Source organism: Halichoerus grypus, chromosome 1, assembly GCF_964656455.1.
Source record: "Halichoerus grypus chromosome 1, mHalGry1.hap1.1, whole genome shotgun sequence".
NCBI lineage: Eukaryota > Metazoa > Chordata > Mammalia > Carnivora > Phocidae > Halichoerus > Halichoerus grypus.
The window spans coordinates 79088155-79231456 of NC_135712.1; the positions used below are offsets into that span (position 1 = coordinate 79088155).

Sequence of the window (143302 nt, forward strand, 5' to 3'; positions counted from 1 at the left end):
TTCTTGCATCATACTCCAAGTCTACTTCTCTTTCTGTGGATCTGTATGGAAGCAAACTCGTTAAACACTATGGTTAAGAAGAGATTGCTAATCATTCAGAATAGAAGGACAGATGGAGTTTCTCAGACTAAACACTAAAGGAGTTCATGACCATTAAACCAGCCCTGCAAGAAATATTAAAGGGGACTCTCTGAATGGAAAGGAGACCAAAAATGACAGTATAAAGGTAGGAAACACAAAAGCAGTAAAAACAAGTATTTCTGTAAAAAATCAGTGAAGGAACTTACATGAGAAAAAGGATATAAAATATAGGGGTATCTGGGTGGCTCAGTCGGTTAAGTGTCTACCTTTGGCTCAGGTCATGATCCTGGGGTCCTGGAATCGAGCCCCACTCCCTGCTTAGTAGGGAGTCTGCTTCTCCCTCTCCCTCCAACCCTCCCCTCTGCTTATGCTCTCTATCTCTCTCAAATAAATAAAATCTTGGGGAAAAAAGGATATAAAATATAGTAGCATATACCTAAAATGTGGGGAGGAGAGGAGAAAAGAATGGGTTCAAACTTGAACAACCATCAACTTAATATAGACTGCCATTTGAAGAAGAGGTTATATACAAACCTAATGGTAACTGTTTATCTAAAACCACTAATAAACACGCAAAGAATAAAGAGAACAAAATCCAAATATATCACTAAAGAAAATCAGCAAGACATGAGAGAAAGACAAGAAAGGATCAGAGAAAATCTTCAGAAACAACCAGAAAACAAGTAATAAAATGGCAATAAATACATATCTATCAATAATTTTGTTTTTTTATTTTAAAGACTTTATTTGTCAGAGAGAGAGAGAGAGAGCACAAGCTGGGGGAGTAGGGGGAGCGGCAGGCAGAGGGAGAAGCAGACTCCCCGCTGAGCAAGGAGCCCAATGCAGTACTTGATCCCAGGACCCTGGGATCATGACCTGAGCTGAAGGCAGACGCTTAACTGACTGAGCCACCCAGGCATCCCTATCAATAATAATTTTGAATGTAAATGTACTAAATGCTCCAATCAAAAGAAATGGGGTGACAGAGTGGGTAAAAAAAAAAGACCCATCTATATGCTGCCTACAAGAGACTCATTTTAGACCTAAAGACACGTGCAGGTTGAAAGTAAGGGGATGGAGAAACATTTATTATGCAAATAGATGTCTGTGGAAAGAAAGCTGGTGTAGCAATACTTACATCAGACAAAATAGACTTTAAAACAAAGACTGTAACAAGAGACAAAGAAGGACACTATATAATAATAAAGGGGACAATCCAACAAGAAGACACAATAATTGTAAATATTTATGCATCCAACATAGGAGCACCCAAAATTGTAAAACAGTTAATAACAAACAGAAAGGAACTAACCAATAATAGTGCAATAATAGTAGAGAACTCTAACACCCTACTTACATCAATGGACAGATCATCTAAACAGAAAATCAACAAAGAAACAATGGCTTTGAATGACACACTGGACCAGATGGATTTAACAGATATATTCAGAATATTCTAGCCTAAACCAGCACAATACACATTCTTTTCAAGTGCACATGGAACATTCTCCAGAATAGATCACATAGTTGTCCACAAAATAAACCTCAACAAATTCAAGAAGATTGAAATCATACCATGCATATTTTCTGACCAAAATGCTATGAAACTAGAACTCAACCACAAGAAAAAATCTGGAAAGACCACAAATGGAGGTTAAACAGCATGGTACTAAACAACGAATGGGCCACCAGGAAATAAAAGATGACATGAAGTACATGGAAACAAATGAAAATGAAAACACAGCAGTCCAAAACCTCTGGGATGCAGCAAAAGTGGTCCTAAGAGGAAAGTTCATAGCAATACAGGCCTACCTCAAGAAGCAGGAAAAATCTCAAACAACCTAAACAACCTAACCTTACACCTAAAAGAGTTAGAAAAAGAAGAACAAATGAAGCCTAAACCCAGCAGAAGGAAGGAAATAATAGAGATTAGAGCAGAAATATGTGATACAGAAGCTAAAAAAACCAATAGAACTGATCAATGAAACCAGAAGCTGGTTCTTTGAAAAAATTAATTAAATTGATAAACCCCTAACCAGGCTTATCAAAAAGAAAAGAGAAAGGACCCCCAAAATAAAGTCACAAATGACAGTGAGAAATAACAACCAACACCATAGAAATACAAACAATTATAAGAGAATATTATGAAAAACTATATGCCAACATATTGGACAATCTGGAAAAAATGGATAAATTCCTAGAAACACATAAACTACTAAAACTGAAATCAGAAGAAATAGAAAATGTGAACAGACCAATTGCTAGCAAAGAAATTGAATCAGTAAACAAAAGACTCTCAACAAACAGAAGTCTAGGACCAGATGGGTTCACAGGCAAGTTCTAACAAAAATTTAAGAAGAGTTAATGGGGCGCCTGGGTGGCTCAGTCCTTAAGTGTCTGCCTTAGGCTCAGGTCATGATCCCAGGGTCCTGGGATCAAGCCCCACATCAGGCTCCCTGCTCAGCGGGAAGCCTGCTTCTCCCTCTCCTACTCCCCCTGCTTGTGTTCCCTTTCTCGCTGTGTCTCTCTCTGTCAAATAAATAAATAAAATCCTTAAAAAAAATAAAGAAGAGTTAATATCTATTCTTCTCAAACTATTCCAACAAATAGAAAAGGAAGGAAAACTTCCAAATTTATTCTATGAGGCCAACATTACCCTGATATCGAAACTAGATAAAGACACCAAAAAAAAAAAAAAAAAAAAAAGGACCACAGGCCAATATCCCTGATGAACACAAATGCAAAAAAAAAAAAAAAAAAAAACTCAACAAAATGCTAGCAAACTGAATTCAACAATACATTTTAAAAAATCATTCACCAGGATCAAGTGGGGTTTATTCCCGGGATGCAAGGGTGGTTCAATATTCCCAAATCAATCAATATGATACATCACATCAATAAGAGAAAGGATAAGAACCATATGATCATTTTGATAGATGCAGAAAAAGCATTTGGCCAAGTACAACATCCATTCATGATAAGAACCCTCAACAAAGCAGGTTTAGAGGGAACATACCTCAACATAACAAAAGCCATCTATGAAAAACCGACAGCTAACATTATCCTTAATGCGGAAACACAGAGCTTTTTCCCTAAGGTCAGGAATAAGACAAGGATGTCCACTCTCACCACTGTACTTCACATAGTACTGGAAGTCCTAGCCACAGAAATCAGACAACAACAAAAAATAAAAGGAACCAAATCAGTAAGGAAGAAGTAAAACTTTTCACTATTTGCAGATGACATGATACTCTATATAGAAAACCCTGAAAGACTCCACCAAAAAACTGCTAGAACTGATAAATGAATTCAGTAAAATTGTAGGATACAAAATCAATGTATAGAAATCTGTTGCATTTCTATACACCAATAATGAAGCAGTATAAAGTGAAATTAAGAAAACAATCCCATTTACAATTGCACCAAAAATAATAAGATACCTAGGAATGAACTTAACCAAAGAGGTGAAAGACCTGTACTCTGAAAACTGCAAACATTGATGAAAGAAACTGAAGATGGCACAAAAAAATGGAAAAACATCCCATGCTCATGGATTGGAAAAACATATATTGTTAAAATGTCCATACTACCCACAGCAATCTACACATTTAATGCAATCCCTATCAAAATACCAACAGCATTTTTCACAGAGCTAGAACAATCCCAAAATTTGTATGGAAACACAAAGGACCCTGAATAGCCAAAGCAATCTTGAAAAAGAAAAGCAAAGCTGGAGGCATCACAATTCTGGACTTCAAGTGATATTACAAAGCTATAGTAATCAAAACAGTATGGTACTGGCAGAAAAATAGACACAGGTCAATGGAACAGAATAGGAAACCCAGAAATAAACCCACAATTATATGGTCAATTAATCTTCAACAAAGCAGGAAAGCCTATCCAATGGGAAAAGGACAGTCTCTTCAACAAATGGTGTTGGGAAAACTGGACAGTTACATGCAAAAGAATGAAACTGGACAACTTTCTTACACCACACACAAAAATAAATTCAAAATGGATTAAAGACCTAAATGTGAGACCTGAAACCATAAATCCTAGAAGAGAGCACAGGCAGTAACTTCATTGACATTGGCCATAGCAACTTCTTTCTAGCCATGCCTCCTGAGGCGAGGGAAACAAAAGCAAAAATAAGCCTTGAAATTTCATTAAAAAGCTTCTGCACAGCAAAGGAATAATTAACAAAACTAAAAGGCAACCTACACAATGGGGGATGATATTTGGAATGATATATCCAATAAAGGCTTTAGTATCCAAAATACACAAAGAACTTAAAAAAAAAAAAAACCTCAACACCCAAAAAATAAATAATCCAATTAAAAAGTGGACAGAAGACATGAACAGATATTTCTCCAGAGAAGACATTCAGATGGCCAACAGACACATGACAAGTGCTCAACATCACTCATCATCAGGGAAGTACAAATCTACAATGACATATCACCTCACATCTGTCAGAATGGCTAAAATCGATAACACAGGAAACAACAGGTGTTGGCAAGGCTATGGAGAAAAAGGAACACTCATGCACTGCTGGTGGGAATGCAAATTGGTGCAGCCACAATGGAAAACAGTATTGGAGGTTCCTCAAAAAGTTAATAGTAGAACTACGTTGTGATCCAGCAATCTCACTACTGGATGTTTACCCACAGAATACAAGAACATTAATTCAAAGGAATACATGCAACCCTGTGTTTATAGCAACATTATTTACAATAGCCAAGATATGGAAGCAGCCCAAGTGTCCATGGACTGATGATGAATGGATAAAGAAGATATGGAATATCACTCAGCCATAAAAAAATAAAATCTTGCCATTTGCAACAACATGGATAGAGCTAGAGTGTATCACGATAAGTGAAAAAAGCCAATCAGAGAAAGACAAATACCGTATGATTTCACTCATATGTGGAACTTAAGAAACAAAATAAAGAAGCAAAAGGAAAAAAAATAAGAGAGAGACCAACCAAGAAACAGACTCTTAATTACAGAGAACAAACTGATGGTTACCAGAGGGGGTGGGCAGGGGATGGGTTAAACAGGTGATGGGGATTAAGGAGTGCACTTGTCCTGATGAGCACCGGGTGTTATATGGAAGTGTTGAATCACTATATTGTACACCTGAAATTAATATTATACTGTAAACTGGAATTAAAATAAAAACTTAAATTTAAAAAAAATAAACTTACATGTACAAGCATAAAACAATAAAGAAGAGACAGCTAATGATTAGTAGGTGGGCTGGAAAGCCAGTAATACACTGTTTCTTGCTTTGTTTCTTGCAGCTTCTGCTTGGGGTTCAGGAAGTTTCTACGGATTGAAACTGTACAAAACACAAATATCATTTTAAACTTTCTATTAAAAAACCTCCCACACACATTAGAGGTAGCTTGTTACAAGAGAAAAGAACCAAAACTGGAAGGAAGCTTCTAGATTAGGATTTCACAAGAAGGTATTCCATAGAAAGCTAGTGCCTGAAATGTGTCCCCACCCCTGCCCCTGTCCTCAATATTCTGTGCTCAGATACCTTTAGGAACTGCTGCACCCACAGCAGCTCGGTCTCATAGAGTCTCAAACACACATTAGCCTGTGAAAAGCTCTCCAGAGCTTTGAGGTGAAGAAATCTATTTTTCCAGTTTCCTATACTTACTTGACTGTAAGAGAGGTTTTTGTAATCCTTAGTGATAATTCACAAAATGCACGTTTGGAATTGCTGTATGTATAGATAGGGATAGCTATCTCTGAGTTTTTCTGTTAAGAAACTGGTGAGAGGTGTGAAGATTTTGACTAGAAGGGGAGATATTTCAAATGGATTGAAAGAATGTCCCTCTGGCCCGAACCAAAATTCAGGATATGGTCAGCCATGTCTGATAACAACAAACTAAATGTGAGCAAGGCATTTAAATTGACCTAGGTTTATTTTAAAACTTTAATTTCGTGTGAAACTTAAATATAATGATTTGTGTTGCCGGTTAGAATTATTGTAATTAGCTATTGTGATCAAATTTAAACTTTTATTTAAAGGTTGAATGGAAAAGTTTTTTTCTTATTTGATAACCATGCTCTTAGCTAAATCATGGCACTGTAGGTCACCTGGTGGTAGTATCCAGCCTCACTGAAAAGTGCCCAGAATGGAAATTGAGTGAATCTAACCAGCACGCTTCTTAGGTGAGACGATTGAGGCTTAGGAACGTGGTGTGCCTAAACAAAAATCATAAACGAATTGGTGGTACAGAAATCTTCTAGTTCAGAATTCTTTTTATCAGGGGCACCCGGGTGGCTCAGTTGTTAAGCGTCTGCCTTCAGCTCGGGTCATGATCCCAGGGTCCTGGGATCGAGCCCCACATCGGGCTTCCTGCGGAAGCCATCACCTGTTTAACCCATCCCCTGCCCACCCCCTCTGGTAACCATCAGTTTGTTCTCTGTAATTAAGAGTCTGTTTCTTGGTTGGTCTCTCTCTTATTTTTTTTCCTTTTGCTTCTTTATTTTGTTTCTTAAGTTCCACATATGAGTGAAATCATACGGTATTTGTCTTTCTCTGATTGGCTTTTTTCACTTATCGTGATACACTCTAGCTCTATCCATGTTGTTGCAAATGGCAAGATTTTATTTTTTTATGGCTGAGTGATATTCCATATCTTCTTTATCCATTCATCATCAGTCCATGGACACTTGGGCTGCTTCCATATCTTGGCTATTGTAAATAATGTTGCTATAAACACAGGGTTGCATGTATTCCTTTGAATTAATGTTCTTGTATTCTGTGGGTAAACATCCAGTAGTGAGATTGCTGGATCACAACGTAGTTCTACTATTAACTTTTTGAGGAACCTCCAATACTGTTTTCCATTGTGGCTGCACCAATTTGCATTCCCACCAGCAGTGCATGAGTGTTCCTTTTTCTCCATAGCCTTGCCAACACCTGTTGTTTCCTGTGTTATCGATTTTAGCCATTCTGACAGATGTGAGGTGATATGTCATTGTAGATTTGTACTTCCCTGATGATGAGTGATGTTGAGCACTTGTCATGTGTCTGTTGGCCATCTGAATGTCTTCTCTGGAGAAATATCTGTTCATGTCTTCTGTCCACTTTTTAATTGGATTATTTATTTTTTGGGTGTTGAGGTTTTTTTTTTTTTAAGTTCTTTGTGTATTTTGGATACTAAAGCCTTTATTGGATATATCATTCCAAATATCATCCCCCATTGTGTAGGTTGCCTTTTAGTTTTGTTAATTATTCCTTTGCTGTGCAGAAGCTTTTTAATGAAATTTCAATGGCTTATTTTTGCTTTTGTTTCCCTCGCCTCAGGAGACATGGCTCCGCAGGAAGCCTGCTTCTCCCTCTCCCACTCCCACTGCTTGTGTTCCCTCTCTCGCTGTCTCTCTCTCTCTGTCAAATAAATAAATAAAATCTTAAAAAAAAAATAGAATTCTTTTCATCAGACCAAACATAGCAATAGCCTAACTGTAACTCTTTTAATTACCAACTAAATGAACTTGAAAAGCCACTTAACCCGTTAGCCTCAGTAGCCAAATCTATAAAATGGGCTAATCATACCTCTCCCTCATAGGAGATTACAAACACACCGAAGCCTAGACCCACACTTGGCACAGAGTGGGAGCGATCGCTGTCAGTATGGGCATGATAGTTCCTTGAAATTCACAAGCATTTACTGAGCACCTCTACAACACCAGGGACTGTGGGAGGCTTTCTGGAACCAAGAGTTAATCAGACTAATTAGATTAATAAAATACAGCCCCTCGCGGATTTCTGCAGGCAAGTAAACAGTTTTTGAGGCTTGATTTACAAACCCAAATCTAAAGATCCCTGCTCCTTAGAGCTGGGCATTAGGCATTGTTTTCAAATAGGAGCAACACTAGGAAACTAGGAGATGGCATGGAAACTAGACACTCAGGTTCCGGGGTCCAACAAAGATTTCCAGCCAGCGAGTGCACAAACATTCACGGGGCTTGAGCCGTGTGTGGACAGAGGTCGGGAAGGACGGAGGACGCAGGACAGGAGGACAGTCCGTGGCCTGAGGAAATGCATCAGATGGGCATGGCTGAAGGCCGTCACCGCAACCCGAATGAAAAGCAGGGCTCCAAGAACCAGATTAAAATCCGAGGCCGCACTGACCAGAGAGTAAAGCAGGCTCTGACCCAGATGTCCTGGTGCAGCCCTTAGCTGTGTGACCAAGAGGGAGGGGCACAGCTTTCTGAGGCCCGGGTTCCTCATCTGTGAAACTGAGTTTGGGGGCCACGGGATCGCCTGGAGCCCTTCCAGCTGCAGGAAGGCCTTCCTGCCTTTCTCTGTACCTGACGCCATTGCATTTCCATGGCATCTGGGTTTCGACTCCATGTCAAACAACCTGGGCCCAGCCTCCTTCTAGGTTGTGGAGTCTGGGAGCCCTGGCAGAGGCCGCGGGGAAGAGGCCAGTCTTTGGAGGCAAGCAGACCTGGATTTAAGTTCCACTTCTGCCCTTGGCATGGCGGAGGGCCTCACATGCTGTGGGCATGCCCTAACATCTAGTTTCTTTCTCCATAAAAGAGCAGCACTCCATGCACACACGCGCACACGCACCCGCTTGGAGAGAGAGGGGAACATATTTCATCTCCCCAGGAACCGCACCCCGGGTGACACTTCTGTTTGGTCCCCGTCATGTGCGGGGATGATCTGAGCATCAGCGTAGGAGTTTGGTTTCAGCATCAGAGTGAAGAGCGAGGCCGTGGACACATTCGACTTGGGTCTGCATCTTGGCTGTGGCTTAGGGTCATCACCTAACCCGCCACTCCCACGTTTCAGTTTACATTTTCTGGCAGCCACATTTTAATTAAAAAGTAAGAAGAAATAGATACAATTCATTTTAGTATTGTGCTCAACCTAGTGTATTCAAAACACTATCATTTCAATCTGCAACTAATATAAAAACTGGGAATGAGCCGGTGGCCACAGTATCACACTGCAGCAGACCTCAGTTAAGGGCCTCAATGGTCAGTTGTGGCCCCTTGATTAGGCCGTGCGAGCTGCTCCCTGTCAAGGGCAGGTGTCAGGAGCACCCACCTCCTGAGGCTGTGGTCAGGAGCGGATGCAGGGCCGGTGCGTGCAGGGTGCTTGGCGCAGCCCGGGGCCCTAGGAAGCACAGAGACCGTGTCTGCTATCAGTGCTGGGGTGCTCCCCGGGGTCCTCACCTCGTCTCATGCACTGCAGATCCCGTGCCACTCTGCTGGTCGCCTTGTTCCGGTCCGTCTGAATAGAGTCACCCCCAAGCAGGCCAGGCTAGGAGAAACAGGGCTGGTTTTCCTTGAGCTAGGAGGGGCCAGTACCAGGCGTCCCGGCCCGCCCGCCCCCGACACAGGTGTGATTCGTGATTGTTCTAGAGTAGGAAGAGGTCAGACAGGTGAGGCATTGTTTGCTCAGAGCTGGGAGAGGCGCAGTTCATGGGATTAGGTCTCTGGGGGAGTTAGAAATACAGGTACCAAGCCTTGCCCTGAGAGGGCAGGGTGTGCACGGAGGGTAACTGGGAGGCGCCCACGCCTCCAAATGCCAGGCCGGCACTGCCCTGGTTGAAGATGGTCTCTGTGGCCACTTGGTCTCTTCTCTCTCCTCTCTTTCCCTCCCTGTATCTTTTCTTCCTTCCACAAATACTGAATGAATGTTTGTTCCATATGCTGCCAACGCCCAGCATTATAAATAATAAACAACACTAATGAGTTCTCAGTATGTGTCCCGCCGTGTGCTAAACACTGTGGGCTCCTTCTCTCATTTCAAGGCCACAACCAACCCAGATCTGTAAGTGCTGCTATTCTTCTCATTGTTCAGACAGGGAAAACTGAGGAACAGAGAGGTGAAGTAGGTTGCCCAAAGTCTTACAGCTAGGGTTTGCATCTAGCCTGTATGGCTTCGGAAAGGAAGGCCCTCTTGAGTGGGTACTAGGAAAGCAACTGGAGGAGAAACTAGCTCTGCTGGGGAAGTCAAGAAAGGCTTCTCGAAGGAGGTGACATTCTGTCTGGGGCTTGAAGGATGAGTAAAAGTATTCCCGATAGGAAGGGAGCCCAAGGAAGTAGGATCAGGAATCAGCAAAAATTTAAAAATGTGGATTACATAGTTTATCTTCCATGTCCTTCCAGCTGTCTCCTCTATAAACCGAATGGTATTTGTCCTCTCAACCTACCCAGTGGCCTCTGTTAACTTTTGGTGGTTTGTCTCCTAAAGTACTCTACATCTAGAGCCTCTTTCTCTCCCTTACTTTTATCAATCATATTTAGGCCATGTTTGAGAAAATTCAGAATGTTTAGGCACATTTTTCAGCATCAAAAATATTCTTAGGGCAAACCTGCTTTATAGTATCGCGAGTGGGATTTCTTCTAAGAACCCATATGGTGTTGTAGCCAAGAGGACAGACTCTGGGCTGGAGCAAGCCTGCATTGGAATCCCAGCTCTACCACTCATCAGTCATGTGAGGAAATGTGGGTTCCTCACCGTCTCTGAATCTCAGCTTCCTCACTGATAAATTGAGGCCACAGTTAATCCACAGGACAGATGTGAGGGTTAGGTGGGTTCCCACACACAAATAAAGTGCCTGGCACACAGTTTTCCTCAATACCTCACCAAAGAGAGGCGCCTGGGTGCCTCAGTCAGTTAAGCATCTGCCTTCAGCTCAGGTCATGATCCCGGGGTCCTGGGATCGAGCACCAAGTCGTGCTCTCTGCTCAGCGGGGAGCCTGCTTCTCCCTCTGCCTGCCACTCCTTCTGCTTGTATGCTCTCTCACTTTCTCTCTCTCTCTGTCAAATAAATAAATAAAATCTTAAAAAAAAAAAACAAAAACTCACCAAAGAGTTTCTAAAAGGTAAGAAAGCACCCTAAGGAAAAGCGTGTATGATCTCCAAATGCACATCTCCTACTCACCATCGTGAATGAGGTTGGAGGGAGCAGTGCTGGTTTTTGAAGAGATGTCAAGCATGTGTCAGCTGTGCAGGTCACACATTCAGGCTTTCCTAAGGACCCAGAGTCACTGAGACCTGGGGGCTGACTCACACTGACCCTACGCACAAGCAACTGATGTATAAACCAGAAGCCTGCTGGTTAATTTATACGGGAGAAGGATGCCTCTCCAGCATCTCTCCAGCAGGCTGGGCAAACACTGACAAGTTCTTCCCCTCTGATCCCCCTTTCGTATCCTGCAAACAGACTGCATTGTCACTTCAGAATGCCAGGCAGCAATGCACTTCGCTGAGCTGCAGCCTTCATTAGCTGGCTTCCACTGGTTCTCAAATTAGAGGTGGATGGGGGTTGGGCAGAAGGCTAATCTTTAATTAGGTGCAGTTTCTTTCTGAGGAGCAGCCCAGCACCTTGCTCAGACCTGGGACTTCCCAAATTACCTCATTAACTCCTGTACAAGCCAACTTGGAGGGTGCGGCAGCTCTGCAAATGGCTCCCTTCACCTGGAAGTGCCGGTTCTCATGGGTCTCGCTCCCAGAGGGTGGCCTTATTGCAGTATCCCATCCTAACCGGTACTGCGCATACACTGACCGAAGGGAAGGGAATGAGCACTGCTGAGAGGGGGGGTCTTACACTCGAGCCTCAGACTTTGTTGGAAGGTATTTTTATCCCCATCCGGTCACTGTGTCACCCCAAAGCATGTGCCCTTTCCAATACCCCCTGTGTGGTAACATCTACCAGAGTCACAGAACCAGAACTCGGGGGCCGGACACATTCTCATGGAGGCGTGGCAGCTCTAGCACATTCGCTTTCAGTGGAAGCTCAGCTATGATTCAGTTCTCTTCCAGATTTGGCTTGAATGTCAGAGGTTAAGGAGATTCTGATGAAGAAATAAAAGAATATGGGCTTGAGGGTGGGCCAAATGGGTGAAGGTGGTCACAGGGTACAAATTTGCAGCTATAAGACGAGTAAAGTCTGAGGATCTAATGTACGGCAGGGTGACTACAGTCAACAATACTGTATTGTATACTTGCAAGTTAAGAGAGGAGATCTTGAACGCTCTCACCAACACAGTGTCCATCCCCCGCCCCAAAGGAAACAAATGGTAAGTATGTGAGGTGATGGATGTGTTAACTAACTTTATTGCGGTAATCATTTCTAAAAATATACGTATAGCAAGTCACCATGTTGTACGCTTAAACTTACATCATGTTACATGTCAATTATATCTCCATAAAGCTGGAAAGAAAAGGGATATGGGGACGGCCAAGGTTGAGTGGAGCAAGGAGGAGGCAGGTTCCAGGGGGAATCTCACCAAATCCTATTGAGGGAGGCATAACTGGTAATAATTAAAAGAGAATTTTAAGTATAAATAAGAGACAAAAAATAAATTACTCAAAATTGCCAGTATTATTTTCTAAATATTCCTTTTTGTAGAGTTTTGACTTTTGGAATCACGTTAATAGTTTGATTATTCAAAACAATAAAATTAATTCAACAAAGCTGGGGGGAGAAAGTGAAACTTGATTACGAACAGGAACAAGTGAGCCTGTGTTTCAGATGAATACCAGACACAGTGAAAGGGGAAAAAGTGGACTAATCCAAGTAACTTTTGAACACAATTCTTTGATTGTATATCATCAGTCTAAAGAAAAAAGAAACACAAACAAATGTTGAACTCTACTTAGTGGGTTTGTTTTTCACAGTGGAATGGATGTAGCAGTTCCTGAAACTATTTTGTGTGTTGCAAGATTGGGCAAATGATACTATAGTTTTGTCCTTTGGGAACTAGGGTTCTCACCAAGGAGAAGAGTGGGAACAGGGAAAGACAAGGAAAATTCTGAGTTTGGATTGGTGCTAAAGGGAGCAATACGAATTCATAATTTTACATGGATGGCATGAATGAGAGCTGGACCGTATGAAATGACTATTCTTTCCAATTTTGTCCACTGTGGAGGCCTTAGAAGCAAGAGCACTCAGCCCATCTAGTGCCCAGGTCTTGCTTTCTTGGTAGTGTTCCCCACTAAGAGCAGCCAAAGCTCCTGGCAGAAATGGTTGATCCCCAGGAGTATAAGATGAGCTTGTGGCGGAAAGTAAGGAAGCACTCAAAGAATGATGAGGGGCTGCAAAAAGGAGCCACTTGGAAAGCTGGCACAACCTGGGCATTACAACAAATAATGAGAGTAGCAAATTACAATCTGTAGAATAAAAGAGAGATCCCATACTAGCACTAGCTAAAGAAGGAAAAAGGCAAAACCTTGCTCACAATAAAATGCCAATGACTAAAAATATCGATGAAACGATAGAGTCAGAAAATCAACATTGTAACCATTGTTGTAATAATGAACAGAGGCAAGAATCACCAATGTATATTAACTAGTAGAGGGAAAATTTTATATGGACTAGGTTATCTACACACTCTTAAAGTATCTCCCTATAGACTACTTAATAATTAATTGTAATTAATTAATCATTACTTATTCATTATCAGAGGGAAATTATAATTAAAAAGCAGAGAAACCTGGAAGACATCACCTTAACCAAGGGATCAGAATTAACATCTTCAATAATGGGACAAATATATACCATGTATTTCCTGATGTGATACACTGAGGACACAACATCCCTTCTATGGTATTCCTGGGGGAAGGGAGAAAGAATAGACTAACTCCATTATGAGCAAAGATTAGACAAACCCAAATTTGAAGAGCGTTCTACAGAACAACTAGCTTATACTCTTCCAAAATGGCAATTCATGAAAGACAAAGAAAGCCTCAAGAACTGTTCTGGGCTAAAGGACGTTAAAAAGAATTTATAACTGGGGCACCTAGCTGGCTCAGTTGGTGGAGCATGGAATTCTTGATCTTGGGGTCATGAGTTTGAGCCCCATGTTAGGCGTAGAGATTACTTAATAAAAAAATAATAATAATAAAAGGAATTTATAATTAAATGCAATGTGTGATTCCAATGTGACCCTGGACTGAATCTTGGGATAAGGAGGAAAGAATGCTTTAAAGAACTCCACTAAGACAGCAAATTTTGCGTATGGAATGTAAATGATATAATAGTATGTATGTGTTAAGTTTTCTGAATTTGAGAACTATAATGTGATTATGTAAGAAAATGTGCTTGTTTTTATGCAACAGACATGAAGTTTTTAGATTGTGAGTGTGTATGTAGGGAAGGGGGGGGATGAAAAAATACCAAAGTAACAAAATATCAATAGTTGGTGAATCTGGACAAAGGGCATATGGTACTTTGTAATTCTTCTGCACTTTTGAAGATAATCAAAATAAAAAGTTAGAAATACTATAAAAATTAAAATTTTCTAGTTATATAAATACCAAGATGATTAGGAAGCAGGAAATTATTAATGTTATTGTTTACCATGAATGCCCAAATGCTAAGGACTGACAGTGTGTGTCCCTTCAAAATTCATACACTGAGATGGTATCCCCTATGTGATGGTGTCTGGAGGCAGGAACTGTGGAGATGATTGGGTTTGGATGACATCATGGGGTGGAGCCCTCAAGATGGGATTAGTGCCCTTCTAAAAGGATTAAGAGACCAGAGCCCTCTCGCTCTCTCAGTTATGGCAGGATGCAACAATGAGGTGACAAGCCAGGGAGAGCCCTCATCAAGAATCCAACCATGCTGGCATTCTGATCTTGGACGTCTAGAATGCAAAACTGTGAGAAATCAATTCCTGCTGTTTAAGCCACTCAGTCTGTGAGATTTGTGCCAGCAACCCTAGCTGATTGAGCACCAAATAACAGGAAACCCAGGTGCTCTCCCAATGGGAAGATAAGGTCTTATCCCTTGCTCATACCTCAAAACAACATTTCCAACAGCATTACGCATAGATTCCCCAAGTGCCCAATTCCCACTCCCACCAGCACTGCATGTGTGCACGCATCCATTTTTCTACAATGGGACTCACCACCCAGGGGATCCCACACCACCTCTGGAGCCCGGGGTCGAGAAGCCAGATGCTGCTTGTGCTGACCCAGCCTTCAGCCCTGAGCCTTCCTCCTTACCATTAGATCCGATCACCTCTGCCTCACACTCTTTAGATCCTGATACCATCAAGGAGGAAAGGTTTCAACAGTTTGAATCCAGGACCGAGTCACTGATCTCCTTAGTTTGTTCATTCATTCCACATGCGGGCTCTGTGAGGGGCCTTGGCAGGCGGCTGATGGGGGACAGGGGAGAACAAGGGCCAGAAACGTCTGCGTGGCTGCAGAGTTGTGATCTGGGGAGAATGTGGGGAAGGAGTACCATGGAAAAGACCTACCAGAGGGGAGAACAGCTTTGAGGAAAAGATAGGAAAGCCACAAGGAGCTGAATTTTGGAAAAAGTAGAGGGTTAAATATTGCGACAGGATATCTGGGTGATGTTTACCAGACAGTAGCTGCTCAGTGTTTGCCGACCAACTGGGAGGGCTGTAAGATAACCCCTTGGAGGTGATAGTGGAAGCCCGAAGGATTGATAAGCCCACCAGGGCTGAGTTTAGGGCAAGAGTCAAGGACAGAATTCTTATACTACCTCCATCAGGATTTTATAGACTGGGTGTCAGAGTTCTACACATTTCTGTAATTTTCTAAAGAAAAAGACTCATTCTTTTGTAAGATGGACCCATCCTTTACAAGATGCCGTCCCATCATATCTCTATCTATCGATCTATCTATTGATCTATCTATCTATCCATCTACCTATATAGGCAGTATTTACTCTCCCAGGGCCAGTAAACCCAAGAGAAGCAAGGCTTTCTCATATTATAATTAATATGTGTTATGGCAGTGCATGGGGAATAAAATTAAAGCAATAAAGCTGGTGTTGGTTTTATTCAGTCGGTGTTATTACAGATGACTTTATCTTGACACCTTCCACACTAATCACCTTGAGAAAACTGAGGAGCAACCCACATGGGGATTCAGGCCTGTGGGAAGTGTCGGATGAACTGGGGATTTTCCAGTGTGGTTCAAACAGCTTTAGAAGATGGTTATTGGTGCTTCATTCATCAAACTCCTTCCGAGGACCTACATGTACCGGGTACTAAGTAGCAGGGGAGGTTGAGATGTGAATAAGACAGAGTCCCGACTCATAAAGCACACAGAGCCTGGAGGAGAGGAGCTATTTGTAAGGAGAAAATATAATACATTGTCCTGTGTGTGTATGTGACCAATAAGCCTCTGGTCACAACATTTTCATCAACTGATCAATAATACATAACGTCGTTTTATGTGTTTCTGTTTAAAGACATCTTATTTAATACACACTGTTAGTTCTTTAACACTATCCTCACCGACACTAACTCATGCCTGAATGGCCCTTCCCTAACACACGCATTTTCAGCCTTCTTGTTCTTAGAAACACTACACAGCACTTTGGCACGATGCTCGGGGGCCATGTCAAGCAGCAAAATCAACAAAAAGCACAAAACTGTGAAACACGTGGCACTAAATAGACAGTGAAAAGTACACTTGTATACAGCATGAGAGCCGAAACAAGAAGCGCTTCACTTTGTTTGACTTCAGCCAGGAGCTCAGGCTGCCCCGGGAGACTTGACTTGTTCACCACTGTGCGCATGTCTAGGAATGACTGTGAAAAGAGTAGCGGTATGAATTTGGGGGTTACAAATGAGATTTAGCGAGTAGGTAAACTTGCAAATACAGAATCCCCACCTAATGAAGACTGTCTCCCTCTCTCACTCTGTCTCTCTCTGTCTCCATCTCTCTCTCTCTCTCTGTCACACACACACACACACACACACACACAGACACGATGCTGTGGGAGCACAGAGGAGAGAAGGCAGCAAACCCTGTCTGCACTGCATTGGAGGCAGGAGGAGGGTTATGTCCTCCAGGATGTAACACCTCAATTATGCCCGTTGCTGGTAATGACCATGTACTTGCTGAACCGAGCAGTTCCTGTTGATGCTGTAAGGGTAAGGGTGGGTGGGAGAGGGGAGAAGACAGCAGGAAGAGGGATGAGAATACAAGGGGGGGGGGGTTAGCCGAGAAGGAGGGAAGACTGAAAACTCTTTCCCTGAATCTGCAGGGAGTGGGTGACCTTTTTACATTTCCTGCCCCTTTCCCACTGCATCAGTATCTTCCAGTTAGGACGTGAACGGAGAACAAAATTTCTGAAGTCATTAGGACGTGAACAGAGAACAAAATTTCTGAAGTCATTTTCTTTCTTTCTAAATTATGAGCATTACCTTGCCACTTTTCAGTGTTCGAAAACTTCGTTAAAGTTCCTTCACTTTCAAAACACAGTTGAGAAGTCATGGGAGATTCTGAGCAGTACCATTGGCAGGACTGGATGTAAGCTCTCAGGATCCAGGTCCTCAAGGCATCCAGAGAAAATGAGGCTGTTAGGGATTTCTGGGTGGAGACAATAGTCTGCAGCACTCAGAGTTTATTTCTGGGAAATAAATAAACAATAAATCAGCTTTGAGGAATGTCTCTTTAAAGATTTGGTCTTGCATGCCCTGAGCCAGGCCAAAGGGGATGTGCAGCTGAGCTGGGCAGAGACTTCCATGGCACCATCAGAGGAAAAAGATGTGTCAGCCCTTTGCTACTCTGTTGGCAAAAGTGTTAACTTGTCCTTCACTAATTCTCTAGAAAACTTGGAAGTTATCATAATCACAGATTCTTAAAAAGAAGAAGGAAGGTGGGGGAGAAAGAATATGAAGGTTTTTTTTTAAGATTTTATTTATTTATTTATTTGACAGAGAGAGAGCACAAGCAGGGGGAGCGGCAGATGGAGGGAAAGGGAGAAGAAGACTCCCTGCTGAGCAGAGAGCCCAAAGTGGGGCTCAATCCCAGGACCCCGGGATCATGACCTGAGCCGAAGGCAGACGCTTAACCGACTGAGCCACCCAGGAGCCCCAAGAGTATGAAGTCTATGCGGGAAGATGCTCAAAAGCTTAAGAAATTGTCCCTGTAACTTTTTAAAGAACTGGTTTTCTCATCTTAAAAATATGAATAGGAGGGGCGCCTGGGTGGCTCCGTCTGTTAAGTGTCCCACTTTTGGTTTCGGCTCAGGTCATGACCTTAAGGCCATGAGATGGAGCCCCTCATCAGGCTCTGCCCTCGGAGGGGAGTCTGCTTATCTCTCTCTCTCCCTCTCTCCCTCTCCCAAGCCCCTCCCCCACTTGTGCACATACTCGCTCACTCTCTCTAATAAATAAATAAATCGCAAAAAACAAAGAAAATAAGAATAGGAAAATCTCTCTCTGAGGTTTAGTGAAACTGGGGACTTTGAGACACTGGAAATGTTCCTGTCCTCCTACCTGTAAAAAGATGCCCCTCCTACATGTTGTGTGATATACTTTTTATCACAGTATTGAAGTATCCTTAGAGATTGAACAGACCACCCTCCACTTTTTTGAAATGATCTATCACAATCCTGAGAAATTTGATGACCTGCCCAAGACCATGCATCCAGCCAGGGATTGAACCCAAACCCTCCACAGCAGTGCTTTCTTCAGTGAGTGGGTGGTGTTTGTTGTTCTCCTTCATCATGGATCTGGTTGGGTAAATACTCAGATAGATAGACTAATAATCCATTAACTACAGGGAAAAACCAATATACACCCCCATAGCTTTGATCCAACTTCTATTGATGCAAGGGTCCCTGGCTTCTGATGGGCTTACATCAGAGGACAATGACCTCAAGAACTAACTTGTTTTCACCTTTCTCGGTGAGGGCATTGGCCTCATGGGTGGGTGCTTCCAAGTGAGGCCTCTGCAGTGCTGGGTAGTAGAAAGGCCCAGGACTTCTAGCTGGGTAGGCCTGTTGAATGGAATCTGTCACTAACTATGACTTCAGGCACAGGTACAATTTATTTTCTCCAATACTCAGTTCGCTCTTCAATAAAAATGGGGACATGTATATTTTCTAGGACTCAATGAGATCACATGTGATGCATGCTCTGTCAATTTTAAGTCTTAATAGTTGGTAATCTTTTCCTCCTCTTCCTCCTCCTTCTCCTTCTCCTTCTTTTTGGTTAAAAAGTATTTATGCCTATTAATGGTGTTGGGTGAAGGGCTTAGAGAACTCACTACAAGTTATTTAAACTTTTTTTCTCATTAAAAGGATATGATCAAAGCAATTCATGCACATTACAGAAAAATCAAAAAGACAGAAAGTGAAAAAGATGACAATATTCCATTGCATGTTAGTAGTTGATAGATATCTTTCTAGACTTTCCTCTATGCACATATAATATACATGTTATATACAGATAACATCATATGGAGTTACTATATTGTAACTTGCTTTTAAAGTCCAATAATAGATCATGAACATCTTAACATATAAATGAACCCATTTGCACAACTTAATTTTTAATTACTACACAGTAGTCCATTGACAGTGGATTCAGTTATCCAAACCAATTCTCTTTGATGGATATGCAGAGTGTTTCCAATTTTCTGCTGTTATGAACATGCTACAGTTAACATTTTTGTGGGTAAGCCTTTGTCCACACCCTTAATTATTTTCTTAGTACAAATGCCTAGAAATGGAATTACTGGATGAAGGCATTTCCTAATGTGAAAGGGTTTTAAGGACTTGGTTCTCATCAAGATCATTCAAGGTAGCAGTGATGAAAGGCCCCAGCTTCTTCAGGATACCCGTGTCACCAGGGTCAGAGGCAGAAGAATGGACTTGCATGTCCATCCATCCTAATGGGGTTCCAGCTCATGTCTGTGGGCTCTAGCCTGCTTCCCACCCACTCCCCCACTTCACAATTGATCTTCTGTTCTTGAACACCTGCCCCATGGACTTCAGGCTCTAGTAGCAGATATGAACACAGTCTTACAGGGACTATTTATTCAGTCCCCTCAAGAAGGGAGGGGGGGACATAATTGCATAAGCCCGTTCCCTGTAATACCTCCCACTGATTCCGTTCCTCTGGTTGAACTCTGACAGATACAATCATGAACAAAGAAGACCTATTGGAGGTGATGCTGCTGCAGAGACAGAAGTGACTGTGCATACATACAGAGAGGAAGGGATGGATCTGAGATCTATTAAAGATGTAGGAAGTCAAGACTTGGTGACCTATCAAATATGGCAGTGAGGAGGAGAGAGGGGTCAGGAATGCGCCCAGAGGTTTTAGGTGAGGTGACTGGGTGGAGGGATTTTGGATGGGGATGGGGGGTAGGGAGAGCTGGAGACCCACGTTTAAGACTGTTAAATCGGAGAGGCTTGACAAATCTCTAAGTGGAGATTTGTAAGAGGTGTTGGATACATGGAACTGCAGCTTGTAGGGGATGAACAGGACCATCATCGGTACCACATGGAGGCTAACACCATGGGAGTCGGTGAGCTCCCTCTGGGAAAGCAGGTAAGGTAAGACAAATCTCTAAGTGGAGATTTGTAAGAGGTGTTGGATACATGGAACTGCAGCTTGTAGGGGATGAACAGGATCATCATCAGTACCACATGGAGGCTAACACTATGGGAGTGGGTGAGCTCCCTCTGGGAAAGCAGGTAAGAAGAATCTGAGATTGAGAGGCTGTAGAGGAGAAAGCCAGATTCTCTGGATGAGGGAAGATTGAATTCAGAAAAGAAAGGGGGGTGGTCAGAGGGTCAGATGCCGTTAAGAGCTTGAACCAAAAAAAGGGCTAAATATGGGTCCACTGGATTCAGTACCCAGGAGGTCCCTGGTGACCATTGTTGATAGAAGTTTCAGTGGGGTGGTGGGGGTAGAAGCCAAATTGCAGAAAAAAAAGATGGGACTTCAAGAAGTTGAGACAGGACCACTATCTTTGAAGTCTTGGCTGTAAATAGAAAAAAGTAATACATGAGGAAGAGGAATACAGGATTGAGGAAGGACTTCTTCAGAAATGGAAAAAATTTGAGTAGGTTTGCTGAGGGTACGGGCCCATTTGAGAGGGATGATTAGAAAGAGAGCAGAAGGGGGAAACTATGGAAGAAGACCACTCCATCGGTTGACTTTGTGGATTAATTTGTCAGGAGGAGCATTCAAAGTGAGGAGAGTGGAGAAGAAACTCCCTGGGATGCTTTGGAGATGGCTGGAGGAGACGGAGACAGAGAACAAACTCCACATGGGAGGTATACCAAGCATACCAAATGGGAGGGATATCACAGCCTCACGGAGAGAAGAAATCGTGTAAGAAGGAGAAACAAACCAGTGCATCCGTGGTTTTGGCAAATAAGGAGGTTACTGACAACCTTTGTCCAGAGTAATTTCATTATATTGGTGTGAACCCCAGCCAAAGTATAGTGGATTGAGATGTGATAGAAATGTGATCAATTATCTTTTATTTACCAAGGCAGATATAAGTTAGCACTTTGTGGGAGATCATGGCGACTGATGGCAGAAGGTCTGTAAGTGGGCACTCTGGTGTCTTGGCAGTGCAATTTGGTAAACTCTGTTTGGAAAGCAATTTGACAGTAAATGCCAATAACCTTCAAATATTCATATTTTGGAGTATTCTATTTCTAAGACTCTACCCTTAGAAGGTATTCATAAATACTGGAAAATTTTATGCCTAATAATATTTATCGTCAGGCCACTTATAACTGCGAAAAGGTGGGAACCACCTAAACTTCTGCCAAGAGAGAAGAGTTTAAGTAAACTATGGTATGTTCGTTTGCTGAAATCCTGACTAGTTATCACAAATGACGTTTGTGAGTCCTATAACATTGAAAGATGTTTATGCTATAATGTTAAATTACAAAGCTGGATAGACCATTGAAACTACAGGGTAATTATATGGTGTTTATAAAGCATCTCTATGATGGAGGCAGGGGGGTCGCATGAATACAATACAGAAAAATGTTACTAGTGCCTGTGTCAGAGATACAGGACTATATATAGGAGATCCCTATTTTTATTCTTTCAGTTTTCAGTTATGTCCCGAATTCTCTTTAGTGAACATGTAACATTTTTAAAAAATTTAAATAAGCATTTTTTAAAAAGAGGTTTGGTGGTAGGGGCACCTGGGTGGCTCAGTCGGTTAAGTGTCTGCCTTTGGCTCAGGTCATGATCCCCAGGTCCTGGGATCAAGCCCCATGTCGGGCTCCCTGCTCAGCGGAGAGCCTGCCTCTCCCTCCCCCTCTGCCTGCCGCTCTGCCTACTTGTGCTCTCCATCTCTCTGTCAAATAAATAATTAAAATCTTTAAAAAAAAAAAAAGAGGTTTGGTGGTAAAGGGAAGGGGAGGGATAGGGGAGTGGCTTGAGAGAGGGGAGTGGGTTTTTAGGATGGGGATTATCTGAAAGGATTTATGGTCACGGGAAAGGGTGAGGCTGATTCAGGAGAAAAAAGACTCCAGGAAGGACACAGGAGTCAGGGATGGGGTGGGGGAGGTGGTGGTGGGGTTGGGAGAGTAGCTTGAGAGAGGGGAAAGACATCTGTTTTGAGCAAGAGAGGAGGTAAGAACGGGCAACTCTGGAGATGTACTGGAGGGAAGTGGAGGGACTTTTCATCAGGGAACATTTATTTTATTTGGAAACTAGGAATCTCAATCCGTTGAGAGCCAAGATGTGGGAGGGAAGTGGTGTCATTTACCATGTGTCATCTCAACAAAGATTTTTATTTAAGCCTTTCTAAGGACAAGGCACCGTTCTATGCAGGCTGAAGAATAAGAGGGTGAATTAAAATGAACCAGACAATCTGAGACATGCAAACAAATAGCCACAAAATAGAATAGAAAGGGCTCTGTGCCATAAAATAGGTCCAGAAAAGGGTGGAGCTTTTAAGCTGGGGCTTAGGGAAGGCTTTTTGAAGAAGAGGGTATTGGAGATGGGTCTTGGAATAGCACTTAGACATATGGTTTGGGGGCGTTGGGGAGAAGACAGGGAGTAGCATGAGGTGGTACAGGAATAAGAAATCCCAGGGTCTGTTCAGATGAGATCTAGTAGCTGAATTTGGTTAGAACATAGTATATACAGGAAATAGGATATAGAAGGTGAGGGAGCCGATTTTGTAAGGACTTGAATGCCCAGGTAAGGAATCTAGACTTTATTCCATGCATTAGGGGTTTCTAAATTTTTTTAATCATGCACCCTATTAGTAATAAAATGTTAGAATATGTATCCCTGACATATGTATGACTATTCATTATATGTGTTTATATCAATAATTAATATATTAAATATTAGCAAAGCTTAATTTCTTTCTTTGTAAGTAAAAACAAATAAAAACAGATTCCTTTAAGAAAATGAAAGAGCAAGTCACAGACTGGGAGAAAACATTTGCAAAAGATAAATCTAATAAAGGACTTTATCCAAAACATTCAGAGAACTCTTAAAACTCAACAGTAAAATAAACAACCTGATTTAAAAATGGCAGGGGCACCTGGGTGGCTCAGTCAGATGAACGTTGGACTCTTGATTTTGGCTCAGGTCGTGATCTCAGGGTTTTGAGATGGAGCCCCGCACTGCATGGGCTCCATGCTCAGCGGGAAGTCTGCTTCTCTCCCTCTCTCCCTACCCCTCTCCCTCCTGCTCGGTGTGTGCACGTGTGCTCTCTCTTTCCCTAAAATGAATAAATAAATCATTAAAAATATATAAATAAATAAATAAATAAATAAAAATTAAAAAGGGCAAAGACCTGAGCCTCAACAAAGAAGATGTACAGATGGCAAATAAGCATATAAAAAGGTGCTTCACATCATATGTCAATAGGGAATGCAAACTAAAACAACAATGAGATATCACCACACACCTTTTAGAATGCCAAAATCCAAAATCCTGGTGAGGGTGTGCAGCAACAGGAATGCTCATTTTTGCTGGTGGGAATGCAAAATGGTACAGTCACTTTGGAAGACAGTTTGGTGGTTTCTTACAAAACTAAACATACTCTTACCATACAAACGATCCAGCAGCCATGTTCCTTGGTATTTACCCAAATGAAGCAAAAACAACATACACACAAAAACCTGTACATGGATGTTTACAGCAGCTTTATTCCTAATTTCCAACACTTGGAAGCAACCAAGATGTCCTTCCACAGGTGAATGGTACAGATAAACTGTGGCCCATCCAGACAATGGAATATTACTCAGAGCTAAAAGGAAATGAGCTATCATGCCATGAAAACACATGGAGAAATTGTACATGCATATTGTTAAGTGAAAAAAGCTAATGTGAAAAGGCTACATACTGTATGATTTCAACTATATGACATTGCAGAAAAAGCGAAACTGTGGAGACAGTAAAAAGATCAGTGGTTGCTGGACGGTGGAGGGGAGAGAGGACTTTCAGGGCAGTGAAATGTACGTGTGATACCATAATGGTAGATACATGTCATCATGCACACGTCCAAGCCTACGGAATGTGCGACACCAAGAGTAAACCCTAATGTGAACTGTGGACTTGGGGTGGAAATAATGTGTTGACTTAGGTTCATAGATTACAACAAATGTAATACTCTAGTCAAGGATGTTGATAGTGGGGAAGGCTGTGCCCATGTGGGAACAGAGGCAGATGGGTATGCTCTGTACTTTTTGCTCAGTTTTGCCGTGACCCTAAAACTGCTCCAAAAAATAAAGTTTGTTTAAAAGGAAAAGTCACTGTCATATGACCAAATGTACACAGCCAATAAATACAGTAAAATATTAAAAACCAGAGAAATCGATTTCTGATCCTTTCCCCCCCACAAGCCAATGATTTATCTTGTGCATTCCTGGGGGTTTGCACCCCCTACTTTGGAGACCTGTGGTCATATGAATCCTCCTTTGGCAGGGGAGTGCTGCAACCTGGTCTTCGTGCATAAGCCCCTGGAGCCCAGTATGAGACTGCTGGAAGGAGGCAAGATTGGTTAGGAGGTCAGCCTTTTTTTACTTACTCATTGAGTTCTTCCTCTAGGCAATGCCCCCAGAGGAGGTAAAGTAAATAAAAAGGAATACAATGGAGGAGGCCGTAGAGATGATGAACACATTATTGCCCAGTCCAGTTACATCGGGGCTTGTCTCAGTGAGGACCAAAGGCTACAGAGCCATGGATGAACTTTGGGTAAGGTGAGACTGGGGGAGGAGGGCATGGCAGTGGCCTAGTGAGGAAAAGGCCTTGCATCCGCCAGAGATAGCTGCTGTTTCTTGTACTGAAGGCCTGGAAGTGAACTCATCCCATGGCCTGCCCCTGCATCACCAAACTACTGCCTACGCGTTCCCCACACTGATCCTTGCAGGACCCACATGCCCCCAATAGAACCCCTTTTGCTGTCTGTCCCCTCTTGGCACTGTCATCTTCTTTGTGCTATGGCCTCTCCTGCCAACTGATATACCATCAAGCATCCCTCTTTTGCCCAAATCTGTCTTTCCACTGTGCCTTCTGAAATTCCCTTTCCTTAGTAAATAAAGCTACCTATGTTATTAACCTCATCAATTCCTGGGCTCAACCGAAGGCACAGCTGCTCCATAAAAACTGTGGAAGAGATGCTTCCATCTGGTAACATTTCCAGTGCTATTTCCAGGATGGTTAAGCCTCTCTGCTTGCATAAACCCTGTTTCTTTGAGAGTCATGCCACGTAGTTGCCTCCGCCTCCTGCTTCCGGTCACTCGTCTTCTGACCTTCTGGTCACTCTCTCTCTGCTGCAAAGCCTTTAGCTCTTGCTTACACTCCTGCCCTCCACCCTCACCCTGCTATTGTTCAGACAAATTCATCATCCCCATGGCAACAGTCTAGCTTCTTTCTTACTTGACCACTCTGACTCTAGAGACCAGCACCCAACTCCACATGGAATCACCCTGGCTCTAGGAATACCATTTTCCTCCCAATTCCATTTCTCTTTATTTCTACTGTTCTAAGACACTACGACCTGAGGGCCAGATGCAGCTCACTATTAACTTTGTAAATAAAGTTTTATTGGGACACAGCCATGCCTCTGTGTTTAGGTATTGTCTATGGTTATTTCTTGCTACAACAGCAGAGTCAAGTAGCTGAGACAGACACCATATGACCCACAAAGCCTAATATTTATGACCTGGCTTGATAGAAGAAGTTTGCTAACCCCCATTCTAAGCACACAAAATAAAATAAAAATCTTTTTCTATAAAATTAATACCCAAGCATTATAGAAAGTTTAGAAAATACAGAAAAGGATACAATAAAGAAAAACAACTCGTTATTCCATAACTTAGATACAATCACTATTAATTTTTTAGTGTTTTTCTTTCTGTTATCTTGTAGTTTTCATGCCTAAGTGTGTGTAAATATAAATATGCCTATATACAAAATTAGGATCATAATTTTAAAACCTGCTTTGTGATTTCAAAATATATTATGAATATTTTCCTATATGAATTATTATGTTTTTGTAACATGATTTAAACTTTCTGTGTAGTAGTCCATGGAATGGCAGTAACAAAATTTAGTCAGTCATCATGGCAGAAAGTTTATGATGTTTACAATTTCTGCTCTTTTAAATAATGCTGTGATGAACATTGTGAACATTCTTAGCTCTGGAAGGTCATGAGAGGAGGGTTAGAGTCATCACCTACTGAATGGACATTTTGTATTCTCTCTCTCTCTCTCTCTCTCTATATATATATATGTATATAGTGATAAGAATGCTAGTAAGTCAGCATTGTATTTCACATATTCCTAGTGGTCCTTGGGGGTGTGGGGGCCTGGGGGGCGGGTAGGGAAAGGGCTGGAGGCAGGAGGAACAGTATACACTAGCACCAGCAATATTTTATGAAAGCAATTAACTGGGAAACAATGTTAAGAGTGCTATATTATATAGGTTACATATTCTTGCTTTAAATCTTAAAGACGAAAAAAATAGAATTTTCTTTGTGATGAATAAAATTTTAATTGTTGGGTGACTGGGTGTTATGAACCAAACTGGGCAAGATGCAGGGATGGGAGTCAGTTGGGAAGACAAATGGACCACTTGAGGTTTGCACATACATGTATCTTATGATAGTGACATTGCATGATTTTGAATCATGCAAATTTTAAATAGTGGGATATTAAAATAGCAATAAAGTCTCACCTTATACACAAAATTAGAAACAACTTGAATTCCCCCAATTTTAAAAATTAGCCAAAGATTGGGGCACCTGGGTGGTTCGGTCTGTTAAATGTCTGACTCTTGATTTCAGCTCAGGTCATGATCTCAGGGTCCTGAGATTGAGCCCTGCATCAGGCTCTGTGCTGGGCATGGAACCTGCTTAAGATTCTGTCTCTCCCTCTCCCTCTGTCCTTCCCCGCACCCCCCATCCCCAGCTCATGCACACGCATGCTCAATCTCTCTCTCAAAAAAAAAATTTTTTTTAAAGATACACACAATTAGCCAAAGATTGAGTATTTTTTAAGTAAGTACATTGTAAGCCTTATTTATGACATTGCTGTATGACTGTCTCATGGAAGAGAAATACCCAGCACCCTTTGTCAATATCATGGGGATCACACTTTTTTTTCATGAGCAGCAAAATTTTGATGAGTGATTTTGATGACCGCTATTCCATTATTCTAATGTTCGATGTTATCATAGTTGCAAATATTAGTATCATCCTGACATTCATCAAACATTGTTAATTCATGGTGGTGTTACAAGTACTGAAAAATACACCTGAAATTCAATAACCTTGGAACATGAGTTAGATGTGATTAAAAAGCCACTAAGATGGCAAGTAAGTGAGACGCATGCAATGCTATTTATTTAGGAGAGAGCAGTCTGCAAAACATTAAAGAAGATGCTTAGAAAATATAGAGTAGCATTAATGCAAAAAATGTGCTATAATAGCAGGAGACTTAACAGCTCCATAATTCATCCTCTCTAACTGATGTTTATTCTTGTGAAGACAATTTTCTAGGATATGCACATTATGAATAATGTTGAGTCTTCAGGTATGTATCTCTTAGATAAAATAAATCATATAGGAAATTGTTTTAGGTAAATTCAAGTGAGGAAATCCTAGAGACATTTGGAAATGCAATGTTGGAATTCAAAGAAGAGACCCAAACTGGAGCTGTAAAGTTGGATGTTATCTGTGCAAGACTGAGAGTTTAAATCATGAGACTTGCTAAGGAGAGAGTACACATTTAAGAGAAGGTCAAGAACACAGTCTTCTGAAGCCACCAAAATCAGAGGACAGGAAGCAGAGAGGGAGGACACTTACTGAGAACCTAGCACGTGTCAAGAAAGTTCCAAGCATATACTTCTAGCATCTCATTGAATCCTCGCTGTCGCCCTGCCAGGCTGCTGCCTACACCTGGTTGTAGAATGAGGGCAATGAGACGTGAGAGGTAAAGCAGCTTGGCCCAGGTCAGTCAGGTTTGTTGGATTCACTGCTTCCTTGAGAGGCATGAGATCAAGGCATGGGTAAGCCTGACATAGAAAAATCAACTGCAGGGGTGCCTGGGGGGCTCAGTCAGTTAAGCGGCCAACTCTTGATTTCAACTGAGGTCACGTTATCACTGTCCTGGGATGGAGTCCCACATCAGGTTCTGCACTCAGGGCTCAGGGGGGAGTCTGCTTGAGATTCTCTCTCTCTCTCTCTCTCTCTCTCTCCCTCTACCCCTTCCCCACTTGAGCACATGCACTCTCTCTACAATAAATAAATAAATCTTTTTAAAAAAAAAGAAAAGAAAAATCAACTGCACAATTTCAAGACAGAGAGGAGAGAAGGTGAGGTAACTCAAATGAAATGATCCAGTGCCCTCTGCCTCCGTGAATGGCACCACCATCTACCCAGTCTGCAAAGTCATAAATCCAGGAGTTATCTTTCACTTCCCTCTTTCTCACCCCTGTATCAAACCCGTCAGGAGCTCCTAGGATATCTACCTGAAAATTATATTCTGGCTTCACCACATCTCCTGCCCACCACCTTACCCTAAGGTACACACTTCTCTCTCCCCTAGAAAGCTCTAGTCCTCTTCTTATCCCAGCTACAACCCATTTTCCCTACAACAAAAAACAAATGAATACCATTGAGATTTGGGGCATTAGCTAATCATTATTCATTGTTGGGGCTTCATTACTGGGGCTGACCTGTCCATTTCAGAGTGTGTAGCATCCCTGGCCTCTGTCCAGTAGCCCCCCAAGTGAGCGCCTCCACTGACTTTCAAACATCCCTCTGGGGGAAAGGTAATACTGCTCAGCCCCACCTCACCCATCCCCAGGTTGAGATCCACGGAAGCTGGGTGATCATTTAATGTAAATCAGATTATGTCACTTACAACATTTAGTTGTTCCCCATTTTACTGAGAATAACACCCCAGTTCCTTCCAAGGTTGGCAAAGCTGTTCATGACCTGGCCCCATCTACTTCTTTAACCTCATCTTCTAGAACCCTCCTCCTTCTCCTCTTACGTGCTTCGGTCCAGCTTCCTTTCTCATCCTTGGCCACATCAACCTATCTCCTGCCTCTAGGCCTTTGTGCCTGTTAGTCCCCTGGAATAGCTCCTCCTTTGGCTCTTCTGGATTGGCCCTTCTCTCTTCCTTCAGGCTTAGGCACCAATGCTGATGTAGGTGTGAGGCTGCCAGTGGCCATCCTGGCTAAGACTGAAGGCAGGCCTTGCTGAGAGATGGAGGCTGGGGAGAGACGGTATCCTTTGGACTCCTGGATCCTGCTGTGCCTTAGGTAGGACTCATCCATTTGAATTCCCAAATTCACAGAGCAGTAACATTCCCCTTTTACTTATGTTGGGTTGGGTATCTACCACCTGCCCTCGAAAACACTGGGACTAATACTCCATGTGTTCCCTCACGGCAACACCTGTGTGTAGCAAGGGTGGAAAGCACATGAATCTCTTTTAGTACTGGGTGAAAGTTGCCTTTTCAGGGTCTTCTTTCAAGTTCCCTTAAGGAAGAACCAGAGGTGCTCAAACCCTCCTGTTCCCAGGTCTCTACTAAATTCTCTCTCCCAGCATCCTGCCCCATTATCTCCTCTCTCTTCTTCCATCTCTTCTCATCTTTTGCCCTAAATATGCTTAAAAAATCCTCTTTCTGGAAAAGGAAATCTTCCCTCGACCGAGTTATCCTTTTGGATTCCATCCTATCTCTCCCACCATTCACCATCAAACTGCTTGAAAGAGAACGCATGAGTTCCTCCATTTCCTCATCATCTACAACCAGTTGAGCCCCTGCAAGTGGCTTTTACACTCATCCTCCCAGTGAAACTACATCTGCCATGACCTCCAAATCAGTCAGCTAACCCATGGATTTTTCTTAGTCCTATTCTCATTGCTCTTTCTGCAGCATTTAGCCCAGCCAACCATACCTTCCTCATCTTCCCTGGCTTCTGAAATACGTAGTGGTTTTCCTACCTTCTGGTTACTGGAATATTGGCAAAACCTCTAGGAAACAGTAATAAGGTATCAACACTTGATCCGGTCTCTTTGGTTCAAGTGAACCCACTCAACTGGTTGTTAGTCTCACTTCTTTAAAATTCTGTCTGAAAGGGCCTATCCTTTACATTGCTCAGAACAACTTAATGCTAGGAGGCAAAACAGTGAAATTGTCTAGTTACCATTCTATACTATACGAGTATCCCTCCTCTATTCATACTGTAAACCAGAGCTTTAACTTAAGGTGTTAAAATGGATTGGCTAGAAAGACCAATCCTCTATTATGAAATGAAGTGTATACAGTATAATCAACAGTTATTTTAAACATAAATAATGAAGAGGTATAATTAAAGTGAGGCTCCTGTGTTAATTACCAATTTTAATCCCCCCTTACCTGGACATTGGGGAAAACCAATGGTTGGTTTGTACAAAGTTCAGGCACTGTGTCCTCCTTTAACAGTATTTTCTGACCCTCATGAAATGAAAAGAATGATTTTCTCATAAGGAAATGGGCTCATTCTATGGCTTGTGAGCAGGTCCTGGTCTCATTTTTTTTCCCTGTGTATAGTAATACTGCTGATTTTTGTTCCGTTTTATTTCTGTTTTCACTTAGATTTTGCCTAGGGACATTTGTGATATGGTTATTTTGAAGGTAGGTCACATGTGAGCTTGGAGGGAATAAGCAATAATCATAACCACATTTCAGCTTAGAACCTTCTTTACTAAGGAAGGTCCTTCAGTCGCTTTTATTAACAAGAAAATATGAGGTTGGCAAGAGCACCTCTCAAAGTCCCAGTTCCAGTTGTTTTTGTGAGGTCAAAGAAGGCAGAGAACACGATGGTGGTGACTTAGCATCAAAACAATGACCATCAAGTTGCCAGCCTTATACCTTCCGTGAGACCTAACATTGCCCCTCTGCTTCCATCCCCTGAAGAATGAAGAGAAGTTGGGATTGAAGACTTGATATTAACCTAGACGTGTGTAGCACCTGCTTTGAAGGCAAACAAGACCCCCTCCCATACCCAGACTTGGAGAAAATGGTGGCTATCTATGTTCCTGGGCCAAACCTTCTCATCTCTGACCTACGTCTACACCTTGAAGTATCTGATTCTCCCTGGGCAAGGACGGACCACTGGACCAGGACCACCGACAATACCAGGCTGCACCACCTTGGGGGCCTTGCCCACATGGAATGCTTCTCCTGAGGCGGACTCCACAGAGGCCACCCCCATGAAGACATGGCGCAGGTCGTAGTGTGTGCGGCGCCCTGGCAGAAGCGCCTCGGGAACTGCCACCACCGTGGGTCCCACCCCCAGGTCGGCTGCTGGCAGGTCAGCCAGGGAAGGTACAGGCATCGCTGGGTCTTCCACGGGGCCGAGGGCCGCTGCATCGGGGCTGTCTGGTTGGGGCTGTGGGAGCAAAGACTGGAGAGAGGACCATGTCCAGGTTAGCTACCTCTCTGCTCACAAGCAAGGCCACTCATGCTTCTGGGTGAACCCCACCCAATTCTCTCCCAGTAATAATTTTTATTGGCAAGGAATCTGACCAAAAAGAACTACCTAGGTTCAAAGGATTGTCATCAGAGCCAGAAGGAAGGGGTAACTGGCCTGTGGTAGCCCCTTTCTCACCAATTGTCTTGGGCTCGGTGGACTTATACATATATCCCACGAGCAAAAGCACCCCGCTTTATGGCTTCTACCAGCAGTGTCACCTGCTTGTCACCTACACCTGCAGCCACGGGGGGCAGCCAGGCAGATCTGGCCACCTGCGCAACTCAGAGTACCACCCCCACCCCCTGCGAATGGAAAGATGGACTTGTCAACCTCACACGAGCATTGGCCCTGTCCCGCAGGCACTAGTTTGCTGGAGGGGAAGGCATGGTGGAAGTATCCTTTCATTTGTTGACAATTCCATATACCCAGAGCTATTTAAGATTGTGGGGCTCAGAAGGACAGGGCCCAAATGCCCTGTCATTACTAACATTGCATATATGTTAAAGGATCATTGTATTCTGAGGATGAGGGCCAGTATACCCACGATGCCCTTACCTGTGGCTGGAACACGGTACAGGTCACGGCCACATCTTCTCCACCAAACTTCTCCGTGAGTGTAGCCTTACAGAAGCCATATTGCTGCACGCAGAAAGAGAAGTTATTTGAACTGGTTTTAAGAAGTGGATTTTCTCCCCCAGTTTCACTGATCCTCCAGGTTGAAGGGAAAAAGCCTTCAATTCTTAACTCCTTAAAAAAAATTTTCCCCTAAAAGTTTCTAGTTTCTGCTTATCGAAGATATACAATATGTAATTCTAAATAGAAGGCAGAAAATCCAGGTATGCTTTGAGATTGTAAGAGATCACCCATAAGGGGCGCCTGGGTGGCGCAGTCGGTTAAGTGTCTGACTCTTGCTTTCGGCTCAGGTTGTGATCTCAGGGTCATGGGATAGAGCCCCTCATTGGGCTCCATGCTCAGTGCAGAGTCTGCTTGAGATTCTCTCCCTTTCCCTCCCCACTGCCCCTCCTGCTCATGCTCTCTCTCTCTCTCTCAAATAAATAAATAAATAAATCTTAAAAAAAAAAAGAGAGATCACCCATCATCCCAGAAATTGTGGTGACCCAGGAAAACTTCTGTCAACATACATGTATTTCTTTTTTATTTTTAAACATATTAAAAATCATTTAAAAATTGGGATCATTGTGACTATACCATTTTGTACCCTGTGTTTTTCACTCACTATAATATGGTAACATTTTCTTATATCACTCATTATTCTTTCAAAACCTAATTTTTAGGGTCTGCATAATTTTCTATTTATTGATGTACCATATTGTATTCAATGATGCCCTCCTGTTGGACACTCGGGTCTCTTTTGGGCCATTTTGAATCCATGATCAATCATCTCATTAGATAGATTTCTGTCAAACATCTCTGATGATCTCTTTAGGCTAGATTCCTAGAAGTGGACATTACGGCAGCAAGGACTTCAAAGATTTCATCTTAGTGGTGTATCTAGAAAATCTACAATGCACTCCTGGAAGCCGGGTATGACTTGGCCCAGTCAGGAAACAGCCTCTGTCTTTCTCCGAACCCCAGGGGCCTTCAGTGGGGCGATGACTTGGTGACAGCTCTTCAGTGGGGAGGTAACACCACGGAGGAAGGCCTGGCATAACCCAGCCCCACGGGGAGTGGGCATTTTTAACTGTTCTCTCTGAGGCTCCAAGATACTAACTCGATGTGAGGACGCTCTGTTCTACTGCTGGTTTTGCCGTCCTCACGGCGTGGCCCGCTCACCTTCTCTGCCAGCAGGTTGCACTTGGCTGGATCGGTGGTCTCTTGAGCAGCGCAGTCCGTGGCAGCCACAGCAAACTCCACATACGTAGAAGGTGGAAGAGGCTGAGGAGGATAAAGGAAAATGCTTAGAAGGCAACACGACTTCACGAAAAGGCAGGGAAGGAGAGGCTGGAGGGGAGGAGCAAGGGCACTGGGGTTGCACGCTCGCCGAGAACACACTGAGTGGCCAGCAAACACGGCCCCCGTGGCCACCACAGGTCAGTTATTGGGGCTCTGTGTTCTGAAGGGCTTGTATACAGAGGTGAAGGAGGTAAAGGTAGCCACTGCCCATCATTCAGGGCAGAGATGAGTTTCCAGAGTGCCCACCTTAACTGACCTGAGTGGGAGCCCAGGGCCCTCCCCTCCCTTGGCCTTTCCTCTTTTTAAAAAAATTGTTTTAAAATTCCAGTTATTTAACATAGAGTATAATGTTAGTTTCAGGTGTACAATATAGTGATTCACGGCCTTCCCTCTTGGGGCTGCACTTGGAGCCCTAAGATTCAGGTTACTCCAAGATGGGGTGGGAAAGTGAAGAGATTAACACCTCTCCCACCTATCCTATCATAGAGAGCAGGATCCAATGAAAAATCTAAAGAAAAGTAGAGAAGACACTTGTGCTTTTCTTTCTTGTAGCATTTGGATGCTTACAACAATAAAATATCTGTTATTTGGTGGTATCGTCTGGGGTGGGGGTTTCTGAGAATCACATGTTCTGGTTCATCAGAATCACCACCTATACGTAGAATGTATTTCCAAGTATGCCATGGCTGGTATCCAGAAGACCAGTTTTCTTAAATATTAGAATTCTGTTGCAATCAGATGTGCTCAATACTCCACTATACAATTAAATTTTTGTTTCGGTGATTCAAAAGGCACTTTAGGATCCTGCCATCTATATGCCTATCTGTGTAAGTAGGCTCACGCCTTTATAAGTATCAGTTATGAGAGTGCTGACGACCAGTGGTGATGGGTGACAAACACGTGCAAACCTGTGAACTTACAGCACGTGCTTCTGGATAATGCCGGAACTCGCACCTGCTGCCCAGCGAGCCCTGGTGGTAACCAGAGCTGAGGAACCTGGGACAGGCAGCGGCTGGCTGTTTTATGTTAGGGTGACTCCCCATGGGTGAGGTGCTGAGGGTCCTCTCTGGATCCTCGTGACACTCGATGTCCTCCTACCGCTCATACCCCTAAGGACCCATCTTTCCCTTTTCTCCTACCACCAGCCTTGCCTTCCTGTCGCTGCCCCTGCCCCTGCTCTGTCCCTCACCGCTGTTTTACCACCTACATTCCCTCAGTGCCGCCAGACTGCCCAAAGGCCTGTCCAAAGGTCTCAGTCTTACCACCAGTTGAGCCCGAGAGACTTCCACCAGCTGAAAATAGGAACCATTACTCTGAGCATTGAAGGCGGTCAGCGCAACATCCACGGCGTGCACTACCTTGGTGTCGTTAAGCGGGGCCAGCAGGGGGCAGTCTGGGCACACCTTGTGCACGTCCTCGGCTGAGTCTACGCACCGAGAAGAAACCATAATGGGTTGGAATTCTCCAGGGCATTCGCCCCAGCTCTAGCTCATTTTGAAAGGCCTAGGACATGCTCCAGATGGCTTCAGCTGCTTTCTCTGCTTCTTACTCAGCCTTCAGGTGGCTCCTGTCCTGCTGACGTTTCTGCAGGAGCCCCTCTCGTCAAGGGGAATTTTCACAGCCAAGGACAACAGCTCCTTAAACAAAGTTTTACGATTCCAGATCCCAGGAAATTGGGCTCCTCCTTTTCCTCACCAACAAAGTGGCTAAAACTGCTTACACTGAAAGCAATTCAGGTCCCTTCCTCACTCTCTCCACAAGGTAAAAATAAGAATAATCATCATTATCTCTACCTGGACTGGAATCGCATTTGGCAAACAACACGGAAAACTGGCCATCCTGTTTCAGCACCCGGAAATCACAGTCCCCTTCCACAGCCTGGAGAAATAAACCCACAGTGAGGGCTGGGGAGGGGGGCTGGCCTTTCATTTCTCACTGGGAGTCCGGGGGTGGGGGGTGGGGTGGTCCCTCAGACATGATGTCAAAGATGAGCCTCATGAAATCACCTTGACTGAGTGATATTCAAACATGATGCTCTCTGGTTTCAGAAAGGGCTACAAGAAAGTTGAGCTGTTGTAAAAATCCGCCCCAGGGCAGGAAGCATTAAATGGTCATTTTAGCAACTGCACGCTGGCTAGCCATGAAGAGAGGCTGGGAAGCTGGGTAAAATGGGCCTGCACTCTGCAGAACCACCGGGGACCTGGCTGGGGCACCACGTGCAGTCACCCTAGGAGGGGCACTCACATGCTCCACCAGGGGCCGCACGGTGCAGTTGACCAGGGGGGTGGGGTCCAGTACATGGCAGGTGGTTTCCAGCGTGTCTATTTCAAGCTCAAACACCTCTCCCATTGGCCGCTGTGGAGACACAGAATGAAGCGGTGAGCAGCCTATTCCTCTGATCCCGTTGAGCGGACCAAAGTGTGAGCCCCCATTGGGCTTGAAGTTAGCCCTGTTGGAGAAGTGAGGGAAAAGTCATTCCTGTTAGTCGGCACCTCCCGCCAGCTCTGCCCTGGCCTGTGGACAGGACAATGGCCCGGGCTTCTCAGGTCTTCTCCTGTTGGCTGGGCAAGCTCTTAGATGGTGTTTGCAAGGAAGAAAGGGCCATGGGCTTGGGCAGGTCGATGGAACCACAGTCATCATTCTGAGCTCTATTTGGAAGCTAAAAATGAGCATTGATACTTAATTTTTAAAATTTCACCCTTCAAGCAGTGCTTTGCAAAAATCAGCTTTGGACTTTTTTTCAATCAACCAAGTAGGGTGGCATAGGATAATATCTTAGTCTTTCTTCGTCTTTTCCACCCCTCCCTCTACTTCTTTCCGCCTTCCCTCTCATCATCTCCTTTCCCTCCTTCCCCATTTTCTTTTCCTTCCTAAAGGAAAAGTTGTCCTTGGCTTTTGTCTTTGGGCTTGTAGATGCCTGGATGCGAAGTTGCTGCTCTCTACTGCCCCCTGCCGGGGATGAGGGGGCAGAGCGAGCCTCCCTCTGAGTTGAAACTGTTAAGTCACTAGTAGAGTTGGGAAGGAGTAACAGTGAAGGCAGAGATAGGGGAGCTTGGGAAATCCTTGTAGTTGTTCAAAATATCATTTGAGGGCTTTTATTGTCTCACACACCTCCTCACCCCCCATCCAGCACCCTCCTGAGACCCTTGACTACAACCCAGAATGTCTCCTCTTTGTTCCCTGCCCCACCAACCCCTGCTCCTCCCCACCCCCGCTCCCTCCCTTGCTCCTGGGAAGAAACCAGAGAGTTTGCCCCTCTGCAGGTTCCTCGTGCTAGCAGATGTGATCTTTGAGGCACCCAGTGGAGCTCCGCACGCAGCTTCTTTGGGCTCAGACACAGCAGGGTCACTTACCCGAGGCCACACTCTGACTTTGTCAATCTGGTTCAAGATGTGCTTGTAGCCTCGAAGCACGTGGCTATTGATGTAGTCCACGGCCGCCAGCGCTGCTCGCTCTGTTTCTGGGTCATCACAGTTCGGTTCGTTATAAGCCAGAGCTGGCCCCACTGGGACAGAATGGCAGCCCCAGAGCTGAGCGAGGCAAAGGAGCAGGGCGAGGGACCTCATGGCTGCTTCGGAGAGGCCCTAGCAGCTGGGTGGATGGCTGGAAGCTTCAGGAACCAACCCAGGTGCTCTGCTCCAAAAAGTAGGCCGGTGGAGGGCCGAGGGCTTTATTTATCTGTCGGAGCCTGCTGGAGGAGTTGCATAAGGACATGGGATGACTTCTGTTCCGGTTCCAAGTAAACCCCTGCAAACATCAGCTCTGGAAAGGCAAACAGGTTAGGACATCACTGGTCCCCCAGAAATCTGCCAAAGTCAATGCTGCTGGGGGCAGGCGGAGCGGGGGAGGGTAGGGAGATGCTCCAAAGTCGGCTTGGAACATGGAGGGGGTGAGCTGTGCACCAAGGTGAGGAGGGGCCGGCACAGCCAGCCCTGTCTTGCTCGTGGAGTGTCCCTTGCTGGGATCAGGGTCTGCCATGGGGTCTGTGAGGGGAAAGTGGGGATAGGCAGCAATTTGATAAAATCCTCAAATGTCAGAAAGAATGAGCACTGGGTGTTACACGCAACTAATGAATTGCTGGACACTACAACAAAAACTTACGGTGTACTATATGTTGGCTAATTGAATATAATGAAAAAAAATTAAAAAAAGAAAGAAAGAAAGAAAGAATGATCTCCTCCTGGAGGGAAAACAAGGCCCGCAGATGTAGCAAAGATACAGATGGTCTAGAGCGAGCAGGAAGAGCTACTGGAGATGCTAAGATCTTGGGTGAGAGCCTTGGAGAAAAGAAGGAAGGAAGGGAGCGATTTCTGCCTGAAGTGTGGAACAGGGGTGAGAGGAGGAGTTTCCCGAGGCAGGGTTGGGTGGGCTGCTTTGCTCCCTCAGACCACGCTGCCAGGGCCCTGCGCAGATGGGCACCAACCTGGGTGTGATCAGTGCCCCCCCAGTGCAGCAGAGGGGCGCCCTGGTCTAACAGCCACTCCCTTGGCAAAGCTCTGGTTTCGAGTCCTTCCCTGCAGACTGAGATGCTTTGGGGGCAGCTAAGAACACAGATGCCTCTGTAATGCCCTTCGAGGCCTAAGCAGAATTAGAGTCAGTCTTTATGGCCAGAGCACAGGGCCAGAGTGTTGGTTCCAGGCATTGCTTGTAAGTGGCCCTTGACAATCCCAGGTGTGGCCTACAGGAGTGTGGGCAGGATAGTGAGAGGCTTGGAAAAAATCATAGAAGGACCTGGCTTGGTTTAGCCTGGAGCAGAGAAGCCCTAACATGAAGTCCCACCTGTTCTTCAAATATTTAGAGGTCACCATTAAGCGTAGATGGATTTGTTCTGTTCTCTGATATTGAGAATAATATTTCATCTTGAAAAAAGAGAGAAGCTTTCTACAAAGGAGCGTAATCCTATTGATTTGCTGGGAGCTGAAAGGTAAGCAAGGGGGAAGTGCGATGAGGCCAAGGAGGTAGATGTAAGGACTGTTTGCATATTTACTTCCAGGTACTCCTATGGTCATACGGAATCTTAATGACAGAGGCTCAGAAGCTGTGGTTGGGGCTCCAGGTTCTCTCTGAGAGTGAGGTCCTGGCTCTTCGGGACACACAAGCTCTGGTCATCTAGCAGGATGATCTTCAGGACCAAGGGTGACTTTCCATCCACCTTATGCAACTTTGTGTGGATGCAATGCTTTTCTTTTAAGTAATCTTTTAAGATATAAAATATGGTCATTACTAAAAATGTGAAAGTCACGAAAATATATGCAAGGAGTACATACTTCATAGGTCATAAGCTCAGGTGTATAAAATACAACTTTATTTTCCACACACCCTTGAATTTCTGAGTCTGAGCCGTCTTTTGTGAAATTTAACCTAGTCACTTACAGGTAACCTTATCTCCCAGATGCTTGGTAGCAATCCAGTCCCATTTCGGTTGACCCCTTATGCTTCTTCTGCCCCCTAGGGTTAGAAGGAAGTCTGAGTGGGGAGGGGGAGACTTATGCAAATACCACTTTAGTGTATTTAGTGGGGCAGAGAGAGGCGTCCACCTCTGCCTGTGCAGCTGGGGTTTGCGCTGGCCCCTTCTGCCAGGTAACCATCTCTGCTGGTGCTCAGGTACATCCACCTGACAGGTCCCCCCGACACAAGCTAATGTCTCACTTGCCCCCATTTAGTCCATAGTAAGACCTCCCTCCTGCATCCTCTGATCAGTGGTCCCTTTATCTCAGCCCTGGGACCCTTTCTATACCAAAAAAGGCCTTTTCTCAGCTAAGTACCACTCCCTTCTTTAACCTTGGGAAAATTTGGCTCTCGTGCCCACCCCTGGCATGGGGGGCTTCATGAAGCTGCATTCAAGCCCCTCTGCCCAGACGCTAGAATCATGGCCCCACCACCATGCTCTGGTGTTATCCCGCCACGCAGGAGACTTCTCCCCGTGATGTGATGTCTCCCCATGCTACCCATGCGCCCCTCCCCTGCCCCCCAGCCGTGAAGCGAGATTCACCTCTCCTCTGCTTTGGGACTCCCACACTGGTCTTGGGGTGGTTCTGCTGCCACCCCCCTGAGGGTGGGGAGGGGGGAGAAAAAGTTCCCTTTGATCATTCTTTTTGGTCATTTTTCTTTTGGTATCTTTGTTCTTAGATCTTCCATGGGTGACAGTTTCTAAAGCATGAGGTATTGTTTTGTTTCACTGATGCTAGAAACACAAAGCCTGTAGTAAAGAGTAATTGATACCTCACCTGTCACCCTATCAGATATAAACAGCACTCGTCCACAATCTCATCATCCAGAGGTCAACAGTGCCCATGTTTCTTTTTCTTTCCTTCTTTTTTAATGGTGTCAATGGTCTGTCATATAGTCTTTTTTTCCATCTTGTCTTTTTTTTCTATGCAAAGAATTGTTTTATATATAATTTAAATCATATGGCACATACAACTTTGTCTTCTTTTTTTCATTAACATTGTAACTTGAATATATTCCCATGTCATTAATGACTGCCTATGATTCTCTCGTGTGTGTCATAATGTATGTAACCACTTGCTTATTGCTGAGCACTTAGTTTGTTCTCAGCTGATCATTATCATGTACAAGCTGCAATGAACTTTTGTATTTAGGAATCTTTGGCTATCTAGTTCTTTTTGCAGGTTGGATTCTTACTAGAGGAATCATCGATTCAAATAATTTAGACATTTTTAAAGCTCTAGGTTTTTCTGGCCAAATCACTAACTGTGATCAGAAAGAATGTGCCGATTTATGTCTCTACCATTCAGCTGGTGTAGGTCACGTTGGGTATTGTCTCTTTTCCTCTGCTATTGTTTCCATGCTGACTTTTGTGGGCATCACATACGGGAAAATCATCAGAACTCTTTTTAAATGTATTTTATGAGTATCTTTGGTTATATTTCAACTTCTCCATATGTCTAATACTTACAAACTGAAATACCTGTAGAGTCAAGCTTAATAAAATGGTCCCTTAAATTTTTTTTCAGTTTCCTTAGGTAAAAATGTTGCCATTTACCTACGGACAATGAAGAAGAAAATAGATGATATTTTGGTATGTTTTCCAAGATACTTGTAGCAAAGGGTGTCCAAGGGAGGCTACGGGTACTCACTGTGCTTGATGGCACCAATTTCAAACTGGGGAAGATTTTCACATGCTGAATGCATGCACTTATAAGTTATCTTGGGTCAGTTTCATCCACCTGGCTCCGACTTCTTTGTATGCCAGCAGGAGATAGGTATTTACTCCATTTTCTGCTCATTAGTCTCATTATTTTATTACTTTTCTGTGCATTAATCTCTGAGGCCCACATCACTGTACTAAAACAATAATTTCCATTGACACTACGTCTGAGCGTATTGAGGCTATCAGAGGTTTGTTCAAGCTGGTTGAGGAGACCAGGCCCAAGGGCCTGAGGGCCAGAAGAGGGTCAACAACCTGCAGGGCATGGCAGCAGGGCACTGGGCAGAGCTTGCTGGCTGGAGCCCCCGTGCGGCTGGTGGCGGGGTTCTCAAGATGGCGGCTGAGGATGGCACCAGGTCTTCTGAAGTCAAAAGTAGGGCTCTCTCCTAGGGCGGCGATGCACTTGAACTCTTCCGAGGCTGACTCTGTGTTTATAATTACCAATCAGAAGCCAAGACGAGAAGGATTGTGGCAAGCTGGGGTCGGAGCTGCCGGGGGTCGGTTGTGTCGGGGGCCCTGCAGGCAGACGCGGGTCTCAGAGGGGAAGGGTAGAGCTAGAAGGGGCTGCAATACCAAGTCACGCTTTGAGAACAGAGGTGAAAGCTAGAAACCCAGCCTCTCACAAAACAGAGCATGACAAGTGGACGTCAGCAGAAGCCAGAGGGACGATTGGTTTTCACAGGGAGGAAGTCACAGTGGTTGGTGCTTTAATCGCTGGGCTGGATTTCTGGCTCTGCCCTTTTTGGTACTTAAAGGGCCTAGCCCTGAGAGGCCGAGCATTAATTTCTGATAAGCTTGGTGTTTCTTCATTCATATGGGCATTGAACAAATGTTTATTGAACACCCACTACCTGTGATGTCAGGTGCCTGGACGCAGAGTGACAAGAAGACACCATCTGCCCTAAAGGAGCTCACCTGGACTCATGTGGCCCAGCAATGTCTGATCAGCCAAGAACTACAAATTATTATACAAAATTATCATAACGTTTGTCTTGTGGAGACAGACTGGAATTTATTTCTTTAATGTAAAACATCAGTCAGTGGAATGCAAATTACCCCTATCCAAGGACCCATCAGGTTTTTTGTGAAGGTAACTTAGCACAGTTGCCCTGGGAGTAATCTGGAAAAGCCCTTTGTACTCAGTGCCAACACACCAAAATTGGGAGATGTGGGCAAAAATTATTAAAATTATTAAATTAAATTATTAAATCACAGTGACCAGCGGTGATTAAATTATTCCCTTTCTTTTGGTGGAGAGAGGGTTCTACAAGCTCCCCACCAATCCTGCCCTCATAACCATGACCAGGTTCTGCAGATCTAAACCCGAAAAGAAACTGCATTTGAGGGTATCAGTGGGGGGAGGAGTAGGGCCTGGATTAAGGTGGGACAAGGGAGAGGGTGAAGGTGCACAATTTAAGGAGGTGCTCATCCTCAGGGTTGCATCTCCTTAAATTTTATGCCCTAGGCTTAGCCTGTGTCACACTTTAGTCCCAGCCCTGGGGAAGAGGCTTTATCTAAACCCAGGACAGAAAGAAAAGTTTGCACTTCATCACATCTTTCTACTCTTTCAGGTGAAGTTCTTATATGCTTTGGGTTGGTAATGCTATGCGTGAAATCCGCCTCAAGTACACAGTGATTGTTGCAATAAGCTTTTCATAATCACAAAAGAAACTATGGGGAACTTTCCATTCTCTTTTGTTTGAAGGAAGACTTCCTACTATTCTTACTGTTCACTGTGGTCTTGACACCCATGCAAACATCCTGTCTCACAAAAGACAGGGTTAACCACTGTAGGGTTAAAGAAAGGATGGGGAGATTGGCCTTTCTGAGGCTGGAATAGCTCCTCCTCAGGGAAATGTCATCATCCTCACTAATGTTAGTGACTCCTTATTCTGTGGAAAGCATTGTGCTTTAATCGTCATAACTCCCTGGGAGCTGTACTATCCTCATCTTTCCTCCTTTACAGGAAGAAACAGGGGCTCAGAGAGGTTCTGCAACTTGACCACATTACACAGCGACGAAGTCTGGATTTAGCCCAATCATTTTTTTTTCTCTATTAACCCCAAACCAAAAGAATAGAGGGCCCAAAGAGAGCTGAGAAGGTTGACTGCTGTGTATTGTCTATAAGGGAACAAATCATTATTCTTAATAGTAAAAAACACGGCTATGTGCTATAGTTGAAGAAAAGTGAAAAAAAGAGAAATGTACTGAGTTTGGTTAACAATGAAAAGAATAAATAAATTAGCTTATTCACATAATTTCAGTCAGTGGAAAATATCTGGAAATCAATTTTGCAGAAGAGACTTTGACCTATTGACTTAAGTGATGACTCAGCTGGTGTTGAAATTATCTTGACTTCAGGTTTGGAAGGTAAATAAAAGGTAAGTGATTACATTATTTCTGGTTAAATGTTTTCCAGGGGAATGGGAGTCAATGCAGAAAATCACATCCATCTCTTCTGCTGGTTTCTGTCATCAACTTTTGATATCTTCAAAACAAGATGAGTGGTACTTTCAGACAAGAAGGAAGATGAGAGGTGAAATGGTCATCTTCTAACGGGGCCCATGGTGTGCTTTCTGGGGCTCTCGGACATGGAGATGTTCAGAAGAGCTGTGCTTTACCATTGGAGGGTCAGATGGTTATAGTGAGGCCACTGAAGTCAAGTAACTCATTGCACCTTAAAAAATTGGGGTACTTCTCGGGCGCCTGGGTGGCTCAGTCGTTAAGCGTCTGCCTTCGGCTCAGGTCATGATCCCAGGGTCCTGGGATCGAGCCCCACATCGGGCTCCCTGCTCGGCGGGAAGCCTGCTTCTCCCTCTCCCACTCCCCCTGCTTGTGTTCCTGCTCTCGCTATCTCTCTCTCTATCAAATAAATAAATAAAATCTTAAAAAAAATATTAAAAAAAATTGGGGTACTTCTTTATCTGGGTTTGGAATGGGTCCCTTCAACAGTGAGTGAATATTTTAGATTCTGTGGATCCATTTATTGCCTTGTATTGAGTATTCTCTGGACACACATTCATTAACTTCAAAGCGATTTCTTGGACACCTACGGTGTGCGAGGTGCTAAAGGATGCACAGATGGGCGATACAGTTCTTGTCCTCAGATGGTCACCAATGGGTCTGGCTCCACAGCACTATGTTGGTTATTATGAACACACAAGAGAAGTGTTAGCTGTTCCTGCCCTCAGCCTGCATTAAATCCCGAGGAACATAATCCCTGAGTTGGAAGCGTTCTCACAGGACAGCAGTGTCTAAGTCATTTTTAATCTTATATCTCCGGCACCTGCCTCTTGCCAAGTGCAGATCGGGCTCCCATACATGATCGCTGACCAAGAGGCACTAGGCAGCTTCCCACTCAGAGGCACCCTCCACTGTGTGGTGTCTGCTTGAAGACATTTAGATTCAGGAATCTCTCCACCCCGCTGGTAGTCCATTCCATTGCAGAATTGCTCTAGTTATCAGGAAACCTTGATATCAGGAAATATTGAGTCAACACCTACCTACCTTGTAACCTCACCAATGGACCCAGATTCTCCCCTCAGAATCTACAAAGACTAAGTCAATTCTCTGGTCTACATGTTGGACTTTAGGTATTTAGAGTTGTATCCCACTACCCTTCTCTGACCTTCATCATCTCTTTCTTCAGGTACTTCTCAGGTGACTTAGTTTTGAGACCACCTCATCATCTTATTGAATAGGCAAGTCTGGCACCAGTGGTTAAAAATAGGATGGGGGCGACTGGGTGGCTCAGTTGTTGAGCGTCTGCCTTCGGCTCAGGTCATGATCCCAGGGTCTTGGGATCGAGCCCTGCATCAGGCTCCCTGCTCCGCGGGAAGCCTGCTTCTCCCTCTCCCACCCCCCACCCCCCGGCTTGTGTTTCCTCTCTCACTATGTCTCTCTCTGTCAAATAAATAAATAAAATCTTTAAAAAAAAATAGGATGAGTCATCCTGTGATTGGGGGTCAAATGAATTTCATAGAGATCTGAGTGGGGGTGGACTTGTGCATGCACCTGTGTGCACAGGTGAAGGACAATTCAGCAATTAGTAGGCAAAGAGATAGGCCACTTGCCACTCATAGGACAGGAGGATTTCTCCTGGTTTCCAGGGACTTATCCTGACTCTCAAAAAGAGTTACCATGAGACCAAGAAACAGAGAGGCCATTTTTCTCCATAGATTGCCTTGATTAGACTTCTTGAAAATTGAGAGGGGAAAATGTATGAGGTTAGTTAATGGAAGACCTCTAAGAGGGGAACAAGTTTCCATTCACCTTAAATCTGACAAAGCTCTCAGCTGGTAGCATGTCTTCACTACTCGCTATCCGATCTCTAGAAGTCATGTGATACAGAACGTCATTGCTTCTGGCCTTCTTGTTAGGACATTAGGAGGCCACAACTTGAAATAGAGAAGGTGCCAATCATACGGCCAGGGCAGGCAATATGGGCAACTTTCTCTTTCTGTGCTGGGATTGTGCAACAGGCAGCCAAATCATTCAGCAGGTTAAGCAACAATTGAGCCTCCAGGACTCTGATTCTAATGGAGGCTGAGGCAGTGTGAGGATGGATACTAGCGGAAGGTAAGGCTGAGTAAGGTGGAGAGGGGCCAGATTTGCGGGGGAGTTGCGGGAAGGGGATATGGGGAAAAGAAGACATGGGAGCAGCTTAGCTTGATTAGGAGCCCTGCATTTAGAGTCAGGACCCACCCCGGTGCCACGATTTACTAGCTATGTGACCTAGTGAGAGATTTAATCTTGCTAAGCCTTAGCTTCTTCATCTGTGAAAAATGGGCAGTAAAACTTGGCTAGTAGAGATGTGCTAAGGATTTAATGAGAACATTTGCAAATTCTCAGCCTAGGGCGATACACAGTGAACTATCAATAAATGGAGGCTCTTAATAACCCCAATAGCACACTAGGATGGAATGCAAAGAGTGGTACCATGGGGAAAAGAGACCAAGATATGGTCTTTGCCTTCAGTTAGCTTATACAAAGGCTAAGAGTAAGCACTCCTTAACTTTATCACCTTGGGCAAATTGCTTAACCTCTCTGAGTTGGTTTACTCATCTGTAAAAGGCATAATAATAGCAGCACGTACTTCAAAGGATTAAGAGCATTAAATGAGATAGTACACTCACATTCCTGCATCAGGTAACCATCTATATTACCACTTAAAGAAATAGAACAGGTGGGGGGTGCCCAGTTGGCTCAATCGGTTAAGGGTCTGCCTTCAGCTCAGGTCATGATCCCGGGGTCCTGGGATTGAGCCCCGAGTGGGGCTCCCTGCTCAGTGGGGAGCCTGCTTCTCCCTCTCCCTCTGACCCTCCCCTCTGCTCATGCTCTCACACACACTCTCTGTCTCTCAAATGAATAAATAAAATATTTTATTTTATATATACATGAAAAAATAAATAACAAATAAATAAATAAAAGGAAATAGAATAGGTAGAAGAGTGTGACTGCGTTTTTGCACCAGCATGCTGGCAGTGAGAGTCATGTGTTGGCAACTTCTGGCAACAGGAGGGAACAGAAAGAGAAAGGGAGATGTGGTGGTATTGTGGAAAATAACCAATGGATTCTTCCCTGTTCCTGGTGCTAGTGGCCAATCTGGGAAATCAACAAGGCAGGACTTAAGGACAAGGGGCAGTAGGCATAGGGCAGAGTGGCTGGGGGTGCTCAGGGAGCAGTGCCCTCAGCTAAGTGCTGGAGAGGCGGAGAGCCAGGCATGTAGGTGCTAGGGTGACAAACCAGGCTCAGGAAGGCGGGCAGCTAAGGAGGTTCCCTAGGAGGGGATTTGAATAGGCATTTACACAATCACATTTGTCCAATGGGCCTCGGTTTCCCCTGGAGTGTCCCAGTCGTCGTCTGGCCATCTAGCTGGGCGAGGATCGGGTGTAGTGATGTGTGACTCGCACTTCGAAGGGCCCTGCACTTGGTATGATGCTCTGCTGTAGCCATCCTGAAAAGTCTTAGTAAGTTTTGAACAAGGGGCCCTGTGCCTTCATTTCACAGGGAGCCAAGAAATCCTGTAACCGGTCCTATTAATGATAGGTGGGACATAAGGGGAACCCAGTGCTGTTAGCATTCACAGGAGAAGGGGAGACTTATTCCCAGCTGAGGGTGGGCAAGGGAGAGGAAAGAAGGAGTCATGGATGAGGACACATTTTGAGTCTAACCCTGAAGGATGGACAGGTTTCAGACAGGTAGAAATGAGAGTATGGCTGTCTGGTTGGAAGAAGTATATTGGCCAAGTCAAGAGGTAGAGACGGATGGGCTGAGTTTAGGGAATGGTAAGAACCCTTGTAAATGCAGATTGCCTGTTCCTGAGGGGCAATGCCATGCTCAGCTGCCCTTTCAGGGGGCAGCCCTTTCCCCAAGGCCTTTCTTAGTCTTTCTTCCAAATGACATTCTGCTAGATGCCCGTCCAACTAGTAAATGAAATCGAGCCATGTTATTCATAGGAACCAGAAAGCAAGGGAGGGGCAGGGATGGGGAGAGGCAGATGTAACAAATAATTGAATAGAAATTCTTTTTTTTTTTTAAGATTTTATTTATTTATTTCACAGAGAGAGACACAGCGAGAGAGGGAACACAAGCAGGAGGAGTGGGAGAGGGAGAAGCAGGCTTCCTGCTGAGCAGAAAGCCCGATGCGGGGCTCGATCCCAGGGCCCTGGGATCAAGACCTGAGCCGAAGGCAGAGGCTTAAAGACTGAGCCACCCCGGTGCCCCTCGAATAGAAATTCTTAATTGAAAATTATTGCTATTGAAATAAAAATACTGAAACAAGTAAAATAATAGATGAACTACAGACCAAGAGAAAATTCAATCTGGAATCCCCATTGTCTAACTTGTCTTCTCTTTGTCTTTTATAAAGCAAATTCTGTGTAGGGTTTGCACAGCGGGCTAATGGTGGAGATAGAATTCTGACCAGGGTCCACAGCTTGTCCTCTGCCCACTAACCCCACACAGCCACGGCCCACATTTCATTCCATAGCGCTGGGTTACCCCAACCAGAAGCCTGGAGTGGTCCAGAAAGCAATGCACGTGCTGGCATTTATAAAATTACCCAGGGTCATACCCTGGCGACACAGATAAGGGACAACATGAAAGGAAAAACATCGTTTCCTTTAAACATCTGTCTCTTCCTCGACCTTACCGTCCTAAAATTTATTTAATAAAATTTTATTTCCATTAACACATGGATCATGAATGACATGCCAATATACATTTTGCTGTATTCCAGTGTGATTTGCATACAGACTGAAGTTTGCCACTGGATCAACATGCTTTGGTTTTTCTTTTATTGATTGATTGATTTTTTGATTTTTCTTTTCCCATGGTTTCTAAAAGTTGGAGCTTCCTCTCCTAAATTCAATGGGACAGAGTTCCATAGATAGCTAGAAAGTTCTGTGTGGCCTGTGTGGCCCCAGAGCCTCAGCCTCCTCCCAGGCTGTGTTGCCGCACATCTGAAGACTGGTGGGACAGACACCAAGCCACCATCTGTAGGAGGGGTGGGGGGCCTTCCGGGGCCAAGCCCACCTCCCTGGAACAGAGCCAGGACTGAAAGGCCCGCCTGGTACTGAAGCCTCCTCCCTGGTCAAAGGGAACAACAAAATATTGTCTGTCACTCAGCTCTGTCTCCCGCCTGGCCCTGCTTTAAACACATTATCTGAGCCCTATTATGAGAAAGAACTGAAGAGGGGCTGTCCCTAGAAGACCTCAGGAAGTTCAAGCATTTCTGTTGTGATGCCTGTTGACAGCCTGTAACACAAAAGAGCAAAGAGATCTTTCTGCAGTGTCTGCCCAGAACTCACTGGGGGCCTGGATGCTCCAGCTCCTGGATGCTACAGAGCTGAGGCAGGAGCGGGCGGGGTCTAGCAGCCGGGGTGCCCTGGAGGAGGGCCAGCAGTGCCTGGGGCAGGCGGAGGTGCTGGGGGTGGGGGGCTGGGGGGGTGGGGTGGGGGGGAGAGGTGCCCTGCAGAAGAGCGTTGCTCTCACAGAGCCCATGTCATTAGATCACTTTTAGAAAAACAATGTCCACTCACTCCAAATCGCCAACAGACGGTATGTTTTGAGAAGTGAATAGAGAACAGGACATTCAGCAAAAGACATGTGGGAGCATCCCATTGAAAAAGGCATAGGAAATGGCTACCCAGGACAGTTTAAACCAACAGAGACCACATGTCATCAGGAGATTGGAGAGAGAGGGGGGTGGCAGCATTATCTCTTTGTATAAAATCCAAAACTAACAGTTCAAGGTTGATTTACTTTCTGATGTAATAAGATGTAGGTCGAAAGTCAGTTTGTTATTCATATGTCTTCTGTCCATGAGCTCAAAGACAGGTGCAGGGGAAAGTTACTGCCCCAAGAACCTGGGACAGGGTGGGCTGCAGTGGGTGGGGGGGGTGTGGCCCTGACCTCCACCAGCGCAACCCTTCCTTTGATAGGCCTGAGTACTGTTTCCTCTGTAGGACTTCAAATGCGATGTGAGCGCCACTTCGTGACATGTCAGTGGCCTTCCCTCGAGCCCCAGTCAGGCCACCCTGAGCCCCACCACTGAGTAGCAGTTAATCCCACAGTGCCTGTGAGCCTCCGTCCGGCCTCTGCTCTGCCCCTCTGATGGTGTCACGAATGCCCCGGGGCCCATTTCCCCAAAGGGGGTGCAGAGAACAGCCGTAACCCCCGGGAGGAGTTTTTGTGCGGTGGAAAGGCAGTGGCAGGGTCTAGCTCTGAGCCACACACAGGAGAGGCGCGCGATACCATCTTCAAAGAAGGCGTGTGAAGGAGGAGAGAGAAGGTGATGGAGGCCATGGTCCAGGAGCGGACTCAGCGTGTCACTAGGAACTGTCTTCCCCAGAACCGGAACCGTCTTCAGCAAACGCCGGCCCAGGGATGGCCCAGGGTGCCTCCGTGTGTGGCCCTGGCCTCGTGCACTGGCAAGCCCCTCCGGAAGCTCTGTGTTGGCAGGGAGTCTGAGCTGAGGGTCAGGGGGGAGGCTGCGGAGGGAACAAGCCTGCACCCCCACCCGGCACTGGCTGGGCTCCTCCTCCAGGGCCAGCCCTGCGCCCCACGGCCTCCAAGGGTCATCATGTATATAGTGGCTGCTTAATACCTGTGTAACGAATCAGTATTGTTTCCCTCTCCTGTTTCCCTTGGACAAAGTCTGCAATTCGTCCTAATTGTTTTCACACCAAATGAAGTCTGTGAAGTCTTCCACAATCCAGCTGTCTCTCCCTCTCTTAGATGTAATTTTGCCCACTCTTCCTCTCCACCAGACACCAGTGCGCTTGTCTCAGGCTTGACGAGAGCACACAGAGGCCCTGCCTCGGTCATACCGGGCGGGGCAGGTGAGCTAAAATGACCCTAGAACACACCAGAACCTGGCAGCTAGTCAGTCCAAACTTCCGGGCGGGACTCCTTAGTCCTCCGGGGGTACCACAAGCCCATCCCCTCCACGGTAGACAGTGCCCTCCCATGGAAACAAAAAACCTTGCGAGTGCTGGGCTTTCCCCTCTGGAGGGTTTTTGTAACCCATGCCCCCAAGCTCGGGCTGCGACCGGGCCTCTGAGACCAGCCAGCCGGCAGGTGCTTGCTGTCAGCCGTCAGAGCAGGATGCTGCTCAACACAATACCACTGTTCACAGAAACGGCTATGTAAGAGTAAAACCCTAATATGTGTCTTAAGCAGATGCCTGGCTCAAGACTCACACAACAAATAACCACACGACAAAGAACAGACAAACAAAAAAGAGAATAAAACAAGCCAAAGTGGGAGAACTGCGCCAACTTATAATCAGAACAAATAATTTAAAAGATATTTTTAGAGGACTGTAAGCCTAGCACCATGTAAGAAGAGGCCTATATTCTCGGCATAAATGGATAAAGTTATTCATTAAAGTAAATGGAAAACTGGTAAATGAAAGATAATGACGTCTACAATTTAATCATATAGTCAGTATATGCAGTAATTCCTTTACCTTCAAAGTAATAGACCAGGTGAATATATAACTTTTACCAAAGAAGGTCACTTTCTCCCTGTCCCCTGTATAATCATCCAAAGTGGAATGTTGTTTTCAAGGCATGCCAATCTTTGAACAGGCTGGGAGTGACACTTGGGGCCTGGCCTGTCCCTGCGCACACTCATCCTGTACTAGTTGACCTTGGCCCTGCTTCTCTGGGCCTCCGTGCACATGTCTCGTGGACTCCTCCTTCCAGGAGCAATCTCAGGACTCAGCCAGGCTCTAGCCCCTCCGGTCCCATCAGCCGTCCCTCTGCGCTGGCCCACGACATAAAGTTGCAAGTTGCTGGACCTTAGGGTAACCGGCCATCCTGGTTTGCCTGAGACTAAGGGGTTTCTGGGATGGGGACTTCCAGTGCCCAAACTGGAAACAAGTCCCAGGCAAATAGGGAGGAGCTGGTCCCCCCCGGTGATGATGGGAGTCACACCACGTACTGTGAATCTTGCCTGTCACAGCTGCAGGAGCAAAGGCCCAAGAGATCTGAGGCTTCCTGCTGTGTAAATGCACGTGGCAGGTGGGCTCTGGAGACAGCTGCTTTTATTTCTTGTAAGGCTCTGGGTGTGCTTTGCTTTTTCCACTTTTACTACTTAGCACATGTCCCTCCTAGCACGTTCCTCTCTTTCTGTGCTTGGAGCCGACTGAGAATGTAGTGCCAGTTTCCACTGGTTCTCTCAGAAATCCTTCAGCAGATGCTCCTGTTTGTTTTCCACAGTGAGTGTGTTGGGGGTGGGGGGGTTGTCACAAGGTCAGAAATCCACACATGTGCAGGTCAAGGTATGTTTTACACTGTTTGACAGTGGGGAAAGACAACCTGTTAGTGGTTCAAAAATAATAATGTTTTACCAGAAATGCAAATCGCTTCAAAAACAGTTTAGTCACATTTATTATATAACAGCAATAATAACTCTTGGTCAGCTCAGGCTGTTGTAACAAATTACCATGACTGAAGCTTTAAACAACAAACAGTTATTTCTCACAGTTATACAGGTTGGGAAGACCAAGATCAAGGTGCTGGAGGTCCAGTGTCTGGTGAGGGCTCACTTCCCGGTTTGCAGATGGCCTGTTGTGTCCTCACATGGTGGAGGGATCCTCTTTCTCAGGTCTCTTCTTATAAGGACACTAATCCCATTCATGAGAGCTCCACCTTTATCCCCTAATACCTCCCAAGGGTCCTCTGGATACACCTCTGAATACCATCATACTAGGGATTAGGTCTTCAACCTATGAAGTTTTGGAGGTGGGCACATTCAGTCCATAGCAATAACTAATATATAAAGAGTGCTTGTCGGGTGCCCGGGTGGCTCAGTCAGTTAAATGATTGATTTCAGCTCAAGTCATGATCTCAGGGTCGTGAGATCAAGCCCCGTGTTGGGCTCCAATCTGAGCCCAGAGCCTGCTTAAACTTCTCTCTCTCCCTCTGCCCTCCCCCCGCTCACCCTCTCTCTCTCTCTCTCTCAAAAAAAAAAAAAATAAAGAGCGCTTGCTACACACCAGGTACTGTGGTAAGTTTCAAATACATCATGTTGTTTAATGGTCAGAATATGAGGTAGGGGAGGAGACTGAAGCTCAGAGAGGTTAAGGTATTTATCTGGGGTCACAGAGCTGGTAATTGGCAGAGCCAGGATTTGAATCCAGTCTCACTGCACAGTCAACACTTGGACTCAGAACTGCAGACTTGGGGGCGCCTGGGTGGCTTATTCATTTGAGCGTCTGCTTTTGGCTCAGGTCATGATCCCAGGGTCCTGGGATCGAGCCCCGCATCAGGCTCCCTGCTCAGCGGGGAGTCTGCTTCTCCCTCTCCCTCTGCTGCTCCCCCTGCTTGTGCTTTCTCTCTCTGTATCTCTCTATCTCAAATGAATAAATAAAATCTTTAAAAAAAAAAACAAAAAACTGCAGACTTGGGGCTAAGCACGATCACACTTGAGCAAACTGCTGAGAACCCTGTAGATTCACAGATTGCTTTCTGGGCAACTGTGGGGCACATCAGTCAGGGTGTCTTCATCCTGGACCTGAGTCCAGATCACTGATGGGGCTCTCGGTTTCTACAGTGAGAGTTAAATAAAAGATATCTGTGTACTCTAGGAATTACCCAGTTTGGCCAGATCGTCTGAAATACCATGATCATTCTGGATTCATATGCTGCCACCAAAATTCCAGGGACAACACAAAATTCCAGGGACTACTAGCCCATGGCTAGTAGCCCATAGCTACTTCTCAGCTCAGCCAGTTCCTCTTTAAAGTGAGCCACAGTGATAAGGTCTCAGCTTGAAACTTCAGATTCACCTGAAGGTTTGTGCTTCAAAGGCCACCGAAGAAATAAAAAACTCATAGTGTGGTATTTTGTGACAGTTTGGATTTACATCCCCTTTGATCAAATTCTCTGCATGCTGGAGCAGACTGCTTGGGTTCAAATGCTGGTCCCACCACTTGTAAGCTGTGAGATGGAACTAAATTTCCTCATCCGTACACCGAGGGTAACAGTTTCCCTGCCATTTAAATGAGCTCATCCGTATAAAGTACTTGAACAGAACCTGGGCCATAGTAAGCACACAATAAATATTTTTTACTCAGTAAGAAGACAACTCTTAACTGTTCCTCACTTGACAACTCTGTAATACATAGAACCTTCTGGCTGAAGAGAACATACATATGATGGTTACAACCTCCCAAGCCCAATAACCCTCTCTGCAACGTTCCTGGACAGGTGTTTATCTTTAGTCTACTTCGGAGAGAGCTAGCTGTCTCAGGGACCAGCACTCCAATCGTGGACGGCACTAACTTCTGGGAAAACAGTCATACCGTAGTATGGGCAAAAAGCTTGGGCTCTGGAGCCTGGTTTTAAGATCTCCCCATCATCTCCACCACCACCATTCTGCCCCAATGGTTTATAATGAGAAAAATCTACAGAACTTTGATACAAATCTTTCCACATTACAGTGTGCTTCAGATAAAGCTTAAAGTGAACTGAAGCTCAGTCAAATGATAAAAGAATATTCCTTTTTTAACTTCTCAAACCATGGCCGTCTGGACCATGAATTAACAGGAGTGACAAAGCCCCCATTAACATTCTTATTGTGGCAAGAACATTATCTCTATGGGGTCTTTTTAGCCAAGACTAGTAACTCTAGTTCTTAGGATGTGACTGACTCTTGCAAAAAATCTTAGAAAGAGGGGGATGAGCAAGTGCAGATAACAATCAAGAGTTCTCCTGGGCCATGGAATGTACGGGAAATGATGATTATTTCTAAAAAATGTTCAACGAGGTAACTCAGTACATAATGAACATCAAATGTACAAAAAGTCCACTAAACTTAAATACATATTTACATGGCTTCATTTGAATTCTATAATAGATTTCCAGCATTTCAAATAAGCCTTTTGATTTTGTTCTTTTCCTTCACAAGGGAACACCCAGTTGTACTCAAGTCCAAATAGTATCTGATTGAGGTTAAAAGTGTGCTTCTTTTCATCTTGTTCTTAACTGTTCTAAATTGATGAAATTTTCATTTTCTCCCCCTAGTCCACTCGTTTTGGTAAATCAGGGGCAAAATGCAACAAAAAGGCAAATAGCAGCACTGGCTACCTGAACAAAGGTGGGAAGCTGCCTGAACTCCACGGATGGCAGGAAGGTAGCTGCACACATCCTGCAACAGATACTGTTTGACACTATTGAACCGCTCACTAGCAGAGGCCAGAAGCCCAAACGTATACGAAGAGTAGTGTGACGGGCCTGTGGAAGAGTGAAGGAGGTTCAAAAGTCACGTGCCCTCTGACTCAGGAGCCAAAAGTAATCCGCAGGTCTACCTCACATTCATTTTCTAGACCCAGTGGTAATGCTCATTCCTAACACAAACCAAAGGCTTTTTAATCATGAGGTCAACCGAGATTGTATATGTGAAAAGTGCTTTCTAAACAGCAAAGTATCCGTATCAGATCATTCCCAAATTAAATGAGGAAATATACTTTCTCAGGAATAGTTAGATCTTTGTGTAACCTTGACTCATGTTCCCCAATCTCTAATCTACTGTTTCTTCAAGCTCCTTTCTAGAAGATACTATGTGTGTTTAACTGGACATGGGGACTGGATCATTACCAGCCTTTTGCAGATTTGTGTGTCCATCTTGCCTGAGCGGAGACAACCCAACTAGCCCACAGAAAGCCAGGGGGACACTGGGCGGATCAAGGCAAAGTGACCAGATGGAGACGGAAGGACAACAGGGCAGCTAAACCAACAAGAAACAGGAGTCAAGAAAAAAATAGCAACAAAATGTATTTAAAAACAGACTTCTCCAGTTGGCATTTTGAATGAAATAGCTAACAATTAACTCCAACCCTTTATATTGTGTTTCTTTTGCTCCTGGAGTCTTCTTGCGGCTTTAATTCTTGAAACTCAGGCAGCAGCACCAGACATTAAATCCCCAAAGGGAGAGGTATTATTAAACCTTTTGCTGGTCATTCTTTTCTGAACACAAATGGACAAATTCTTAAGCCCTCTTAATTCATCTCATGACAATCATTAGGAGAAAAAAATTAAGCCAAACTTGCATATTGAAAATAAGAACAAAAACACACACAAAAAAACCCCTGTAGATAATAAATATCGCTGATTCACTTATTTTAAACAAAGTCCAATTTTATTCACTCTTAATATCCTTGCAGTCCATTGTATACCTTCTGCACTGATGCTTGGTTCAGTAGCTGTTTGATACCTGAAGAAAGAGGGAACAAGTGAATTCTATCAACAAAAATGTGATTTCTCTAGAATGTAAAGAGCAGGTTTCATGGGGAGGCTCACAAAAGGCCATATGACAATGGCAGATCCCAATTAAACAAATAACTACCCATGTTCAAGTTCATTGCGTGTGGATCCCCTCCAACCCCATGGACACATATATGTCCAAGACGGCCCCTTGTCTCTTTCTCTCAGGCACACAGACCACACACCTCCCACAAAACCCTATCAAATGAGAAATGAGAAGAAGCCATCAAAATGGAAATAAAGCTCTTCAGTTGTCTTCCGTTCCTTCTTCTTTGTCCTCTTTTCAGTTTTGACTTCTTTCACCGTTCTCCTTCCTCTTCCTATTTAGGATGCACCAACTGGGCCCTTGCCTCAAGCAGCCATCGCTGATGCCACCCCTCAGCCTCTAGCCCTTCTAACGTATACCTGATCCTTCCCTTTATGGTTTGGTCCAGCTAATTTGTTTTATGTGATTCCTTTTCACATTCACACCCACACCTCGGTTTCAAAGCCCAGCTCACACAGCCTTCTGTAACATAGTGACAGAAGAATTCTGAATATCTCCTTTATAGAAAGTCAAGTTCATTTCCCGGTCCTGTGTTTGATGTCTGATGTCCCTGGAGGGTGTTGTTTCTGACCATCCTCTTTACCCGCGGTTCTCATACTCACATGCCACAGACATATACACATGCACGCACATACTCTCTCTCTCATTAGACTGCTCACCTTCTCTTGCTTCCTCTGTTAACTGTTCTTTTGGAAAATCCACATCGAAAGTGATTATCAAAGAGCCCTTGATGTTGTTGTTGTCAAAGTTGGGGAGCCCTTCTCCTTTCTTCCATAGCTTGGCTCCTGGTCTGGTGATCTTATCCCGGGAAATATGTACCTAGAAAGCAAAAGGGTATGGAACTGGACTAGGACTCTTGAAATACAACACATGGCTTCTAGTGAGCACTGGTGTCCAGAGCTCGTGTCACAGCTCAGCACAGAAGCAAGGATGAAGGGACAAGGGAAACACCATTAGGATACTGCAAGCCAAAGAAATACATTTTCAAAATAAAAAGAAAAACCAAACACGTAATCTCCAAACCACTCACATGAAGGTTTTAAAAGGACAGGAAGCAGGAAAATTGATCTGTTTACCTTGTGGCCATCCAAGTGAGTAATATCCATATCAAAGCCCACCAGAGACTCGACTAGTGAGATTGTCACATTTGTGTATAAATCATCTCCTCTCCTTTCGAATATTGGGTGTCTAAAAACAGAACAAGGTAAAAATCAAAAACTTCCATCTTTCTTTGGAAAGTGTTCAAAAAGGTTTTAGAAAAATCTTGCGAAAGGATGAATACCACCCTTTCAAACAATAAGCATTTATTAGATACTCCTTTGTGTGTAGTATTAATCAGAACTATAAAGTTGTGTAAGATTTATTAAATCCTATGCTTAAGGAGCTTATGAATCAGGAGAAGGCAAAGCACATAAGTAAAACTACGAGTAATTAGATTATAGAAAAGAGAAAGACAACTTCTGGCAGTGAGGACTGAGCAATGGGCATCGGGAACGGGTTTGGGAAGGTCTCCAGAGCTGGTCTCAAGGCCAGGTCAGCTCTAGAGATGCAGATAAGGTAGAAATGGGGGAGGGGGGGGCTGGGGTACGAGGGAATTCTGGCAAAGACCAGGACCTGAGAAGGTACCAGGTTTATTCAGGGAATAGCACATGCTCCAGTTTCTCTGGGAAGATGTGAGAAAGATAAAGTAGGTAAGGAAAGCTGGGGAAAGTCCTAGAGGAAAGTAGAAGGGGAAAGTCCTAGGCAATGGGGGCCCATTTCTCCATATTTATGTGGGAAACTTGTTCCAATGAATCCTTAGAAGCAGAGGTAATTGCTGCTTTCCAAGGTGGTAACAAGAGAGAAATAATAAACCAGAAAGTCTGAGTCCCAGGCAAAATTCCTATATAAGCAGCACTTCATGCTAAAAAGAAGCTGCATATTATATAATAGAAGGTTCTTTCTATCTAAAGTCTTCCATCCTTGTATGGTGCCATCCTTCCTCAGTCGAAATCTCAGGTCTCCTTGAGTCCCATTTGTGTTTGCCTCTCTTTTACAACTCCTTACTTGTCTTATCAATTCTTTCCTTCCAACATCTTTTGGATCTGTAGGTCCTGAGTAAATATGTTAACAGCTCAATCCTTGGCCACACCCCCAAATTTTCAGTATCGTTGTAGAGTTACAAAGGATCATTTAGGGTATGAAGGGCACGAAACAGAGGGAAAACTCTAGCAGTGTCCTGGTGGCTATCCATCTCTCTCTAATCCAACTCATCTGAAAAGTGGTGGCTAAAGAGAAGGCCTCCAAAATCCGATCACTTACTTGACAACTTTGATTCGGAACCGCAGGTCCCCTGGCTCTCCATCCACATGAGGCTCACCTAGTTAGAAGACATGATGGCATACTCTAAGTCACACAGGACACACGCTGCAAATCTATCTGTAGTTTAGGAGACGTTTTTAAAGCCACTACCTTAGGTGTGGCCTATCAAGTCTACCTGTGAGAGCAGTGTCTCTAACTGGTTATATCAAGTTTCGGATTATTAGTGAAGATCACCTGTATCTCAGGCACAGCAATAAATAACTTGACCTGTTACCTAAACAAAGAAAGATTCATTGATTTCTTGAACCTAAAGTCTTAAAGCTTCTTTTCTTTCAGAAACCTCAAAGGTGAGGTTTGAGAGCATTTTATTAATGCCAACCAGAGCTACATATCTTCTTTCATTGCTGAGTTAAAATTAATCCATTAGGGTCTGAACACCCTAAATTTTGATATAACTTAGGCTACTAGATAAAAAGTTACTAGGTAGTAACTTTTGGCCGTGATATTCTAAAGATAAACTGTAGTGCTATGGTTTAAGGTGAACATCCAGGAAGGCCATGAAAGGCTTTCTGTGCACTAAAACTGACCTGAGAATGTTGGAAATGATACATGCATTTACTACGTGGCCATTAGGATATGGTGTGAGGTGGGGGTTGCTAGTATTCACAAGCACACAGAGAACAGAGAATTATGACAGTAAAACACCAATATCAGTATTTCACCTTCTCCAATAAAGGGGTACTCCATGCCATCTCTCACCCCAGGTTCTATTTCTACCTCCAGTGTTCGTTCTTCATTCACTAGTCTGAGAGAGAGAATTTAGAAAGAAAAAAATGAAAATACAAACCAAACCCCACATACACATAATTAATTTTTTCTGTTCTATCAGAGTTGTTTCTTAAAAGACTATTCCATACCTCTTGTTGACATAGCCATTTGAGATCTATTTACATCTCCTACATGCCAAAAGCCAGGGCAAAACTACTATATATTATATAATCTTGTAACTGCTGCCTCCAAAGAAGCCCACAGTAGACTGATACTTTGAGCTGAGTGATCAGTAACAGAGAAAACTACTCACTCTTACATAAATTTGCACCTGGAAGGACAGGAATCAGAAGCAAAGTTTATCCTGATATTTCTACTGATCCCACAAATAACTGATCGAGTTTTGATATATATGAATGTACAGTTCAATTAAATAGTTATGTTTATAACATAATCAGCAAATAGTACTTCTCTAATCTGCAATGTTAGCTGGACATGTATAACTGCTCTACTATTCCAAGTAGGAAAAATGAAACATTAACATTTGCTAAGTATATTCAGAGTTAAAGGCACAGCTTATTAGTTTAGAAACACAGAAGGAGAGATTTAGAATATTTTTGGGAAAAATAAAAAGGTACATGTCTGGGACGCCTGGGTGGCTCAGTCGGTTAAGCCTCTGCCTTCGGCTCAGGTCATGATCCCAGGGTCCTGGGATCGAGTCCCGCATCGGGCTCCTTGCTCGGCGGGGAGCCTGCTTCTCCCTCTGCCTGCCTCTGTCTCTCTCTCTCTCTGATAAATAAATAAAATCTTTAAAAAAAAAAAAAAAAGGTACATGTCTTTGCTCTATCCTCTGGTGGAACATAGAGAGAGAGAGAGAGAGGAGGGTGTCGGGAGAGAGAGGACAAAATCTCAGTATGGACCATTAGCATTTTATTAGACAAGTGAGAGGATGAAAGGGTCTCTTGGTAGAACGGAGAAGGTGCTCCACTTACTTGACATTAGGGCACTCGTCACAGACCACCTCCTGGGTCATCTGGAAGCGACCTGGGCCCAGCTGGGTAGTCCGCATCTCTTGCCGGCAGTTGCATTTTCGTTTGCCCGGAGCCTGCCTTGCCACGGGTTTATTTCTAACTACCTAAGAAGTACATAAACAACATCAGCTTCTCTCTCTGTAAAAGAGCCTTTGGTTTCCTCAACTGATCAGGGCTGCACACGTACCGGAGCTGGAACGTTCCCTTCTCTGGCAAGCTATCCCCCAGAGAGACCTAATGCTGACAGAAGCCTTTGTGGAGTTACAAATCAGCCCCCATACAGGAATGAAGCAAACGGATACTTAAATGACCCAACATCTGAAGGTGGAGAAGAGAGAGGAGATTAAGAAAGAAGAGAACCAAAAAATAATGTGTATGATATCAGCATTTCTAAGGCACAACTAAACACCACTGAGTTAAAGCAGTTCACAGAATTGCTATCTTTTAAGAAATCTGAGCTGTGCAAGCACAACCCCTGGAGAACCACGGCCTTGAAAAGCTGGTATTAGCTGCCACCATACCATTAGCTATGATAAATCTAATGAAAACACTTCCTTGTTTCAGGCAACTTGATCTAGGACTGTTTCCCACTGCTATCTCAATTCAGATACTGAACATGTGAGGGACACAATGATCATTGTAGCTGCTTGCAACCAAACACGCTGCTCCCTCCAGGTATGTGGGAACCAAGACACATGAAGAAATGTATTCCCGGTTTTGTCTGTTTCATCAGTCAAACACCTAATCACAAGGCACATGTTCATGCAGCAGGAGGACACAAATGCTTGGGAGAAAAGCCCCTTAAATACATGAAAGCCTAGGTCAACGGAATAAATGACAACAACAACAGTAATTAGAGTAGACACTCCATAGCACTTACTCTGTGCCGAGCAATGCTCTGGTCACTTTTACATATATGAACTTGTTTGATCCTCGCAACAACCTCATGGAGTAGATGTTGATACAGTCTCCATTTCAGAGGGGAAGTAATGAAGGCACAGAAAGGTTCAGGAACATGACCAAGGTCACGTAACTACTATATGGCAGAGCCAGTATCTGAAATCAGGCAGTCTAGCTCCAAAGTCTGTGCTTTAATTATTATGCTCTCTCAAGGTCATTTTTCCTTGAAAAAGAATTTTCCATGGGGTCATTTAAATGGCAAGGTCACTGACGTCCTTTACAACGACTAGATTTTTGTTTAGGGACACACTAACTGCACAGAGTGATGTACACAGTGTATTAGTGATGACTGAAGACAACAGGTCTGGAGGGAACAGGTTCACCTCCTTCTCCCACCTCAACAACCTATCTTGCTTTTGAAGGAGAGACGGCCCAAATACTTTCAGTGCCCTTTCCCCCACCCTTCAGACCAAACCACAGTATTAGAAGCCAGTGCATCCTCTGTAACTGTCCAGTCCTCTTCTTTCAACTATTCAGAGCAAAATCACAACTAAAGAAAATGCTTCTTGTCAAGCAAGTACATATGCATGGGCTACTGGCTATCTGCTCCAAAATCCTCAAAAAAACTAAAAGAAGACATGGATTCCAGGAAATAATAATTATAACATTCCATTGGTTAGAAAACTCTAGAGATGGAAGGCTGTTTTGAACTGGCATGTGTACAGTGTGGCGGCTACACCTCGGGGTAGCAGTTAGTGGGGGCCACTGTGGAGAGGCGAGAGAAAAGTAGTTGAAGTTCTGCTCTCATCTCTCTCCTGAACTGCCTTGGGACAAGCACCATTTGGCCCCCTCCTGCAAAACAATAGACCCCAGACACCAAACGAAACCAAAAAAACCTCCAAGAACACAAACAAATAAAACACAGTTAAAACCACTATACAAAGGCTTGCCCCAAGACACTCTACCAGGGAAAGAGAGTTGCTGATACCCACGGGGGAAATACAAGCTCAAAGGCCAAGAAAACATCTAGACACCTGAGAAGTCCAACTATATGCCCCCCACCCCCCAGAAAAGACAACAAACTGGATAAAACATATATTTTAAGCAAATGTATTAGAGAAGACAGACCAAGAATTTAAAATAAGCATGGAAATATTTAAGGAGATAAGGAAAGACATTAGCAATAATGTAAGAAATAATATAAGGATCCATAGAGATATTATGTTTAAAAACATGAATTGAAATAAAAACACAGCCAATGGGATATTATTAGGATGGACATAGTTGAAGACTGTAGTGAGCCAGAAACAAAATAAGGCACTCTCCTAGAGGAAGCAGGGAAGGCTAAAGAACTAGAATAGTTTTGTTTTTTGCTTTGTTTTTTGTTTTTTTTTTTAATATTTAAAAGAAAGTTAAGAGCAGATAGAAGGAGAAATGCCAATAAAGAGGATTATGTATTTGAAAAAATAGTGGAGATAAATTTTCCAGAACTAAAAAGGGATGAATAACCTCAAATGAAAAGATCCCAAAGTTCCAGTAGAAACTACAGGTAACTTGTTTTCTGATTTTAGGGCAGTAAAGAATTTCTTAAACAAGACACAAAAACTAACCATAAAAGTAAAGACTGATAATTTGGTCATGTTAAAATTAATTACTTCTGTTCATTTTAAATAAATCTTCAATATAATGAAAACACAAGTTACAAACTGACTGGATATATTTAGCCAACAAAAGTTAATAGTAAAAATAAACTATTCTTAGGAATCAATAAAAAAAGGGCAAAAAAAAATATGGGCAAAATATGAACAGATATTGCACAAGAGAGGAAACAAATATGGCCACTAAATATATGAAGGTGTCTATCCTAATTATGAACTGAGAAAATGCAAATCAAGACCACAATGAGATAACATTTCTTCCCACCTGATGGGCAAAAATTGAGAAATCTAATAATTCACAGTCTTAGAGAGGTGGCAGATCTATAGGATCTCTTATAAACTGCTGGTGGAAGTGCTGGTAGTAATCAACTGAAAAAACAATATGGAATCACCTTGTACAAATCAACATTGGTTCATATTACCCAGCAATTCCACCCTTCTGTATATACACCCAAGAGAAATTCTTGCTCACATGCACCTGGATATATGTACAATATGTTCATAAAAGCACTGTTAGGAAGTGAAAAAAAAAGTCTGGAAATAACCTACATGCCTACTGATACAATGTTGTCATGATAAAATTCTGTTCAGCAGAATTACAGTGACAGCAACAGGCACCAATCACTAACATAATAGTGAGTGAAAGAAGACGCCAGTCCCAGGAGATAAGGTATGGTATGACACCATTTTTACACAGTCAAAAACAATAAAAATACAACAATACATTATTCAGGTATTCATACATATATAATACAACAAAGAAACAAGAGTCACAAGGGAACAGTAAGGACAAAACTCAGGATAGTAGCTAGCTATGAAGGGAGGCAGAGGAATGGAGGAGGGAAGTAGCATGGAGTAGACATAAGTGGCGGTCTTCTTGTAGTTAGTTCTTGGGCTGGGCGATGAGTTCATGAAACAATAACTGTGTATCATGGAACCGAGGATTATGATTAACTCAACTCGGTACATCTGGTCACTCTCCCGACTCCCAAAAGACAGAGAAGGTACTCAGAAATTTCTTGTTTTCAGTCAAAAGAACAACTTCTGGGAGTTAATATGAATAGCTGTATTGTTTGAACTTACTTCCACAAAATTTCCTGCATATACTTCTTCCAAAGTGACTTCTAGATCTACAATAATATCACTGCCTCTTGGAATATTCCTGTCTTGCTGACGAGGAGTTCCTCCAAACATGAAACCAAAATCTCCAAAGAAGCTGTGGATAAGTGTAAAATCATCAGGAAAAGAAAGCAGAGTTCATGTCTTCAATTATTTAGTTTTCTTCACATGGCTACAATATTGTGTCCTACCAACATATTGTATAAAACCTGACATTTTTAATACATTGGGAGTCATACATCATACACAACTTTTAATTAATACAGTATCAACTATATTGTCCCCTGCCACAAAAAAATTTTCCTTTTAATAAATATTGTCCAGGCATATGGTAAAGTGCATAAATACAGTGTGCCGATGAATTCAAAGTTGGGCTTAATCAATAATAATAATCTGTTTTAGTATCGAGGGATATCAGGATATAATGGACTTATTGAGAAAGGGCACAGTATATATAAACTCAAGTAATGCTGACTCTAATGGTAATTTTGAACATTTGTAGTGTTCACTTTGTATATTTAGGAACTAGCTTTAGTTAAGGAAGCTACTGTTCTGTATAAAACTCTTGGGTACAGAATTAAAGAAGCTAAAAAAGCATCAGCCTTAGTAGAATTCTGGACCTTAAGAAAAAGGAAGTTCTGTTCTCTACAGAACCAAAATCAATTTTTGTAAGTAACAAAAGCATCACTTTGAATTAATACAAACAATGACCTTCAAATGTGCAGCTGTTCCTAATCTTAACGTTAATTTTTGATGTTAAGAAGCCTCAGATGTGGGGTCCCTGGGTGGCTCAGTCGTTAAGCGTCTGCCTTCGGCTTAGGTCATGATCCCAGGGTCCTGGGATCGAGCCCCGCATCGGGTTCCCTGCTCAGCGGGAAGTCTGCTTCTCCCTCTCCCTCTCCCCCCTGCTTGTGTTCCCTCTCTTGCTGTGTCTCTCTCTGTCAAATAAATAAATAAAATCTTAAAAAAAAAACAAAAAAAAAAGAAGCCTCAGATGTTAGCACAGTGATGACAACTAGGTAACTCCCTCCCACCCACCAACCAATCTTGGTGAATAGATTCCCTGAATCTTAAACAAAAACAGAGAGGGAGGATTTGCAGGGGGTAGGGGGGCAGGTGGTTGGTACAGATGGGAGCATTCTCTTTCTGGTATCACTTCTAATAGCCAAAGGGAACAGGACACTTTCCTAGTAGGCTAAAACAACCAAATCAATCCTGGCGAAGAAAAGGATTTCCTAATCATATTACTCACACATCTTCACAAGGCCTTAAAAAACTACCGTCACCCCCAAATACTAAATGGGGGAAACCACTGTATGCAACAGTGATTCTTACCTCCTTTGGGAAAGGGTTCACAAAACCCTTTAAGAATCTGAAGAAAGCAATAAACCCTCTCTCCATAGGAAAGCATACTCGAACATTTTTTTGTTTATAACTTCATTTGAAACCCCAGATTAAGATCTTATATGGCATCATCAGGGCATACAGAAATTCAATAAAGAGGGGTTCAAAGAGCGTGAGGGAAAGGTGTGTATTATTCCAGCCATTTAGCACTCCCAGAAAGTCATGTGCAACAGGAGATAAAGAGTCTCTACCCTAATTCCTTCTACCAATGCTGATTACCATAACTGTCCCTTTCTTGTTGATAGAATGAAAAAGAGGCAATTTTGGGTATGGGAGTAGGAATTTCTCTCTCTCTCTGCTTATAAGAATTTTATGCATTAACGGTTTGCAGAGTCTAAGACAGAAAGAGACAGCATATAGTGGTTTCCAACATACAGGGCCCCCAACACTGTCAGGGTAATTTGATTGATATGGTGAGCTGGATGGACAGCACTTTCAGTGCTACCTGTCTTTTTTGGAACTTTATGAAAATAGAAGAATGCATTCCCACAGGGAGGAGGAGGATTGACCTTTTGGTCAAGAATCAGTTGAGTTTTATTCTTCATCAAAAGCTTCTGAACAAGGGAGCAAGGATATACCTTTAATAATCATCCAATGATCCATTCTCAGATACTAACACTTTGCAGATGGGCAAATTACTTACTGAGAAAAAATGTCTCCATGGGAGCTCTGATGACCATCTTTTAATCCCTCTTCACCATAAGTATCATATTGTTTCCGTTTCTCACTATCTGACAGAACCTGGGGACAAAAGCGAGTTGAGGAAAAGATTAAGAGTTGGTTATATGCGATTAAGGTACATTCATATTTATGCTTTTTTTTTAAACTCTGATACTGTGTCTAAGATTTTTGTGGAATGCAGTTTTCATTATGTATGGCATTAAGGCACATATATATTTTCTTTAGCAGACTAAATTCTTTGATGCGCTGTTCATTTTGGAACTTCCACAGTGCTCAATTCATGTCTTTACCAAAATTGGCCTAGTCACATAAAAATCGTATCTGAGATTAGCAATGTGGCTGTGAAGGGGAGGGCAGCAACAGGAAAGAGGTGAGATGAATTCCTCAGGTTTACTTCCCATGCAGCTTGATTCTTGTGCTTGTGCTGTTCACCTCTATGAGAGAGTAGCTCTCTGAACCATAGACTAGGATATGACTATGACAGACTATCATTAGTGATAGAAGCAGTAAAATGGGACAGCCTTAAAATCGGTTCAGGCCTACATGTCCACACCATATAGGTGCCTCCCCCCATACACATTAGGAGACTGACAGGTCAAGGCAATCAAATGATAGGCCCTTCAGAAAGGTCTATACTGCTATATTTTCATATTCCCTTTTCCATTTTTGGGGTATGTAGAAATCCTTTTGTAGAAGAATGCTGTCTGCCATATATATTTAAGCTTGTAACCTTCTGAGTCTGAATTACAGAGAGTAAAACAAACAAAGAAACCACTGCTCTATGAAGACTGCTCAAGGACAATTTCACAGCTTGAAAAGATAGGGCCCATTCCATTTATAATACTGAAGAATATAAAAACAAAATAAGCTTCCGTACTCTTTAAAATCTGCTTTCAACATGCCAAAAAAAGTAAAAGCTTCCCACATATATAATTTTGACAACTAAATAATTTTATACTTTGTTATTTTAAATCTCCTATTTAGACGGCAGATTAAAGGGGAAAGTTATTTCAAACCGATACTTGCACTGGCTCAGGAAAAGAGAGGCTGGAAGTAGATGGAGCTTGTTGACTCAGCAAAAGAAAGGGTAGACCTGCCTGGCATATATAAACAGGACACACTTTTGGCTCTGGGCTGAATGATGTGTAAGGAGCCATTGCAAAAATGTTCTTTTTCTAAATTTATCTTAAATGTTACAAGAAATTGAGTGTATGAGAGAGAGCATTCTTTTTTTTTTTAAGATTTTATTTATTTGTGAGAGAGAGAGAGAGAGAGAGAATGAGAGCACACAAGCAGGGGAAGTGGCAGGCAGAGGGAGAAGCAGACTCTTCACCAAGCAAGGAGCCTAATGCGCAACTCGATCCCAGGACCCTGGGATCATGCCCTGAGCCGAAGGCAGATGCTTAACTGACTGAACCACCCATGCGTCCTGAGAGAGAGCATTCTTAAAAGCAGAGACAAATGGGTTAGTTCAGAAGTGACCAGAGTACTTGACTAAAGGCACTATGATAGTTCACATGAAAGGAGTATTTTGGTAAATATCCTAAAAAAAAATTAGCTACATCAGGGAAGTAGAAATGGGCAGAGTTAACTTAAAAAAAAAAAAACAAAACCAAAACTCTTATTATTAAATCTGGACTTCCAATATTTTTACTTTCAAGTCTCCTGTGGTCTTATCCTGACAAAGAAATGAACCCCACATTTGGGTCTATAAAAAACACCACTTCAAAACCCCCAAACAGGGACACCTGGGTGGCTCAATGGCTTAAGTGTCTGCCTTTGGCTCAGGTCACGATCTCTGGGTCCTGGGACTGAGTCCCTTGTCGGCCTCCTTGCTCAGTGGGGAATCTGCTTCTCCCTCCAGCTGCCACTCCCCCTGCTTGTGTGCTCTCTGACAAATAAGTAAATAAAATCTTTCACACACACACACACACACACACACACACAAAATAAAACCCCCAAAGACTATTTTAAAGTCAGCCTCTTTATGAAAAGCAGAGGCTCCTGGAATAACCACCCCCAAAACTATCCTTAAAGTTATTTATTATAATTCACTTCCTCCTCAGTTTTCTTCTGTCCAAGGAATGCAATTTTATTCCATGGTCTTGGAAACTATTTTATTTTCAAGAGAAAATAAAGATTCTTAGATGATTGGCCAATCAACCCAGAGTCTCAACTAATTAAAATGCCAGCAGTAATCCCAATTCAGTAGAGAAGACAGATTTGTATTCACAAAAGACTCTTCAAGTTAACTGGGATTTTGATTTGTGAACACTAATTTATCTAAGGACCAAAGGCAATGAAGTGAGTGATACAAAGAAAAAAGAAAATTTGAACTAGTGATGAGAAAGGTTCTTAGAGTTAAATAAACTGCAATCTCATGAATGATTTATGTATAGCCTGCTTAGGTCATAGTTAAAGAACCTGGTATACTCTAAATATTTTTCTTTTCTTTTTTTTTTTAGAGACACAGAGAGAGAATGAGTGAACATCAAGTGGTGGCTGAGGGGCAGAGGGCGAGGGAGACAGAATCCCAAGCAGGCTCCACACTCAGCATGAAGTCCAATGCGGAGGCTCTATCCCATGACCCTGAGATCATGACCTGAGCTGAAATCAAGAGTCGGATGCTCAACTAAACCACCCATGTGCCCCAACATGGTAGACTCTTTAAAGAACATGACAAATTCTTAGCAACAGCTTCCCTAAAAAATATTTTGGACTATTGGGTTCCTAGCAAAAAAGGGAGTATTTATGGGAAAATAGTGCAAAATATGGAATCCATATTATAACAAGAACCAAAATGTTACATATAATTTAAGAGAGTCCACCAACGCTATCAAGTTTATTTATGGGCCCTAGGTTAGGAATTTCAGTCCTATAGGATCCCTAAAAGTGTCAATAGAAGAAAGGGGAACCCTATTAGCTCTAGGTTTCCCCTAGGTATAAATCAGTTTTAGTTCAGTGGATTCTTTAATCTAGGCTTTGGGATCCCTTCTTTTGGGGTTTTTCCCACTACTAAAATATTTTTCAAATCTGGTTCCAGCCTTCTCACTATCCAGGGTTTTAACTTGAATTCAGAAGTTTTAGCTCCATAACTTTCAGAGTTAAATTATTTTTTCCTGTGCCCTCTTAGAAAATGGGAATGTTATCCCTAGAGTGATAACATTGTAATGTATAACTGAAATCTGTTAAGAAAGCAGAATTTAAATGTTCTCACCATAAAAAGAAACAAGTGAGGTGCTGGATGTGTTATTAATTACATGGGCAGAGTCCTTTCACAATGTATACATATATCAAATCATCACGATATACACTTTAAACATCATATAATTTTGTCAGTTATACCTCAATAAGGCTGAAACCCCTCCCCCGCTGGATCTCTTATTCTAGTTCTAGAGGAAAAGTGAATTGCAACACAAAATAGCTACCTCCTAATCTAACAGACAAAAGATTATTAGAATTTATTTGTGAGATTTTTTCACCATAGTGTTGAAAGAATCTGTGTACAACAGTTTTCCAAATAGTAAATAATTTATTAAGCATTCAATAAATATTCCTCGGTGTAATTAAAAATAAAAAAAAAAGGGGCGCCTGGGTGGCTCAGTCGTTAAGCGTCTGCCTTCGGCTCAGGTCATGATCCCAGAGTCCTGGGATCGAGCCCCGCATCAGGCTCCCTGCTCCGCGGGAAGTCTGCTTCTCCCTCTCCCACTCCCCCTGCTTGTGTTCCCTCTCTCGCTGTACCTCTCTCTGTCAAATAAATAAATAAAATCTTTAAAAAAAAAAAAAAGAAAAAGAAAATGGGAATAAGAATATGCCCAGCTCTACTATATTTCATGGTATCCTAGTGCAGATTAAATGAGATGATACTGATGAAAGTGTCTTCATCTCCTGATTAGAGCCTACAAATTACAAACTGTAGCTGTGTTTTGTTTGATCTGCACAAAAAAGAAATTTTTAAATTGAATTAGTTACCAACATTTTCCAATCAAAAGAATTACAGAAAAATCTGGATTTCCACTTCTCTTGAAAAATTACATGATCTGGCAACACCATGTTTCCATTTGTACATGGCAAAAACTGGCTGGGGTTGAGTAACAGCTGTTCCCTTGGAAATGGGCAAGAAGGCTTCAGTTTGTCACAGTCCTCATCAATCCCTGTTGATTCCCAACATGGAGGCAGAATATTCACTGTCATGTTTTATCTTATAACTGCCCTGCATGTTGTGTGTCTGATCCATGTAAACATGTTGATTTGCAATCCTCATTTAGATTTTGTTTCTATTTCTGGCTCTAGCTCCCAAACTGATTGAATGATGATCAATCTACTCATTAATCTATCAATCTTTCTTTCTTTCTTTCATCTTTTTCACCTTACTCTCCTTAATCAAACAAAAACTAATATGAAAAAATTAGGAAATAGCATATACTAACATTAATATACAATATAGCAGCAAACACTACTTTTACTTTTATCTATTGCCTATTCTTAAAAAGAAGTGACCTGAAGGAAAGGAGTGTTACTCTGTGTTACACTGACTTTTCTCTATCCGTAGGCTTTATTCATACTTCATCTTTTTCCCAACTCACCTCATAAGCAGCACCTAGATCCTGGAATTTCTCCTGAGCTCGAGGATCATCAGGGTTCCGGTCAGGATGAAGCTGTAGCGCTAGTTTCCTGTAGGCCTTTTTAATGTCTTTTATAGAGGCACTGCGAGGCACCCCTAAGATCTTATAGAAATCTCGCCTGGGGAATAGGGAGGAGGAGAGGGTACTTCATTAAAGAGTTATACATCACATTTTTAAAAGTGAAATTTTTTCCTTTACATTTAGGTTTGTGTATGAGCAAACAGGTAGGAAAATGAAGGTATACATGTGACACACAAAAAAGAATGACTAAAAAGAGAACACATCAGAATTTGTAATGAGTCTTATATATTGAAGTAGTCACAATGAGAGGCTATGCACTTTTTGAACTTTGCCAGAATTATTCAAAACATCTGTGGTACGCTTCTCTTAGAACTACCTTCAGGCAAGAAAACTATTTTATTTATGGTCACATGTTATTTTCAACCAATAACCGTATAATCAAATTAACTCTCTCCTTTTTCCTTCCCTCTATTAGTGACTTCAAATGATTTCTGGCTGTTTCCAAAGGTCAAATAAAAACCAAAGGATGATTTTCTTTATCCAAAAAGATTACATCACATGAATGTTCTAATAGTAGCTTTGTTTGGAATGTTAAACATGAAGTGCCTGAAATTAACTTGAGAGGTTAACATAGAGGTTAAGCCAAAACCTAGTAAGAACCCCGAAGAAAGAATAACATCCATTTGGAGTTATTTTGCTAAAAGTGAGAGAAAATATCAATCTTGCATTCATTGCTAGTGGTTATACTGGTTTCTCTTGGTCAAGTCTTAATTATAGACAGCTGCTGAAGCCCATATGCAGGAGCCTAAAAGTCTCAGCAGCTACAAATATACATATGGCATGAGCTGGGAGATAAGGTACAGATTCACCGACCTCCTTGCAAGGGACTATGCTGGAACCAAATTAATTATAAAAGGAATCTTTGCAAGAAGGACCAATGAATGGAACAGACTATAATAAACTTTCAGGTCAGGGACTGTAGTCCACAGAAGACATCAACAAATAATCGTTGAATGAAATGAATAAATAAGCATGCTCACAAAAACCTATTCCTTTTGCCAGAGTCACTTTAGCCATCAAAAATTACTCTGAAAATGCATTTCTCAACGCAGGGGATGGGAAAGTTGTTCACAATGGACATGCCAATGTAGTAGCGACGGTGATTTTAAAATGCAGTGGGGATAAAATGCATTGGGGTGCCAGGTGATATAAGACGGAACACTGAAAAAATGATTTCATAAGCTCTTAGTCCCATTTTGGAAAGTCATTTAATCATTTCAGGAATAAGTTTGAAAAATTATCACCCCCAAGGGATTCCATGAGACTTAATTAGATGCTTTATCCTCCCCTCCAAAATCTGCAAACACCCTTGAGATCTCTTGAGACAAGGACTAAATAAATCAAAAGGTTCACTAAAATTAATAACAAAAGAGCTGTTTAAAGAATGAGGCTTACTTAGAATATGCTTAATATAAAAATGGCTAAGTAACAGCCCAGAAAAATCAGGGAAAAGATGGCTGGCATAGTTCAGCATCAATATTACAGTTCCCAAAAGACTTCTTTATAAAAAGGCTGACATTTAAAGCTACAGAATTAACAATATTCATACTGACATTTTGTTTAAACATCTTAGGGTATGTGTTGCTTTAAGTGAAGGACTGACAAAAACATACTAAGAAAAACAATAGAGCATTACCTAGAAAAAATTAATTTTTTTTAGCAATTTAAAATGTTTCACAAGGAAAAAAAAATGACAACAAAGTTTAAGCATATATGCACAGGGAAAAAGACTTTTAAGAAATAACAAGCACTTTAAAGTTTAAAGCTTTGCTAAGTAGCATCTCCTCCAGTTAGAGAAATGTAGGAATTGTTAGAAGCTAAGACTTCCCCACATTCAAAAATATGAGCCTGGCATATCATATCCTGTGGTCACCAGGCTTTAGGATCATGGATCTAAAAGGTTGGAAGAATCCTTAAGAGTTCAGGTGGTCCTACTCCCTTCATAGAGGGGGCACCTTATTATCTTCATGTTACAGATGAGAATTTAGGTGGTTCCTACAGAGGCACAGAATTTGTATGTGGGGTGGGGATGGGTGGTCTTGAATTCTACCTCACTACCTGTTGGTGAAGTGTTCTTCGCGTTCATAAGGTCATAAAGCTTCTCAAGAATGTACCATGGCGAGAGACAGTGAAGCATGATGACAGCTATACACTGAATTATCTCAAGAAGCTGGGAAATATAAGAACTCTCCAAAGAGTCTGCCTTGCTCCTCAACCCAATTTCCTTCAGTCCCAGCATGGCTTCCCTACCTGTTCTTACTTCCTCACTCAGCCTCGCATCATAACCACCCACTTTAATATCAGCCCCCCCAGTGGCTTGTTGCAGGCTCAAACATTGTATGGTCCTCTTCTACAGCTCAGCAGCAACCCCACCCCCACGGTGCGTCTGGCGCTGCATCCAAATTCGACTCCTTTGGGCAAATCTAGCTCTAAGGGCCTCTGGACCTAAGCCCCTCTCACTCGTGCCACCCACTGCTCTCCTCTCCACCCCGCTAGCCTGGCCCACACGACCCATTCTTCTGCCCCCACCGCCTCACCTCAGCAACGCCCCTCTCCACTCCCTCGGTCTGGCAATGCTCCCTCATCCCCAGCCTAGACTGACAGACTCACGGGCCCCGTGCCCGCGGGTGCCTGTTCCTCACCCGGCGATCACGGCCCCGAGGAGGTACAGCAGCAACAGGCAGAAGGTGCCCAGGTTCTGCGGGGCCATGGTTTCTCTGTGCCGGTCCCTAGCCCACGCGCTCCTCACAGCCTCCGCCGCCGCCGCGTCGGCTCACCAGACCACCCGGCGCTGAGAGGCCGCCTCACACCGGGGTCTCCTCCTTGGTCCGAAGCGACAGCTAGCTCGCCCCCTCCTCTGCCCAGTCCACTTCCCGGGAGTCCCGAGTCCCCGTGAGAGAAGCCCCCAGCAGGCGAGAGCCAATCGCTGCCCGGGACATCACACGCGGCCGGCGCCTCGCAGCCAATCAGCGCAGTACACTTCACCTCCGAGGCGGCGCGGGCGGCCAGTTAGGCCCCCGAATTGCAGCCGCAGCTCCGGGCCAATTAGAGGAGGAAACGTCAGAGAGTCGCGCCGCCGCAGGAATCCGCTCTGCCCCGGTAGCCGCGAGTCGTAGAAAATTACGTAAAAAGGCGGTGGGGCGAACTGGTGCCAAGAGAGGGCACTCGAGGTACGTGAATTACCCCCGCCCTCCACCTCGGACTCTCCACCAATCACAAGGCTCCGCTTCCAGTACCGACCAATTACGGGAGAGAGGATTTATCTTGTTACAAGTCTGGGAATTTCATTCATATTGAACTTTACGCTGGATGCGGGAGCGGAGGGACACAGGAGAAATGGGCGGGGACAATTACTCTACGCCAACGGTAGGGCGAACGCGTTGCTTAAGAGGTCTTACTTTACCCTCTTGGAACAAGCCCGGAAGAAAATTGCCTCAGTTTCACCAAGAGGCCGTGGATTCAGCTTCCATCACTTAGCGGTGAGAACATCCCTCTTCCCTTACCCCCCCCAAGTCTAGCCTAAGCTTTATTTACAAACCTGAGGCAAAACATTTTTCTGGCAGTGTTGTGAAATTTTAATGGGAGAAAAGCTGTGAACTGTCTAGCACAGCGTCTGGCACAGTAAGCACGCAGTGAATAACTATTTCACACTTAGGAGAACTCTTTGATTCCCCCCATCTACTTGTTCATGACAAAATTCTAGGTGTCTTCCTTGATTCCGCCCCTGTATTCCCTATCCAAATCTTTGCCTTTAAACTATATCCTGAATCTGTCCACTTCTGGCCAAGTCACACCATTTCTTACCTAGCAAGACCTCCTAAGTGGTCTCCCTGCCTCCACTCTTAATATTTTACTATCTCTTATTAACTCCTGACCCCCAACCCCATGATTTTTTGCAGACATGTCAGATCACGTCATTCCCCTGCTCAAAACCCACTAATGGCTTTTCATTGTGCGTAAAATAAAATCCCAACTCTTCACGCTAGCTTACAAAACTGTGTCTTAATAAAGCTGGGAAAAAATTTTAAAGCCTAGTATGATTTGTGCCCTCACGTAATATACTCCTTACCATGTTCCAGCAAAACTGGTTTTATTTTTCTAATACATCAAACCTATTTCTCCCTAAGGCCTTTGTTCTAGCTGTTCTCTCTGCCTGAAGCACTCGTCCCTTAGTTTCTAACATGGGTGACTCCTTTTACACTCAGATAAGTTGAAATGTCACTACTTCAGAGAAGACTTCCCTGACCAATGAAAAATAGCCCCTGCTGAGTCCCTTAGTCTTACACCATCCTATTTTGTTTCCATCCTTACCCCCCACACTCACACAACTGTATGCCAGTTTCAAGAGAGCATAAATCTAGACTGTTCTGGTCACACCTGAATAGGACAGCATCTTAGAACAGAGCTTGCCGGGGCGCCTGACTGGCTCAGTCGTTAAGCGTCTGCCTTCGGCTCAGGTCATTAACCCAGGGTCTTGGGATCGAGCCCCTCGTCGGGCTCCCTGCTCCGCGGGAAGCCTGCTTCTCCCTCTCCCACTCCCCCTGCTTGTGTTCTCTCTCTCGTTGTCTCTGTCAAATAAATAAAATCTTTAAAAAAAAAAAAAAAAAAGAACAGAGCCTGCCACAGAGTAAAAGTTGCTTCAACTGTGATCTTCCTATGCTGGCTTCTTATACGTCAGTCCTCAGATCAAACTTGGCATTGACCCTTACCCCCCTCCAAATTTATAGCGTTTATTAAATTCTGAAACTGTCCAATTTTTTCCTTAATATGTATTATCTATTTTCCCTATTAAAATACGCACTCCAAGAAAGCAAGGATCTTATCTATTTTGTTCACTGCTGTGATCCTAGTGCCTAGCACTGTGCCAGACACACAGTTGTGCTCAATAATAATTGCTGTTGCAAAAAACAAAGGCATAGAGAGGTGACAGAATCTGTTCAAGGTCACTGAACTATTTAGTCGTGCAGCTTGAATTCTCACCCAGATCTGTTTGAATCCAAAGCCCCTATCTACTCTTGGCTCATACAGAGGTAAGGGGAAGACCAAGGTTACTGCTTTCAGGAAGATGCCTACTGGAGGAGAGAGGCCACATAAAAGAGGAACTAAATTGCATTTTATGGTCTTATTTACCTTTGTAACTCCCACACCTATACGAGCCATAAACGAACTAAGAAACCAGGAAATGGCTAAAAATCATTAAGTGGAGGCTTCGAGGAAGGAGTGGTGTCTTCTGCAGGGTGGACTCCAAAAAAGCTTCAGGAAAGCGGTAACGTGGCGGGAAAGCTAACAAAGCCTGCGGGCTCTTTTGTTAAGGAGCTAATAACCCCGGGGGCTCTGGCTTCAGACGGCCTGGGTTTCCTGGGTTTCGATCCTGGCTGCTCTCTTGCTGTGACCTGAGGGGTGTGCTACTTCCACCTCTCTACGCTTTAGTTTAGTTGTCGGTAAAACAAACATCCTTAACTTAAAGGGCTCTTGGGAAGACAGATAATACACATAAGGGTGCTTTACACAGGGCCGGCCCGCGGTGAACGCTATAAATGTAAACTGTCATTGTCATTACATTACTGATCAAAGCGTGCTGACCTTACCAGCAGCTATTGGCTGACCATAGATGTGTAGAGCAATAGGAAACTTCCTACTTCCCTGAGGTGAAAGGCGCGACACCCGAAGCGGCCGGGTCTGGCTCCAGGTCCCAGCACCGAGGACTCTTGGCCTCAGGCAAGTACTTCTCCGCTAGAGGAGAAGCGGGAGGCCGCTCTAGCAACATCAGCCTCCAGTTCTCGGTGGCGCGAGGCCTGACGCTTGCGCAGTGGGTGAGACGGCGGGCGAGGGGCGGGCTGGGCGAGCTGGGCGCGGCGGCGCGCGGAGGGTGCGGCGGAGCGGCCCTGCCTTCGCAGGTAACCGCGCGCGGGCCGACGCCGGGGACGGAGGGCGGGCCGGGGAGGCTGCCCTTTGGCTCCCCAGGTCTCGGGTCCGCTACGGAGCCTGCCGGCTGGGGTTTCCCAGTTCCCAGAGTCCGGCCGGGGAGCTCGTGCGGCCCGGACCAGGACGGCGTCGGAGGTGGTGGCGAAGGACCCGGTCCCGGAGGACCGCTGGGGGTCTCACGCCCATCTCCCCGCCTGAAAAACCCCACCCCAGCGCTCCCAGGGGCTGCTTTTGAGACGGAAAGAGCCCATGTTTGTTAGGAATTTAGCCCTCTCGAGTCTCAGAATTCATTCCCCAGGATCTGGCTTTCGATTGCACACTTCAGGAACGGGAGTTGAGGATCTCACAGAGCAGCCTCTTTCTATCTCGGGGCGAACTAAGATCTTCCTCACGTAACTTCATCTCTTTTCCTCAGAGCAGCGCTAAGCCATTCCCGCGAACGGAGAGAGCTGCGCTTTACCTCTCACACCCTTCTTTTGGGTTTCAGGCTCCCACGTTCCTTTACCTGGTGCTATGTGGCCTCACATCTAAGGCCACTCGTTCTGGTAATCCTCTTCTGGATCCACTCCCATTTTCCAGAGATTTTCCCAAAACTGGGTTCCTAAAGTACATTTGTAAGTAACACAGTTCTCAAGACACACAGACTTGAATTCTAATCCAGGGTGGTGCCAATCTAAGTATGTGACTTTGGGTAAGTCCCTTAACTTCTCCAAGCCTCAGTGTGCTCGTCTGAAAATGGGGACAGTCCTATCTCTAGATGGTTGAGAGGACGAAAGGTGAAGAACGAGAAATATTTAGCCTGCTACCTGGAACATAGTAAGCATCCAATTGATGTCAATTATTTTTTGAGCAGATAATTCCTCAAAGAGGCATGACGTTCTTGGAATCAAATGGAATGTATAATAATAGCAATAAAACATTTTCCATCAGGCATATAAAGAAGGTTTTTTAAGTGATGTTACTTAATGCTGAGGAGTGCTCAATGGTTAAGTGGTACTCGATGGTACCTTGGTCAAGTGATGGTACAGTTTGATACAGTCATCTTGGAAAGCGATGGAAATATATGTCAGGAGCTTTAGAAATGTCATTTACTTCATTTCACCAATGCATATCTGAAAATTTTCTCAGAAGTAGTCATAGTGCAGAAAATATGCAGAAAGATGGTAATTATAGCATTATTTATAATTGTGAAACATTTAAACTTTTTCTTTTATTTTTAATTGAAGTATAGTTGATATATTAGTTTCAGTTGTATAGCATAGTGATTTGACAGTTATATACATTACAAAATACCACTGGGGTGCCTGGGTGGCTCAGCTGGTTAAGCCTCCGACTCAGTCTCAGCTCAGGTCTTGATCTCAGTTGTGAGTTCAAGCTCCCTGTTGGGCTCCACACTGGGTGTGGAGCCTACTTAAATAAAACAAAACAAAAAAACACACGCAGAGAGTATAGTTGCCATCCATTACCATACAAAGTTATTACAATATTATTGACTATATCCCTATGCTGAACTTTTCTTCTGTGTGACTTACTTATTTTATGACTGGAATTTTATACTTCTTAATCCCCTTCACTCTTCGCCTACATTTAAATTTTCTACAGTGGAAAATTTTAACATATACAAAAGTAGAATAGGTAAATAAACCACCATGTGCTTATCACCCCACCTCAACAATGATTAGTATTTTGCCTATCTTGTTTTTGTGAAAAATTTTAAACCTACTTAATGTCTGAAAATAGGAGAACAGGTGAATAAACTAGGGTACCTTTATTTAGAGTGCTATGAAGCTTTTAAAATAACAGAACTGTATATATGCTATTATCACAAGTTTGAAAAATCAAAAACTAACATCCAATCTATGTAGAAAAAGAGATGGAAAGGAAGTACAATAGAATATTAACTAGTTTCCCTTTGATGGCGGGACAGTGAATGATTTCCTCCCCTTCTATTTTGAGATATAAGTATTCCATAAAAATTATGTATTGTTGTTATAACAAAGAAACAACAAACAAAATCTGAAATCACTGCACCTGAACTAAGCACAAAGAATATGCCAGAGCAAGTTCACTGTTACAGAGAACAAAAATGATCTCTTTCTGCAGCCCGCGCTTATGTGAGCATTTGTCTGCCACCTCACATTAGTGCTCATATTGAACTATATGTCAGCTAACACGTCCACATCTTTAACCCCCCATCCTCTATGTGTAAGTGATTTGACTCAAATTTTATTCCCCTTATTTTGACTAGCTTTGCCCCTCAGGGTAGGCAGAGATTTCCTGTGAAGAGATGACTCTCCCATTTCTTCTTTTCTTCCTTTCCTGAGCAGGATTCCAACTCATACTTCATGCGTTTATACACTCTCCCTAAAACAACCACTTCGAACAATTCAAGTAATTTTGTTTTATCACACAGTTTTTCTTGTTCAAATCGATTGTAGTGACATCTGACCGAAAATTCATTCTGCACTTGGTTGATAAACTAGATCTGCTTTTTATTATTATTTTTTATTGTTATGTTAATCACCATACATTACATCGTTAGTTTTTGATGTAGTGTTCCATGATTCATTGTTTGTGTATAATCCCCAGTGGTCCATGCAGAACGTGCCCTCTTTAATACCCATCACCAGGCTAACCCATCCCCCCACCCCCCTCCCCTCTAGAACCCTCAGTTTGTTTCTCAGAGTCCATGGTCTCTCATGGTTCGTCTCCCCCTCCGATTTCCCCCCCTTCATTCTTCCCCTCCTGCTATCTTCTTCTTTTTTTTTTTTAAACATATAATGTATTATTTGTTTCAGAGGTACAGGTCTGTGATTCAACAGTCTTACACAATTCACAGCGCTCACCATAGCACATACTCTCCCCAATGTCTATCACCCAGCCACCCCATCCCTCCCACCCCCCACCACTCCAGCAACCCTCAGTTTGTTTAGATTTGCTTTTTAAACTGACATAGTACATCTTAAAATAGTGAAGGGAGGGGGCCACCTTAAAGAAAATGTATAAATGGAAAAAACAGACAAAAATACAACAAAAAGTACATGTATAAATGAGTTTTGTTTCAAATCAGTGTGTGAAAAAACCTCTGTTTCCTAGGTATGCCAAGAAGCCTTATCACACAGATGTCCTTCGAGATAATATGGATCAGTCCGGAGTTCTCCTCTGGGTGAAAGCAGAACCCTTTATAGTGGGTGCCTTGCAGGTCCCCCCTCCATCCAAGTTCAGTCTTCACTATCTCAGGAAGATATCCACATATGTGCGAACCCGGGCCACAGAAGGAGCTTACCCACGCCTGTACTGGTCTACATGGAGGCACATTGCATGTGGGAAGCTGCAGTTGGCTAAGGATCTGGCGTGGCTTTACTTTGAAATATTTGATAGTCTTGCAGTAAAGACACCAGAGGAGCGCCTGGAATGGTCTGAGATTCTGTCCAACTGCATGTCTGAGGATGAAGTTGAAAAGCAAAGAAATCAGGTATGGATTTATATGTATTTGTATGTGTGTTTAATTATTTTGAGAAATAAACTATCTTTAATTTTTGTACTAGCTGTACACAGTGTGTGGTTTTAGGTTAATGGCTATTGTGATCCCAGAGTGCCATTTTTCTTAACTGTTCCAGTATTTAATGAATTAGCCCTTACTTAGCAATCTCTATTCACCTACTTCCAAAGCAGTAATGTTACAAGAACCCTGTAATTGAAAGAGGGAAATGCTTTCACTGACTTGAAAAACATTTTGAGGTGAATGAGTGATTATGAGTCATTGATACGTTACAGTCAGAGAATCTGACTATTTTTAAGTGGGCATCTGCTATGTGCTGGGATTCAAAGATGACTGGAACAGCATCTCTGCCCTCCTGGAGCTCATAGACTAGGAGGGGAAGTTGGTGTGTAAAAAAAGTGCGATTTGATAGTGTGGAATGTATAGTAGTGAAAGTGTGCATAAAGTACAGAAATAGGATAGGGAAGAGAATGGTTAGTTCTGGTGATCAGGAAAGACTTCACAGAGAAAGTATATTAATCAGAGTAGGCTCATTACAGTAACAAACATTCCTGCCATTTCAGTGGCTTAGCACAGTAACAGTGTATTTCTCATTCATGCAGCAGTATAACACAGGGCATCTGGTTGGATGAGTCTCTAGGCTGCTGTTGTCCAAGCAATGACTCAGGGAGCTAGTCATCTTCTATCTCTTGAAGCCACAATTTTATTAGCTTTGTTGCAGTTAAAAACAAACAAAAATGAAATTCCAGTGGTCTACAGTAACAAAGGTTTGTTTCTTGCTTATTTTACGTGCAGCCTGTACTTTAGCTAGAGCTAAAGGTTATGGCTTGACTCTGTGTGTCTATTCATTTGGGGACCCAGGCTAAAGAAACATATTCTGTATAGTTAACGCCTGTTCTGTGACAGAAGAGAAGAGTAGCAGAGCAGGAGAAAACTCATGATGCTTCTTTTGCTCTGATGGGACATAAACTGTAACTAGTTTCATTCCATTGGCTAAAGCTTTGTTATATGTCTGTATCTAAAATCAGGAAGATGGGGAGGTAGACTACCTCACAGTAGGTAGGGCAATCCCATGGCCATGGATAAGCCTCCTAGAGGATGTGGAAGTGAATAATTGCAGGTATAATACAGTTTGCCCCAGTCATGCCCACTAGGGCCTCAGAGTCCTTCACTTCGTGGAGTGTTTTTGGGAGATTTGAAGGTGGCGTATGTCAATCCACCCACGTTCCATTGACCGTAACCCAGTTATACCATGTCTGACTTCAAGGGAGGCTGAGAAATGCCATCTAAATGCAGGCCCAGGAAGAAAGAAAAAGGTATTTAGTTAGTATCTAGCCACTCTGTGCCACATGGGGTAATATCTAAACAAGGTTTGGAAATTGAAAAGTTTGGCAAGAGAGGAAGGACATAGTTACTCATTAATTAAATATTAAGTGCCTACTATGTATGAGGTACAGTAGTGGATGCTGGATACAGAGATTAATAAAACCTTCAAGAAGCTCCAGATTTTTTGAGTGCTTATTATGTGCTAGATTCTATGCTAGTTATTAGGAATATAAAAATGAAAAAGATGAGGATCTTATAGTCTCATGAAGAGGAAGGTATATGAATAATGATAATATAACAAATAATTGTTAAATGGAAGTATGTATAAAATGAAGGAATTTTGCTGAGTAAAAAAAAAGCCAATTCCAGAAGGTTATAGACTGTATAATTCCATTTATATAACATTCTTTTTTTTTAATTTTTTTTAAATTTTTTTATTTATTTTTGAGAGAGAGAGAATGACAGAGAGAGAGAGAATGAGAGGGGTGAGGGTCAGAGGGAGAAGCAGACTCCCTGCTAAGCAGGGAGCCCAATGCAGGACTCGATCCTGCGACTCCAGGATCATGACCTGAGCCGAAGGCAGTCACTTAACCAACTGAGCCACCCAGGCGCCCCTATATAACATTCTTGAAATGACAAAATTAGAGAGATAGAGAACAGATAAGTGATTGTCAGGGATAAAGGAAGGGGTGAGGGTGGGAGGGAAGTAGGAAGTAGTTGTGGCTATAAAAGGGCAACATGAGAGATCCTCGTGTGGATGGCAATGTTCTGTAACTTGGCTGCATCAATGTCAACACCCTGATTGTGCTACTGTATTATAGCTTTGCAAGATGGGAAACTGGATACAGTGTACACAGGATCTCTATTAGTTCTTACAACTGCATGTGAATCTACAATGATCTCAAAAAATTAAAGTAGCATTTTAAAAAATATGTAGGTTCATGGGGTTCTGATTGACAGTTGATTAAATAGGTCTAGGTGGTCCTGAGAATCTGTATTTTTCAATTCCCTAGTTTAGCAATTTTTAGCCAGGTTGGGAAGCAGGGTGAATACAGCTCTAGTACCAGATGTATTACGTTTCTGTGTCTCCTGTATGTGTATGGAAATGGGTATATGAGGATAATCATGAGCTTCAAATCCTGAGCTTCAATGCCTTTCTTCAAATAAGAAATGACTTATAAACATCTATCAGACCAATAGTATTTTTTTAAGTCAAACACTCTTTTAAGAACTTGATGAAAACCTGAGTCCTCCTCCCCCACAAAATGCACATACACCAAAAAATTACATATAATTTCAGATGTTGCATTGATACCCTAAATTTTTTTTGATAAGTCTGTGAGCCTTAGATTAGACTAAACTGCATATTTTGGTGAAATTTTCTTCTTCCTTTCTTCCATTTATTTATTCAAGTGACTAAAGTTTGTCTTTTTTATTTTAACTGCAATTTTAAACTTCTGAAATACTATACTTTTAAAAAATATGTACTTCATCCTCCTCTTCATCGATTTTGGGGAGAGAATGTCTATGGCCATAGATGCTACATAGCTTTCTGAGAAGGTAAGTGACTCCAGTTTAATTAGTTTTAGAAACTCCTATATCTGGGTATCAGAAACATACATATCAAATGCTAGCAAGTTTCTACATTTTTCTTTTTAGGATTTGCAAACTGTTGTGAATTTATTTTACTGTATCTACTTAGCTGTAGACTAGGAACTGATGTGGTTTAGGACGTGTATTCATCATCTCTTTTCTTTTTGGCCAGCTTTCAGTGAACACCCTACAGTTTCTGCTCTTCTTATACATACAGCAGTTAAACAAGGTCTCCCTGAGGACATCTTTGATTGGAGAAGAGTGGCCTAGTCCCAGAAATAGATCTCAGTCTCCTGATTTAACTGAAAAATCCAGTTGCCATAATAAGGTACTGTTTAAATTTTGGTCTCCTTCTTTGAAAGGGACAATTTATGAGGAAGATGATTTGCCTTCATTAAAAATTGTGTTGGGATTACTTATATAAGCCAATCATTTGTTGGCGTGGTTTTTTTTTTTTTTGCTTTTTTGTTTCTTTTTCTTATTATAAAACAAAATAAATATTTGCAGTTTTAGTCCAAGTATAGAGAAGTAATTTCCATTCATTCCTTCAATGACACAAAAATCTCATGATCCGGGGGCAAATTATTCACTGTACTCTCATTAGCATTCTCATTTTTGCAAATGTTAATGAATTTGAATCTACTTTAGACTAAGTTAGGATAAATGAGAAGATGTAGTGTTTACAAAGTCTGTTGAAATCTACTGAAAAAAATTTCTATAAAAATATCTTCTCATATGTTTAAGTGATGTGCTTTGATATACTTAAGCTCAGCATGCTTGTGTCATATTATATGATGCAACAACATAGAAGTTAAACTTAACTGCCTCACATTGTGAGTTTTAGAAATTGTGTTATTTCTTCTTTCTGTTTTTGTAAAGAAAACTGAAATATTTTTACCTGTTTATGTAAAGGTATTCTAAAAAACCTTAAGTAAAACATAGATCTCAGTATTACTGCCATGTGCAGGTTCTTTAAAAATGTTCTGAGGCAAACAGCAACAACAAAAACCTTTCTGGCACTTTTATAATCTCCGTTTTCAAGGAAACCTGTCCACCCTTATGTTCCATGATACGATTCCCTCCTGGTTGTGCTTCTCATTTTTTCTTCTCACTCTTCATGAGCCTCCCCACTGGCCCCTACAGCCACTATTCCCCCAGGATTCTGCCTGGGGCAATTTTGTCTTCTCGCTAGACGTATTCTTTAAACATAATTCTTCTCTTCTCATGACTTCACGTATCTCAATGACTCCTAAGTTTGTCTCCATCCTAGATTTCCCTCCTCATGTAGATGCCCTCTCTATACCTTAAATTCAGAATGTCCAAGTCCAGATGTATTAGGCCAATTATTGTCTGTTCTTTCCACACTTATTTCCTGTTGAATGGGCACCATGCAGAGATGGTGTTTTGAACTAAGGTAGTCTGCATTCAAATTGGCTCTGCCATTTAATATCACATGATTTTAGGCAAGTCGGTTAACTTTTCTAGGCCTTGGCTTGTCTTTTGTGAATGGGGATGATAATTCCTATTTCTGAGTGGCTGTGAGAATTTAGTAATACATTAGCATGAGACTTGTTGCTTAGTAAGCATCAGTAAATGGTGACTCTCAGTTTGTGCTATAACATGACCTCTCCCAACAACTGATTAGACCAGAGATGGACACTTGACTAGAGTAACCCATTCACAGGTATGTATTTGAAACTGGTCTGGTTTGAATTGATGACATGGCCCAGTCAGTGCCCCCAGGAACTGAAGAAATTACCAGTTTGTGCTGGGTGCTTGAGCTGGCGGCTCAGGTAGCACTGGGACCAGAACAGCCAGCTTGTTTATAAGTGACCTGGAGTTAGGAGGGATTAGAAACTCTGAGGTAATCAGAGAAAAAGAATAGAATGGAACAGACATGTAGAGACACTGGCGAGAGAGTACCAGGCCCAAGGTGGCCTTCCAGTTCCAGTTCTGATGAGGCCTACCTGTACTTCAGCTTGGGAGATGACTGTGTGTCTCTACAGTAAAATCTCCCTTTACTTGAATTGACTTATATTCCCGAAGCCAGAGAAGGTTACCACCAGCTACCCATGCTTATTCTCTCAGCACCCATACCTAGTTTTTTTTTTTTTTTTTTTTTTTAAGATTTTATTTATTTGACAGAGAGAGACACAGCGAGAGAGGGATCACAAGCAGGGGGAGTGGGAGAGGGAGAAGCAGGCTCCCCGCGGAGCAGGGAGCCCGATGCGGGGCTCGATCCCAGGACCCCGAGATCATGACCTGAGCCGAAGGCAGACGCTTAACGACTGAGCCACCCAGGCACCCCACCCATACCTAGTTTTTTGTCAAGTCTTACTTATTCTGCCTCCAAAATAACTCTAATTTAAAAATCTGTCCCTCTTTGGGTGGCTGGCTCAGTTGGTGAAGCGTGCAACTCTTGATCTCAGAGTTGTGAGAGTTCAAGCCCCACAGTGGGTGTAGAGATTACTTTAAAAATAAAATCTTTAAAAATAAAAATAATGTCTGTCTCTTTTCTTTCTCTTATATAGGCCATACTGACATTTTTTTGGGGGGGCCTTGATTTCTATAATTAGGTCCTATATGGTCACCCTGCTTTTAGTCTCCACTCCACCTACTACACTGGACTTTCTAAATGCAGAAGGATTATATCTGTTTCCTGTCAAAACTCCCATCAGTAATTATTATTGTCACTGTTGTTTTCATCTTGTGCTCCATGGAGCCACCTCAGAGCCTGCTATGGGTGAGGGGGATGCAGTAAGAGAGATGAAGAGCGACAGCCCTGCTTTGACATGTTCTATGGTATCCAGATGAGAGTTTATTAAAAAGAGAAAAGGTATAGCTATTTAGAAAATAGTTTTAAAGTCCCTGGCACACAAAATAAGGCCCAGATGCTTTAGTGTTTCATACAGGCCTTTCATGATTGGTCCCTACCTCCAGTTTCCTGAACACGGCAGGTACTTTTACTGCTATGGATCTTTGCGTATGGTATTCCGTAGGCCTAGAATGCCTTTTTTCCTTGTCTGTTTGTGTAACTAACAACATTAATCAAGAATCTGTTCAAACAGCACTCCATGATGATTTTTTCCCCCCAGAGGGGTTCCTTACTCCTCTCCGGCTCATAGCATGTCTTTACAGATCTCTGCTGTAGTTCTTATCTCATTGTGCAACAGTTGCTTGTATTGTCTTTTCACTACATAGGCTCTGAGTTCCTTGAGGACAAGAACTATGTCCTATTCATTTTGCCTAATTCATCGCTTAACACTGCTCATACCACATAAGAGATATTCGAGAAATATCTGTCAAATGAATGAGCCAAGTCATTGAGACACCTGCCAACTCAAAGCTTATTCCAAAAGTGATAACTTCTCTTAAATCTAGCTACTGTAAGGTCAGTTGCATTGTTCCATCCAGTGGAATTTGAAACTCCTCCTGTAATACGAGAAGGTAAATAAACCCAGTATTTCATCGAATGAATGTCCAAGGTAGCTATTTTTATGTTAGATCTGAAACTTGAGAGTATTTACTAGGTGTGTGACCTTGAGCAAGTTTCTTAACCTTTCTATATCTCCATTTCCTCATTTGTAAAATGGGCATGGTAACGGCATCTATTGCAAGATGGTAGCTAGGATTAAATATGTTAAAGTTTGTACAACACTTTGTGGTTGGCACACACTAAGGGTTAGCTATAGTATTACTTTTGAACTACCTAAGGAAGGGAGAGAATCTGTTTATACCTATCACATAATATTAAAAAATCTTTATAAGGTTTATATTGTTGCCTTAAATGCTTTTTTAGGAGGTGAGGCAAAGTAGAAATACAAAATAATTAAAATATAAAATTTTCAGGTCTTGTAAAATCTGTTCTGTTAAGAGTGCTTTATTTTGATATTTTTTAGAACTGGAATGATTATAGTCACCAAGCATTTGTCTGTGATCATCTGTCAGATCTCCTTGAGCTGCTTTTAGATCCAGAACAACTCACTGCATCATTTCATTCGACCCATAGTAGTCTAGTCTCTCGCGAAGCTGTTGTGGCCCTCAGCTTTCTTATTGAAGGTACAGTGAGTAGAGCCAGGAAGATATATCCACTTCACGAACTTGCTCTGTGGCAACCACTGCATGCAGAAAGTGGCTTCTCGAGGATCTCTAAGACCTTTTCTTTCTACAAGCTGGAAGCCTGGTTGAGAGCCTGTTTGACGGGGAATCCATTTGGTACATCTGCTTGCCTTAAGTCTGGAAAGAAATTGGCTTGGGCTCACCAAGGTATTTTTTCAGTATTTTAATCTATATTAAATTGAATGACAAGTTAAGGAACCTAGTGTTTTCTGGTGTGTTAATAATCACATCTCTTCCGGAGACCTACAAAATATTGCTACCACAAGGTAGGAAAAGGGAACCACTCTCTTTTGTCTAGGACTTTTTCCATCAAGGCAGCAGTAGTGTGAGAGGGCTGATTTCAGAGTCCGGGTCTTCTGTTGGCAGTTAACGGAACTCCAGCTTCAGTCAGTTGTCACTTTGCTCTGCTTTTCTCTGTTCTGACTTTCTCCCTCACCCTCTCACGTGCTCATTTGTTGAGGGCCTTCCTGTCTTCTCTGCACCACAGCCGGATTTGGCCATTCCACAGTTACAACCTCGGAGAGTTGGTGTAAAACTGGGGTCCATTTTAGGTACACAGACACAAACAGATTAACTTGACATTTACAGTTTAGAAAAATCTAAAGTAGAGAAAATCTGGCCTTGGTTGCATCAGATACTTACTCTTGACAGTCCAGCGATGGCTAACGGGATAGGTTCAGGGGCTGTATGACTTCTGGGGCCCAAGTATAAGTTTAAAGAAAAGTAGATGCCTACACTGAAACAAATGCCAGCCAAAATTAATGAAAAAAGGAAAAAAAAAAACATAGAATATACTTCCACAATCTCTGAATTTCAAGGATAAAGAAAAAATAAGTTCCATGTAATTAAAAAAAATCAGTTTTTGTGTCAAATTTTTATAATGCTAAAAAACAAAATAGTTGAGCAATGTCTACAGACTCTCAAGCAAAAAGACTGTGATCCAAGAATTGTATATCCACCCAAGCTATTGCTCTAGTAAGAGGTCACAGACTTCCAGATATTGAAGGGTCCCATAAATATATAGGATATACTGCATAATTCTTGATGGTGATAAAAGAATATAGGCTCAAGCAAGTTTTTAAATGTTGTTACAGTAGTCACTAGTAGGAAAAAGGATATGTAACCTCTTAGGATTATACTGAAATGTTAGCGGAGGTGGCTAATAGGATCACAGATAATTTGTATCTTCTTTTACCACTAGTATTTAGAAATTGTCTACAATAACCATGTATTACTTATTTAATAAAAGGAAGCAATAAGAATTGTTTTTATTTTTTTTTTTAAAGTAGTAGCGTACTTACGCGACCTCCTCATATTTGGCCAGTATTCTCTACAGGGGTGTCCTGCTGGCTTTCAGAGAGGTACAGTGTGAGAAGCCAGTCACATAACGGCGAGACTGTATTGTGGGGACAAGCCCTGCACAGTTTTTGAGTGTCAGTTTCCGCAAGGCACTGTGTGTGAAAGGAAGATGTGCTCTCAGTTACTAACGATGTGTAGGGATTAAAGGCATGAATCCAAATAGAATTCATGGAATGATGTGGTAAGTAGCTTAGGAGGGGTTTGAAATTAGTATTATGGTGACTTAAAGAGATTATTTAAGGATTGGGATGATAAATTAGGGCAACTTGGAGAAGATATTTGAGTTGGGCCAGCTCTGTGACTAGCCATATGACCTTACTTGAAAGATACACATGAAAAAAAAATCTTAGATCTGTAGGCAATCTTGAATGGACTAGAGGTTTTAAAAAATTTTTATGACAAAAAATTATGAAATATTGCAAACATACAGAAAAACACAGAGAACAGTATAGCAAACACCTTTTTACCCAATGCCCAGATCTAACATTTTTCCAAACCTTACATGTATCTAATTTTAGACACTTACACACCTAGACGTATGTAACCTCATATGGTTGTTTTTCTTTGATTTGAAACTATCTCATTTATTTATATTTTTCTTAAATAGTTGAAGGGACGACCAAAAGAGCTAAGATTGCTTGTAATACGCATGTGGCCCCTAAGATGCACCGCATGGTGGTGATGAGCCAGGTTTACAAGCAGACCTTGGCCAAGAGCTCAGATACTCTGGTGGGGGCACATGTAAAGATTCATCGGTGCAACGAATCTTTTATATATCTGCTCTCTCCCTTACGGTAAGCACAGTTCTGATATTTTGATCTTTTCTTTGGACTAGGATTGATCCTTTTTGGCCATCAGAGAATAATTTTGTAGTCAAATATTCTTTTGATCTCCCTCTCATTCAGAGGAATTTACCTCATTTTTTCATTTTTCAGATCTGTGACCATTGAGAAATGCAGGAATAGCACCTTCGTCTTGGGCCCTGTACAGACTGCTCTTCACCTCCACAGCTGTGACAACGTTAAAGTCATTGCTGTTTGCCATCGTTTGTCCATCTCTTCTACCGCAGGCTGCATCTTTCACATTCTGACGCCTACACGCCCACTTATTCTCTCTGGAAACCAGGCAGTAACCTTTGCCCCTTTTCATACCCATTACCCAATGCTGGAGGATCACATGGCCAGGACCGGCCTCGCTACGGTGCCTAACTATTGGGATAATCCAATGATTGTATGCCGAGAGAACTGCAACACAAGTGTCTTCCGACTCTTACCACCTTGTGAATTCTATGTATTTATTATCCCCTTTGAAATGGAAGGGGACACAACAGAGATACCTGGGGGTCTTCCATCTGCATATCAGAAAGCACTGGGTCAAAGAGAACAGAAGATACAAATCTGGCAGAAAACTGTGAAGGAGGCTCGTTTGACAAAGTGAGTGTTTTCTAGAGAAGAATTTGTCTTATGTAAAATTCCGTGGGAAAACAAATTAATCTGTACATGTTTACAGCTGTACTAAAGTAATAAAAAAGATGTGTCTTTTGTTAAGGTCAATATTCCAGGTTGTTTGGTTGGGGGATGGGAGCAAGTAGCTGCTCAAGAATTAGACTCCCTTCTTTTTGGAAGCTTTAGTTGATAGATAAACAACTTGTATTTATGAAAGATCATACCCACGTGATCTAATACTTACATGAATTGGTTTTAGTTTTTAATTCTCTAACTATATCGGTGGTTCTCAGCCTCGGTTGCGCATCAATCATCCAAGGGGCTTGTTCGAAATACAGATCTCCTGACTCCTCCATACCACAGACAGACTCACCGAGGGTGGATTCCTAATGCTGCTCCATGGACTACTGCTAGTTTTTGTCCAAGTTTTCCCTAATCCATGGTAAAATGTGAAAAATAAGCACAGTGTTTTAAAACAAAGCTAAATTTAGTCCGCTTAAAATTTTGTCTTTTATTCTGAAATTATATCCTTCCTAAACTTGGGGTGCCAAAATATCTTATTTTTAAATGCTTGTGATAGTAGATGATTGTGGTTTATTATGTTTACCACAATATTTTATTTCAAGGGTACTGGTCTTTGAACTCTAGAAGCCAGGGACGCGGTTAACAGTTACTGTTAATAGAGATTCAGAAAACATCAGTGTGGGTAGTCAGGGAATATTTATGGAGGAAGTAGAATTTGTGTTGGACCTGGAAGAATTAGCAGTGTTTGGATAGGAGCTGAGGACTGGGCAGAATACTTTTATATTGTATCTGACCGATCTTTTTTTTTTTTTTTTTTTTTTTTTTCGGGGGTGGGGAGTGGTGGTGCTCCAATGTACAGAACTGAACAGAGCAGTTATTTGGAGGGAAGAAATGGATAACTAGAAATAATTTAATGTCTATCCCATTAAAGTGCTTTATAATCACTTGGAGTAAAATGAACATGAATTAGTGTTCTTACATTCTTTTTGCTCTTGATGGCACTTTTAGGGATCAAAGGAAGCAGTTCCAGGTACTTGTGGAGAATAAGTTTTATGAGTGGTTGATTAATACGGGACATCGCCAACAGCTGGACAGTCTTGTGCCCCCTGCCGCAGGCTCCAAACAAGCAGCAGGATAAGACTTCTACATGGAAACACTGGTGGGCATTTATAACGTAGACCACTTAGAACAAATTTTCTTGGGAAAATCTTACAAGCATGCAAAAAAGCTGTGCAGAATATGATGTTACTGGCCACTGCCTCTTTTTCTCCGCCAGACCCACTAGCATATACAGACTTTACATACCCATTTTTGCCGCATTTTAGAGTGAAGACCAACCAAAGTATTCCATAGGTGGAGCCTGTGGAATAATGGGCAAATGTAAGGGCCAAGTTTTGTCTTCTTTGCTTCTTGCCTAGTACAGGTTGTACTGTCCAAAGATACTGCTTTCCCCATACATAGCTTTCAGCTGTATTTCCCCTTTCTAACACATCTCTCATCTTTCCCATCACCCACACACAAATCAACTAAGTTAACTGATCTTTGTTAACTGTACATGAGCATTAATAAATGACTAGCATTAATCCAAATGAAGATTTGAATACTGAACTCTGGAAGATCACAGATCCAATAGAAGAGAACATGGATACAGACAAATTTACTAGAAGTCATTTAATCCAAATATAAAATATTCTTTTTTCAATATAGAAATTAGTTTACTTTTCTGTTTCGAAGTCTTTTAAAAGACTAACAATAGAAAAACAGACAAAGGATATCAAATAATTCACAGAAAAATACTTACAAAGATACTTTTACTTACAATTAAAGAAATGTAAGATACTATTTTTTCTCTCTCAGATTGGCAAGGATCAAAAGCTGGTATACAACACTTGTAAGGCATTTTGTTTACCACCGGTAGGTGCTGATATTGAATCTAAGCTGGGGGTTTGGAGGGGTGAAGGCAGAAGAGGAGGAGTAAAATATTGCCTTGTGTGTTTGAAAAAAGAGAGGGGTTATCGCACATACTTATATGCTAATTATATGCCTTAAAAACTTCTGAAAGGACATAAATTATTGAAAGTGTTTGTCTTTGAGGAATGAGACTAGATGTCTAGGGTGATTGAAAACTTATTCTTAATTTTTATTGATACAGAATTTACATACCATGAAATTCACCTTTTTAAAGTGAAGGATTCAGTGGCTTTTATTAACATAGTGACAAGTTTGTACAACCTTCACCACTGACAAATCCAGAACATTTCATCACCCTAAAAACAAAGCCCGTATACATGGACAGTCAGTCCTCATTCCTCCACCCCCAGTATCTTCTCTTTTCTCTAGTCCGTGGCAACCACTAATCTACTTTTTGTCTCTTGATTTGTCAACTCTGGACATTTTCTATAAATGGAATCATTGGACATGTGGCCTTTGTGCCTGGCTTCTTTCGCTTAACATCATGGCCTTAGGGTCATCCATGTTGTAGCCTGCATCAGTACGTCCTTCCTTTTTATGGCTGGAATAAGTCCATTGTATGGATATACCACACTTTATCTGTTCATCAGTTGATCTGAGATTTGAGTTGTTTCTCCTTTTCAGTTGTTTTCACTTCTATTGTGAATAATGTTGTTAGGTACTTTAGTGTACAAGTTTTTGTGTAGACATATGTTTTCAATTCTCTGGGTATATACCTAGAAGTAGAATTGCAAGGTTATAGGTTTAACTTTTTGAGGAAATGCTGAACTGTTTTCCAAAACTGCAAAAACTTACTCTTTATTGTTTATAGATTGTTTGCATTTTAAATTGTGTATTACTTTTTACAAAAAAAATTTTATAATACTTATTTAATAAATGCTGAGACTAAGAATTAGGAATCTGATGAGGATTATCCAAAGGAAATGGGAACTATAAGAAGGTGAAATTTTAGTTGAGGCTAATCCCGATAACCTGCCACTTTTTCATGTCTTTTCTTCTATTATGAACTAAAGTGACCCTCAGAAAAAAAGGAATATAATTAACTTTAAAACCTTATGTATTTAACACTCTAAACTCTCACGTGGCCTTGATTTACATGATATTGTAAATACAAGTTTTTTCCTATTATTTGCATGAAAGCAGTAGAAAATTAAGTTACTAATATTTTTCTCTTATTATCTTCAGGGGCCTGCAAACAGGAGGATGATGAATGGAAGATGGTACACGTCTTGAAACTAAATTGGGAAGATGCTCTTGCTGCTTAAGAGACATTGGGGCTTTTTCCTTCCTATTTAACACCGTTCCTTGATTTCCATTCCATACTGATGTATTACTGTTTAGGTCGAATTTTAGATGAACTTCTGACTATTATATAAACGTATTGTTTATAGAACATCAGAAAGCTCATCTTTGTGTTGCCAAAATGAAGTTGAGGAAGGCAGTTTCATTGTATATTAATATTAAAGTGACTGAGCGTAGATTTGCAATTAAATTTCACATTTTAGTTTGTATGATGAAAGGGTTTCATCCTTTCTAGAGTTAAATACGAGTTTTATAGTTCTTTGAAACTATTTAAAAGGAAATTGCTACTCCTTTTAAAAAATAATTGGAATGAAAGTATAGTTTGTTGGTGTATAAATATAGCAGAAATAGTTTTATACAAAGATATTTTAGTTCTTAAAAGTATGAAACAATGAAATTGTGTATTTTTCATTTTCTGCTTCAAATTTTCAGTAAGCAAACTCGAAAAAGTAATTTTCTTCTTTTGATAAAAAGATAAAGATTTGCTTTTAATTTTAGAAAAGATTTTATGGGGGAGGAAATAATTTTTCCTCTATCCTTCTAGATTCTTTTGGCTTTAGTCTATTAATTAAATTGACATAAGACAGATTAACAGGAGAAAAACAATTTTAATTAGATATCTATGGGAGCCTCATAAGAATATGAGTCCAGGAACAAGTCAGGCAGTTGGCTTATATGCCACCCTGAGCTAAGGAATGGAATATGGGCCTGGGGTTCCAAAGGGTAATTCACAGGATGTTAAGAAGAGCAGATGTGTGGCAGTTAGATGTTTGCCTTGTCATACAGATGGGTCATTCAGATTAAAAATTCCCTCTGGTGATAGCTCTCCTGGGCCAGGTTCCCTATCTGAATTATTTTAAGTAGTTAAGGGAATGTTTTTCTTGAATCTGCAGGGTGTTCATTGCCTTTAGCTCAAAATAATCCACATGTTAAAGTAGGGCATTTTGGGGTCATGTATTCTTCCTCTCAGTTACGAATGTCACTTTGTGATGTTATATCAAAATAAAGTTTACATTTGATTGGGAAAGCTGTATTCTTTAAGATAAAGGAAAAAGAATTATTAAATTATTAAATAATTATTAAATTATTAAATGAATCCACTGATAAACACTGTTTTGTATGCTCACTGGTCATTGATTTAGTAATTATATCAAAAAAAGGGCTTGATCTAAAGTGAAAATTAACTCTCAGAATATGTGTTAATTCTAATTGAGGTTTTCATAGTTTTTATTTTAAGATGAAGTTCAAGAGAGAATTCAATAAAGAAACACTGGAGTAACAAGTGTGTTTTGGAAATTGCTCTTGTTTAATGAAATTAATGGTATCACTTAGATACTTTCCAGTTTACCAAATTCAGAAAGCTAAGCACATAACTTACTAATTTGTTTCTCAATAATCTTCCTATCAAGGCACATTTACCATTTTCTGAATTGACCATAATATATCTTGGGGGCACCCTATTTGTTGGATAGTTTTATTAGTGAAAACATGAGGAAGATGGACTTTTAAGAAGAATATACTTGACCAGGAAAATGAAAATGGAGAAGGACTGATTTGTTGTTTCTTTGAATTTACATAAAATGTAATCTCATTCCAAAAGTCAGAGGTGTAATAGGTGCCGAGAACCTCTGAACAGGTTCCCATAGGCTATCATGGCAGAAAAAATGCCACCAAGCAGGCGGCAAATTGGGCTTAGCTCAACCTTGGTAGGACCGTAATTCTCACAGTATCTTTCTGTCCCTCAGGCTACATATTGTAGAGCCCTTCCTTGTGGATTAGAACTTGTGTGTGTGTGTGTCCTGAAAAATTTTCAAACATAAAGAACAGTTGCGAGAATCTGAATCCCCACATACCCCTTGTCTAGATTTACCACTTGCTAACGTGACGTCACATTCACTTTACCACTCTGCATAGTAGTAGTATTTTCACTCAACAATTTGAGAGTAGGTTGCAGACATCTTAAACTTTTACTCCTAAAGACATTAGCATGTATTTCCTAAAAATAAAGACATTCTCCTATGTAGTCATAGTACAAATTATTAAATTGATTAAATTCAGGAAATTTCACAATGGCACCGTATACAGTCTGGATTAAAATTTTTGCTAATCCTCCCAAAAATGTCCTTTGTAGTGACATTTTCCAAACATAAGATCATGCATTGTGTTTAGTAGTCACTACATTTTGTTGCTTTGGAACATGTCACTTCTGTTCAGAATTAGAGGGTAGCCTTTTGACTTTCCCGCAAGCTCTATTGAAGAAAAGAAGAAGACACTGAGGATTTCAAGGTGGCGGCTTGCTAGAAAACCAAATTGCCCAGATAAGGGGGACTTCTTTGTTTTTAACTTGGAAAACTTTGGCTGGGTTTTGGTGCCTTGACTCAGCAAAGTCTATAATGCAGCAAGGCTTGGTAAGCATTAGAAGGGGTACTGAAGCTTTCCTTTATTTCATAATCCCAATTGTTTTTCTAGAAACCATCAATAGCCTCTAAATGACTGACTCAATTTTTGGATCCTATTCTCATGACTAAGCTTTCCCTACTAGTTTGATTTGAAACCAGCGCACTATAAATGTCTCTATGCCTCTCTCTCTAGCTATTCCGGATTCCAGCACTGGGGAAACCAATCTATGCACCAAAATGTCTAAGTCTGGAAACAAGGTAAGTTAGCAGTCATACTGATTTATAGCCTACCATTTTCTTTTCCTTTGTACCTTTCTTTCCAGTGTTTCCTTTCTTTTGGAATGTTTCCTATTTTCCAATGTACCTAAAGATACACTAAAAGAAAGGTGGAGAAAAGCTTTTCTTCTTTGCCTGAAGGTGAGTATGATAGTGGTTTGAAGGCTGGGATTGGGAGAGAAGATTAAAAAACGCTCATTATATTTTCTACTCGGACAGAATTCCCCAACAGTTTATTAAGGGCTTATCTTTGTGTGGGGGGCGATGTTCAATACTGTGCAGGTATATAACAGGTAAATATCATCATGATTTCTGCCTTCCAGGAACCAATGTTCTGTGACTTTCCCCAGGAATAGGACATGCTGATAAAAGGAGTATGTGGAGTAGAAAACTTTTAGTGTTTAGTTAAAAACTGCTCTGTGAGGGGTGCCTGGCTGGTTCAGTCGGTAGAGCATGCAACTCTCGATCTCAGGGTTTTAAGTTTGAGCCCCATGTTGGGTGTAGAGATTACTGAAAATTAAAATCTTTTTTTAAAAAAAATCTGCTTTGTAAAAGTTAGCCTCCACCAGTAATGTTCTAAAAGACCATTCAAGTGAATTAAATCCTACATATCCATTTCATTCAAGCAGTTACTCTTACCCATCTCCTGAAATAAAGTGCTTACTTACATTAGGAAAATTGCCTCTCAAATATTTGATTCACAGTTGTTGGACTGGAAATTGATCTCTTAAGCAGAGCTTTAGGAATGAGGGATTCTACTTTCATTTCTCTATTTTAGCTCTTCCACTGACGAGTGAGTGTAAGGCAAAGCCATTGGTGCCTGATTTCCGCATCCCCCCCAACTCCTTACTTTGAAAAGTTTCAAACCCATTGAATCTTAAAAGAATAAGAAAGAAGTGTTAAATACTTGCATATCCCTCACTTATATTCTCCAATTGTTAGCCTTTTGCTATATTGGGTGTCTGTCTCTCTCTTTGTACTAAACCATTTGACAGTAAATAGACTTAATTCCTTTGCCATATTTAGGCATGTATCTCCAAAAATAAACATACTATCATTATCTTGTCCCCCAAATTTGTAATAAATATAATACCTAATATTCAAACTATATTCAAATTTCCCCCAGTTGTTTCCCCAAATGTGCTTCATGGCTGGCTTTTCCCCTGATATAGGATCCAGTCAGGGATCATGCATTACCTTTGGTTGCCATGTTTCTTTAACCATTTTTTCCTTTAGCCTCTTTTATATGGAACAGTCGCCCTACCTTTCTGTTGTTGTAGTTTGAGACATTAACATTTTTCAAAGTCCAGACCAGGTGTCTTGTAGGAAGTCCTGAAATCTGCATTTGTCTGATTGTTTCCTAATGTTTAGATTCAGACTAACCATCTTTGGCCAGAAAGTTACATAGGCAACCTCAAGTATTTCCCATCACATCATGTCAGGAGGCACCTGTTAATTTATTCCAGAATTGGTTAGTACCTGATTTTTTTTCCACTTGGAAAATAAAACTAATAATCATACTCGTCATCTAAAAGATTTTGGGAGAAAAATGAGACAGTGTCTTTAGTGCTCTGAGGTTCTTGAAAGCATGCCATGCAAATCCCACTGAAAAGAATTGTAAGTCCTTAGAGGAATATCCATGTGCCTTGAGGGAAGACTGTTACAGAACCCTCTTTGGGGCGGCTGGGTGACTCAGTCAGTTAAACGTCTGCCTTCGACTCCAGTCATGATTCTGGGGTCCTGGGATTGAGCCCCATGTCGGGCTCCCTGCCTGGCGGGGAGTCTCCTTGTTCCTCTCTCTCTGCCCCCACCCCTGTTTGTGTGCTCTCTCTTTCTCTTTTTCTTTCTCTCAAATAAATAATAAAATCTTTAAAAAGAAAAAGAACCCCCTTAGATGAAAATGCCCCCACTTTCAAAGATTTCCAGAGTAGTAATAGTGTGCTCTCTTATTTCTTGTAGCTGCCCTGTTCATGGTGGTTAGCTAACTTGCTTACTAGGCCAAAAGAGCAAGTTAATCTCTTTCTCTATTGCTTCTCCCTTTCCTGCCATCTTACTAGCAATTTAATCAGAGTTATAGGCTTGGCAAAAACGATGCATTTTACTAAATTTGGTTTTGTTACCTCTGGAATACTCAACATTTTTCTTTGTGCTATATTGGATTAATAGGCTATTTTTCAAAAACTAAACGAAAATGAGAGGAATTTTGTAATAATTTCTAGGGAAATCTCCAGCACTATTTCTTAGCTTTCTCTACAAATTTTTTTTGCCCAAGAATCTCAGCTCACCATAGAGTAGATTTCATGGTCCTTCTGCAAATGGAAATTGAGTAGAAGTACAACATTCTCTGGGCTCTGGGATTTGCAAGGTCTCCCACTGAAAGGAGAGCTTGGTTCTGGAGCTCAGTAATGGCTCCATGGCAACACAGTACTTTGTTTCAGCTTTGGAATGGCTGGCTAGTCTGCTGGAAGGGTGGCCAGCAAGGTGACCTTATAGAACATCCTGTATATAGATGTTAGCCAGGCAAATGAGCAGAGGGCACTAAGTGTGAGAAACATTCAAGTAAAAAAGATACTAACTTTATTTCCTATAGCATATCCCTTGCAAAGCCTCCTTTTTGGGTGACAAATTGACCAAAAACCAAAGGTAATTTGAATTAAAGTTAAATTAAGGAGTTTAGAATCTATTAATTCTTAGTGAAGTTACCTTAGTTTTCCTAAAGATCTTTCCACAGGGCTTTGGGGAAAGCTTCTCAGACTCAGAATCAGTCTTGATCCATTACTAAGAGAGTAAATGGTGTTTGTGGAACAGAGTTAGCTGTGCAGGCAGGAAGACAGCAAAGGGAGAGAAGATAAAATGAATCACAGGTCACTAACCAGGAGTTTTGCACAGCAGTCCACTCACTTGCCTGCAACGAACTTGTAACTAGCTATTGACCTTAGGCAAGTCACTTAACTTCTTTATCTGTAACAACAGTAGCAAAAGTTTATTGGCAATTATGAACCAGATTAAACTAAGTGCTTTATTGGATTATCCCTCCTCAGAACAATCCTCTGCAGTGGATATTGTTACCCAGTTTTACTAGTGAAGAGCCAGAGCTTTAGAGAGAGGTTCAGTGGCCTATCCAAGGTCACAGAGCTAGTAACTAGTGGTGCTGCAATTTTGTTTTCATCTGTAGACTGGGATGCCATGTAGCTCTCAATCTGCTATGCTGAAGTGGGAAATGGAGCTGGAAGAGAAATTTGGGAGGGGAAGAAAGGAAATGAAGTAGATGATTTGGGGCTGAGAAGGGGTAAGGAAGCTCGTAGGGAACAGGAAACAGAAGGAGAGAGACAAGCAGAGTAGATTAAGGTGGAAGGAAATAACCATCAGTAGGCTATGATCTAGAAAGTCTCCCCTGGGGTAGAAAACACTGAGGTTTTATGGCCTTTTGCAAGTCATTCTTGGTTTCTACCTCTCCATCATTACTTACATCTGATCAGTCACCAAATCCTGCATTCCTTTTGACCGTTTGTTCCCTCCGTGTCCTCAGCTAGCAGTTGGCATTTGGTTGGCCCACACCATCTCTCACCACACCCATAGCAACCACCTGCTTCCACGCGCATCATCACCAGAGGGATTCTAGCATGGCATCCGCAGCAGGCTGCTGGCTTTATTTCCGAATACTTCTTATATGCGCAGACTCTATATGCGCCAAGCTTGAGGAACTACTTGTCCCTATAGTGGGCCATGTTCTTTTATTCCTTTGAACAGGTAATCCTTTTTCCTTTGCCCCTGGACAGAGATCCTCTCAGGGCCACCTGGCTCTACTCCTTTCCTGTGAAATGCTTGACCTGGTTTTCTTCTAAACCGATAACGCAAATTAGCCACAAGGTGGCAGCATAACGCTAGGGAATTAACTGCTTGACTCCATGACACCTTGCTTTCCGTTTCAATGATAAACTAGCATTTATCTTGGATTGTGGGATTATAGAACAAGAAGGGGCAAACTCTACAGTCTATTTGGTCTGGTGGTTTTCAGAAACTGCGTCACGAAGCCCCAGGAGTGCCTGAGAACTCTATTTCCTGTTGCAAATAGGACCGTTTTATTTTTACAGCCAGGGCTTCAATCTAGTCTAGTCCTTCCTCTGACAAGCGGGAAGCAGGAGCCCGGAGAGGCGGCTTGCCTCAAGTAGTGAGTCTGCCGGTAGAGATGCAGCTCAAGAGCCCAGGTTTATTATTTCCCGGTTCTCAGAGCTGCGCACCGCCATGCCATTAGAGGTCTCAGGTTTACCCCAGAGATTGTGGGAGAAAACTTGGTAAAGGGTTTGAGGCAAAGAACATTCTTGACTTGTCATTTTGTTGCTTTGTAACTACTCTGTTGGCAATAAAATAATAATACAGAACATAAAATATTGTCATGTGTATGCTCCACATCCATCTAAAATAAGCTCTCTAGAGCTAAGGTACGTTTTATTTTTCTCTGTATATCTTCCATATCACCTACAGTGAATGCCTGCATTTGGAACTCACTCATCGTCATCCAACATTTATTGTGGGTTTGTCCAGTGCAGGATACCGGGGTCCACAGCTTAAATAAGGCTTGGTCTTTGCCCCAGGAAGAAGTCTAGGAGTCTGATGGGAGAGAGATATATAAGTGAATAATTTATTTTCTTATGTGATGAGTACCGTGAGTTATGGGAACAAAAAGGAGGAAGCCATGAACTTGGGTCTGGCTTATCTTAGGGCACTCTTTTGTTTTGCTTCATTTTAAGCCTTCAGAAAGTTCTCATTCCTGTTGTTGACAACTAAAGTTGTCTGCCAGAAGGTAGGTGTTGTGAGGTGAGGTAGAGCTCTGTATTTCCTCCTCAAAATCGAAGAGAAAGGAATTTTCAAAGTGGGCATTATGTTCTTGGTCTTTATTTTTTTATGAATAAAGCCTCCTGACTCCCCAGTTCTTCTCTTGGTTCGCCCCGCCCTTCAGATCACTTTCTATGAGGACAAGCACTTTCAAGGCCGCCACTATGACTGTGACTGCGACTGTGCAGATTTCCACATGTACCTGAGTCGCTGCAACTCCATTCGAGTGGAGGGAGGCACCTGGGCCGTGTACGAAAGGCCCAACTTCGCGGGCTACATGTACATCCTACCTCGGGGCGAGTACCCTGAGTACCAGCACTGGATGGGCCTCAATGACCGCCTCAGCTCCTGCCGAGCTGTTCACCTGGTGAGTCTGGGGCCCGCTGGATTCCGCTCGCTCGCTCGCTCACCTGCTCTGGCTCTTCTCTCTCTTGCCCCTACTCCCCCCACCTTTTTGTTTTTTTACTTTTATGTGGAAGCATCTTCTTAACATTTTCCTACCCTTTAATGCAGTGTTTTCTTCTGTTGGCTGCTGAGGCTTACATAAAACCTAAAGTCAGTTCATCACAAGACTGAATACACGAATTATTTCCAGAGCGCACTCTCTACCTCCTGAGTACTTTAAGGCATTAAGTTTTTCTTACCGAAGGTCAGCTGTTTCGGTCAGTGCACAGCGGGGATGGGAGATCAGATCATCTGGCTTTCAAGATGGTGGGTTCTGAACCACAGCGTTCTGGGAGTTCTTGACATGTCGGTGATTTTCATAATCATGATTGTTTATTTCCTCCCATGTTTTTCCAGTCTAGTGGAGGCCAGTATAAGATTCAGATCTTTGAAAAAGGAGATTTTAATGGTCAGATGTACGAAACCACTGAAGATTGCCCTTCTATCATGGAGCAATTTCACATGAGAGAGGTCCACTCCAGTAAGGTGCTGGACGGTGTCTGGATTTTCTACGAGCTACCCAACTACCGTGGCAGGCAGTACCTTCTGGACAAGAAGGAGTACCGGAAGCCCATCGATTGGGGCGCAGCTTCCCCAGCCGTGCAGTCTTTCCGCCGCATTGTGGAGTAATGACGTGATGGGGCCACAGCCTTCTCCCTGGGGGCCACGTGCTGGCTAGCCTTGTCATCCAAGTAGGCATCATAAATAAAACAATTGGCATGCATTCCACTGTTGACTGTAATGCTTCTCCTTAAACACTCTTAGGGACCAGTAAAATAGTGCCCACCACAGTGGGCAGTTACACAAAGCAACTCATCCTTCAGATGGCCAATCTGTAACTTTGTGCCAAGCAGGATGGGGCTGCACTGAAAGGTTAGAAAATCATACTGCCAAGTGGTGGTTCTCATTGCGTAAGTTTGGTATAGATTCAACAGGTACAATAAGAGCTACTGCTTATTGAGTGCCTTCATTATTCCATTTTCTCCTTACAACAACCCTGCAGATGAGGTGGTTTATTTGCATTTTACAAATAAGAAAACAGAGGCTTAGAGAAACTAAAAAACTTGCCCAAGTTCACCAGCTGGTGATCAGAGGAACCGGGGTTTGGTCCAGGATATTTGTTTCCAGAGCCCCTGTTCTTTTCCTTTCATTTCTAACTCATTCATTCAACACCTGCCGGCTGGGGGGTCCATGTGCATAATAGAAATGCAAGACCCTGAGAAATTTAAGAGGTGGAAAGGGCAGGGTCCCATGAAGATCTCATGGAGGAGACAGAATACCTCTCAAGAATGGACAGTGAAAATAGAGCCATCACTTGAAAATGGTGGAGCCATTAAGTCACCTGAAGACCTTTGTTTAAGATTCAGAGGTTGCTGGGTCAGTTACTTCTCAACTTTAAGCTCAATCTTTCCATAAAAAGTACATATCAAATAATTTGTCCCGACTTTACAATAGTTGAAATGGAGTTTGAGTTTTACTCACTTTGAGTAACCCCTGAGATTTTCTCTGTTTAATCTTGATGAAGAGGAGAATGGTGAAGGAAACCCAGCGTCATTAGGAATACTTAATGAGCATCTGAGTCAACCTGGGGATGTTCTGGATGTGCCTGTCTTTAAAAGAGAGGGCAGAGCCCAGGTCTCCTAGGAGCTTTTCCAGAAAAGAACAAATTAGAACTGCTAAGGATATTCCCTTTGTGTACATTTCAGTCCATACACTAGTGTGTAGTGCATTCTCTCCCCCAAATATTTTTCTTCATTTTGTTAACTTCCCCTGCCTTTTGTCATGTTCTCTGTTTTGAGTGAGGGACCTTGAAGGATTTGAGTAAAAGTAAGGGAGGGAGACAAGATGAACCATAGACGAAGAATGGGAGGCCACCCACTGAGCCACAAAGAGCTCTGGCCCTCGTCACCCTCTCATGAAGGGAATTTGCTCTATCTTCAAAATGAGGGCATTCAACCAAATGCTCACTCAAGTCACACTGAACATAAACATCCTAATTCCTTGGAGGTCAGGAGGAGGGTGCAGAAAGGCTAGCTGATGACCAAAGACTACTGACACTTTCAGCGGCACAATTGCTGGAAATGACCTCAGAGATCTTGCCCCTCCTTTTCTGCAGAAGAAACGGAGGCTCTGGTAACCGTGCGTGAGGGCCAGCTTCTGCTCGCGTATCGACTGCCACCATGTTCCAGGCCCGGGGGAGTCAGCCACGGTCTGTTCAAAACAACCAGAAACGCACTTCTGGCAGCAGGGTATGGAAAAATTGTCAGGATTGCTTACCCCAGTCTCGGAGAAGTAGAAGATGGCTTTTGACAGATAAAGCAGAATCACCTTTTGGGGATGTTATATGCCTCCTGGTTCATGTCCTGATCCAGAAAGGGATTGCCACCATCGTCCCCGGCTATAGACATGTCCGTCAACTTGCACTTAACAAGCATTTTACTAGCAATTGATATTTGAGGTCAAAAACACTTTATGTTTTTGTATCTATCTGTCAATCCAGTTCTGGTAGAACATTCTGCTGTTCCAGCAAAAGCCACATCCCACCTGTCACGCACACCAGAATAGCACCCGGGGTTGTTATTTAGAATTATTATCTCCCTCTAGCTTTTATTGTTTTGTCTCTCTGAAATGGGGGATCTCAAGAAAATAAGACCATTTAGATCATTTTAGCCCTGTTTCCATCCCTAGCATTCCTCTGAGACAAGTCTTTGAATATTTCCCAAATATAGAACACGCTTCCTCAAAATGCAGCCTCCAGGGCTCCTAGTTCAGGCCTCCAGGGTAGGGCTGCCAGATTGAATGTGGGACACTTATTAGTAAATCACAAGTACTGGGACATAACTAACTATAGACACAGTATAAGTATATCCCAAGTATTGCATGGGACATAGTTACACGAAAAAGGATTTGTCATTTGTCTGAAATTCAAATTTAACTCTGCATCCTGTATTTTTATTTGCTAAATCAGTCAACCCGATACTTGAAGGGCAAGTCAAGGTACACATGAGTGACGGGGGACTCAAAGCACAGGGAGCGGCACAGGCTCTGGAAACTGGAGACACACGTCCCACAGCAGGGCACTGAAATACAATTTTTCAGAAACGCTGTGAATCAACACAACGTGTCTGCAGCCGGATTTAGCCTATGGACCACCAGTCCCCAATCTTGGCCTGTTGGAGAGCTCTGAGTATTAGAAAATGGTGCTTACACCGAGTCACAACCTGCTCCCTGAACTCTGAACCTGCTTTCCTTCCAGTTCTCATTCCCAAGATAGCCCTCTAGGTATTTAAGGATCCCTCCTGTAGGTCCCCACACTCTCATTTCTAGGCTGAACCATTCCTGTTCCCGCCATTGCTTCTCTCTTGGTGTGGTTGGCACCCACTCCTCATTCTGGTGCCTCTCTTCTGTGTTGGTTGCAGATGATCTTTTCCCCCCTGCTCAGCCAGAGCCTGACCAGACTACATCTGGGTGATCGTGTCCAGTTCTTTCCCCTTCCTTTCTCAGATAAGCCATGTTCTTGACTACGCTCAGCTCTCCTGGTGCCCTCCCAACAGCCCTGATACACGGGCCTGATCAGCCTTTTCTAAGAACTGGCATTCAGGCTCCCAGGCTAGAGAGTTCACTTCCTCTCTGGAGAGTGGGAGAGGAATGGATTCAAATCCTCCCACTTCCACATGGGAGCTCTAAGTCAGGTTAATACAGATAACCTCAACTTTGTTACCTGTAGCACAAAAAGAACACCTACTTTGTGGGTGTTCAAATGAGAACATGCATTAAAAACACATAGCATGGATGGCCAATGCTCATGTTTGCAGTAGTGGTGGTCTATAAAGACTTGAGCACGGGAGAGCAGATAGCGGTTCCTGGAGAAAATATAGGGTTAGGTGCCCATGAACTTCTGGTCACAGCATTTTTGTCAGCTGATCAATACTTAACCTTTTTTTTTATGTGTGTTTCAGTTTAAAGAAACTTTATTTGATGTGGATTGTTGATGCATTAACATTGCAGGCCTGAATGAAGGTTGACAAACAGATTCTCTCCGTAGGGCACATGGCAGCTTTCTAAGGAAAGCTTGCTCAGAACTCCAGACAGCACTTCAATGCTACATCTGGGGGTCGATTTATATAGTGAAATCACCAACCAAGAGGGAAACAAGGCAGAAAACACAGCACTACATAGACGGCAACGAAACAAAACAAAATACTTGTTTACAGTAGGAGAGCTGAAACCAGAAGGCAGAGCCTTCGTTTGACCTCAGCAGGGAACACGAACACGGGGTGACTCAAATTTTTTACTGCTCTGCTCATGTCCTTGAATGCCCTCAAAAGTACCATGAGGAGTGATTTTGGAATTAACAGTAAATTTTAGTGAGTGGGCGAATTCATAAATCCAGAACTTGTACTTTACCACTATGTTTGGCCTGTTGGTACCATTTTCCTGGTATTTAAGTACCTCTGTTACCAAACTGTTGGGTTTTTTGCTTTATTTTTTACTTGTCTAGCTCTTTTTTATACCTCTTTCTATCCTCCAGTTGTTTTCAGAAAAGCATCTCTGCATTTTTGGCAGATGTTTCAGAGTTGGGAAGGCATACATCAGAAGCATCCAACCCATCCCACTGCCTTGCAAAAGAGCTACATTTCTACGGGAGTCTGGCCTCCTCTTCACTCTCTCATTTGCCTCACTCCCACCAGTTTCCAAGGGCCGCAGGGCTGTCCCTAGAGCTCACATAAATCCCTCTGCTTTCTAACTTCTACCTCATCTCTCTTATTTGGGGACATGACAGGGGGCAGTGAATCCCCAAACCGCCCTTCTAGCCCTCTGGCTGACTGGCCTGTGGTCCGCACAGGAGAGAAGGCTCCCTCATGCGTGTGTGTGACTTCAACGCAAGGCAAACCTCTCTGTCCGCAGACAGACACCACCCACCTCTCCCTCTTCACTCAAGCGTCACACTTCAAAATCGGGGAATGTTAGAACTGCAGGGGCTGGGGGCTTTCCTATATACCGCAACAACTTGGTAAGGTGGGGCTTACTAACCCCAGTTTACAGACAGGAAACCAGAGCCGAGACAGGCTAAACACGTTGTCCAAGGTCACTGGTTCCAAAGCTCTTGCTCTTTCCACAGCACCACACGGCTTCTGCTTCTCAGTCTTCACGAGACAGAACCACCATAGGACATGTGAGAGCCTAAGAATCATGCTAGGCCAGTCATAGCATGGGCGATTTTCTCTTTAATTGCTCTATTGAGATATAATCCACATGCTGTACAAGGCACTGTTTAAAGTGTAGGACTCACCGGATTTTAGTATATTCACAGATCTGTGCAACTATCACCACAGCCAATTAGAGAACATTTCCATCACCTCAGAAAGAAACCCTATACCCTTTAGGGATTACTACCTTATCTCCCCATTTCCCCCTGGTCCTGAGCAATCACGAATCTACTTTCTGTATCTGTGTATTTACTTATTATATAATAATTCACTTATTGTATATATTCACATACAATTACTTCTATATCAGTATTTACATATATATACTTATTCTAGACATTTCATGTAAATGAAATCATACATTACATGGTCTTTTGTGGCTGGCTTTCATTTTTTTAAGATTTTATTTATTTATTTATTTATTTGAGAGAGAGAGAGAGAGAGCACAAGAGCAGGTGAGGGGCAGAGGGAGAAGCAGACTCCCCACTGAACGGGGAGCCCAACGCAGGACTCGATCCCAGGACTCCGGGATCATGACCTGAGCCGAAGGCAGAGGCTTAACTGACTGAGCCACCCAGGTGCCCCTGGCTTCTTTTATTTAGCAAAATGTTTCCAAGGATCATCCATGGTGTAGCATGTATGAGTGCTTCATTCCTTTTTGTGGTCAGATCCTATTCCACCATATGGATGCTTTACATTCATTAGTTGATGGACATTTGAGCTGTTTCTACCGTTTGAATATTGCTATAAACATTTATGTACAAGTTGGCACGTAGACATATATGTCCTTTTTCTTGAGTATATAGCTAGGAGTACAATGTGGGGGGCATGAGCTCTTTCTTCTTAAATGCTGACAGCCCCTGGGGCCTTGAAGCCACACAGACTGAGTTTCGATTCTGATTCTCCTGTTTTCTAGTTGTAGTATTTAAGGCAAACACACCTCTCCTAGGCTGAGCCTTCTCCTATAAATAGAGGTATAATTATACTTCCTTCCCAGTGGTTTTGTTGGCACCGGACGAGATAATAAGGAAGAATTCTTAGCCCAGTGAACAACCCAAAGGAGCAGGTGTAAAGGTAGCTATTTTAAAGTCTCCCAAAGATGGGATCCCTGTAGAATGGGGCTTAAGAAGAGTTAGTTGGTGGTGAAAAGTTTGGGAACCAGTGGGCTGGTGGTGTCTCCAGCCCCTCCCTGCTTTAATGATCAATGACTTAGGAGCCCCCTGGGTAACTGTGAGGTCCTGCTTGGCCAGCAGGTGGAGGGGAGGGAGGGGGAGAGCGGAGGGAGGCAGTGGTAGGAGCTGCCTGCGAGCAGAGAGCTCCATGCAGTGGAGCGGAGTAGCTCCTTGCACAGAAAGGGGAATTTAGTCTCCCTCACTTCATTTCTGCCAGGGCTTGGGCTGTCCCCTTGGTCCTCTCTTATCTCTGCTAAATGATCTCATTTCCTTTCCCTTTGGTGAAATGGCTTCTCATTTCCCCGGCACCAGTGTGGCCCTTTGTGAGTCAGCGACCATGGAGGCTCAGCACCCTGGTTGAGTGGTTCTGGAATTGATTAGCTCTGGGGGAAATCCTGCCAGCACTTTGCCTCTTGGGAGCACAGCCGGTAGAGATTGTTCCCATTGTTCGCGCCCCACCTCCCCGAACAGGCCCCATTAGCCTGTTCACTGACCCGTGGGGCCAGACAATGGCAGGCCAGGCTGTAGTGCTGACCCGCACGGTTTCTCAGTGCGCACTGGTGGCGGAGCCCAGCGCACGGTCAGCTGGGGGACCCTGACAAGCCCCTGCTCCAGGATCCCGTACTCAGGACAGAACGCGGGATCCCTAGACGGTGCTCCTGGAAGCAGGAGGAGGGCAGGGGGGGCTGCCTGCGGTTGGTTCTAAACCAGAAAGAAAAAGATCCCCACCACAAACAAGCTTTGGGGGCCTCCTCTAAGGGCCAGGGGGTCTTGCCATGGCGGGGGAGTCACATTTTTGCGCCCGGCTGCCTGTGACTCACAGCCACTCTGCAGCCACTCCCACTGGCTCGTCCTGTTGCAGAGTTTACGAAGCCCTCTCCCATGTGCCTCTGCCCCTCACCATGGTCATGTGAGGAAAGGAAGATAGTTCTGGCTATTCCCATTTGACATATGAGCAAATTGAGTCACTGAAAGGCTATGTGACTTCAGGCAGGATTATAGACTTCCTAGACCCCCAGAGACAAGAGCAGCCCTTTGGTGTAACAGGTGTTCATGCCGAGAGTCGTACCCGTGGCACGACAATTTTTAAAAACCCATTGCTCTCATTTTTATCCTAAGTGTAAGGCATACTTTCAAAGGAAGTGGCTCCTAGGATTTCATGAAATTTAGTGAAATATAAGACTGGGAGGAAGGTGGGAGCATCTGCGAGCCCACATCAGAGAGACAAACAGAAATGCACCGTGTTTATCGTTTGTTTCGTATTATCTTCTACCCTTCTGCCGTCCATTTTTCTGGTTTTCAGCTGGGCCCCGCCACAGTGAAAACACACTCACGGCAAATCCGTCCAACAAAATGGAGGCGCGATGGCTTATCTGTCAGGTGTACTCCTTATAAGCAAATGCAACCCATGAAAAATTTCAAATTTGCAAAACGAGTAAATTGGGAAAATAGTCATTTAAAAATGACTACCTACGGCACTCTTTAAAAACACTCATTTAAAATTTCAACAAAAACTCAACATTCATAGAAGGTTTACTATTAAAGAGTTGTGTGGGGGCGCCTGGGTGGCTCAGTGGGAAGAGTATGCGATTCTTGGTCTTGGGGTCATGGGTTTGAGCACCACGTTGGATGTAGAGATTACTAAAAATAAATAAACAAACAAAATAAAAAGAGTTGTGTGTGAAGTGAGAGAGAATTCACTGGGTGGCAGAAGTTGAAGTATACCCAGACTCATCAAAGGAGGTGTCCTCAGTCTGTGACATTCCCCTGCTGTTCTTAGGCCCTGGAAAGATGACCCTTTCCCTGCTGTGGGCCTGCTCTTAGGAGGATCCTGCATGTGATTACAGGAGAGGGTCACTTGGGTTGAAATGGACCCCATAGACCAGGGAAGATGGAGAAAACCACAGCCTCTGTCCTGGGAAACCAGAGAAAGATGGTCTGAATGATTTACTTATTTACTTAGTTGGGGGGTTAGCTTTATTAAGGTATAACTTATAAACTATAAAACTCAGCCTTTTCAAAGTGTTTCTTTTGGTGAGTTTTGACAAGTGTATACGTTGTGTAACCACCAACACAATCAACACATAGAACATTTTTTTAAAAAGATTATTTATTTATTTATTTGACAGAGAGAGACACAGTGAGAGAGGGAACACAAGCAGGGGGAGTGGGAGAGGGAGAAGCAGGCTCTCCGATGAGCAGGGAGCCCGATGCGGGGCTCGATCCCAGGACCCTGGGATCATGACCTGAGCAGAAGGCAGACGCTCAACGACTGAGCCACCCAGGCGACCCAACACACAGAATATTTTTATACCCAAATTCCCTTCTGTCCCTTTGCAGTTAATCCCCCCCACCATCTACTCTGGAAGCCACTAATCTGCCTTCTCTCCCTGTAGCTTGCCTTTTCCAGAAGGTCATATAGGTGGAATCATGCAGTATGTAGCCTTCTGCGTGTCTGGCTTCTCTCACTCAACACAATGCTTTGGAGTGCTTTATGGGTTGCTTTTTACACGTCATTGCAGATACTCATAGTTTATTCTCATTACTGAGTAGTATTCTATTGTCTGGATGTAGCACATTTTGTTTTACCATTTACCAGTGGAAAGAGACTGGGTTGTTTCCAGAAGGCCTGCCTTGTTTATAATTGCTTCGAATTATGCAAGATGGGGATCTAGCCAGAGAAATTTCCACAGGATAACTCTGTTCTTTCCCTTCTCTCTACTCGGGTGATGTAGTATTGGGAGGTGCTTAGAACTGCCTGGAAATCCTGAGTTGGCAAAATGGCACCGAGAGAGGGGTACATGCCTGCCTAGGCTTCCCGGGGACCTTGATTGTGTCAGCCCCTGTCCCGAGTTTAGTCAGAGCTGTCCTGGCCTGAGCCAGCAGATCTGAGTCACGCCCTGGCTCACAGGTGGTGTGCTGACCGGGGGAGGGCTCAGCTCCTTCAGCCTCTGGGGTGCAAGGGTGACGACTGGGAAGACCTTTCAAGACCCTGGCTGGGAATGCAGGCCGGCTATGGGAATAGCTTAATTTATAGTTTCTAAATATTTCGGCATCTGGAATATGCACCTCCATTGATACCCTTGCTCAGGTCTTCAGGGGTTATGGAGGGCACATTCCTGGTTGTAACTGGGGAGGGCCTCTGGGAGCTTCTTCCTACACTCCTATAACACACCCTATTGGCCCCAGTGGCCCTCTAGGGGCTCAGGGAATAAATTCGGTATCTAAAAGCACCTGCTTTGCTCCCAGAGGGTAGCTTCTGTGCTGGGAGAATTTGCCCTCATTATGGTCCATGCCTGGCAGCTCTTCTCTGTGTCCCCAGTCTAGAACCTCACGCAGCCACCCCCATGGCAGCTGTTTCCTTCTCTCAGCCCCCAAACAGCCCCCCCCCAGCCCCCCACTCCACGCCCTGGTCTCTACAGATACCTCTGCCTCAGACCGCGTGGGGACAAGAAGGACCAGAGGGTCCGGGCTGTACCCAGCCTCCGCCCCGCTCCCAGCACACTGGTTTCTGTCTCAGGTTCCCCGACATCTTCTTCTGGGTCCTCTGGATGGGTTCCATTTCTTCTCCCTCCCTCTGTAGGAGTCTCACATCTATGTCCCCTGCGCCTGAGAACCAAGCCGCCATCCTGTCCTCACCCACCCTCTCTTCTCTCAAGTCCGCTTGGATTTTGTAACCAGTCTACCCTCCAAGCATTTGTCAAAGCCTTCCTTCGGCTCCACCTCCCTGCCTTGTGCCTCTGCCCGAGTCCTCCACGGACTCCCCCTGCCCCAGGTCCCTCAGCCTTCTCTTCAATTCCTCACCATTGGGTCAGCCTCCCTGCTTCCAGAGTATTCTCTCCAAAACACAATTATGGTCATGTCACTTCCTTGATTTAAACCCTTCTGAGGGGGCTCCTGGGTGGCTCAGTCGGTTACGTGTCTGACTTCAGCTCGGGTCATGATCTCAGGGTCCTGGGATTGAGCCCCTGCTCAGCGGGCTGTCTGCTTGTCCCTCAGCCCCTCCCCCCCCCACTCGTGCTGGTGCTCTCTCTCTCAAATAAATAGAACCTTAAAAATAACCCCCCCTCATTAATCTTTCAGATTCTGGATGTTCTGAACAAAATCCAAACATCTAGAACCATGACACATGTCCCTGATGATAGAGTATATACCATGCCAACGGCCTCAGTGTACAGTTGCGCAGTGTGTGCACAGAGCCAACCAGCCAAGGAGAGGTGCTCAAGTGCAGCTGGAGAAAGGGGCACCTTCCTTCAAATTGGGACAAAGCCTTATCTCTTTCTATTCCCCCAGATCCCTCACACACTGTCCACCCACCCCCCCTTAATATACTGCACTCCTAATGAATTGCTGGGAATTCTTCAAAAGTGCCATGCTGTTGCCCGTCAGAAATAACCCTCCCTGCCTTTTGGCCTGTGAGTCTTCTCCTCATCCTTTATAACAGATGTCCCCTTGGGGGAGTCTTCTCTGGCATCTCCCCTCCGAGGATGGTGACACGCACTCTTCCTTGCTCCTGTAACACTCCACGCTCTTGCCTCTGTCTCAGTTCTAGCATCTTGGGTCATGGTTATCTATCCATGTTTGTCTTCTTTAGACTGAAATTGCCCGGGGTCAAGGACTGTGCCTGTCCATATGTCACCAGGGTAGGTGTTTGTTGTTACATGGGCATTTATCATGCACCTACTATGTGGGGGGCTTTGTGTTCTCTTGCCAGTACTGGTGGGCTAGGAATTATGAGAAAGATTTCTCTTGAAGACTTAAATTTGAGCATAACTGAGGCACCTGGGTGGCTCAGTCGGTTAAGCATCTGACTTTTGATTTCTGTTCAGGTCATGATCTCAGGGTCCTGGGATTGAGCCCGGCGTTGAGCTCCACACTCAGCAGGAAGTCTGCTTGAGGATTCTCTCTCTCCCTCTCCCTCTGCCTCTTACCCCACTTCCATGCTTTCTTTCTCTCTCAAATAAATAGATAAATCTTTAAAAAAAAAATAGAAAAAATAAATAAATTTGAGCACAACTTGTTAAGAATCACAGCAGAGATCTTCGAGGTCATCTCAGGGAGACCAAAAGTTTTACTGCATCCTCCAAGTTTTACTGTACCTTCATAGGAAGCAAAAAGACTCTTATGTGAAAAAAAATGAGTTAATAAACAGGAGTGGATTGGCCAGCCATGGAATCCGAGAAAAGTCAAGTCCCAGGGACAAATGTTGGGCGAGAAGGGGGCGTCTGTCCATATGCTGTCCCCAGAAGAGGACACCTCGGAGGACCTTCAGATCTCACCGTCCCACAGGTGAAGGGGGTAGGGGCACACCTGTGCAGCCTGGGTTGACCAGCCTGCAGCCGCCAGCCACTGAAATTCTTGAACGCCCCTCAGTCTGAGCCCAGGTTTTGCAGACAAACTTCTGATTCTGACTTGGCTTCCAAGTATAACGTGACCGCCGTTGGTCATGACGGCTCAAGGGTTCTGGTTTCTGTGGTGGTCAGTACTCACTGTAGATTACTGACTTGGATGAGCCCACCTTCACTGTGTGTGCACAGAAGTTAGCCTCTGGACTTGCAAGGCTGGAGGCCAGATCTGGGGCCGCGACAACCTTACCGAAGCAACGAGAGAGACTCTGTGAAAATCTGGGGACACAGACAGCATCCCCGTGGGGGGATCTGTCAGTGTAACTGCGTAGCTACGGATGAGGACCTTGTTTTGTTTGGACAGGCAGCCCAGTGTGCTGGTCGACCAGGCAGGCTCTGGAGCTGGATGACGGGTTCACGTTCTAGCAAGTCACTTCATCTTCCTGGGCCTCAGTTTCCTCATTTACTCGACGCGAACAGTAGAACTACCTACCTAGCTAGCATCATTTTCTCCACACCTTAAGCTCATTCCATCCTTGAAACAATCCTCAGCCAGAAATGCTGAGAAGTTACAGGCCAGGAAGAGAAAGCTGGGAGAGACCCACCATCACAGGGCAGCGAGCGACAGAGCCCAGATTCAAACCTGGCCTGCCCGGTCTTTTTCTGCTCTACCTGCTCCTTTAATATGCAAGACATCCGGGCCCGCCCTCTCCAGTTCTGGGCCTTAGACCCGGCAGTGCCCCCTTACCGAGGGGAAGCCCCCATGCGCAGCCCTCCTCAGATGTTTCCATCAGCTCAGGGGAGGTGGGCACATGTGGGCTGGCTTATTTCCGGTGCACGCAGTGTTCTTTCCCCCCCGTATAAACACTGGCATAGACCTCTCTGTTTCTAAACCAAAAATAGTTGATATTTTAATAAACTTAAATATGATAAAAAAAAAAAATCATCTCAGGCGGTGGTAGCAGGAGGGGCAAAGCCCCCAGGGTGCTATTAGCAATTTGGCATTTCCATTTCCGATGGGGATGTTAACGGCACTCTCCGAGCAGTGTCAGTATGATTAAGACACCGTAACTGTGGAAACTTGGAAGTGTGAACTTCAGCCTGGGAACAAGTGCAAATATCTCGCCCAAGCCAGCTGTGTACACAAGCTTCTGGTGGCTTCCCTTGGCAACTAAAGTTCTAATCTCATTACCAGGAACACCTAGACGCTTCCTAGGATCACAGACTATTTGAGCTGCTGGGGACGTGAGACCATTTAGTCCATCACCCCACCTCACAGATGAGAAAACCATCTGCCAGAAAGGATGCAGAACGTGCCCAAGACCCAAGGGTCACTGGGGGTAGAGCCATGGGTAAAAGTCAGGTCTTTCTGCTCCCAGATTGGTGCTTTCTCTCTTATACCACACTGCCTGCATGTGTCCATCCCTGAGCCTCAGTTTCCCCCCTTAAAATGGTGTCTTAGTCGCTCAGGCTGCTCTAACACATATTATAGACCGGGTGGCTTAAACAGCATGTATTTCTCAGTTCTGGAGGCTGGCAAGGCCAAGATCCAGTTTCTGGTGGGAGCCCACCTCTGGTTTGCAGATGGCCATCTACTCCTTATCTTCCCGCTGCAGAGAACAGAGGAGAGGAGGTCTCCAATCTCCCTCAGGAGGGCTCTGCCCTCATGACCCAGTCACTTTCCAAAGCCCCTCCTTCCAAATGCCATCACCTTGAGGATTAAGCTTCAACATATGAATGGTTTGGGGGAACACAAACAGTCAGTCCACTGCAAATGGGAATGAGAAATAATTCCCAGATTTCAGTGTTGTGAGGATGAAAGGGGGTAGCTCATGTGAGTTGCTTTGTAAGCTGCAGATATCCTACCCATGTAGGAAGGCAGCAGACTAGGGTGGAAAGAGCATGTGTTTTAGAGATAGGCCGGGGGCGGGGGGGGGGGGTCCTTGCTGCCCACCTGCTTGTCTGAGCCCCGATCTCTATAAAATGGGATGATCCATCTCCTGCCTAGAGTTGTTACGGCTCTTAAGTGAGATATTTTATGTAAAATTCTAATTCTCTGTCAGAAATAGAAAATACTAAATCTCTCTCTCCTCTGCTCCCCACCTTTTGAAAGGAGCACTGAAATGGGACATCTGGAAATATTGCTAGAACTGGAAGAATGTTTGTTGTAATGAGAATAGGACTTTTCCTTTTCTAAGGGTGCCTACCCTTTCCAGCGGTGTCAGTGAAATCAGCTTCGTGGAGAACAGGCGGAAATGACTTCCCAAGAGGTTGACCGAATGTCAAGGGCTGGCTGTCAAAATGAAAGCCGGTTGCATCAGTATTCAAAGCAAGTAGGCTGTGCTATTTATGGGAGCCTTATTTGCCTATGTCAGGAAAAGCTCAGAGTTTGCCATATTTACAACCAGGAGCGGATGAGTCCCCCCCACCCCCTCCCCACCCCCGATGCCAAGCAAAGGGGGAGCGGGGACTGCTAATCCTCCACATCCCCCTTTCCTTCCCCATGGCAATGGAGTATGGGATCAGCAAGAGACTCTTGACCAGATCTTACATTTTTTCAACCTGTTTTTAGGCCCGGAGTGTCCTGCTTTCCTATTCTTACTCTTTATTTTCTTTTTAGAGGTAGTACACAGGTCATAATTGGTCTCCAGGTCCCTCCTTCACGCTGACGCCCTCCCCTATCCCCACCAACAGGCTCCCGCCTGTACCACATTCCCATGTAACTCTTCAGGGATATTCTTTCATTCTGTTCTCTTACTCACTTAATAAATACTTACTGAGTGCCTATTCTAGGCGTTGGGAATAGAGCAGTGATAAAACGGTAGAACACTCCTGCCCCCAAAGAGCTCACATTCCAATGGTACTTCCATCCTTGCCTTTCATGTATGTGTTCTATGTTTTCTCAGCCTCGTCTACTTCCGCTTCAGTACATCAGTCACTATTCACTGTACACACTTCTCCGTGCGTTGCCTTTTCCACTTCCTACTGTACCTGGGAGGTTAATAACGGCCACGTGTAAACCTAGCCCAGAGGCTTTTCTGTTTGAATTGCCTGGGCCCCAGACATGAGCCTCAGCCAGAAGGAAGGTAAAGTCCACAAATGACTCCTGACCAGACAGAGGTGAGAAGGAAGGGCTAGCTTGACAAGGCTGTTTTGGGGGATAGGCCTTGGAATCAAGTCCAGATTCCTGCAGGAGGTTTAGTGTTGAATCAGTCAGGGTTCTTTATGTTCTCAGTGTCGGAAGCCCAAACCAGCTTTTCTCTACTCTCTGTCCTCATGCGGGAACATGGCGTGGGGGGGGGGGGGCAAGGGGTGGAGGCAATACCAAATGAGAGAACAAGATGGAGAGCCAGACAAAGGCTAATGGAAGAGCCCAGAATTCCAAGCTGAGAACTCCTGCATGAGGACGGACTTCATGGAAGCCAGGCCATATAAGCCTGCCCAGGAAGCAGAATGAGGCCAACTGGCCCCAAACGGGAGTCTGTCACCGCCAAGGGAGGGACAGTTATTTCTGAAGGAGCAGGAAGGGAAACATGACTGACCTCAAAAGAGGAGGAGGATTTCCACCAGAGGGCCACCTGGCAGAAGAAGTGTCCCAGAGAGCTATGGGAGGAAGGATGAATCAGAGTGACCAAAGGAGCAGAAGGTGTGCCTCCCTCTACAGAGCATCTATTTGTACGAGCCACTGAGTCTTGCTCAGAGGGAAGTGCAACAGAAAAAAGAAAGTCCTTGCAGTATGAGTTGTACACCCACAGAGCCTGTTTTCCCGGAAGCCCAGGCCCCATGGGCTCTGGGGTCAAAGATTAATGGGAAGAGTTTCCTCAGTAGTCCCAAGAGCTGCCCCTGCGGGAGGGAGCTCACCAATTACAGTCCCAGCTCCCAAGGGGCGGAAAACTGTGTGCACGGCAATGCTCAGTGACAGATAAGTGCACTTAACTTTTCTCTGGATTCACTAAGTCAGTGGCCTGGAGAAAGCTATGATGCAAGGTCCCTTCCATGGGGATGTCACCCACCCCTCAATTTGTTTGTTTGTGGCCTGGATTCTGAAATCACTAACACTACTAACATCACTAACATCACACACATACACCCACAGAGAAACACCACATGTGCACACACACACATGACAGGTTATTGTATTTTCTCCTTACAAACAGCTCCTCCCCTCCAGGCTCTGTGGGCTTTATGAGTCAGGACTCTGCCTTATTCACATCTCAACCTCCCCCGCTACTTAGTACCTGGTACATGTAGGTCCTCGGAAGGAGTTTGATGAATGAAACACAAATGACCATCTTCTAAAGCTGTTTGAACCACACTGGAAAATCCCCAGTTCATTGGACTCTTCCCACAGGCCTGAATCCCCATGTGGGTTGTTCCTCAGTTTTCTCAAGGTGATTAGTGTGGAAGGTGTCAAGATAAAGTCATCTGTAATAACACCGACTGAATAAAGCAAATGCCCTAACTGGATGATGTTCCATACTTGGGCAGAGCAAATCCACGTTAGGAATGTTCCCAGTGGCTAATGCTGCTACCTGGTCCTACCTGAATATTGGAGCAGGGAAAATGCTCATCCACTTTCTAGATCATTCCAACCTCAAAGGCAGAGGGGTGAACTGGGTGTTCATATTTTATCTATACACTAAGCATTTCTGTATTTTCTTTGCATAAATTCTTCCCGCCTCTATTTGACTGGAGCAAGGATCGGGTGGCATGGGGCAGAAGGAGTTGGGATGTAAGACCACCTGTTTTAAGAGGCTCTGAAAATATCCCACTCTCCCTTGGGGTGAGTCCTTGGGTGGGTGGTCTCATTTCATTTCTTTTAAATATTTCCTCATCCCACCTCGTCCCCTTGCATGGGACAACCTTGTTTCTGAGAACAGAGAGGAGGTGATACATCCAGAAGTAGAAGACTGGGGAGCTGGTGGGCTTTAAAATGAGATGTGCTCAGTATGTGTGTTTATTCATTACTTTCTTCTAGCTGGGGCTTTGGAGGGCATTGCTGGCACATGGAACCCAGTGTCCCAGAGGCCCACGTGAAGGGGCAAAGCAGATAAACTCAACACGTAGAGAAAGCCATTTTTGAGTACCCAGAAGAGGGATCTGGGTTCAGATCCAGCTAAAAAGGATAACGTGCATTTATAGAGTGCAGATTCTGTGCTAAGCGTTTTCATGGATGATGTCCTTTAATCCTCGTACATCAATCCTGACAAATTAGGATTATCACCCCATTTAATAGAAGAGCAAGCAGATGTTCAGAGAGATTAATAATTCACCCAAAGTTACACACTTTGTGAGGGACAGAGCCAGATTTCAAATCCAGACAGTTGGAATTTAGAGCCCACACTTCACATTGTCTTACCACTTAGCTGTGTGTTTGGGAGAAATTATTTTACTTGTCTAGGCTTCCATTTCCTCACCTACAAACATGGTCATAATAACAGTACCTACAACCAGATTGTTGAGAACATTACATGGGAGAAGGAGTCTGGAGCAGTCAGCACCCAGGAAGCAAAGGGTGACAGAGATTAGGATTATTGTAAAGGACAAGCATCCCAGATCCACACCAGATGAAGTTTCTTCCCGCTCGCTCGGCGCTAACGTCTGGGCTGTGCAGTCTTCAGCCCTCGGAGCTCTCCAGGGTGGCTCGGGCTGGACCTTGACCCCTCAAGTCTCCAACAGTGAGATCCAGGAGGTCTTTATTAGGTGCCGTGTGGGGCCCTTTGTCCAGCCATGACTGATGCTCCCACCTCTTGCTCCCTGGAACCAAGCCCGCTGGGCTCAGAGGGGACCCCTTGCCCAGCACCTGGGGGACAGCAGTGGGTGGTGGGTGGTCCTTCTAGTTGGCATGCTCCCGCCGAACAGATGGGGCTCTCGGAGCTGTTTGAAGGTGGCAGCTTGATGTATATTAACTGGCAAACTGCTCATCCTGTAGGGGCGGACTGGAAGGAGGCCTGCAGTTGTGAGTAGGCGAAGGGGACCACAGAGGGAAGTTGGCAAGGGGGGTGGATGGTGTGGGCGGAGGCTAGGGCCGTGCTGTGGGCTGGGCCAGATGCACTCTGAGGTGAGGAGGTGAAACAGCTCAGCAGCAAGCCTGCCTGCCCACCGCCCCACCCCCCAGCTCCTCACCAAGGAAGCCTATTGGCTAACGGTTGCTTCGGTGGTCTCCTAGAAACAGCATCACGGGAGCCTGAATCAGAGCCTGGTGCTGTCCAAAGGCCTCGGGGCCCCTTTGGTTCGATCTGCAGACAGGCAACAGTGGCCCCAGATGGAGGGAGACTTGTCCAAGGTGCTCAATTACCTCTCTTTATCCTGGTCAACAGTTACAGCAGTCTCTATAAATAAATCCAAGTGTTCAGACTTTATTTTGCTTTTTAAAAAAGTTTTAAAAGTATGGTGACCAACACAAAGGAAGTTTTGAAAGAAATGGAAAAAAAATCATCCAATACCCTAATTATGATCATTTTGTGCTTTCATTTTCAGGCTTTTGAAAGTAAATGTTGTGTTGTTGTTTTTTTTTTATGGAGTTGCTATCACAGAGGAGAGACAATTCTGCTTTTTCATTTAATGGAGTGGTTTTTCCTCATGCTGCAGTCTTCAGAGTTGTCACAAAAAACCATACCCTGTAGCTGGACAATAAATCAAATTTCCAGGCCACAAAATTGAACTCATGCAATTTGACTGTTCTGAATTTAATTATGACATCCTTGGTGACATGTTAGGGTCTGCCTGGTGTCCCTCCTATCCTATAGGGATGGACCAATTTTATGAAAAGATAATTTGTAGCCAAAATGAGATATAGGACTGGGCAGGAAACTGCCTGGGTTTGCCTGGAACCCCCAGGCTAGAACAAGATAGGACCGAGGCAGAAGTAATTTTTTCAAAGCTCTCCAGGATCTTAACATGCAGCCAGGATAGAGAATCCCTGGCGTAACAGGCAAATCCTTAGAAAAATCCTCACCACCATAGGGGATAAGGGCAAATTAATTAGAATCCTGTCCTACAACAAAGTTGAGACTTTGTCATCTGCATAGTGGGATAGCTGCAGTTTGAATAAAACATACTTAAAATTGTTTGGCTGAATATGGCCAAGAATAATGGGAGGGTTGTGTGATGGGAAGGGGAATTAAGGTGATGGAGGGAGGTCTGGGAGTGTGATTTCAAAGGAGTGGGTGGTTACCTGCAAGATTTATCCCTGGCCCACCAGAGGGCTCAGACGGCTTTCGGGTTCTGAGGCTCCACAGCAGTTCGGAGGCCTGGTTGGCATTGTCCAGTGAGCTAAGTGTGTGCTGTAGCTGTCTCGGCTGGGTACGTGGTGGACGCCCAGGGCCCCCCTCCTGAACCAGAATGGGTGGGAGCCTTCCAGGCTGTCGGGGAAGTGGGCACTTGGCCCAGAAGCCTCCGGTCCTCAAATGTTTGTCTTGTGTCAACGAGCAAGGAATGACAGCCACTTCTAGCCTCTTCTGTCTCTCTTCCGTTCGGTTTTTTGAAATTGTCTCCAAAGTTTTCCTTCCTTCTGGTTTGGAAAGCTTTTTGCCAACACTGATTTGGTACACTCAACTTCCCTTGTCAATCCTGTGTGCTTGGGGGTTTCCCCGATGCTCAGTGTCTGGGCGGTCTTGAGGCTGGCTGCCTTGAGCAGCTGGGGAAGGGAAAGGAGATCAATTCAATTCAGCAAACACTGTCTGAACATCTACTCCATGCCATGAACAGTGATTGGCACCAGCGCCAAGTAGATGAGTGAGCAAAATCTTTGCCCTTCCTCAGTTGTGCACCAGACTGTGATATGTCCTTGATGGTCACAAAGAGTTGTGAGCACACGGGAGAGGGCAATTCATTCTGTCCCAGGACTCAGCAGTCTCTACACTGAAGAGGGGGGATTTGAGCTGTGCTTGGAAAGAAATTGTTCCAGAAATCTATTATTGTGTAACAAACACTCCAATCCTTAGTGGCTTAAAACAACAATTGATTATACTCTCTCATAGTTCTGTGGGTCATCAGCTGGGCTCCCTGGGAGGTTTTCACTTGGGGTCTCATAAGGGGTGACAGGTTGCAGCTGGGGCTGGAGCCATTCAAAGGCTCCACTGGCACCCAAAATGGCTCCACGGGGCACATGCCTGGCACCTGTCTGAGATGTCTGGAACAGCGTGGGCTCACAGGGTGTGTCTCTCTCCATGGTTTTCCAACGTGGCTAGCTTGAGTTTCCTCACAGCATGGCAAACAGAGTACTTGAACTTGTCACATGGCCCGTGAGCATCATTCCAGGAGACCAAGGGATAAAACCCAAGGTCTTTTTTGAGCTAACCTTGGGCATTACACCACGGCACTTCTACTGCATTCTATTGATAGGCCAGATCCAAATGGGAGGGGATGACATGAGGGCATGACGACCAGGAGACAAGGCTCACTGGGGAGGCTGTTTTGAATCTAGCTGCCACAGAGGATAGGATTTCAACATTCAAGATGAGAGGAGGAACATTCCCTTGGCAGAAGGGACTGCATGAGCAAAGCACAGGAATACGTGGGGAAAAAAGAGTGGTTTTAGTTTTGATCATTTTTTTCTAAAGTGAAGATAAGACCAGAAAGGTAGGTAGAGGTCAGATCACAGAGGAATGTGGACATTATTTAATAGGCAATAGGGAAGCACTGCATATTGCAGGGCTGGGAAATCCACATAATTAGATCAGTGCTTTGTTTTGAGCACTCTTACAGGAATCTGGAGGACGATTTGGAAGGTGGGGGAGTCTCTGTGGGCAAAGGGACCACTCAGAAAGCGAATGCAATAAGCCAGGTGAGAAAAGATGAGAGTTCCCCCCAGGGCAGGGCGGTGGGGCTCAGTGGGACAAGGGGAGGGGATGGATGCAAGGAATGGTTCAGGAACAGAACTAACACGGTGGGGCTATTAAAATGAGGAAGAGGATGAGACTGGGGTTTCTAGACTAGGTGATGGGTAGGAAAGAAGGCTTGAAAGCTGCAACAAATCTGCAGTATTCAGAATCATCACCCTGCAGGTAGCAGGTGGAAGCTTTGGAAAGGAAGGGGCACTGGGAAAGCATTGTTACTCTAGGGATGTAAGAATCTCCTGGGGAACTTACTAACATGAAGAGACTAGATCTGAGAGTTCAGCAGGTGTGGGTGGGTCCTGGGATCTGCATTTTTTTTTAAAGACCTCTTTATTTATTTGAGAGGGGGGAGGGGCAGAGGGAGAAGGAGAGAATCCTAAAGTAGACTCCCCTCTGAGTGTGGAGCCAGACCTGGGGCTAGATCCCAGGACCCTGAGATTGTGACCTGAGCCAAAATCAAGAGTTAGAGCTTAACCGACTGAGCCACCCAGACACTCTGGGCTCTGCATTTTTACCATATACCCCAGGTGATTGTGATGCTGGTCACAGGGCCCCAGTCTGAGAAATACTTACGTAGATAATGAAGATCGCACTGCTTAGTACATGGGAAAGGTGACATTAATTTTGTAGAAGGGGGATGAGGAGTCAGAGAAAGAGAGAAGGCAGTTTTCAGATGAATCCAACTGCCCAGTCAACAGGAGAGAAGGCTCCAAGAAGGGGGGCGGGGGAACAGGCAGCGGGTCACGTGCTGCAGGGAGATTACATGCGGTGGAGAACATTCTCCAGGGTTTTTTTTTATGAGGTCTCTTTTGGCCTTGTGGTAGAAGTCAGAGTACAAGGGACTAAGGAACAAATGGTGGTGAGCAAGAAGGTAGGTAAGTACCGATAACTCTTTCTAGCGATATGGGGAAGGAAGAGAAGGAGAGAGGAAGGACCATGCTCCAGAACGGTTGAAGGGTATGTCCTATCAGGATGAAGGGGGCCAGAAGAGGAGGGAGATGGTGAAGGAGAGAGAGAGAGAACACAAGAGGGAGGAAGGGGGAAGACAGTAGCAGAGCTTAGTGATAAAGACCAGGGGCTGTTGTATCTGACTTCTAATCCTGATTGTCCCAAACTGGCTATGTGACCTTGAGTGAGTGATGATCTCTCTGAACTCAGTTTCTTTTCTGTACGGTGAGGATGACAGCACCTACCCCACTGGACGCTGGTGGGAATTAGCACCCGGTACGGTGCCTGGTCTCATTCAACTGGTGTTGGTGCTGCTGCTTCTGAGGATGGAACGAGGGAGCCAAGGTAATAACACAAATAATCATGACATCTGATACTGGAGAAGCAAAAAGGGCCACCTTTGTAAAAGCTGTATTAGAAAATATATACAAAAGTAGAGAGAAAAACATAATGGAACACCCATATTCACTCTCTCCGGATTTAATAATTCTTAAACTTTTGTCACACTTGCTTCAACGATGGTTTTTTTTGTTGTTGCTGAAATATTTTAAAACAAATCCCAGATCTTCTATCATTTCACACTTTTACACCTAGATGTAAACATTTCTTACACTGTTGCAATGTAATTACATGCCTAATAACTAGGCATTCCCTCTTGGTAGCCTCTAACGTCCAGTCCACAGTCAGGTTTCCCCAGTTGTCTAAAAAATGATTTGTTTAATTCAAGATCTAAAGCACATCCATGCACAGCAGGTGGTTCTTAGGTCTTTAAAGTCTCAATCTAGGACAGCCCCTCCACCCTCCTTTTTAAAGCCACTGAATTATTGAAAACATGACATGAGTCAGTTGCTGGGCAGAATGAGTGGATTTGTCTGGTTGCTTCCTCACAGTGCCACTTAACTTGTTTCTCTATCCCTTGAAATTTATTTAACTAGAGATTAACTTGAGAGGCTCGAGTAGGATCCACTTTTGCAGGGGAAGCACAATTCATGGTGTACTTTGTGCTTCATGGGTAAAGCTTTCTGAATCGTGTGGCAGAGATCCCAGCCTTGGCTACTCATTAGAATCAGTGGGGGCACTTTGTAAACATCTCCTTGGGTAGGCTGCACCCAGACCTTTTAAATCATAATTAGTGGGGATGGATCCAGACATCAGTATGTTTTAAAGCTCCCCCAGGTGATTCTAATGTGCAGGTGAGGCCCCAGCCCCCACGTTTCATCTCATCAGGAGGTGTACGTGTTGTTGGCTCATTCCCAGTGATCTCACTAAGATGCAACAGTGAGGGTCAGGTGCTGGTAGCCTTCTCTCTCCATGTAAAGTGCCCCATTAATATACCTTCTGATTGTTTCATCCACTGGTAATTTTCACCTGCACCAAATGGGATTGCAGAAAGATAATTTTCTAATTCTCTATTCCATTCACTTTTTTTTTTTTGCTGGAATTCTTCTATCAAAAGGAACTCTCCCTTATTCACCTGGGCTATTTGGTTACCCCAAAATATAATCCACTTAGGCAAAGGAAGATAAATGGTTAATCTTAATCAAGAAGAATGATCGCATCTCTTCTGAGACCATGTGAAGGAGATGAGGGTTGAAGATGTGAACGTCTTTCAGGTGGAGATCAGGGGCAAGGAGGTAGAGTTCCCATTGTACCGTGAGGTCGGGTCACCTTGCTGGTGAAGGAAGCAGGGAGAGAAGGGAAGCTTGGAGTTTGAGCCGTTGAGAAGGTGGCAGGCAGTTAATTTCCAGGGAAAGGAGTGCTGGGTGGCCAAGGGTCCAGCTGGGATTACAGTGTAAGTTTGTGTTGGAACCAGTGGTGGCAAATTTGTACAGTGAGGTTCAAAGGCCAGCGCTGGGGTTGGCAAGGTGGGCACTGAAGGACAAGGGGGTGAGGGAATCAGGGTAGAGGCAAGACCTTCACTACAGTAGCGTTGTGATTTCTCTGTCCACGCGTGTGGTTCCCCATGGCTAGACCTCTGCTTATTCAGGTCTCCTGTCACACACTACCTCCTGCAGAAGCCATCCCTGACTTTCTAGGCGAGGAAGCCCTGGCTCACTGGAAGCCCCTTTTCTGTGCTGCCACAGCCCCTGGTTCACCCCATCCCAGCCTGTGTCAGCAGCAGTGATTTCTTTAGTCGTGTCCCTTGTTGGGCCCTGAGTTCTAGTTGAAGTCTGTGGAGACACAACATGGCTGTGAGGGGAGGGAGTTGTTGAGAGAAACAGTGGGAACAGAAAGCCCTTGAAGAACCCCAAACATCATTTTCCATCTGGGTAACTGGGTAACACACACAACCCGAGCTTTCCCATTTTTAAAACCTGGGTCAGATTGTACCCACCTCTTCGGGAGTTTCCAACACAGTTGGAATAAAACCAGCTATGGCCTGAATGTTTGTGTCTCCCCAGATTCATATGTTGAAATCCTAATGCCCAGCTGCTTAGGTGAATGGGATTCATGTTCTCATAAAAGAGGCCTCACAGAGCTCCCTCCCCCCTTCCACCAGGTGAGGACACAACCAGAAGTCTGCGACCCAGAAGAGGACGCTCCCCCAACCATGCCCATGCCGGGCCCCTGATCTCAGACCTCCAGCCTCCAGAACTACAAGAAATATATTTCTGGTGTTTATAAGGCACCCAGGCTGTGGTATTTTGTTCAAGCAGTCCTGACTAAGACAAACCTCCTATCCTCCTCACAGCCCACGAGGATCTGTAGGATCCACTGCCACCATCACACTCATCCGCTCCGCTCCTCATGTACTAGCCATCGCAGCATGTGGCCCCGGCAGTTCCCTCGGCCTGGAACTTCTTCCCACAGGTGCCAGCCTGTCTCCCTCACTTCATCAGGTCTCTGCTCCAATATCCTATCTGCAGAGAAGCCCTCCCTCCCCATTCCATCTCTGTCTCTGTCTGCCCTTCCCTACTCTCTTCCCCTTTCTAGCGCTTGCCGTCCCTTGGCACGCTATCACACACCCCGTTGCTCTTTGTGTGCCCCTTGTCTCCCTCACTGGAACGTAACTGTCATGATGGTAGTTGCCATTATATTCTCAATGCCTAGAACAGTGTCTGATTTGAGGTAGGTGTCCAAGATTAATTGTTGAATGCATGTATATGTACACAGTGCTTTTGAAAGGCAAAGAAAAATTGAACTAGGAATGGGGCGCATGCTTGTCTGTGTTCCCCTGCACCCCCTAGCCCCCACAGGATGAAGCACTGAGCCCCTAACAGAGAGGCAGGGCCCAGACTGAGGTAGCACCAAAATCCTTGGCACAGAGAACAGGTCCGGGACGTGCCCCGAGGGGATGGGGCGGCGCGGGGGGGGGGGGGGGGGGGCTGAAGAAATCAGAGGCAGGAAGATGTGTGGAGCCAGGGGAAGGGGCTTGTGGCCCAGGGCGTCAGTCAGCAGTGTGGAGCCCTGCTGTGGTCCAGATGCTGAGCCCAGCACAGGGCCACTGGAGGGAGAAGACGCAAGCCCTCTCCTCAAGTAGACCACGGAATGGGGGGAGGGGGCTTGAGGTGGGAACTCGGCAAGTAAAACTGGGCGTGACTGGTGCTGGAGGCCATGGGGTATAGGGTAGGAAGAGGGATCTGCAGCCTGAAGAGACCCAGATTCTGGCTCTGCTGCTTACCTAGCTGGGTGATGGCCAACAAATTATGTAGCCTCGCTCTGTTTCAGTTTCTCCGTCGGTAAAATGGTGATAACATGGCCTATTTCATAACTTCACATAATTGTGAAGATTAGATGAGCATCTGTGTCTATACACACACACACACACACACACACACACATACGTACACAGTATATACACACACGTATCTATGCACATATGTATCTTAGAACAGTGTTGGTACAAGGTAAGTACTATATAAATGCTGGCTGGTATTTATTCTTATGGGAAGAGACCTGCATATGGAGATAGTGAAGTCACAAAGTGAGGAAGGGCCAATGCATAGTAATGGTGCAAGGGGAAGCAGAGTAGGCTCACAGAGTGGATGCCCTGGAGCTGAAGCCTGAGAGGTGAGTAAATTGGGCCACCCCGGGGTGGTGGGGGGGACTTCCAGAGCACCTGCTCTTACATGCAACATCCGTTCAGAGGAGACGCGGGTATGACAGAATGTCACTGGCTGGAGCAGAAGGTCTGGCCAGAAGCAGAGTGCAGGGCTTAGAGACAGCTTCAGGGAGGCCCCCCCCATTCCGGGGGTCCTGACTGTAGCTGCCATCCTGTCCAGGGAAGTGGCCACAGGATGGCTCTATGTCTCCAAAATAAGCCAGGGCCATTTGCAGGCTGGTTGTGATTTTTTAAAGGAAGAAATACAATTTGCTGGTGCTGGAGAAGACATTAATTTTGTTATGTGGGCTGCATGAGTCATCCAGGAACAAAGCAAGAGATGTAAGCACCCTTTCCACAGCGCTGTGTATGTCATTTTGTGCCTGCCCAGGGCTGGTCATTACTTCGGGCAGCTCAGATCTCTCCCGTGGGAAGGTCCAGTGCTAGGCCCCTTTAAGCTGGACAACTAGGTCCTAGAGCTCCTGGGTCTACACCATACCTCAGCCCATTTTGCAAGCCCAAAAAGGGGCGGGGGGAGAAACACCTGCCTCCTGTTCTGTGGTAGGATTTGGGAGACAGCCAGCTGTGTGTCCCTACCTTGGCTTCTTCTCATAGGACCTTGGGCATGTCCCATGATTCCTCAGGTCATTAGATTTCTCATCTAGAAAATGGGGTACTGGATGCCGAATCAGGGCTGTGATGGGGATGAAATGTGACAGTACAATGCCCAGGATAAAACCCGGCTGGAGATGTGCTCCGTGAATCTTCGTTCTGCCCCTCCCAGTAGCTGAGGAGCATGAAGACAATGGCTCTTCGGCTGTCCTTTCTTTCTTTCTTTTTTTTTTTTTAAAGATTTTTTTTTAATTTTTAAAATCTATTTGAGAGAGAGAAAGACAGAGCACAAGCAGGGGGAGGGGCAGAGGGAGACGGAGAAGCAGACTCCCCGCTGAGCAGAGATCCCAGGCCGGACTCAATCCCAGGACCCTGAGATCATGACCTGAGCTAAAGGCAGATGCTTAACCCACTGAGCCACCCAGACGCCCCTCAGATGTCCTTTCTCAAAGCCCCTAGGCCAGCTCATCCCATCTCTGAACCTCAGTATGGGATCTGTAGGAAGAAGTACTTGAACTCGGTTCTTATCTTCCAGCACTAATCATCTAAAATTCTATAACTGGGGCAAGAACAAACGTGCCTGAAGGGAACATAAAGGATGTGTTTGTGCTCAGCCAGTTAGAGTTGAATAGGTTATTAATGGTGCATCACCGCGTAAAAACTCCCAGCAGGTGTTACATCAGTCTGGGTTGATGGTTCCAGTGGACGGACAGTACTACTTGGGTTGACAGTGTGGTTATTTATTTAGGGTGGAATCACAGGTGGAGGCTGGAGACAAGAACTAGAAAGGTCCTTCACCAAGCCTGCCATGAGTCTTCATCAGCCTCTTGTGGGAAGAAGAGGGAGGATATGAGCTGTATCTCAGAGCAGGCAGTTTGTACTCATCTAGAAGGAATGCCCAACCCCCGGCAAGGAAATATCAGCCTTCTTCCAGCCCAGGTCAAATCCAGCCTTCTTTAGGAAATAGGCAGCCTGGCCTTCAGAAAAAACATGTGTTTGGAACTTAGACTGTGGTTCTGATTCTACCTCTCAATGGTGATGTAACTTGGGTAAGTCATTTCACCTTTCAGAACCTCATTTTCCCCATCTGTAAAATGGGCATGATAATAATCCCAGTCCTCACAGACTTGTATAGATCAAATGAGGTAAGGGAAGTATGCTGCACACAGTAGGTGCTCAACAAATGGCAGCTGCAGTAAGCCTCTCAAGGGCGCCCATGGTTGGAAAGTCTCTTCTCTATACTCCCACAGCAGTCGCTCCGTGCTATCAAAGCCTCAGGGCTCTGCGTGGATCTGCCTTCACCTCCCGCTGAATTATAAGCTGCTAGGCAGTGAGAACGGCTTCAAATTCCCATCTGATCCCCTAGAGTACCTGGCACAGAGTAGGTGTTCAATTAAAGCATCCTGAACTAAATGGGAGACAAACTCTAAGAGAAGAAATAGCATTTCTCTCTTTGCCAGCCTCCCTCCTACCAGCCAGCCAGGTGCCTGCGAGCATGTGTGACTGGGCAGGCCTGGCCCTTGGAACAGAATGTGCCAGAGGACCCAGGTCAGGGAACAAAACTAAGCAGTGGGGGAGAGGCAGGCCAGCTCTGACATGCCCAGGGGCCCATCTTCTGTCTCTGTGGCAGTAAATCATGAGGTGAGACAATCCCACCCGCCAGACCCTGGTTGAGGCCAAATGGGCTGTTCTTCTCATCATTTGTAACGGAAGCCGCCAGCAGAACATCACAGTTAATTGCAAAGAAGGGTGAGTCACACAAGGCAGCCTGAAAGGAGAGGGTACTCGTTGTAAAAGGACAAAAAGACCAGCCAGAAGGCTGCTGAAGACCGGCTCTGGTGTCTGGGGAGCCACGGGGCTTTCGGGCAGGAAGGGGGTCGAGGTCCTCTGTCCTTTGCCCATTACGTGGCAGGGACTATACATCAGTGATTGTCCTTTAAATACCTTTCGTTATTATTTTTTGAGATTTGAAAAATACAAGAAGAAGTGCAAACCATAAGATGTCTGTACACATGATGATTTAATCCTCGTGCCAGTGTGTGGAGTGAGAGACCTTAGCCTCATTTATGGACGTGAAAACGGAAACCTGCAGATTTTGTGGTTTGCCCAAAGTCACAGTGGTCGCTGTGTGATATGAAACAGAGCCATCTGCCACCTGAGCCCATGCTCTCTTTTGTAACGTGGCCTGGTTCGATCTCCACGGACCTGAAGCTCGTCTTCCAGCCCAGGTTCAACCTCTCCCAGGAATGAGGTCTTGGCACCTCGCAACATAATCCTCGTGTCAGTGTATGCACGTGTAGGCTCCATGCCCTTTACCAACTGACTCGAGCCCTAACAATAGCCCCAGGAGGTAGGTACCGTTATTGCCTTCATTTTGCAGCTGAGGTCAGAGAGGTTCAGAAACTTGCAAAGGTCACACAGCTGTTGCTAGAGCTGGGACTTGACCCAGGTGGCTGCCCCCTAAGGGCACACTCTTGTCCCCCTTCCCGAGAGCCTCCCACAGGCAGCCCACTGTGCTGCGTTGCCCTGCTTAAAAGATTTTCCTTATTCTGATCGAAGTCTGCTGCCCTAGAAGGTCTGGCCACAGTATTAATTTTGTCCTCCAGTGCAGAAAAATCCCACCCCCTCGTAGACACAACGGTGCTTTAACTAGCTGCCCACTTTGCTCTTTCACTGCATCTGAATCTAATCTTGCGCCGGTTCTGAGTTCCCTCCACCTTCGGCTGTTGATGTGCCTTGGTGGACCCTGAGCACAAGAGCTTCTAGACTACTGTTGGGGGCCTTGACCTTTCTGGGCTTCCGGTTGTCCTGGGGGCTCCATACCGGGCGTCCTTTTGGCTGAGAGCAGAGCAGTGGTTCACAGCAAGGACTCGGTGTCACCCCGGGGCCCAGACGCAGAAAGGCAGTCCTGTCAGCCTCCTGCCCCTGTTGGGCTCCAACAGCCACTCGAGTGGCAGTCCCCGAGTCCAAAGTTGGGACAGGCTTTGTGCAGCTCCACGACAGCAGGGCTGTGGTTATTGTCCCTTTAGGGGCCGCCGGAGGCGGGGTGGGGGCTGCAGGCCAGTGTGGTGTGGGTTGGGCCCGGAGCCACAGAGGAGCTGCAAAGCTGACAGGGCTAAGTCCAGTGCTCTCTGTGCCTGCAAGTCTGGCACCTCCCACCCTCCCAGCCGAGAAAACAGCCCAGAGGCAGAGGAGGCCCCACGGGAGGCGGGAGGCGGAGGGACAGGCTTCAATTTTCAGCTGGAGACCCGCGCAGCAGCTCCAATCGGACCTATTGTTCGGGTCCCTGGGAACCGTGGGGTGGGGGTGGGAGTTATCAGAGGCTCTTGCAGGAGCTGCAATCTGTATTTCATTTTATGGATTTATATTTGCTTTGTTCCTTTCCCTTTGTTTTCCCAGAGTTGCTTTTGGTGTAAATGTTTCTTTTGAAAATTTTTCAATAACACGAAGGAGAGAAGGCGGCCTCCTCCAACCCTATTCCACCCTGATGATTCCTAAACTGCAGATCCTAGGCAGCCACACCTTCCCCTAAGTAGAAGGTGGGCAAAAGCGAGCTGCAAGAGGGAGGAGAAGGGCGGGATTACTGAGCCTCTTTTAAGTGCCAGGAGCTCCTGGCGTGTAATCAGATTTTATTCTCCCCACGTGCTGAAGGTAAACTTGATTTTTCTCATTTCGTTTTTCTGATGAGAAACACTGAGGCTCAGAGGAGTTGAGTCATTTGGACTACCCACCCCCTGGTAAGCGGCAGAGTCAAGATTGGAACTCAGGTTTGACCCCAAATCCTCTCTCACCTCTGGACTCAAAAGGGAGAGGCAGGACCACTCTGGCTCTCTGGCCCAGAGCTGACTCCCCTAGGACCTCTTCTTTTCTCATCCCTTGGAAGATCATGTGTTTTGTGTCTATGGGCTCATCCCCTCCCAGGCAGGGGGTATGAGAGAGCATCCTCAGAAGTAAGACACGTCAGTGGGAAAGAAGATGAAAACAAAATGGCGGAGTCTGGAGGGTCCAGCCCACCTAGGCTGATGGGCCCGTCGGCCAGGCTCTGTTCTCAGGGCCCCTGGGAAGGGCACATGTGATGGGAGGTTGTCAGTGGGCATGCGGTGTTCTGACTGGACCAGGCACACATCTCTAGGTTCATCTTCAGGAGGGAGTATTGTCCAGGGAGCCCCGTGCAGGTGGATTTAAGTGTGACCCACACCCCCAGTAACTCCACGTCTGTCTACTCAGCCATGCCAAGGGGTCCGAGTGTGTGGGACTCGCCGAATGACACCCCCCTGGGATGTCAGAACTGGAGGGTCCACTGGGATCATCCCATCCAACCTCCTTATGTAACAACACAGGGGGAAGTGAAGTCCCACAGCTGGGCCATCCAGCCTGCTCCAGATTCCAAGGTTCTGGGAGAGCAGCCCCGTTCCTTTCCCAGGGGCTTAACAGCTTGAGTGTCAGTCACATCACCTGGTTCTGGCTCAGACTCTTTGGGAAGGGTCCAGGGATTCATATTTTAACCCCCTCCTCCAGGCGATTCTTATGCACCGTAGAGTTGAGCCTGGTGGCTAAGCCATGCAAATGGGATTAAACAAACTTCAGTTCTTAGGGTATTCCACTAAGTAGGGCTAAGGGACTGGACTTAACCACCCTCCTATGTTCCCACCTGCAGGGTGTGGAGTGAGGAGGGGGGGGTGGTATTCCAGCTGGTGGCTAAGTAGGCTGAAGGAGGCATAAAATGTTACCTTTAGAGGGATCTATACCCTCTGGCTCAACACAGTCCCTGCTCAGCCACGTCACTCCTTTAGGTCACCTGCCTGGAAACCTAAAGTTTGCCCCTTGGAATGGAATGGCAAGGACCTGGCCAAAGAGTCTAAAGAACCGGGCTCTAGGTCCAGCTCTGTTGCTCATTATGGAAGCCGGAAGAACTAAGACATGTCCCTGCACAGGCCTCATTTTCCTGGGTGTAATGAGAGCTTGCACTGATGGTCTCCTGCCCTTTCTTGCTCTCACATTCCGGAATCCTGTGACTCATCGGTGGTAGACCCATCTTAATCGGCTGGTATCCTCCACTGCACCCATGGACCTGCAGCAGGGACCAGCACCCAGGGACCTGCAGCAGGGGAGACGCTTAACAGAGGTTTGTTATCAGAAGAAATTAATTTGGAGGTTTAAGCAAGACATGTGGGAGTTTGTTTCGGTTGGAGACTGACTCAGGGGCCATAGGCATGCAGGAAAGATGTTCTCCCAGGGGACGTGTTACATGAGCAGCTTATTGAAAAGCAGTGTCTCAGAACCTTCTTTTATCACAGACACGCGGCCCTGTGCAAGCATGTGCTGAACCAGCTGACTTGAAATGAGCTGTCGAAGCTGGTAGGGGGAGAGTGTGGGGCCAGACACCAGGCAGAAGTACGAGCTGGGAGAGAGGCAAATGACCTTCCAGTAGACACTTGGGTGTGGTGGGCTGGCTTCAGAGACACATACTGGGGCTATCCTGATTTATTTATTTATTTTTAAATTTTATTTTTTTATTTGAAGGTGGGGTGGGGGAGAGAGAGAGAGAGAGCTTGAGCAGGGGTAGGGGCAGAGGGAGAAGCAGAGTCCCTGTGGAGCAGGGAGCCTGATGTGGGGCTCGATCCCAGGACCCCGGGATCACGACCTGAGCCGAAGGCAGAGGCCTAACTGACTGAGCTACCCAGGTGCCCCGGCTATCCTGATTTAAAAAGAGCCACGGACTTTGGGGGTGTCTTGCATGAGACACATGGAAGGAATTAACTACAGCTGCTGTGGCGAAGGTGGAGATGGCTTCAAGGAAGGATGTGCTTGATTTAAAGCCGGGCTAGAAGGGATCCAGAGACATATCTGGCTGCTGAGTCAGTGCTGCAGTTTTCCCAGAGAAGGTAATTACTGCCTTCAGGAATAGGGACCATTATTCCGGAGCTCTGAGCAGATGCTGGTGAGTGCAGGATGCTACTGGGTGCTCATGGGCTAATTGAAGACCACCGAATCTGTCGCTGGCTGCCCAGGCAAAGGAAATCCAGAGGGTTTCCTCTAAGCCCTAACCAGCCCTCAACTCTGCCTCCCCAGCCCTGGGACCCACCTGAGGGGAATCACTAAACAGCTCACGCTGCAATATGCTTTCCAACTATGCAGTAACATTAGTCTTTACTTTCTTCTATATTCTTTTACGTCTTCTCCAAATTCTCTACCCTGAAAGTAAAGTTAATTTAGATTCAGAAAATAATCCGTATATTAAAAAACTTGTTTTTGGGTGCCTGCATGGCTCAGTTGGTTAAGTGACTGCCTTCGGCTCAGGTCAAGATCCCGGAGTCCTGGGATCGAGCCCCACGTTGGGCTCCCTGCTCAGCATTGAGTCTGCTTCTCCCTCTGACCCTACCCCCTTTTGGGCTCTCTCTCACACTCTCTCTCTCTCAAATAAATAAATCTTAAAAATAAATAAAAATAAATAAAAATAAAAAATTTGTTTTCAAAATAAAAACCCCAAAAGAACCCAACTTGTTTTCAAATGAGAGTGACCCATTCAGGTAAGAGAAGGTGGCTTAATATTCCACCCAATAGTGGAAAAGGTCAAGAAAACAACCGTGTTCCTCCTTTCTCAGGCAGCCATGCTCCTTCCTCCAGCTACTGATTGAAAACTTGACACTAAGGAGCTTCCTACTGTCAAAATGTGCATCGGGTTCAGGATAAGAGATCCTGCTCTCAGCCCTCGGCCCAGCCTGCAAGTCAGACCTACGTGTGTCTGTCGTACAGCTGTATCTAGGAAGTGAGGTAAAGACCTCCCTGGGCGTTGAGTTTGGTGGCTCACATCCAGCATATCTGGGAGTCAGTGATGGCAAATTGCAATCCCCTGGCACTCACCTCTGTGAGGCAAGATCCTTGCCAAAGCAGAGCCGCTAGGAACACACGGGCAGAGCAAAGGACGATTCTAAAGTCTGCATGAACCCGGGAAATCACCAATGTTGCGCTCTTGGCAAACTAGGAACGAGGTCCCGATATCCATGATTATTTAGTGAGTTGAAGTTACAGTCACAGTCAGCCATACCCGTAGTAAGCCCATTGCACACTTCCACACTGGTGGATAAAGAGCCCCTGGCCCAGCTGTCCTGAGACACTGTCCACAGTGTGCACCCCAGTTCTTGTGCTAGGGCTAAGGTCCCTTGTCATTGCCGGCATGAATCAACTTCCTCACAGTCCTGCTGGACACCACCTTGGCTTTCCCAGGTATCCAGAAGACCAATCTATGCTTTGTTTACTCCTGACCCCAGGAAACCCTAGGTAGGCGCCTCGTGGGAGCTACTCTGGTCTTCACCAAACTGTTAGCCCCGTGAGCCAGCCTGCCATAGCCCTCATCTCTGTATCTTCCCTGGCAGAAGTGGGCCCAACCCAGCTGATCCCTGAGGCTGCAGCTGGACATCATCAGCCAGTGTTCTCTGGAGTCCCCCTTAGATGGCAGCCCATTGCACAACACACAGCCTCCGGGAGATCTGAGCTCTGGGAGGACTGGGAAGAGAGTTTCCGTTATTACCCTGGTATACATGGGGTGTTGCTAGTGCAGGGAATAGAGAACCGTTGACACTAGCTCAGATACAGAGGATTCATGTGGAAGAGTCAGGGGAGCCTCAAGGCGATGTAGGCACAGGAATCATATTAAGGTTTTGCCTCCGTCATTCTCAAGGTCTAGGTGGCTCTAGTCAAGGCTACCCTGGTTTCTGAGAAGCAGTCATCCAAGAAGCTTCCCTCGAACTCAGGGGTTGCAAGCACTGATCCTTACATTTGCCAGGCAGGTAGCATAAGCATGAGGCTGGCCAGATGGTGCATAGTAGGGCCTGGTGGAGGCTGGTAGGTGGGAGGACGTAGGGCCCCCGGAAACAGGCCACCGCCCCCCAGCTCCCGCTCGCTGTGGCTGGACAGGCCCCGTGTTACAGACTTTCTGGCTGTGTGTCTATGGGAAATCTCCCCAGTTGTAAAGACTGGCAACAGATTCACAGAAATGTGGGTCATTATGTGGTCATACACCATGACAGTCTTATTTCATGACTGCCCGTTAGGCAGCTTTTTAATTGCTCCACCTTTGACCCGACTCGTCCTCTCCCAGCTGCTGAGTTCTTTATTTAATTGCCACTGAAGCTCCTAAGAAAACAAAACTAATTGGCCTGGCTCGACCTTTTGGATCAGATCAGGCCAGGCCATTATTGGTTGCCTTTAGGTCAAGTGCCTATTCCTGCCTAGTCCAATCAGCGGTAGCCAGCCAGCAAGAGGGGATCTGGGGACAAAATGTGGTCTCTCAGGAGGGTTCAGACCAGTTCCCCCTTTATACAGGCTGCAGTTGCGGGGGGCAGGGTGGCTAGCAAACATGTCGGGGACGTGTGTGTTATCTCAGTCCCCACACAGCCTGTATTTGTCCGGGTTCTCCAGAGAAACAGAATACACACACACAGAGACAGATTTATTTTAAGGAATTGGCTCATGCAATTGTGGGGGCTAGCAGGTTCAAAATCGGGTGGGCCGGCAGCCTGGAAACTCAGGCAGAAGTTTTTGCTGCCGTCTTAGGGCAAACTTTCTTCTCCTCCTCCAGGAAACCTCAGCTTCTGCCCTTAAGGCCTTCAGCTGATTGGATGAGTAACCTCCTTCACTTAAAGGCGACTGATCATAGATGTCAACCACATCTACGGATTACCTTCACGGCAACACCTGGATGCGTGTTTGATTACACACACGGGCACTAGGAGCTAGCCAAGTTGCCACTCCAAGCTAATCGTCACACAACCCCATAAGGTAGATACTGCTTCTCCCATTTTACAGATGGAAAAACTGACGCTTAGGTCAAGGAACATGCTCATGGTCAAAGGAGTGGTGTGTGTCAGAGCCAACTTGGCTCTATGTCTCCAAAGCCGACTCCTTAACTCCTGCACCCTCTGTCTCTCGGGTCGGAAATCTGAGTAAATCTGAGCTGGCTATGGAGAATTTCTATGTTCCGAGAAGGGCTTTGGGGAAGAGGCATTTCAGCGTCCTTCTGAGGTAGCATTTGCTTCTCCCTTTTTTTCTTTTTTCCCACGACTCCTTGCATTTCTCCTAGTCCCCGTACCCAACTGGCAAAGTGGTTGCCTTGTCTACTAGTAAAATGATAAAGAGGATTTACACTGCTCTCTTCCTCTCTTGAAAAAGCTTTCTCCCCATCAGTTAGAAATGGGAGGAAGAATGAGAGAAAACAGGTCAGCATTTCTAGCTTTTCAAGCTGCTTTTCAATAAGGAAAGAGGCAAAGAAACCCCCAGAGCTGGGCATGAATTGTGCTAAGGATATTTCCTCCTGGAGAAAAGCCTCTGCTTCCCAGAGGGGGCTCAGTTATTTAATCAGCTTGCTGGAGTACCTTCCCTAGTAAAAGATTTTGAGTTGGAGTGGCCCTGAAATTGGGGTCTGCTGTGGAGTGTGTGCTGCGCTAATAATGGGGTTCTCCACGTGCACGTTGCGTCCACGGCTTTGAAAAGCACTGACTCATGCAGTGGAGGCATGCTCCATTTCACTGCTGGATTTCTCTCGTCCCAAGGTCCTGAGTTCCCAGCAGGCATGCCAAGAGAAATCTCTGGTGTCTCTGGGAGCTGGGAGATGCTGCATTCTTGATTCATAAAAATTCCTAGAATGTAGGAACCAGAAGGACCCTCCACTCAACTCTTCTTTTTTTTTTTTTTAACAGATGAGGAAGCTGAGGCCCAGAGAGCTGACTTGTCGACGTGTCCTGACTGGGAGCTGTACTTCAGGATAAACTGGTCTTTCTTTCCCGTAAAACTCTCCTGTCAGACCTGCTTTGGGCTGACCGAGGAGAACGTGCACCCAGTCTCCAGGGGCAAGCAGCAAGCTCTATAAAAAGGCTGATCTGTGTGTTTACTCTGTCTCCTGTTATCTTTGGCATGGCTTTGCATGCCAGGCCTTAACCCTTTAAAAGAGCTCGGGACAGTGTCTCCACGGTGGATTAGGGAAAGGGCAAGGCAGGCCCTCGGAAGAGCGGGAGCTATGGAAAGTTCTTAAGAGAGTGTCTAAAAGGAGGTGAGCCAGTGGAGACTGAGGAGGAGTCAGAGGGAGAACTGGGGGCGGGGGGAGAAAGCCATTTCTCGGGGCTCCCCCTACCCCGGCAGAACAGCCTCCTGACAGATTTTCCTTATTTGTCTCTAAAGGGGATTTCAGATCATTCAAGATGGACTCAAGTGGTTGCCAAGGCAACAGTGTTGCAGTCGTCACTGCCATGGAAACCCTTTCTGTGGCATAATATAAATATTTTCCTTTAAGAACGAGACGGGGAGCTGAGTGGGTGACAAGTCATTTTCTAATGCTCACGGGCTGTGGCCAGAGCCTGCAGTGGATGAGAGGAAGGAGAGGACCAAATTAGCTCAGATTCTATATAATTCACAGAACAGCCTGGTTTTATTTGTTTGTTTTTAGAGCTAAGAGCCAAAAAAAATGGAGGGGGGGGGTGGCAAAAATGTCGACAAAAATAGTCCATAGTTCTGAAGTAGAGAGAGGTAAAGAATTTCCCATTCTCTCTTGTTTTTCTCAGGGACGGTCTATAAGACTAGATCCTCAGAAGAGGTGGGGAAGGTGTTTTAAAGAGTTTGCAAAGCCTCCTCGTCCTCCTCAGGAGGGATGAAGCTTTAGGGGAGAGTATAGGAGTACCAGAGACTTCTAGGGAGCAGGAGCTCAGGTAGTGACCAAAGAGAAGGGACGTTTTTTGCCCTCGTGCGCTGTGTCAGAAGTGAGAGCCACAGAAATGCTGCTTACGTTTGCTACCCTGGGCCTGTCCCCACACTCACCAGGTAACTGTGACCATGCTGTCACTGCACTCAGCGTCCTCGGGAGATATACCTGTCACCCATGTGGGGAAACAGGACCAGATGATCTCCAAGGTACCTTCCAAGGCAAATTCTAGGAGTCCCCAGTTCTGCCCTCAAGAGTTTACGGTGTAGGGGCGCCTGGGAGGCTCAGTTGTCAGGTCATGATCCCGGACTCCCAGGATCGAGCCCCGCATTGGGCTCCCTGCTCGGCGGCGAGTCTGCTTCTCCCTCTGCCCTTTCCCCCTCATGCTCTCTGCCTCTCATTCTCTCTCTCTCACATAAATAAATAAAATCTTTTTTTAAAAAAGAGTTTATTGGGGCGCCTGGGTGGCTCAGTCGGTTAAGCGTCTGCCTTCGGCTCAGGTCATGATCCCAGGGTCCTGGGATGGAGCCCCACATGGGGCTCCCTGCTCAGCAGGGAGCCTGCTTCTCCCTCTGCCTTTGCCTCTCTCTCTCTCTCTCTCTCTCATGAATAAATAAATAAAATCTTAAAAAAAAAAAGAGTTTGTGGTGTAAGGGGCATTGGTTCTGTATTCAAAGATGCTCCGAGTTTACTGTGCTGATTGATTGCCTGTTATTTTAATCGAGTGGCAAAATGAGCCCCGAGGGCAGCAGCTGGGGGCCTGGCTAGAACAACCGGTCACTAGCCTGCTGCTGGGCTGCTCTCTTTCACGTCCCTCCCTCCTAGAACACTGATGTCAAGGCCCCTGCCTGGCTCTCCTCCAGGTGGTTTCTGCTGTGGGAGATTTGCTGGCTTCCGTGACCTGAAAGCAGCCAGCACCATCCCTCCTGAAAGCTTGCTGACCGGCTGGTCTGCATCGCTTTGCCCGGGGCTACGAGGAGGAGAATAATAGTGGTTCTCTCTCTAGTCAGGGAGCCTTTGCGGAGGGGCCTGGCCCTGCTGACCTTGCCTCTGCCCTCCACAGAGGGGCGGAGGGGGAGGCTGGGTTCGCATGGACACTAACGCTGTAACAAGGTGAAGAAATCAGCCGAGAATGTTCAGAATGGTCATTCCAGTTATCTCCAGCTCCCGGGGTGGTGTCTGGGAGTGCTCTCAATTGTGTGGTATTGGGAAGCGGTTTTCATCCCCTCAGCCCTGGGTTCCTGTCCGCACTGGGGGAGGAGCAGACAGTAACCAGATCTATGAAATGATTTCGGGTTGGGAAATGGGCCCTGTATACTTCTTTAGCAATTCTCAGAATGCTGAGGAACCTCCTCATAGCAAGAATGAGGGAGTATTAGAATATATAAAAGAAGAACTACCTCTTTCATCACGTAGTAAAACAAAGGACCATGTCTGCTCCAGGACACGGCTGATTTTGTTTCAAAGAAATCATCAGGTAGATTCATGGGTGATGGATCCTTGGCAAGATTTTTTTTCCCCTCCCGGTGACAACGGCTTTTTTTATTTTTAAGATTTTATTTATTTATTTGATAGAGAGCGGCACAAGTAGGCAGAGAGGCAGGCAGAGGGAGAGGAGAAGCAGGCTCTCACTGAGCAGAGAGCCCGATGCGGGGCTCAATCCCGGGACCCTGGGATCATGATCTGAGCCGAAGGCAGATGCTTAATGACTGAGCCACCCAGGCGCCCCTGACAACAGCTTTATTGCTGTTTTTTGGTGTATATAATTAACACATGCTCTTTGGAATAATTCTAACAACATACAAAAGTGTAAGAAAAAATTTAAAAATTACTTAAAATTCCACCACCCTGAGATGATCCTATTAACTATTTGTTGGCGATATTTTGCATATACATAAACATGTATCATCTAACCTAAATGAGACTGTTTCATGCATGCTGTTTTTATTTTGCAGATTTTTTTTTTTTAATGCAGTCTTTTGCTAGCTGACCTCCCTGCTTCCCTTTCGCATGCCTCTTCTGCAACAACCTTCCTTCCCGTTCCAGGTAACCCTTGACAACCAGCTTGTGTACCAGGCCCTAGGATACAGACCGGAGAGGGGGGGAAATATGAAAAAATATACCCTAGAAAATTCCCCCAAGTCTTCTGATAAAAATCTAACTCCTTCTTTTATTAACTGAGGTCGTGGTAAATTGTTATTTTTATTTATTTTCCTTTTGTTTGGATTTTAAGTGTGGTTTTGTTGGCCACTTAAAAAAATGTCATCAAATATATGGTTATTATATCCCTATGGATTGTTCTATTTCTATCAGATAGACTCGAGGGGGAGGGACTGTTGCATAGAAGAGAATACAGATTTCTTATTTTAGAAGGTAGAGCAACGTTGATCTCCAAGACAGTTACTATCACATTTCTACTTACAATGAAAGACAGCATGTGGGGGGAGACTCACCCCTGACGTTCTCATAAGTAGTAGCTGTTTTCCTTCTCTTCTACTTTCTACCATTCTGGTGGGGCTAAGGCGATATAATTTTTAAATGTTGCATTTCTCTGATTTTTAGGGGTACCAGACATATGTTCATAGATCTATTGGCCACTTTGCATTTCTGCCAATTGCCTTTTCACAGATTTTGGCTTTTCTTCTCTATGCTTTTTAAAACACTTCATAATTTGAAATAACTTTAAACCTAGAGGAGCCCGTCACATGATATGTTGGGGATGTCAGCCTCGATCACTTGGCTAAGGTGGTAACTGCCAGGTTTCTCTCGCACAAAATTACTATTTTCCCCCAAGTTCAGGGTTTCTTTTGACCTCAGCTGAGCCACAGTGGCCAGCTCTCAAGTCAAATCTGGGTATTTGTATTGTATTTTATTGTACAATTGTAGTGTAATGTAAAACTGACACTCCATATTTCATTATTTTGGCTATGCAAATATTTTTCACTGTTGAGCCAGGTAGTGAGTTAGATTAAGTTTTCATTCTTGTATAGCCCGTGGTTTTTCTTAGACTTTATAATTAATTTGTTTTGCATTTGCCTATTTTACTACAATCTTTCGCCATCAAATGTGCCACCATCCCGAATTATTCCAGTCAATCAAAGTTCTTATTTCTAAAGTTCTTACGTTCTTATTTTGAGATGTAATATCATTTCTTATGTGCCCTGCATTGTCTGTTTCCTCCAGTTTCCTTTTGTTTTCTGAAGATTTCGTCTCCCCCATGTTGGAAGCATTCCTCACATGTCATATCCCGGGCTATCTATTCCTCCTAAGAGCAAAACATTACAAGCCACTACGAAGCTCCACAGTAAATGGATAGAGCCTGTCAACTGATTCGCTTTTCTTTAGGATTTTCAAACACTGAGTCAGATTTTGCAGGCTTTCAAAGAATCTCTCTTGTTTTCAGACCAGAGTCCCATCCCTCTTTCTCAGCAGAGCCTCCAAATTCTGAACCTTTCAGGAGACTGCAGGTTCTACCTAATTCCAGAATTGTCTATGACAGACTCTTAAGTTATAATTTCCTCCTTTCTGCTAAGTCAGTGATCTGCTACCCATCTTCCAAGAATTCATTTAAATGTCAGGTCTGATGTTGCTCTCCTGTCCTGTATGCCCTCGTATCCATTTTTATTTCTTTACTATCATTTTGGCAGCGTTTTGGTAGGGTAAAGAAATGAACGCCTGTGGCCAAGCAGCTTTATAAAGCTGAAATTCATCACGTGAGTTCTAAAAACACTGAGCCTCAAAAAAGAAAGCAATCAGGTTTTGATTCCTTTCTCCCAGAAAGCTCCTTGCCGCTTGCACAAACTTGTCTATTTACTCCTCAAGGAGATGATTTCCCTAGACCAAAAGCTATGAGTGGGAAGATTTTTAGCAACTCAGAGACATACGCTGTTATATTGACAAACGGAGGGGATGGGGAGGGGGAGATGGGGAGGAAGCAAGATGCTGGAAAAGGCACTGGAAGGAAGGGAGCCAAGGAAGCAATGAGAGATTGCATAGACAAGAGGAGATGAGAGGAACAGAGAGGTCAGTACCGCCTTTATTGTTTAAATCTCTCCTACTTTCCATTCTTAATATCACTGTCTTAATTTACTCTTATATTGTCTTATACCTGGACTGTCACAATGGTCTCCCAACAGTTGTCTCTCCCTTCACTCTTGGCTCTCAAATCCATCCTCCATATGGTTGTGTTGCTCCCTTGTTGAAAATCGTTTATTGGCTTCCATTGCCCTCAGGATGAGGTCCAGGTCACTCCTGTGACATACAAGGCCTTCTGTTACCTGGCCTCTGTTTGCCCTCCAGCCTTATCTTTCTCTACTTTTTGCCATGAACTCCTTATAGTTTTTCCTTACCCAAGTCTGCTCATGTTTTCCCTCCAACTTGGGATGCTCCTTAACTGGTTAATACCTATTCATTCTCTAAGGTGCTCAGACATTGCTCACTACCCTCAAGTCATCTATCCCTGGGCTGCGTGCTCCCCACTGGGCTCTCAAAACAACCACCGCATCTATGTCCAACTTGTGTGCATGTGTGTAGGCATGCACATGTGCATGTGTTTAAATGGTTATCTGTTTACTGTGTGCTTTCTGGTCTGTGGGGTTCTCAATGGGAAAAACTGCATCTTGGTCTTTGAGTATCACTTAATAAAGTACCTTGAACATAACAGGCACGGTATTGAATAAATGAATGAATGAATGAGTGAAGGAATGCTGGAAGGAGTCATCTAAATGACATCTAAAATCTTCCAATCAAGGGGTTCTCTATAGGGGGAGTTCAGCCCTAACTGGTAGAGCCAAACATGAAGAACCTTGCTGAATAAAATAAAATAAGAAATTGCCCTATCTTATTCCAAAATAAATTTCTGATGGGTCAAGGACTTGACTTAAAAAGAGAGAAAGAGTCATAGCAGCACAGAAGAGACCATGTAAGAATTTTGTACATTAGAGAGGAAAATGTTTTTCTAACCATGACATAATATCTAGAAAACTTAATTCTGATGGTTCACCTATATACTTTTCTTTTTAACTGCATGGGAAAAAAATGGCATAAATAAAGGGAACAGACTAACTGGGAAAACTATTTGCAACATGCATAACAAGGCTAATTTCCGTATTATAGAAAGAATCACTACAGTAAGACTTGTAATCCAATAGAAAAACGGGCAAAGGTCATGTACAGATAGTTTACATAAAAAGAAAACATAAAGGACATTTGAAAGATGCTCAACTTTATTTAAAATAAGAAAAATATAGATGAAATATTTGGAGATTCCATCTTCAATTAAGTTGGCAAAGATCAAGTTGGCTTGGCGAAGATGTGGAGAAACAAGCGTTCCCACACATTGTTGGTAGGGATGCAAATTTATATAACTCTTTTAGAGGACAATTTTTATCAATATCTATTAAAATTGAAAATGTACATACTTTGGATCTGTCATTTGTACCACTAGATGCACCTTAGAATCGAGGAGTATAAATTTAGGGACACCAGAATATCTAATTAACAGATATTGATTAATTAACAGATATTGAGGGCATGGCACATACAGAGAGCACTGTGTTAAGTGCTAGAGATATAACAATGAGCAAAAACCACAAGGCTCCCGCTCTCGGGAAACTTGCAATCCATTGGGGTGCAGA

The 143302-nt window shown here is 44.2% G+C and overlaps 4 protein-coding genes and 1 long non-coding RNA gene across 10 annotated transcripts; 3 read left to right on the forward strand and 2 right to left on the reverse strand.

Moving 5' to 3' along the window:
* The first annotated feature begins 18811 nt into the window (after nt 1-18811).
* LOC144381230 (uncharacterized) lies at nt 18812-24639 on the forward strand. The gene is made up of 3 exons (XR_013446119.1): nt 18812-18881; nt 19980-20397; nt 21030-24639. It is a non-coding gene; the product is annotated as an uncharacterized LOC144381230 (long non-coding RNA).
* Nucleotides 24640-31017: 6378 nt separating this feature from the next.
* On the reverse strand, nt 31018-37381 carry AHSG (alpha 2-HS glycoprotein). Its single transcript, XM_036066679.2, has 7 exons — nt 37078-37381; nt 35969-36079; nt 35518-35602; nt 34987-35150; nt 33605-33706; nt 32366-32449; nt 31018-31741 (listed from the first exon to the last, which is right to left on the reverse strand). The coding sequence occupies exons 1-7, from the start codon at nt 37288-37290 to the stop codon at nt 31406-31408; spliced, it is 1095 nt and encodes a 364-aa protein (XP_035922572.1). The 5' UTR covers nt 37291-37381; the 3' UTR covers nt 31018-31405.
* A 17781-nt stretch (nt 37382-55162) lies between these two features.
* On the reverse strand, nt 55163-73198 carry DNAJB11 (DnaJ heat shock protein family (Hsp40) member B11). Its single transcript, XM_036066672.2, has 10 exons — nt 72926-73198; nt 70164-70320; nt 65540-65637; nt 63457-63589; nt 59777-59919; nt 58739-58821; nt 58017-58074; nt 56792-56903; nt 56375-56534; nt 55163-55619 (listed from the first exon to the last, which is right to left on the reverse strand). Exons 1-10 carry the CDS (start codon nt 72991-72993, stop codon nt 55555-55557), a joined length of 1077 nt encoding a protein of 358 aa, XP_035922565.1. The 5' UTR covers nt 72994-73198; the 3' UTR covers nt 55163-55554.
* A 413-nt stretch (nt 73199-73611) lies between these two features.
* Nucleotides 73612-94131, forward strand: TBCCD1 (TBCC domain containing 1). 4 transcript variants are annotated; one of them, XR_013446120.1, is made up of 9 exons: nt 76100-76180; nt 79305-79683; nt 82802-82957; nt 86529-86895; nt 88715-88901; nt 89043-89540; nt 90585-90735; nt 91434-91490; nt 92733-94131. XR_013446120.1 is itself a non-coding variant. In XM_036066669.2 (8 exons), the coding sequence occupies exons 2-7, from the start codon at nt 79348-79350 to the stop codon at nt 90712-90714; spliced, it is 1674 nt and encodes a 557-aa protein (XP_035922562.1). In that variant the 5' UTR covers nt 73612-73762; nt 79305-79347; the 3' UTR covers nt 90715-90735; nt 92733-94131. The 4 variants fall into 4 exon arrangements, 3 of the variants coding, with proteins under 3 accessions (XP_035922562.1, XP_035922561.1, XP_035922563.1); XM_036066669.2 differs by lacking the exons at nt 76100-76180; nt 91434-91490 and adding an exon at nt 73612-73762; XM_036066668.2 differs by lacking the exon at nt 91434-91490.
* Nucleotides 94132-98662: 4531 nt separating this feature from the next.
* On the forward strand, nt 98663-101528 carry CRYGS (crystallin gamma S). 3 transcript variants are annotated; one of them, XM_036066674.2, is made up of 3 exons: nt 98663-99274; nt 100485-100727; nt 101162-101528. In XM_036066674.2, exons 1-3 carry the CDS (start codon nt 99251-99253, stop codon nt 101432-101434), a joined length of 540 nt encoding a protein of 179 aa, XP_035922567.1. In that variant the 5' UTR covers nt 98663-99250; the 3' UTR covers nt 101435-101528. The 3 variants fall into 3 exon arrangements, with proteins under 3 accessions (XP_035922567.1, XP_077916629.1, XP_077916632.1); XM_078060503.1 differs by lacking the exon at nt 98663-99274 and adding an exon at nt 99461-99966; XM_078060506.1 differs by lacking the exon at nt 98663-99274 and adding an exon at nt 99461-99732.
* Nucleotides 101529-143302: the final 41774 nt, after the last annotated feature.

Coding starts and splice junctions, on each gene's coding strand:
- AHSG (XM_036066679.2), bottom strand. CDS start 37,290: ATGAGGTCCCTCGCCCTGCTCCTTTGCCTCGCTCAGCTCTGGGGCTGC. Junction 35,603..35,968: donor TGCGGCCCCTGGTGGAGCAT/GTGAGTGCCCCT, acceptor TTATTTCTCCAG/GCTGTGGAAGGGGACTGTGA. Junction 33,707..34,986: donor TCTCTCGGGCTCAACTGGTG/GTAAGACTGAGA, acceptor TATCCTCCTCAG/CCTCTTCCACCTTCTACGTA.
- DNAJB11 (XM_036066672.2), bottom strand. CDS start 72,993: ATGGCCCCGCAGAACCTGGGCACCTTCTGCCTGTTGCTGCTGTACCTC. Junction 65,638..70,163: donor ATCTAGGTGCTGCTTATGAG/GTGAGTTGGGAA, acceptor TTTTGTCCCCAG/GTTCTGTCAGATAGTGAGAA. Junction 55,620..56,374: donor AACAGAGGAAGCAAGAGAAG/GTGAGCAGTCTA, acceptor CTCTTTCTTCAG/GTATCAAACAGCTACTGAAC.
- TBCCD1 (XM_036066669.2), top strand. CDS start 79,348: ATGGATCAGTCCGGAGTTCTCCTCTGGGTGAAAGCAGAACCCTTTATA. Junction 79,684..82,801: donor TTGAAAAGCAAAGAAATCAG/GTATGGATTTAT, acceptor CTTTTTGGCCAG/CTTTCAGTGAACACCCTACA. Junction 86,896..88,714: donor ATTGGCTTGGGCTCACCAAG/GTATTTTTTCAG, acceptor TTTCTTAAATAG/TTGAAGGGACGACCAAAAGA.
- CRYGS (XM_036066674.2), top strand. CDS start 99,251: ATGTTCTTTTATTCCTTTGAACAG. Junction 99,275..100,484: donor TCTTTTATTCCTTTGAACAG/GTAATCCTTTTT, acceptor CCCGCCCTTCAG/ATCACTTTCTATGAGGACAA. Junction 100,728..101,161: donor CCTGCCGAGCTGTTCACCTG/GTGAGTCTGGGG, acceptor ATGTTTTTCCAG/TCTAGTGGAGGCCAGTATAA.